Raw genomic sequence first — 125228 nt, 5'->3', positions numbered from 1 at the left:
ACATTGAATTTGCTTCTATGATGGTAGAGTTTCAGTCCAATTCCTGAACTTTGTTTTTTGTAAATCTTAGTTCTCCAATATGAGTTCATTATTTTTTTCAAGTTAAGTTTAATCATGTCCCCCGTCACTCTTCACCTGTGTAGGAAATGTAATATTAGTTTTCTTTGTGATCCTTCTCTTTATACCCCTCACGGGAATTTTTATTCTTTCTGTAATATGCCTAAAACTGTTGGTCTTTTCACATCCCGAGAACTGCCAACCATCTGAGTTTGATACCCAATGTACACACATTGGGTCCTGCCTTAATACCTCGTGATTAGTTATATAAAGATCTGTTAGCCTAACAGTGATATTTCTCGCACACTTTCTTCCATGGTATAGTATGGAGAGCCTGATTTGTTTGGCCTTTTGTTTCCTTACTCAATCTCTATTTCAGTGTTATATATATCAGTGTCTCCTTATTTTCTAGCCCTAGATCTAATATTATATTTGCCTGATTGGCAATATATTACACTATTTGAGATAGTGGTATTTAACCCTTAACATGTGGCAGTCAATTTGCATATCTGCCTATGCACATTGATATATGAATATATATACAGCATATGTCAATAAACAAAATAAGGACACCGCAGAAGGCCTATTGCCCAATACTAGGTAGCTGCTTTATATTTTTATTTTATTTTTTTTCACTGGAGGGTACGGGAACAGATGACTGCTGACTCGTGTTAGCAATCTTAGAGCTTTTCCTTCCCATAACTCATGGTAAGCCTTACCCACTTGTTTCCCTATTATATGACCCACCAATCATTTAACAACCAGGTACTGTACCCAAATATTGTTGGTTGATCAAAGGCATACAGTTAAAGATTGGTGTCTGGTCTATCATCCCCGGCCAGGATACTAACGTTTGCCAAAGTACTCACGAAATGCAGGATGATTGTTACCACTGCACCACAGAGACTGCTCGTAGATACAAATAGGAAGGGGGGAGGGAACTATCGGGAGAAAGCACCAAGCTATTGCAACTACTAGTACAGTATAGGGACCAGGATAAGGATTTCGGATGGGACGGGGGCAAGGAATAGTGCCCAACCACTTGGATGGTCAGGGATTGAACGCTGACCAGCATGAGGCAAGACTGTCGCTCTACTGGCTGGCCAGATACAAATAGGACCTGCTTCATAGCATACTTGGCCCACATATGAATGAGTTTGGGTGAATGTAAATAGGAGCTGTCTCATATATGCTAATAGCCTTCTGCAGTCCCTTTATGAAGTTCTAATGATGATTGGTTAACCTAGCTTACTTCATTAGAACCATAAAGAGTTGTGAAAACCACAAGAACATAATAAACATTGACAACAATAACAGCATTTGCATAGTAAGGTACCATGAAGCGATACAAGGATGCTTTTGGTTGAAGGTAAACTCCACTTCATCCATATATCCATATTGGCATCACTGGTGTAAAACCCAGACAATAATAGCTTAAATGAACATATGATAGCCTCATTACCCCAAGAATCAATATATGACAACCACATTCCCGCAGGGGTCAGTCCTTGGACCTATACTGTTTCTGATATATGTAAATGATCTCCCAGAGGGTATAGAATCGTTTCTCTCAATGTTTGCCGATGATGCAAAACTTATGAGGATTATTGAAACTGAGGATGATAGTAGGAGGCTACAAGATGACCTAGACAGACTGAATAGTCCAACAAATTGCTGTTGAAGTTCAACCCGAGTAAATGCAAAGTAATGAAACTAGGTAATGGAAACAGGAGGCCAGACACAGGATACAGAATAGGAGATGAAGTACTTAATGAAACAGACAGAGAAAGATCTAGGAGTTGATATCACACCAAACCTGTCTCCTGAAGCCCACATAAAAAGAATAGCGTCTGCGGCATATGCGAGGCTGGCTAACATCAGAACAGCGTTCAGGAACCTGTGTAAGGAATCATTCAGAATCTTGTATACCACATATGTAAGACCAATCCTGGAGTATGCGGCCCCATCATGGACCTTGTCACGCACAAGACGAAGCTGTAAAAAGTTCAAAGGTATGTCACTAGACTAGTCCCAGAACTAAGAGGCATGAGTTACGAGAAAAGGCTGCGGGAAATGCACCTTACGACACTGGTAGACAGAAGAGTAAGGGGAGACATGATCACAACCTACAAAATCCTCGGGGGAATTGACCGGGTAAACAAGGATAAACTATTCAACACTGGTGGGATGCGAACAAGGGGACACAGGTGGAAACTGAGTACCCAAATGAGCCACAGGGACGTTAGAAGGAACTTTTTCGGTGTCAGAGTAGTAAACAGATGGAATGCATTAGGCAGTGATGTGGTGGAGGCTGACTCCATACACAGTTTCAAATGTAGATATGATAGAGCCCAGTAGGCTCGGGAATCTCTACACCAGTTGATTGACAGTTGAGAGGCGGGACCAAAGAGCCAAAGCTCAACCCCCACAAGCACAAATAGGTGAGTACACTTTAAGAGTTAAATACTGTCAATTAAATGGAAGTTGTTTCTTGGTTAACTCCTCTCCAATTTCCCCCTTAGCCCCCCCTTCTCCCTTTCCTTCCTCTCCATAAATATATATTTTTCCCCTCTTCCTTCCCACAGTGTAGTTCTTTTATTCATTTGTCAAGTAAATGTAAATGCAGTAATATAAGTTCTTTCTCATCTCTTCATATCATTCTGCATCAACATGTTCAATAATGGGGGTTGAAGAATTTTGTAAATCATTTATGTAGCTTACAAATTAGTTAAGTTCTAAACAAATTTTTTTGCAGTTTTAATTACTCCTGTGTTGGGCAAAGGCTCACCCATTTATGAGAAAAATTTGTTAAAAGCATGTATGATAACCGAATTGTTATGTAGGTGGCATCCTGTATGTCGCCTATCCTTTAGTGGCTAGATCCAGTGTTAAGTGATGAAGTGAGCACATCATTCCATGTGCCACATTGATAGCTATTTTGTGAGCATTTAGTATGCATACATATTTGAGTGCTTGCATTATGGAATATAATAGGTGAGAAGCAATGTTATTCATAGATAGGAAGATAAAATGTCTATAAAGTTTAAAAGTTTTAGCCGTTATATAAATTTACTATGAATGTTGTATAATTTACGGATGATGAGTCACAATAATGTGGCTGAAGAAATGATGAAGCAACGATGTTTTGGTCCGTCTTGGCCATCATCAAGTCGTGTGACAGCCCATTCTTCAAACAAAGACCCAAAAGGGATTCCGTGCACCCTCCAAACCCCTTGTTTATGAATGAAAAACGGTTTACACACGACTCGACTGATTTCGTTCGAACACTTCCGGAACAAGTGCTTCACTGACGAATTTTGTTCGAACCACAACGCTATAAATGCTTCACCCGCACACTACAGTTACAAATAATTGCCAACAGAACCTAAACACCTAACCTAACCTATGTATGCTCAATATGCTAATATCTTATAATATTAATTTATATTTGAGAAAATTCCCATTTTGAATGAACAGTATGTTAAAATTTATGAATGCGTCTTTGGGGTCGACCGCTGGATGTAATGGACTCGAGTCGAGGACGGGTTGCGTGTGAACATTATCACGCGATTTAGTAATGGTTCAGTGATGGACTGAAACATCATTCCTTCTCTGTCTTCTGAGTTTTGGTTTGGTCATCATATAATTTAAATATTAACTTAATTCATTTTTTTATTCATGCTCAACCTAATAGGTTTTGAATGTAGACCACAATTGTTAATTTATCTTCAAATTACCTATTCAGTTATCATTGCTATACTGTTTTAATTTTATCACATTTTTACTAATTTCATTTCTCCTGGTATTGTCCCTGCCCCTTGGTAGTTCATTTTGAACCCCTGACAAAAAATAACTTGTCTTCAGTTTGATGTCATTTGGATGTCTGAAAGACAATGTATCTTGTCATTCTCTTATGTATGCTATTCACATAAAGTAATTTCAATTGTTTATGGATTGTACATAAAATATATAATTAAGGAAGCAAAATAAGTGTATTTGAGGGTCATATTGACGATGCCTTGTTATTGAAGAGTGAGTACTCTGTTATATTCACCATGTTATGTTTACTTACATATTGTATTAGCAGTAAGTAGTATTTATTCTTTATCTGTCAAGTTTTGTCAGTGATAACTGATGTATTCTTTATGTAAGTTTGTGTGTTCACCTATTAGTCAGATAAGTACCTCAAGGTGGTGTTGTGTGGTGCTTTGTGCAAGAGCACAACTTAGTAGTAGTTAATAAATAACCTGATAGTATAGATTATGATAAATAAGCATAGCCTATTTTTCTATTGTGCAAGTTGCATCTCGTTAAAAATCAGTCTGATATGATATATTGGATATTCTGTGCTCCGGTAATCAGAGCAAAAATTTCTAATTGCAGAGTTTTATATTTAGATACTGTATATGGCTTCTTAGTGAGCTGCCAAACAGACATCTATATAATATATGGTACAGTTGACGAGCCAAGTCATTTACCATCATTGATATATAAGAAACACATTAATTATGTAAAACTTCATACAACTATTAGAAAGTACAGTATATTTATTAATGCATGTGTCTTGTAATGTAAAAGTCACAGTATCCCTCAGTTCCTTAAAACTTTCATGAAGAGGAATCGTCATTAATATAAGGTGGGAGAGGTGAATTGGGTGTAACCCTCTTTATTTAGCTATTGAAATCTTCATTCTTAATTCTTCATAGAATGAAATGTTAAACTTTCCTAAACAGATTTAATCACCTGAACATGCTTACATGTAGTAATTGTATAAGCACACATACATGCATTCACACATGTAGTACTTGTATAAGCACACATACATGCATGCATACACACACCCTTCACACAAATTAGAATACGTAGTTGTTGTGTGGTGTCCTTATCTCAAAAAGCATATCAATAATTAATCAATTTAGAAATGGTGCAAAGACATACTACAAAGTGGCTTCTACACCTAAACATTAAACCTGACAAAGCTAGTAGATAAATAGAAAAAGGCAATACTGTACAATAAATAGAAAATGGCAATAGCTACACAATCGTGAGAAAGTTGATAATGAAGAACATTTAAACCCTGAACTTTGAGAACTGGAAACCAAAGATTCAAGCTAAATAGCCAATAAATTTAATCAAAATTATATAATATATATATATATATATATATTATATATATATATTATATATATATATATATATATATATATATATATTATATATATATATATATATATACTATATATATATATATATATATATATATATATATATATATATATATATATATATATATATATATTTATTTTTTAAGAACAGAATGGTGAACGTAGGAAATTAATAAAACACGAAGGGGTGTATACCAAAGCCATTGCAAGCTTCAAACCATCACATGATGATGATGATGATTATTGGGAAGACAGGACATAAACAAAGCGGTTGTCCTGTAATGACACTTTGGAGTTAAATAAACACACACACATCTTTTATGTGGCGAACCCCGTCAGCTCCCTGAAGCTGAATGGGGAAGCTATCCGAACTGATGTGCTATATTAGTTTTGAACTAATATAGCAAAAGAACTTTCCTAGGAAGAACACAAACTAGCAATACTTCATCCAACTAGCATGTAAGCATCAGTATTATTTTTTCTACTTAATTGCAAATCAGTGTCAGATGGGAAGCATCATTCAAATGACTTGTTCAGATTTCAGTCGAATCAGATATACTACCACATAAAAACATTGGAAAGATGGATGGCTAGCTATCACTGATTATGAACTAGGTACAATAACATCAAAGACAGTTTAGCCCCCTCCCTTTGACCCCATGTATCAAATAATCAAAATAGAAAATGAGGACACTTCAGTAGGATGATTAGATATTTGGCACAATACTACGCTATGGGCATGAGATGGAAAAGAACCCCACTTACTGTCAAATTATACAATATTTCCACCTACTGTTGAACATCTAGAATGCACTGATTTTCAGAAAGATAGTGTGCTTAGCAATTATTCCCATACATCAAGTCACCAGGCAAAATTCCCAGTGAATCAGTCCTTCAATAAAGGTACATGTCTTTCTGCTCCCACATAACATTTTAATTTTCCATAGGCCATTTAATAAACTGTGTGGAAAGCACATGTCCTATTGCACAGTGATTTAATGTTTTGCTAATTTTTGTTGCATTAATGAATCTGTTCCCATTAGGAATATGGAAAGACAGAGGATTCATAATCTATGTGAAAATAAATTCAAAACAATCAATTTAAAATATAATCCAGTAATTTAAGATTAAATAAAGTAAAAAAAGATAAAAAATAGAATAATTGTAGTTGTTATTCATGACATTTAATGTCTTTACAGCAATCTCTATTGCAGCCCAAGCCATTGTTTTCCTTCAATGACCAAGACAACCATGTCCTTACCAATATATTCTGATACTAGGATAAAGTATATATACCTGTAATGCGTTGTAAGAGTTAAAGGTTTTAAAAGGATTATATTACCTATATATTCTTCACTTCAGCACTGGTTTGACCTGCACAATATTTTATACAAAGTAATGTAACAGACGAGTTAGTAATATTTTATGTACCATGAACTTTAATAATTGCCAGAAATTTGTAATGAATAACAGATTTAACAAGAGATCGGATTACTGGGAAGATGGTGTTATATTTTGTGTTATGCTTAAAATTGTCTGCTACAGTCACATTATTGTAAGTTTAAAGTAATTTGTAATAACAAAGTTAATTTTTGTATATTATTTGATGTGTGTATGATAATTAAACCAGCAGTTATTACCTGACGTTTTACTAAACTTTGCAGCCATAACTTTAAATGTTTGTTATTTGATTTTTGCCTTTTTGTTATTGAAGATACCTGGTCAGTGGAGTATATGAGCGTTACTAATGTGTGTGTTGTGTTGCTTGTTGGCCTTCATGTTGTGGCTTGAATTTTGAGATAAATTTGTTGAGATCGTGTATATCACCATTTTTAAAATGTGAATCTAGTTATAGTATCATATATTTAGCTAGAGATGTTTGGATTGAAAAGGAAGTTTATTGTTGGAATGAACCAAAGAATACTAGTTTCAGTAACTTTCTGCCATACTTGAAACTGTACAATTTGGGGCCAGATTTTAATGTGGTGCATTTTTTGTATTAATGAAGTGCCACATAAATTGTTGTATTCAGAAATGTACTGTATTCGGTTTGTACTAGAGGAAAATATATTTTGTGTGAGTGCAAAAAACTTATAATACTAATAATCAAATGTGTTATGCAAATTATTTCAGTATAAACCCAAATTATAAAGCTTGTTAATATATTATGAAAAATTTGTTTTGACAATTGTACATGTAATCTGATTTTCAAATCTTATTGTAATAAAAATAAATAAACTTGATGTTAATATAATTTACCTTACCATGGATTCATTCATTGTGAAAGATCCAATTTTGGAGGAACAAAAATGCAATACAGTACTACATAAGGACGCAAGATGGTTTTCATACTTGTCTAAGTTTTACACTTGGGAGTCTGAGAACAATCTGCAGGTTATTTTTCTGACAGGTGACACTATAAAGAAAGATCCTCTTGCTATAAGAATTTTAACTCTGAATCCAGAAAAGAAATGACCTTGCAACTCACTTGTTGGTAGAAATGTATAAATTGTTACTATACTTATTCATATTAAAATGAAAATTATATTATTCCAGCACTAGGAATAATAGACCCAGGAACTGAACCCAATAGAATGTTTAGCTAAGCAAGTTACATAACTGATCCCAAGAGGGCCTGACACAAGAAGTGAGTTTATTTATTATGGATCTCGCTCCCATCTTGTGGGCGAGTGGTAAAAAAGTTTTAATGGCATTATGGGTCCAAGAACTGGATTCCCAACAATCTCTGCTAATAAATTACATTATAGTGAGCTAGTTAAATATAATTGTAAATTGCCCCCTCATACACCCCACACCCGCTATAGTAGGCAGCGCTGGGAAGATTAGTCATGTGCAAGCACTACTTACAGTTGGCTCCCTTTTGTCCATATTACAGTCTCACTTACATTCATGAACCTTATAGAATGTTCAGAATTTCAGGATGATCATTGGTTTTGCATTTCCAAGTGTCCCTCCAGGTGAAGACTAAATCACACACCAGAAAATGAGACGACTACATTTTGGTCCATCCTGGACCTTTTATAAAGTTGATTGTAATGGGAGCAAAGGAGGCACGGGAAGGCAAAAGGTATGGATGGGATGGGTGTAATAATGGGGGGTAATTACATATGGTTCAGATATCATACTTGATAATGGTCCAGGATGGAACGAAACGTTGTCGTCTCCTCATCTTCTGGTCTGTGGTTTTGTCTTCATATCTTCAGCCACCTTATTGTAACTCATCGTCTGCTTCCTTCCAGGTCATTTATCCCTTGATAGAATCCTCGGCAAATTCGATACCTTTGATGACTCTTGCCTTATGTTCTTTTATTCTTGTGTTGGCATCCTGAGTGATATTTAGCACCTTTTGAAAAACCTGCGACACAGATGGTGCTACAGTCATCCTGGCATGGTTTCTTCTTTTGATAATTACTTACTTGCTTCAGACACAAGCATATTACAGTTATGTCTTGAGGAGTTGAGTGCAATTAGAGACAAGTTACTTAAGTTAATGTGTCAACTTTGAATACATACAGTAATTGTTTGAAGAGTGGAGGCCCAGTTATTTATACAATCTCCCCACTCCTAATAGGAACCATCTCATTATCATGATAACTGCATTTCTGGCAGCACCAGTGGAATGGTGTAGGGAATCATCAGTGCAAATGGTTTGAGAGAAGGATGCTCGGCTTAAAAAGCTTAAAAATTTTATGTTGTTTCAAGTCGAGAAAAGTGTCCTGTTTTTTTTTTTTAAGAGAAAGATCATTAACATGATACATTTAGAGTTCAGTTGCAGTTTTACTAGTGTATTTTGAGGTGCTGATTTTTTATGAGGAAGGCTTGAAAGGCATTTGTACAGGTGTTAAGGTGGGTTAGCTTAAGCCTCTTAATGACAATTAAAGCATTGATTTCAATGATTCAATCACTTATGCATAAGATAAGTGATTGAATTGATAAGTACCCTTCTCATTTAAGTAACTTAGTTGTATGAGGGTATCCGAGAATGATCATGACTTTTTCAGCTCACCAAGCATTCTTTTGGGCACTAGAGCAAGCAGGGATGCAGTATGGTCTGTCATGAATTTAATATTGGGTATATGAAAGGCACATAATTTTTGCAATACTGACGATTGTGTCATTGCTGGGATGATACCCTGCAACAACCCCAGAAGCCTGAGGCCCTCTACATTGGCAATCCAGTTTGCGTTCAATGTGGCTGTACCGTAGTACCCCCAAGGCCATAGTATTTGAATCTGGATACATAGTTAAGCTGAGAGCCATAATAATGAATAATAATTCATTGTGTCGTGAAACAGGAAGCCAATGTATACGTGTATGTTAAGCTTATATCGAGGTCCACCCCAAAAGGGTCGAATTAATTACCCTTTCCTGGATACAACCCCACAAAACGCTGACTAACTCATGGGTATCTATTTACTGTAGGTGAGCATTTGCATTAGATTGGTAGGAAATGAGCCCAACCATTTTTCTCCCCGCTCCCTTTTTCGGATTCGAACCCGGAATTATCGATTTAATTGAGAACGAACCCGACTGTGAATCTTTCAAACAGGCCCTCCCCATCTGGATGTCCACAGATTCCGATTTTTTTCCAGCTTAGATAACTAAGCCCATGGGTGTAGGTGGGTGAGGGAGCAACCTCTGGTCCCAGTAGGGGGGTAGAAATAGCCTAAGCTGCTCTATCCCTTTGAGATGTATTTCTTTCTTGTCTCAATAAACATACTTGAACTTGAACTCTGGTCCCCTGCCCAGGAGGAAGAGGCGGCCAGCAGCTGCGCCAAGTCACAGCCGGTCGCAGCCAGCGGCTCTCCACCCCCACGGCGTGCAGCAGGTGTCAACCCTCGTAATGGTACGTGTTCATTACTGTGTTATTGAAGCTGTTGTCCTTGTCGCTCTACCGCAGGAGGTGAGCAAGGGGTTGGCCGCTGTTGCATGTGCTAGCAGCATGGCGCCCACATCGCTAGTTGGCTCAGGTGCAGAACTTTTTTAGTAAAGTACAGGATAAGAAAATAGATGTCTCGGGTTACTTATCCACAGTGATAACACTCCACTTCGTAATGTGGTGTTACACACGATCATAATGTGCTACTGTTACATGGGCAGTTGGACAATTTACCACAGACTGCCCTGTCTTATTAATGCAGTCTAAACTCTGCTTGGAGTCACCAGAGACTTCACCGGCTGGACCTGGACGTGCACAGTGATGTGGCCCCGGGGTGTCAATGTCCTGGGGGGGGGGGGGCTTGTACAGGGTAACCACTTCTAAACGCACTTCGTAATTAGTGTTTTTATGTACTTTCTATTACTTAGGTTAAGGTTTGGTTAAATTAGATTTGGTTAGGCTAGGCTAGTCTAGGTTAGGCTAGGCTAGGCTAGTCTAGGTTAGGCTAGGCTAGTCTAGGTTAGGCTAGGCTAGTCTAGGTTAGGCTAGGCTAGTCTAGGTTAGGCTAGGCTAGTCTAGGTTAGGCTAGGCTAGGCTAGTCTAGGTTAGGCTAGGCTAGGCTAGTCTAGGTTAGGCTAGGCTAGGCTAGTCTAGGTTAGGCTAGGCCAATGCATTGCATCCTCAGACATGTGAAACGTGAAATTCTGGCCTGCTTGAATATTCCCTGGAATTTAACATTAAAGAAAACATTGCCCTTAGGCTTATTAAATAAAACATGTATATCAGAGTACACGTAAAATTTAACGGCTGGATATATAATTCGTTCTGTTGGTGACAGGCACTCTCTATGTATATGTGTGTCTATATATATATATATATATATATATATATATATATATATATATATATATATATATATATATATATATATATATATATATATATATATATATATATATATATATATATATATATCTACTGCAGATGATGAGTCACAATAACGTGGCTGAAGAATGCTGACCAGACCACACACTAGAAGATGAAAAGACGACGACGTTTCGGTCCATACTGGACCATTATCAAGTCGATTGTGTGGGATTCTAATGTGTGGTTTGGTCAACACATATATTTACTGTCGGTATACTATAATGTATCTACTGTATATGCTTTAGGCTTGTATGGAGGTCCCCCTAAGGCCAAACTATTGATCTTCCCCAGGACGCAACCTCACATCAGTTGATTAACTCCCGGATATTTATTTTCAATTAGGTGAAAGGAAACGCGCCCAACCATCTCTGCTCCGCTGGGGTTTCGAACCTGGGCTTCCTGATTGTGAATTGAAAATTAACCGAACTACTACCGAGAATATTCTCTGTTTAGGACAAAATGTTCACTTACGTTTACCAGTAGACTATTATATTGGAAGCTAAATAAGTCTTCAGTGCATCACAGATATGTGATGATATATCTAGAGTACCGAGTGGGGTTAACGAGCGAGGAAGTCCGCTCTGGTATAGTCACTTAGGCTTGAGCAAGGGCCGCAATTTAGTTCAGATAAACCAGGTGCAAGGATACATTGCATGAAGGTTGCACATGACATATTGCTGTTGTCAGCTAATACAAATGCAAATAGTAACACTAATTTCTGTCGTTTTTTTAGATTTATCTGAAACTGAGATGGGACTAGTTTTAAAGATTATACCAAATTTTGCACATTAAATGGTTCGCTATAGGAATTTTTGTTGTATTTAAACCTAACTTGACCTAATCTAATTTAGCCAAACTTAATAGCCATCTACACCTAATGTTATATACGGTTTGAACATTTAGAAAACGAGCTTTTTTGTTTACGATTTGACGGTAGCCAGTTTTAATTTGAGGTTGGGCAGCTCAGCTGTTGTAGGTATTTCGACTTGGGTTATTGTGTATAAACTGGGGGATATTTTTAGGGCTGGGCTTTAGAAGGATACATGAATACCGTCACAAAAATTATGTATGCATAGAATAGCTATAGTTCATGCATATAGCCTAAAGTCACACAATAATGAAACCAGTAAGAAAAATCCACTGTAACATTATAATTTATTATATTCTATCAAATATCGATAAACGAGAATAAGTAGCTATCCATAATACACTCTTCAGGATGTGATCAACAGCAAGAAATAATAACATGGCACAAGCATTTGGATTTAAATTGTACATTGGTAAGAACAAAATATACAAGTATTTGTACAGATAAATCATAACCATAATCAGATTTTACACCTAATATATAGGGAGGAAAGTTTGTTTCATTCATTTATTATGCACCCCATACCCATACCGTGGGCGGTAGTGGAAAGAAATGATCAACTCTTATAGCTACCATAGTTTTAACAGAAGTTATGTCTCTTGGTGAAGCCCAGAACACATTTATCACATTTAAAATATTCACGTAACACAAAATGCTCGTTACAGATTTTTGACACTTCCACTGAATAGGTTAGATAAAGTTAGAATTGATAATGCAAATTAAATTTATGGGAAATAAAATAAATATAGGTGGCAATAAAGGATTGTAGAGCACACAGCACAATGAAACTCTATGCTTGTAACGCAAACAATGAAAGTAACTTAAAAGACTTGGGCTTGAGGAAAAATAGTTTTTATCTGATTATGATAAGATTAAATTGTCTTTATCCAAGTAACATTAAGACTTATCTAATAACACTGAATTATATTAAGTTATATTAACATAACAGAAAATCACAATTAGACTTTGCAAATCTCGATTTGCTATCAACTTCGTATAAAATTCGCTTGTAATTCATACTGCGTCCAGTTGTCGAGCTTAACTCGCTAAAAGCTGCTATCTTGCTTCCCACAGAGCACAGGATCTGGGGTCTTAGTACAAAAAAGATGGAATCGATGGGATGTCGTCAGCAAATAACATCTCACACTGAGGACGTGGCTGATGTTGTGTTAGGCTGGGTAGACTATTAACGTGTCTATAATATTATTGAAATTATTCATTCATTCCAATCTGCCTTCTAGTATGGCGTAGGCACGAACGCAACCAATGCCTTAAATTTTTTAATATTAACCGCTAGATGTTACTATTTGCTGTTTGGTTCTAGTCTGGAGAAAAACCACGCGTTCAAAAGTTAATCACACAAAGATACTTGCACAAGAAACACGAATAATTAGTAATTTTCGTGTGAACTAAACTTGAGTCAAATGGCTAGACAATACTCATCACGTAGTATATATGTACGTATATTTGTCTTGATTGCACTGTATTTACAAGTGAAACCACGCCAGGAAACCAACAAAGGGTTTAAGGTCTGCGCGGGGTATTGGATATCACAGTCGGAGCTTCAAAACTAATAATAAACACAACAAAAAGTAGTCATTTGACCGCCTCTAGATCTCGGTTCCCTTACCATAATTTCTGAATAAAAAAAAGTTAATTTGATCCATATACTCTCTTTTGGCAATACATTGTTATTAGGAAAATGCTTAAATTGATGCGAGTGCTGCCGGTACCGAGGAGGCGGGATAACTGCCCGGGATTTACTGTCCGAAACGCTGCGCGTACTAGTGGCTTTACAAGATTGTAATTACTATCCTATGTATCCTCACAATCCCATTGTACCTTCTTGTATATACGTAAATAAATAAATAAAATAAATAACTCCCCTACAGGATTACCGCACCACGTATTGACAGCGGACGATCCATTTACCTCTACAATTACCACCTCGGTAACGATATAATAAACCCAAGTTTATATTTTATGTGGTGGAAGTCTAAGAAAAACTAATTATTATGGAAATTAATTCTTCTCGAGAACTGACTTATCCCAGATATATTTTATACAGTGGCGCCTGTAACTGGGAGTGCATACGAACACCGGGCTGGAGGCGGCCATGTTAACCTTGTGTCACCTGCACACATGAGCGTCACACCACTAATTAGTGTCTTAAGGCAACGGTCAAATGTGATTAAATGAGCTGGAAACGGGTGAAAAAGTGTCAACTTAGCATGGTTGGCATCACAGGCTATACAGAGTCTTAAGGCACTATGACAAGACGAGGACACAAAGGTACACATTCTGAGGAAACATTTATAAAGCATTATAGCGCTTAGAAAACACACATACGACCATGCACGTATGTAAACATGATCATTGGTTATAATACGAGCATATAAGGAAAGGAGTTTGTTGTAAATACTTAAACACTGATGTTAAACAGGCAAAGTGAGAAGAGTTGCACTAACAGCCACACACACAAATCTTGGAAATAAATTCATTTTCAAAACCGTCCCCCTCCCTAAAAAAATAAAAAATTCTTATCAAAGCTTAAAGTTTAAACAAACTAGAATAAAACATAAAACAGCACGCAGTTGACACTCTTAAAGATAACTGCCTAATTGCATAAAACTACCGGTCAAGCAAGTTAACTATAATCCGACCTCGTCAAATAAGATATATTTATTTTTCCTTGTGAAATAAGATATAATCTGCTCTTGCCAAGAAAATTACATTAATATGCCATCTGCTTTCGACACTCACAATTTCTTCATCAGTTTTTGCAAAGTAAAATATTTTAACATGTTTCTCTATATTAATGAACATATTGGTGCACCGTTTAATTTGGTAACACTAATATAATTCTGGGCAACAACTGATGATGGATATTGTTAACGTAACCGCGATGGTACTTGGGTTACGTCTTGGCACAGGAAATAGTGTGCATCAAGATGGTGGTCCGGCAGGCGAGAGAGCCGTGAGTGGCCGTAGTGGGGAGGGAGGAGTTCCTCTGTAGGAGACACTGGTGGAGAGAGACACGCAAGGACAACACGAGAGGATAAGACAGACGAATGGAAAGATCAGCAAACATGAACATTAACGAAACAAAGGAGCCGTCATGGAGTAAGAACCTGAATTCTTTTGAACCTGAATTAGTTCTGTACATGTCTGTCTCTGTAAAGAAGAGGGTCTCAATAGAGACCAAAATATACAAAAGCTCATTTAATTCCTTTTTCTTTCTCCATGTTGGTACCTTTGTGCCACTGACCAGTGATTTTTACACTTGTCACTGGATGAACACCAATGTAACTACATGCATACTATTACAGTTAGTGACAATACTGATAATCGTCTCGTAGGTATACATTTAGCAAACATATGTTACAACATGTACGTCACGTATGTAGCCAGATGTTTCGTTTATCTTGAGGTATATGACCAGTGTTTCTAGTGTACAAGCTCTGTTACATCATTGTTTCATCGTCTGCCCGTCATTGTGTCATCTCTAACTAATATCTGTTGAATCAAAGGTTTCCTGAATCCATTTCAGTTTATTTTTATTAGTTTACAGATCATTTTCTTCTTGAGTTCATGTATTCATTGTATTCCTGTCAAATTAACATATAGTTCGGATACACGTCTTGTTCGTCTGTATCTAACGATGAGGTATGATGAGTCTCGAGGATGAAAGGAAACTTGTTTACCGCAGCAGGGAGACCCCAGGCTTTCTGCGCCACTTTGGAGGGCCTTACACGTCCTTTCTTTTGACGCAAAACAATTCACAAATTTGTATCACTTGTTTCACTGTCTAAGAGAATGTTACGCCGCATCTTCTTGAGCATAAATGGTTGCCGACGAGTGGAACAGATCGTCACACCGAGTCTGTGTTTTTATTCATACTGGTGAGCTCAAGTGACGCTTGTTTCAGCTTTAGCCATTTGATAGAACTCAGACATACATCAGCATAACGTATAACAGTATGAAGGAGTTGAAGAATGTTGATAACAGTATGAAGGGTAAAAAAATATATTGCGGTATAAAGGACCCGAAATCCACGGTTGATGAACCTAAGACATGACGGAGAATGAGGGATCTTACTGGGACTAACGTCCAGGGAAGATATAAATGCGATTCCTCTGCTCTTAAAAACTGAGAACCAACATTCTCTATTGTGTACTTTAAAGCTAGCATGTAGATTGTGTACAACAGGGAATAAAGTACTCAGTTGCAACCCAGTTGCCAGTCGTAAATATTTTTTTTTGCTAGACAATGTTTCTTCTGAGGGCTACGCCAGTCTGCTCAGTATTTGTTGTGCGAGTCACGGAGGAGGGAAGCAGAGTTCTTTCTAACGATAGCTCTTGGAACGGCCCAGTTGTCGTGCTCAACGAAGTCCGCCATGATGATATTCGCGCCAGGGGGTTCATTTGACAGCTTCTCCAGCCAGTCTGGTATTACTCTGTTGGTGGGAGCAACCATCGCTCTCTCCAGCCTGGCGAACACGTTCCTCGCGACGTAAGCCAATGACGGCGTCAGTACACACCTGCGGGATGAACGAGTCGTACAGATAACGAAAATATATATAACCAACTAAACGCTCTCGCTTGTATGAATGATTTAGTTTTATTTAATATTACATTGTATATATCAAAACTTCAGACGTTAACTTATCTGCCATAAGGGTTTCACATTATATTTTCCCTAAGCGTGAGCCGCTGGTATCCTATTGAAGACTTTCATAGGACAAGCACGTCCTAGATTTTATCTTTGAGCTGAAGTGCTTAGAATGAGAGCACTGATTGCAACCAGTGTACGAAGACTTGTGTATTTACTACGGGTGGTCACAGTAATATGCATTACACGATTGCTCGTACACTAATTAGTATACATAATATTAGTCTGGAGTTGACGTACTGGGTGACGAAGAAGCTGGCGGGGTCCCTCTCCTGAAGCTTGGCCTCGAGGAAGGTGAGCATCCTGGAGACGGTGGTGGCTTCCGGCCAGGGGTTGGGGAGAGAGGCGCTCGACCACAGCCACGACACCGCCTGCATCGTCTCCGAGTGACGGTAGAACACCAGCACCTGAGAGATTATGGCAGTGCTTCCATACTTCAAACAGTCTCATGGAAGCCAAGCTAAATAAACAGCTGTGACACAAGCTTAACATTCCTCGCAGTTCTCATCTTCAGTTGCTCCACAATAATCATATAGGGTAAACTGATATATTCTAAAGGAAAATAAATTTAATTTGTCTTTTTTAATATCTGTTGTGCTGATTGTTTTTAATGTTATCTGTGCAGTGAAGGTTTTAGTGATAATTGTGTTTTCTGGAGGTTCTGTTAATTTCTTAGTGATATCTATTTCATATCTTATTAATTTAGCTTTTTTGTTTGGTAGCTAAGGAGGTCGAGTCGCAGGAGGTCCTCACCTGGTACTTGGAGTGAGAGAGGTAGGAGAGGGAGAGGTGGTGCACCCTGTGGAAGTACGGGCACAGGAGGTCGCTGAAGACCTGCTCGACGAAGGCGACGAGGGACGTGTGGTCGCTGGCGCTCAACCCGTGAAAGTGCTGGAAGTCGAGGAGCACTACTTCACCCGGGTGTCTCACCAGGAAGTGCCGGATCTGCAAGTGTAGTCGCTGGATATATAGCTACATCTGCTCTGTCGTCTGAACGGTATGTTGATTTTTGTACTTTAGGTGAAGCCACTTTATAATATTTGAAGGCGCCCTGTCTTGTATGTAAGTTGATCGGATATGAAGGCGTGGTCAATATACACGCTCCTCCAATATCCTGATAAACTTTATATAATTTTGTGAATGGACATTGTACCTGATCTCGAAAATAAAAGCATTTGTGGGAGAGCTTTAGTAGATCTCGAGATATAATCACTATATACAGTAACAATAATTATATCAGTGTATAAAGTAAATCTGAGTGGTTTACACACACTACTCTAAGATGTATGTATATTCACACTTGTCTTCCTGGTTTTCATAATTGCAAACTATAATTGTTAAACTGATACTGTAGTATCACTTTTGAAAAATTTAGGCTGGCTTTTTGGTAAGAAAAAGTAAGACTGTACTAGTGAAACATGGGTGTCACGATCCGAAGAGTTTCGTAGTGACATCAGAAATTACAGAATCTGAAAGGAATGAAAGAACTAGTACAAAAAGCTATAATATATTTAGATCCGAAAACCTGCTTATGTGGGCAACACAAAATGTCGACCAGCCTGTGCGACACAGTGGTTGCCAGGATCAGGTTGAGTTACCGTTACCTGTGGCTACAGGTGACGGATCTCCCAATCCTGAGCACTCCAGGTGCAAACTCTGTGAGCAGGAACTGCGGCATGATCTCCCACACTATAATATTGAATGTCTATTCATTAGACCCTCCATACCTGTCGGCATGAGGTACCTGGAACTTTGCAATTACTTTATTCACTCTCGCGTTCTTGACAATATCCTCATAAATACACCGAAATTTTGTCAGTGCAGGCTACTGATCGCATGCTCCTGTATAACAAACCCTCCTGTGAGACTGAGGTATTTTAGCACCTAGTAACTAGCCTTCCTCCAGTTCTCCACCTTCCCTACTCTTCTCCACCTTCCCTTCCCTTCACTATCTTTCCTACACTTCACCATCTTTCCTACTTTTCACCTCCGTCACAACCTTCCTTACCCTTCACTATCTTCCCCCTCCTTCATTACCTTCACTACCCTTGACCCCTTCTCTACCTTTCACAAACTCCCCAATTAGCTGGGTTGATCAATCTTAGTGAGCATGGAGTCAGGTATTTAGTGAGACTGGAAATTTGTATTATTTGCCATTACATAGAGAGAGGAAGCATAGACGTCGACCCCAGTCCACCTTTGTCCAGCCCCAAACAACCAACAACCATCACGGCAAAGTTTGGTGAGGCTGGCCCCGAACGTCCGGCCTCCAGCCTCGAAGAGACAAACTATACATACATATATATATATATATATATATATACCTCAGACAGTATGGGCTCCAGGTCATCGCCGAAGAGGCCGTGCACGAAGTAGAACCTGGACCTCCGCACCGCCACACGTATGTCGAAGTACCTGACGAAGGGCGTCACCATCATGCACCAGCACGGGAGAAAGTGATCACATAAGAGAAGCAAGATTAACTATACAGATACCATAAACGAGTCTATTGTTTAACTCGTCCTCTTCCTAAATACAGTCATATGTGTACCCAAGGTATAGAACCGTTCAAAAATGGATGGATTTCAAGAAAATGGTTGCAAAAGAATTTTTCACTGTCGCCGACAAAATTCAGTCATGCGGCATCTTGTTGTATAGATTAGGGAAGCGTTCTTAAGTTTTTAGGTTTATAAGCAGATTTAAATGTAAATCTTAATAATAGGCACGTCCATTAGAAGAACTTGTGTAGAGTTCACTCATGGAGTGTGGAGGCGCCCCTGGCGAGAGTGTGGGGTAGTGACCAGGGGGGCGGGGCGCACCTGTGGGGTAACGGCATCACCCCCACATTATCACCTCCGCAAGGTCGGGTGTTGTGGCAACAGTTAAAGTGAGGACACACAGCGCGGGGATATAACAGCAGTGAGAATATAATGATGGAATGAGAAAAAGGATGAAACGTCAACAAAATGATTAAGGAATATATATATTTTGTAAGTTAAGACAGGTGGTTAATTATAACCGCTTATAATTAATTAGTGGTGCTACATAGCCTTCCCGGTTTGGTGCCTTCCTTTGATAATTAATTACATATAATTAATTCAAATTAATTATATATTATAAACATTATATATATGTCTAGAGTTGAATTTGTGTGAGGTGTTGTACCCAGTAGCGGAGCGCGGAGTGAAGGTTGGCTTGTGTGGGAGTTGATTTATTACGGCATAATTCACCCTCGTGAAACATTTATCACCAGGAAAACTCTCTACAGAAATATGAATAAAAACCTAAAATTACACTCAAAAAAATTAATAAAAATCATATCTTAAAATAAATATCCTTAAACCATGTTATATATCGTGGAATACAATAAAATATTGCCACCAAAATAGTAGTACTTCTCCAGCAGTTAATGGAGTTAAGACTCCCAGTGAAGAGTAACTGTAATAAGCCTTGACACAGTAATGCCACCAGAGTTATGGCTATAACAGAGAGACAACACGCAAGACGGAGCCCATAAAGACCGCCACAATTAGCAACCATGACAGGAACTGACGTACATTTCATTAAGAAATCAATTCAGGAATTTTGGGTATTTATTTCCAAACGCAAATTTTTGTTTCCACAGTATCGAAGACGCCGTCTTGAGAGGAGGGTGCCACTCTCGGGAGAAAGCCACTTGGACTGAACGGTAGAGAGACGGTCTCGCTTCTTGCAAGTCTGCGTTCAATCCCCGACCATCCAAGTGGTTGGGCACTATTTCTTCCCTCCGTCTCATCCTAAATCCTTATTCTCATTCCTTCCAAGTGCTACATAGTCGTGATGGCCTAGCGCTTTCTCCTGATAATTACCTCTCAGGAGAAAGCTTTAAACTTAAGCTGCACTTTCAAAGAAATAACAATACGATAGTAACGTTACAGTAAACTTGACGTTACCTGATATATTTATTTTAAGGCTGTTTGAAGACAACTCTAGGCTTTATTAAGCTAAAAATCCATTGTGACAAATTATATGAGAGGTGCAAAAATAAGTTGAAGTACAGGAAGGTACAGGTTATGAGGTTTCCTGTCCCTGGAGGTACAGGAAGAGGAGGGTCCCTGGAGGTACAGGAAGAGGAGGGTCCCTGGAGGTACAGGAAGAGGAGGGTCCCTGGAGGTACAGGAAGATAGGGTCCCTGGAGGTACAGGAAGAGGAGGGTCCCTGGAGGTACAGGAAGAGGAGGGTCCCTGGAGGTACAGGAAGAGGAGGGTCCCTGGAGGTACAGGAAGGGGAGGGTCTCTAGAGGTACAGGAAGAGGAGGGTCCCTAGAGGTACAGGAAGAGGAGGGTCTCTAGAGGTACAGGAAGAGGAGGGTCCCTGGAGGTACAGGAAGAGGTGGGTCCCTGGAGGTACAGGAAGATAGGGTCCCTGGAGGTACAGGAAGAGGAGGGTCCCTGGAGGTACAGGAAGAGGAGGGTCCCTGGAGGTACAGGAAGTATGGCAGTGACTTGGAGCTGTGGTTAGGATTTTGGACTCTAGTTCAGCACACACACAAATAATAGTCCTGCTGTATACAACATCTGAAGTGAGACAACCTCTTGACAACCTTAAACACGATAACAAGAATTCTGTATCAATGCCACTATAGAGGTTCTCCATTATCACAGGTATTTATGGTGCACTTGAGTATGTCTAACATAGCAGGGCTGCTCTTATGACAGCTTCCTGCATCACCAGCCAGTCATCACCCTCACCGCTCCCACTTGCAAGCATTTGTTTTTTCTGGCTTCTACCAGTTTTAGATTTGGCCTGATGATCATGCATGCTTGTTGCCAGTCTGAGAACACATCTGAACACCTCCAGCACCTCGTCGACACATTGTTCACAGTTATATTGATTACTCGATTGATTGAGAGGAGTATAGGTGTCACCTGATGCCGTGTCTGAGCTGGTCGGTGACGGAGGCCCGCTGAGTGACGCACCAGCGGAGGATGGCGGGGCGAGCCACACACGGCATGCACGAGTCTAACTGCGAGATGAGGCCCGGGGCGTCGGGACCTACTTCCTCGCCCTCCGTCAGGCTGTAGCTGAAGGAGTCGTGGGAACCTGTAGGAGGACCAAGAGGTTGTGTCACGTGTGTGTGTGTGTGTACAGGGAGTCATCAGAGTTTAGACAGGTACCGTACAAGTCTCGATTTATAAGTAATGCAATAAATAGTAAAACTGTTCGCCACTTGGACTAGTTATGCTACTTATTTGGCCTCATTTATATTATAAAGCTTAGTTTTGAGCACCGTATTATGCAGTGAACTTAGTCTTTAAAAAATGGACGTAGAAGAATGATAAAGTTAATTCCGGAAATTAAGAACCTGCCTTATGAAGAGAGATTAAGGAAGCTTAATTTGCCTTCACTAGATATGTATAGAGGAAAGTGTGACATGACTGAAGTATATAAATAAAGCGCACAAGATGAGTACTTATAAGGTGCTAAATATTTCAACACTAATTCTAACACACACTAATGGATACAGAAGGAGTAAGCTTACACTCAGATAATTGTGTAAATACTGGTTTGTAAATTTATAGAGCAGGTTGCCGGGAAACGTAATTAACGCGGAGCCGCTGGATTGTTTCAAGTGAAGGTTAGACAAATATACAAGTATGAATAGTTGGGTATAAATGTGAGCCGACTCGAATGTGCCAATACATTTTCTGCACACTCTCTAATTCTTTCTGCACACTCTCTAAAATTCTTTTGGCCATGCTATCAAATGGTTGGTTGAGTGGCGTACCCTGGCAACACGTCACTGCATATGACGCGCGCTAAGCGTTCATGTGACGGCAGCTTTTACAATCACTACGCCTTTTATATTGTGGCTTGTTTACACCGGTCATGGCGAGACCTCACGCACGCACACCGCCACTATACTCCTGTGGAGTTGATGATGGCCTTGGCTGTGTCACCCGTGTGTGGGACATACGCCACCCTCCCCAGTAAGTGCTGAACGAGGTCTGTCAACCCTCAACTGTCTCAACCCGCCACCATATACGACACAAATTAAAGGATTATATTTATATTTCCAAAACTAAAACAAGTTGGAAAATATGTATCGCTTAGGGCGTATAGGCTTGGTGGTCAACTTTAGGACGCCGCCGCGGCCTTGACACTGTCCCACAGGTAAGGTGCACACCAAGTACCTTTGTGGTTATAAATGGCTACACATTTACACGTATCATTCAGTTGTAAGTGCATTTTTTTTATCCGTGCCTAGTACGTGGCCTAGTCACGCCTGTCAACTTCTAGAGGGTTATTAAGGTCGCCACAGTAACTTACTGACACACCAGCAAGTATGCCTTGATGCTGAACATTGGTCAAGGCTAAAGTAAACTGTCAATGCATCTACACCTAGAAGTGGGGTATACATCTCGGTGTACTGGTCCGCGTATTTTACAGTTTCAGTTGTCACGTTTGTTCTCCGGCGGGGAAATACTGTCACAGTGGTGAGGAAGCTTGACAGCACACCTCACCTCACACAGTGTAGACCACTACACTGTGACCGCCTCGCTTCTCTGGAAAACTTGACTAAATAAGGGTTTTTAGTTTTAGAGTAATGGTGTAGAATAGTGCGACCTCTCGGGGTTAGCATTTACACTTAACTCACACTCACTACTTTACTCCCGTGCATAGCTGTGTTCTTAACCTGGCGCCTAATGCATATATATTGGGTCGTGCTCGCTCGCACACGACCACAGCCACAGTATTGGACCTCACTGTAGGTGAGGTCGCCCGCTCCTCTAACACAACCTGTATATCACCTTGTATTACACATGATTATTGGCTGTCTCTGTGTACGAGTGGATTAACTACACATTGAGATATATACAAGAGTTGTTACATTCTTGTACAGCCACTAGTACGCGTAGCGTTTCGGGCAGGTCCCTGGAATACGATCCCCGCCGCGAAGAATCGTTGTTACAACCAAGTATCTGTTGTTTTACTGTTGAGTTAAACAGAGGCTGCGGTTCAGGATTTGCGCCCAGTAGATCCTCCCCGGCCAGGATACGAACCCATGACATAGCGCTCGCGGAATGGCAGGCGAGTGTCTTACCACTACACCACGGAGACTACATCATTGTATTCCTGTGAATGTTGGTATGGTAGAGAAGGTAAGGTAATCATGAAGATAAAGCACTAAGCCAGTCCAAACAAAGTACATTTTTCTTATATAATAATGCTGTTATTCAATTAGCCATTAGTATACCAGCCGCCATTTTTGTCTCATTAAGTCGGGCCAATGACGTGGTTAATTGTACTGGGCTAATGACCATTAGCCCTTCTACACGTGGAAGACCTGTTGGTGGTTCCCTTCAACCCTAACCTTCTCGCTCATTAACACCAACCACGGGTTGAATATCATGACGAATTACCTGTCATTAACCGTGTTTTGACTCAGGGGAGGGGGGGGGGGTAGCTCCATTACCTTGGGTCGTATTGTCTTAACATCAGCAAGTACTCATAATTGTAACAGTTATAGTTACTGTTATAGCTCTAATTATTGTATGTGACGCCAGAGAATGTGGCTCTCCCGACACAAGTTATCTGACAGGTAGTGGATAACTTTCAGTTGGAGTGACGGTCAACCCAGCCGGTGATCTTGGGGTAAGAATGAGGTCATCGGCCACGGGCTAGAGGTGAGGTCACAGTGCTCGGTGACGTCTGCGTGTCCTGTTATTACCATTCCCAGGATGTAAGTGGCCCGCTGCTTCGTGTTCTGGTTTTGTAACTGCCAATTGCTTCGTGTTATGTCGTGTTACATTAACCTGACGTAAGTGTCACTTGCTTCATAAGTGTCAACCTGTGTTGGCACTTATGAAGCAAGTGCCAACCCATCCTCCTGATAAGATAGTACTGTTTGTAACTATGTACAATGGTACACATATCGACGTAATGGACAAACAGAAAGTACAATTTGATACTATTTATTTTATTGACTGTAAAACATGAAGTTAAAAGCAAACTTAAATATTCTTAGGCCTCAGATAGCTCGCATTAGGCCTAGGATGGTTAGGTTAGGCTTCATTACCAACATATATAGACAAACTTTTCCGGTTTGTCTAAATTCAGAAATACAGTCTACTTTCTATTGGTCCGTCCGGTCCATAACAGTACGGTTACCCACACTGTTACTACAAGTACTTTTATATAGGAGGATGGACTGGTCTGAGAGACTGTTAGTCGTCTTCTGGTAGAGCAAAGTATATCTTAATGATGACAGTGATGGGCCAAGAGGTGCTATAGCTGGTACAGTGGTGGGCCAAGAGGTTACCTTGAGGTTACCTTGAGGTGCTTCCGGGGCTTAGCGTCCCCGCGGCCCGGTCGTCGACCAGGCCTCCTGGTTGCCGGACTGATCAACCAGGCTGTTGGACGCGGCTGCTCGCAGCCTGAGGTGCTATAGCTGGTACATATAACATTTTAGGAGTATTTCCGGGTTCAATAGAATGCATTACCATCATTTCCAGTTTAGCGAGAGTGTTATGGGTCGCTGGGAAGGTCATTGGTGAGTTGGGCAGGTGTTGTGCGGGTATTGTGCAGGTGTTGAGGAGGCTGTCAGCGTTTTGGGGCAGCAGCCCATAAACACCTGACGGACCAGACGCAAGACCTCAGCAATGACTGACACGTGTCACCACCTTAGTCATGACAGGTGCCACCACCTTAGTTATGACTGACAGGTGTCAAAACACGTGTCACTTCCACTCACTCATTAGACACGTGCAACACGTATTGACAATTTCTTTGAGAATTACTGATCTGTTTCCAGTCGTCGGTATAAAATAATTGATAACTTCCAACATGTGTTATTCCTCCGTGACTAACACCAGGAGGCTTCGGTTGATCGTGACATTCCAGCGTCAGAGATCTCGCGGATACTTTGGTTCCTCCTTGGCAAGTGTCAAGTGTCTAGCTCATTTTAATTCGTAACTAAATTATCATAATATCACCTTTTCCAGTGTGTCATTTTGTCAGAAGTTATTCATATTTTCTCGCCATTCAAAATGTTGATTTTATTACTGATGGGGTAATGAGGCAGTTGTCTCATAATAGACAACTCTCTCTCTCTCTCTCTCTCTCTCTCTCTCTCTCTCTCTCTCTCTCTCTCTCTCTCTCTCTCTCTCTCTCTCTCTCTCTCTCTCTCTCTCTCTCTCTCTCTCTCTCTCTCTCTCTCTCTCTCTCTCTCTCTCTCTCTCTCTCTCTCTCTCTCTCTCTCTCTCTCTCTCTCTCTCTCTCTCTCTCTCTCTCTCTCTCTCTCTCTCTCTCTCTCTCTCTCTCTCTCTCTCTCTCTCTCTCTCTCTCTCTCTCTCTCTCTCTCTCTCTCTCTCTCTCTCTCTCTCTCTCTCTCTCTCTCTCTCTCTCTCTCTCTCTCTCTCTCTCTCTCTCTCTCTCTCTCTCTCTCTCTCTCTCTCTCTCTCTCTCTCTCTCTCTCTCTCTCTCTCTCTCTCTCTCTCTCTCTCTCTCTCTCTCTCTCTCTCTCTCTCTCTCTCTCTCTCTCTCTCTCTCTCTCTCTCTCTCTCTCTCTCTCTCTCTCTCTCTCTCTCTCTCTCTCTCTCTCTCTCTCTCTCTCTCTCTCTCTCTCTCTCTCTCTCTCTCTCTCTCTCTCTCTCTCTCTCTCTCTCTCTCTCTCTCTCTCTCTCTCTCTCTCTCTCTCTCTCTCTCTCTCTCTCTCTCTCTCTCTCTCTCTCTCTCTCTCTCTCTCTCTCTCTCTCTCTCTCTCTCTCTCTCTCTCTCTCTCTCTCTCTCTCTCTCTCTCTCTCTCTCTCTCTCTCTCTCTCTCTCTCTCTCTCTCTCTCTCTCTCTCTCTCTCTCTCTCTCTCTCTCTCTCTCTCTCTCTCTCTCTCTCTCTCTCTCTCTCTCTCTCTCTCTCTCTCTCTCTCTCTCTCTCTCTCTCTCTCTCTCTCTCTCTCTCTCTCTCTCTCTCTCTCTCTCTCTCTCTCTCTCTCTCTCTCTCTCTCTCTCTCTCTCTCTCTCTCTCTCTCTCTCTCTCTCTCTCTCTCTCTCTCTCTCTCTCTCTCTCTCTCTCTCTCTCTCTCTCTCTCTCTCTCTCTCTCTCTCTCTCTCTCTCTCTCTCTCTCTCTCTCTCTCTCTCTCTCTCTCTCATACACAACCAACAAACAATATGACCACAACATTATATTTGTTATCGATACTGTGATGAAGGGTTGTAATAACGTTGGTAACACCTGAAATAAATTTTGAAACAACTCTGTGGAAAACCAAACCCCTATTTCAGATCCAACTAATCAAGAAGTAGATCCAATCCTACTTAATTAAGAAAGGGCACGGGATTCGACCCCTCCCCCTCCCCCCCCCCACCACAACACGTCCCATACAACCACAACTCACCATGGAAAGTTACGTGAGACTAACCGTAGGCGTCTGGCCTACAACCTCACACACACACACACACACACACACACACACACACACACACACACACACACACACACACACACACACACACACACACACACACACACACACACTCTTCTTTGATACATATAGATTGAAAATTAAATTGCGAAGTTTATGCTTTAAAGTTTATGTTTAATGCACATCAAATGTGCATTATTTTTCATCGTTATTTCTTGTTAAGGGATCTAATGTATAATTGTTTACAATTACTTTTGTTTAATTGTTACTTTAAAGTTGCTCTGATCAAATATTTAAAGCATTTATTTATTATTTAATTATAGGTAAGAGTTCACACCACCATCGCATCGACAATTACTACCACCACCACTACTCCTTCCCCGCCACCACCACTACCACTATCACCACCACCACCATTGCAGCCAGTACTACCACTATCACCACCACCACCATCTTCAGCCCACCGCTATTATCCCCCTCCCCCGGTCACAACACTCACCACCACTATCACCATCACCACCACCACATTCCCCACTAACCCCCCCCCCACTCCACACCCCCAGCACTGACCCCCCCCCACTCCACACCCCCAGCACAGACCCCCCCCACTCCACACCCCCAGCACAGACCCCCCCCCACTCGTGGCACCAGGCAGGTGACCTCGGTCACACATAATAACAGACACTATACTTCTTACTCTCCGCCAGAGCCGCGTGCGTGTCGCGGGTACATATTGACCACTTGGTGTGGGGGCGCCGCCCCCTCTTCTCACCCCTGCCCCGCCCCCCAGGCCGTGGCCCTCCATGCTGGGGTCTCCTCGCCCCCTACAGTGCTTGTGGGAGCGAGGTGGGGCCAGAGAACTACAGCCCAACTAAGCGCTGGAGAGCGGAAGATATTATGGGGATTTGAGAGGGTGGGAGTAATGATCAAAGTGAGAGTGGCCAGGACCAGAGAACACGGGGGTGAGGCTGTGTAAACCAGGGGTCTGTGTCGCAAGATAAATGTAATAGGGTGCTCTTGCTCGACCCTGTACACACCCTTAGGTGAGTACACACACCCTTAGGTGAGTACACACACCCCTAGGTGAGTACACACACCCCTAGGTGAGTACACACACCCCTAGGTGAGTACACACACCCCTAGGTGAGTACACACACCCCTAGGTGAGTACACACACCCCTAGGTGAGTACACACACCCCTAGGTGAGTACACACACCCCTAGGTGAGTACACACACCCCTAGGTGAGTACACACACCCCTAGGTGAGTACACACACCCCTAGGTGAGTACACACACCCCTAGGTGAGTACACACACCCCTAGGTGAGTACACACACCCCTAGGTGAGTACACACACCCCAGGTGAGTACACAGAACCCACACCTTCATACCCTAGGTGTTTGTGTTATGTCTAGAGTTGTTTTGCTGTGTTTATTTCTTGAAGCCTCTCTCCTAAACTGCGGTGACGTCTTCCATCTCTATGATGTCATCTTCGCGTGTTAGAGTCTCCGCTCGCTAAGAGAGTGGGAGACACGTATGGAGAACGCTTCATGTGTGCTAGAGCGGCCCCGCCGAGCTCTGTAAGGCCGATGGTAAGATTACCAAAGTCAGACCTCGTATAGTCTCTTGTCTAATTATGTCGAATAGCCTTTCAATAGCCGTGAGCGTCACTCAGTCGGATGACAACTGTGGTGTCTGGGCAGTGACAGGCTGACTGCTGACATGTCGCATACTGTGTGAAATATTCCTATTAAATAGCCGATCAAATAGCCCCCTGTCAGGTATCGTCCGTCAAATGGTTCGCCAAATGCTAATATATATATATATATATATATATATATATATATATATATATATATATATATATATATATATATATATATATATATATATATATATATATATATAATAAAGAGTTATTACTTACTACTGTAGCTTAAAATCTATTGGTCATTGTCGTTCCGATAGGAGAAATAATTGGACTATAAACATAGCAACTATGCCCACGCGAGACATGCATACTGCGGCCCCCCGTGGCGTGTGTTCCCGCCACCTGACACACCAACGTTGTGTGAGCAGGTGAGGGCGGCCCCAGCAACACGTAGACCACCACTCCCTGTGTTACTACCCACAGTCGTGCACGCATACACGCATACCTGTGCACTCACGCCACTCCTACCTACTCTCACACCTGCACGCCTACTCCCACCCACGTATGCACGCACGCGCACACACACACACACGCACGCACCATGGGTATTGAAAGAGTGTGCAGGAGCACTTTGCTTGCCACTCTCCATAGTGTATAGTAGGTCACTGGAAACGGGAGACCTACCAGAAATATGGAAGACTGCTAATGTAGTTCTAATATACAAAAAGAGTGACAGACAAGAGGCACTGAACTACAGGCCAGTGTCCTTGACTTGTATACCATGCAAGGTGATGGAGAAGATTGTGAGAAAAAACCTGGTAACACATCTGGAGAGAAGGGACTTCGTGACAACCCATCAACAGTTTATCATTTTTACCATACAGTTTTACCATACCCTCATTGTATCCTCAGCAAGTGAACATTTTATCCTCAGCAAGTGAACATTTTATCCTCAGCAAGTGAACATTTTATCCTCAGCAAGTGAACATTCTACCCTCAGCAAGTGACTGCGTCTTTGTGAATAAATTAATTATTCTGGTAATGTAAGTAAATGTCGACTAGGAGCGTTAATAATTGTTTTTATTCTGTATAATTTGAGGATTTGTATGTGTTGAGGTTGTTGCTGTGGAGCTGTGGCGTGGCGGCCCGCGTCACGGTGTGGTGGTGTGGGGGTGTGGGTGTGTGGGGGTGTGGTGTGTGGGGGTGTGGTGTGTGGGGGTGTTGTGTGTGGGGGTGTTGTGTGTGGGGGTGTGCTACGGTGTGTGAGGGGTGTCGTAGGGTGTGCTAGGGTGTGTGGGAGTATGGTAAGGTGTGTGAGGGTGTGGTAGGGGGTGTGTGGAGGTGTGCTAGGTGTGTGTGGAGTGAGCCCCAACTGTCGTTTACAAGTTGTTAGAGGTAACTGAAAGTTCTATAACAATTTGTAAAGAACTTGTTCACCGCGTGTCAGAGGCGAGTGAATACAACAATATATATATATATATATATATATATATATATATATATATATATATATATATATATATATATATATATATATATATATATATATATATGTCGTACCTAATAGCCAGAACGCACTTCTCAGCCTACTATTCAAGGCCCGATTTGCCTAATAAGCCAAGTTTTCATGAATTAATGTTTTTTCGTCTACCTAACCTACCTAACCTAACCTAACCTAGCTTTTTTTGGCTACCTAACCTAACCTTACCTATAAATATAGGTTAGGTTAGGTAGGGTTGGTTAGGTTCGGTCATATATCTACGTTAATTTTAACTTCAATAAAAAAAAATTGACCTCATACATAGAGAAAAGGGTTGCTTTATCATTTCATAAGAAAAAAATTATAGTAAATATATTAATTCATGAAAACTTGGCTTATTAGGCAAATCGGGCCTTGAATAGTAGGCTGAGAAGTGCGTTCTGGCTATTAGGTACGACATATATATATATATATATATATATATATATATATATATATATATATATATATATATATATATATATATATATATATATATATATATATATATATACAATAATAAATAACAATTTGTATATGTCAGGGATGGCAGCATTTATATTTAGTGAACATTTCCTCACAATAAATATATTAGGGACCTGAACCTTGACTCACTGACATGACCTTGGTGGTGGTGTGGGGGGGGACTGTGACGGGGGCCGGACGACTGGTCACCGTCGGGGCTGAAGATACGGTGACCAAACCACACGTCAGAAAGTGGAGAAACGACGACGTTTCTGTCTCTCCTGGACTGTTATCATGTCGTGTAATGGAAAAAGAATGATTGATGGATAAAGATTAAGCTACCCAATAAGTGGCACAGGCATGAATAGCCCGTAAAAAGAGAGAATGGAGGAGATAGACAATATAAGGGAAGAGAGACAGTGTGGTCAGTGGAAGAGTAAGCTGGAGAAGACATTGCTAGGCCTACCCAGCGTCGCTCTGTAGACTAATGGAAGGCGAGACGAGGAATATTTTTCCACATGACAGATCTCGTGAGAATAATATCCCCCTCACCTCAGTATTATCCATTTGTAATGGAGAAGCGGCGGTAGTGGTGGTGGGGGCGGGCCAGAGGTGCCGTGACGGATGGGAGCATAGTGGCTGTATTGACAACTGCCTGTATTTATTGTCTTGGGTGCTGGAGGCCGTCGAGGCGCGGCACTGTACCGCCACATACAGCAGTACCCTGATCACTGTAAACACACCCGTCGCTTGGAGACCCTCGCTCGCACCTCACCCACACTACAATTTATACATTGATTCAGTTTGTAGCACACATACAGGTATATACCAAGCCCAGGGGTCAGATTCACGAAAGCACTTACGAACGTGTACATCTTTCCTCAATCTTTGACGGCTTTGATTACATTTAATAAACCATTTACAAGCATGAAAACTTCCCATTCAACTGTTGTTATTGTTATAAACAGCCTCCTGGTGCTTCGGAGCTCGTTAACTGTTTAATAATTGGAAACAAAGTCTCCAAAGATTGAGAAAAGATGTACAGGTTCGTAAATGTTTGCGTAAGTGCTTGCGTGAATCTAGCCCCAGGACTCATTAGGAGAGGTGCTGATGTTCCTAGTGAAGTTACAAGCTGAGTTGGTAGTCAGACATCAACTCGTCTGAAGACTGACCCGAGAAGGTCATTTATTTGATAAACTTATTATTAGCGTCCATTAAGAATAAAAGTTAATGCTGAGCAATGATCAGGTTAAGGCATGCGCCAGAGCCAAGTGTGTGCTGACTAAAGTTCACGTGTATTTACCTGGTGAGTGAAGGTGTTGCAGATGCAAGTGGGCCTAGGATCAATGGTCACTGGTGGAGGGTGTTGATGACTGAGCGTCTTCTGTTGTGGTCTCCAACTTCTGGGTGTCTACAAAGTTGGTCCAGTAGGGGAGGAGGAACCCTAAGAACACTGGCCTTCTACATAACAGTAAAGCCGTCAAAAGGTCTCCGGCGTTGAAGGCTCTGATGTACAAGCCAATCAAACCATAACGGGTCAAGCTAGAGATGAGTCTTCTCCTGGTTCTCTACTTTATACGTAACTCTGATATATTAAGGAACGCAGGCCATCCAGGAGAGCGGTGCGTACTCAAGATGGTACCGAACTTGTCCTTCATGGAAGGTTCTTCAACCCCCGAACTCTCAAGAAAGTCTGAAATGCTTCTTGGGACTGAAAGTTTCTTGCTTGCCTTCCTCGTTGGGTTCAACACGTGGCTCTTCTTGTTCACAGAAGAGCTATATTTCCTGCCTAAGATGTGAACTTGGTCACTGAGCACTAGAGTTTTCCCAACCATTCGTGTGTGTCTCTAGTTATTATGTCTCGTGTAGTGTTGGTGTGGTCCTCGTCTGTGTTGATGTGCTCCACATGTATCTGTGAGTGTACTTACCTATTTGTACTCGTCTATTTGGGCCTGCAGAATCGAGCATTTACTCTTTTGTGTGTGAGTGTGTGTGCGCGCGCGCGTATGTGTGTTTGTGCGTACATGCGTGCGTGTGTCCGTGTCTTCCTCTATGGTTTGGATTACCTAACAAACGAAACATGTGTTATTCGAATGTAGCACACACACACGCCATACAAGCGGCCAGAGAGAAGGTTCTGCATGAGGGATGGCGGTGACGGCGCCGCACCAGACCACAGCCCGGCACACTCCCTTACCAAGTTAATCAGGAGCCGCCCTTGTCACCACGTCGCCCTCCTGGCCTCCTGCAGCACCCGCCACCTCACACCCGCCACCTCCTGGAGCATCAGTCATGAGACGGACGTGTCCCGGCCTCTCCCTCCTCACATATTCACAACCCCACCCCACACCCACCCCTACCCCCCACTCGCCCCCTTCGCGACAAGCTGGAGGAATTTAAGGTCGGGTTGACCTTGTATAGCATTAATAACATTATCAAAATCATAACACTTTCCGAACACCAAATTACCAAAATTGCGAACGTTAATCAATTCAAATAAATTTCAATAACACTGTTATACTTTGCCAAAAATGATAACGCAATGAAAAATAGATAAATAATTGTGTTAATCATAAAATGTGTTAAATGTTTTTACTGATAAAGTGTTGAAGAGAGCGTCAGCTGGGAGCTGGAGTCGGCGTCTCTGCCTCCAGGCGGTCAACAGGTGAACTAGAGGCGTTAATCTTGGGCTGGTGGTGGACAAATTCGCGCGCTCTCACGCCGGCACTGTCAACACCTTCTCAGCCTCCGGTATAGTTAAATAGATTTCGTTCAGTGTTCGGTGAAGAAGCTTTCTTCCCGTACCTCGTGACGTGCTGGTGCTCGGCCAACATGGGTTCTTCCCGTACCTTGTGACGTGCTGGTGCTCGGCCAGCATGGGTTCTTCCCGTACCTCGTGACTTACTTGTGCTCGGCCAGCATGGGGGTTCAGTGCTACTGAGGCAGATTACTGTTTTGAAAACCTTTTGGAATGTAATGTATTGAGATTTAATCTTTCTTAATATACAAATTATTAAAAAAGAAACGATTACAACTTATTATGGTGGTCAAATGTAAAATATCGGTGTGAAATGTGTTATAAGCAATAGTTCAAACATTATAAAGGTTCAACTAGCCTCATAGACTCCAAGAGGCTAGAATACTGAACGCGAAAGCGACCTTTACATCTACTATTGCTTAGTTCAGCCGCCGGGAAGTGTTCACAGACACTAAGGAACATTTTTAAGAATTTACCCGAAACGCTGTGCGTATTCGTGGCTTTAGGTTGTTGTATGTACTAGCTCTATATATAAATCCATTATGTTTGTAACTCATCTTCTATGTATGTATTTTTACCTGAATAAACATTTTGAATTTTGAATGGGTTTTGGCGGGTATGGTAAAAGTTGTGACTCGGAGGGTCCAAGGCGCCGGTTCTTACGCCACTTCGTGCGAAAGTGATTTGAAGAGGAATTTTAAATAAATTAGCCAAGTGTATTGTTTGCTTTGTTTTTAAATCTTTATACCACACTACCTCACCCCCGTCGCCAGATGGGTCAATACTGCCATCATTACTCACCTGGTTTTCGTCAGCACTTCGCTCACTCACCTGAGATTCATCAGCACTTGGTCTCACTCGTCAACGTCCCCCCCCCCCAACAGCACCCACGACTCACCTGGTATAAAGAGGTGGTTGATTGGGATGTCCTTTAGTGGCGACGGCAGGTGGGACATCCAGGATTCAAGGTCCAGACTGAGAACATCGAAGGCGACAGCTTTCGTGTTCTCATTTACTGCTAATGGCGGGAGGATGTTGGGGAGACGTGTGGTCGCGACGAAGATGGTTTTGCTATCTTCAGGATATCGTCTGTGCTGTGTGAGTGGACGTAACCAGTGATGCTTAATAATCTTCTCCTGTGTGCCAGGACGCGACAGATGATCCTGGCGGGATTTATGGTGTTCGCTGGGCACACTGAGGTCCTTGATTTCGTAGGAGACGGAGTTAAAGTTCCCAACACCCTTATCCCGGTTGTTGAGGATGCAATAGATGGGTGAGAGGTCCTGAAGGCCGTGTTCAGCGTCCAGGTCTTGAGACAGCAGCTGAGGTGCCGTACTTAGCGCTCGGAGGCTGGCCGTGGGCTCGTGGCTCCTGATGGTGGGGTTGTTGATTGCCTGGAAAAGTGTGAAGTTGGTTAGGTGGGTCATGCAGTTCTCATTTTTTTCAATACCAGTGAGGGTTGATGCCTTGTCTAGTGGCAGAACATCGACCTTACGTAAGTTCCTTTCCTTATCTTCCCGGCCTGACCAACGGAAATTACACAAGGAGAACCCGCGCCCTTTGGGACGCGACGTTTTTGCCTTCTGCAGCCCTGGCTCGGACGCTGCTGCCCATGGGCGAAAGAAATGCTTTGCCTGATCTTTGAACGCGTTGGATTTGCGGTCACAGCGGACGCCCCGTTCACTCTCCTTCACTTCTATGAAAAATGGATGACTTTTATCACTTCCTGATGAACGGCCACCCTCCCTTTCTAATGGAAGGTCGCCATTACTTCTTATTAAATGGCTGCCATCACTTGCTGGTGGATGGCCGCCATTACTTCCAGTTGGATGGCTGCCATTACTTTCAGTTGGATGGCTGCCATTACTTCCAGTTGAATGGCTGCCATTACTTTCAGTTGGATGGCTGCCATTACTTTCAGTTGGATGGCTGCCATTACTCCCTGGTAGATGGCTGCCATCACTTGCTGGTGGATGACTGCCATCACTTGCTGGTGGATGACTGCCATCACTTGCTGGTGGATGGCTGCCGTCACTTCCTGGTGGATGGCCGCCATTACTTCCTATTTGATGGCCGCCATCACTTCCTGTTGGACGGCTGTGATCACTTCCTGTTGGATGGTTGTCATCACTACTTGATGGATGGCCGCCCTTACTTCCTGATGGATGGCCGCCATCACTTTCCGCAGCGCTCCTGTTGTTCCGGTTGAGGGCCTTTTCTACGCTGAGATTTCGCTGAAAGCTGTTTACGCTAGCCTCTTCCGCCTCGAACTCTTTCTTGCCCATCTACCTTGTCTTTTCATTCTGAGAATTCCTTTGACTTTCCTCCACTTAACCAACAACGCTCCGCCTGCCTTTTTAAAATCGATTCTTCAGTTCTGCATCAAGGCAAGGAACTGAATGGCTGTCGACAGTGCAGGTGGTGCTAAAGAACGTACCACAATTAACTACTAAATGTTGTGATGGATTGTTCTTGGTGAAGATTGTGAGTTCGTGTCCGCCTCCGTCCGACTTCGAGCTCCTCGCCGATGGGCCTCTGAAAACAAAGATAGAATAAATGTAATTAAAGATACAGGAATTATTTTTGCGTTCACTAGTAGCCCCCTGACAGCCGAGTAGGGGCCTGATAGCTGAGTGGACAACGCTCGGGATTCGTAGTCCTGAGGTTCCGGGTTCGATCCCCGGTGGAGGCGGAAACAAATGGGCAGAGTTTCTTTCATTCTGCTGGTCCTGTTCACCTAGCAGCAAATAGGTACCTGGGAGTTAGATAGCTGCTACGGGCTGCTTCCCGGGGATGTGTAACAAAAAGAAGGCCTGGTCAAGGACCGGGCCGCGGGGACGCTAAGCCCCGAAATCGTCTCAGGATAACCTCAAGATAACCCCCCTTCCCTGCGGACACATTACTTCCTAATAAAATGGTTTGCCAATTTATATGAAAAACTTATCTATCCAACCTAACCCAACCTGCTCTTAATTGGAAATATATTTGACAAAAAATATATATTTGTTGAGAGACTAGGAAAACATCTTTGACGTGAATTATTTATCTGGGACAAGCAATTTGGTTTAGGAGATAACAGCATAATAAAACTGTTTGTATACGCGACAACGAAATGGAGAGAATAAAGGTGTCGCAGCCCTGAATGTTGCTGGATCATTGACACGGGTTGCACAAGGTCTGGCGTAAGTTAAAGAGCCTCGGGCCAGATTCACGAAGCAGTTACACAAGTACTTACGAACGTGTACATCTTTCCTCAATCTTTGACGACTTTGGTTACATTTATTAAACAGTTTACAAGCATGAAAACTTCCCAATCAACTGTTGTTATTGTTACAAACTGCCTCCTGATGCTTTGGAGCTCATTAACTGTTTAATAATTGTAAACACAGCCGCCAAAGACTGAGAAAAGATGTGCAGGTTCGTAAGTACTTCCCTGGAAACACAAACCGAAATTGTCTCTTATTTTCCGCTTCTTACAAGTTGTAACAAAGTTGTTACATCTTGGCTTAACGTGTTTATGACGTATTAGAACGTTGTTACAACCTGATATATTGGTTGTTATAACTGGTTAGGTGTTAAAACTTGTTCGAACGTTGTACCAACGTCGTAGTTTCGGTGTATGTTTGGCGGGTTGTGTAACTGCTTCGTGAATATGGCCCCAGGTGCTCAAGAAAAGCACAGAAATGATGACTAACGAAAGCATCAAGTACACAACCCCAGCGGTACTGAGATAAGAAGTATGATTAAGAAGGAGAAAGTTGCGTTAGGATATCAAGGGAGCCGGTCGGCCGAGCGGACAGCACACTGGACTTATGATCCTGTAGTCCTGTGTTCGATGCCGGGCGCCGGCGAGAAACAATGGGCAGAGTTACTTTCACCCTATGCCATGGTAACCTAGCAGTAAAATAGGTACCTGGGTGTTAGTCAGCTGTCACGGGCTGCTTCCTGGGGGTGGAGGCCTGGTCGAAGACCGGGCCGCGGGGACACTAAAGCCCCGAAATCATCTCAAGATAAGCTCAAGAAGGGTGAGAAATGTTCTCCATACAATGTCACTAATACAGTAGTAGAAGAGACGAGTGATGATAACGTGTCACCGCTACTCCTCCTGCACCACTTAAAGCCATAATGCCGCCACTGATTGGTGGGACGTGCTATGCTGACGTAATGAACGCTCCTGATTGGACTGCTCTGGGGCCAGATTCACGAAAGCACTTACGCAAACACTTACGAACCTGTACATCTTTGCTCAGTCTTTGGCGGCTTTGTTTCCAATTATTAAACAGTTAATGAGCTCCGAAGCACCAGGAGGCTGTTTATAACAACACCAACAGTTGAATGGGAAGTTTTCATGCTTGTAAACTGTTTAATAAATGTAACCAAAGCCGCCAAAGATTGAGGAAAGATGTACACGTTCGTAAGTGCTTGCGTAACTGCTTCGTGAATCTGGCCCCTGGTCGTAACGTTTTTCGAGAACCAGTTTGAATTGTATTTATTCTTATAATAGTTTGAAAACGGATAATATATGCAGCTGAATGACGCTATATGTAAATACACTGACATGTACTTGCATGTTGTCAACAGAGTGGAGTCGAGCGTACTTGAGTGCCTCACACGACCTGGTGTTTCACCTTGCATGACAATTAGCGTGCAGGGGCGGACTGTGGCGTGCGCCCCCCCCCCCCCCCCGCACCCGCCCTCACCACACCACAGATAACGCCACCACCACCTAACAATCATGCCTCATACCCGAGCATATTGGGTTGGGTTATTATATTCAACCACTTGGGCTGGACGGTAGAGCGACGGTCTCGCTTCATGCAGGTCGGCGTTCAATTCCCGACCGTCCCATTTTTTTTTTTTTTTTTTTTTTTTTTTTTTATTATTTTCTACCACAGACGTGGCCACACATTTACAATGCTAACCAGCATATATACATTTTCTTCTGTCCTCCATGGACAGGGTTAGAGAAGTGTTAAACATACAGTTCAAGGGTTTATTGAACACTCAACCACAGAAGGTGATTCGGTGCTTTTAAAATGCTAAGCTAACCTACATACGTAAATACAAAGATACACAGATTTACGTACGCCCTACATAAAGTATTAGATGTGTCTTTTACATAGTGTCATTAATGTACATTCACAAAGGTGAAATGTAATTCTGATCAGCTTCCATATATGCTTTATACCCATACATATACATACACACACACACATACACATACATATATACACACATACATGCATTCACATACATTTGTCTCATTTACCCTGACAGGGTGAGGTAGCTGATAAAGAAACTAGTGTGCAATTAAGCACTTAATCACTGAAGGTGATGAAGGTGCTTTTACAAGCTCAGGTTATATAGTTACATCACATACATACATTGTATGATTGATACATTACATGGTCAATTTTGGATACAAGTCCAATATATCATCAAGTGTTCCAGTACTCATATAGTAACTACAGAGTTCAGCATACCTTAGCCCAGGAGGGCGAAAGTCAGTCAGTATGGGACATTCTACAATATAATGTTCAAGAGAGTGCATGTTTTCTCTTTCACAAAGTTGACACATTGTGTACTCGACATTTGGGTTTTGAGAAAGCTGCCAGATACGTCTATATCCCAGGCGTATTCTGGCCCATTAGTTAGGTACCTTCTTTCTCCGCCTCCCTTCCCCCGTCCCATCCCAAATCCTTATCCTGACCTCTTCCAAGTGCTATATAATTGTAATGGCTTGGCGCCTTATCCTGATAGTTCCCTTCCCCCACCCCCCCTTTCCCTTCCTATTTATATCCACCCGAACTCATTAATATACACGTCTAACCTACGCTTGAAACAATCAAGCCATCCCCCCATAACACTACCAATTCCTGAAAATATTTTGAAAAATGTCCCTCATTTTATTGAGCTTTCATGTAATTTACAAATCTTAATTAAAAATAGGTATTGTCTCGTGATCAATAAAAATGGGGGGGGGGTGCCTTTGACAAGCCACCGGCTTCCTGTCCGCGTCTAGGCCGTCATCTATAGTGGCCGTCATGTAACTACAGGACACGCTCACATATATCATAAGTGATCTACGTCAGAGGGGTTCACACTTGAGGGATCAGAGATCAATCCCCACGCAGTATAGAAGCGGTTGGGCACATTTTTGCCTGATTCTTCTGGTCACCCAGCAGTAAAATAGGCACCACCCCCCCTCCTCCAGCATCTTGGGGGGACCTCGATAACTTACATATCACAACACTGGAAGCCACATTACCCGACACTGAATAGTGTTGTGTTGTGGATCAAGTTTCATACTCTGGAAAAGGCAGTAGTGTGTGGATGGCTGTTGAAACATTTTTAATGCGATTAAAAAAGCTATTTACATTCAGTTGAAGAAAATAGTGTGTTAGGAGCTTCCAGCAAAACTGTATTAAAAACTGGATAATGTCGTGTAAGCCTGAACACTACTAAATGTATTCAAAGTTGCAAGGTGCATCGCACAAGGTGTAAGGTGCAGTAAGGAAGGTGGAAGGTGCATTGCTCAAGGTGTAAAGTGGAGTAAGCAAGGTGGAGGGAAGTGATGGAGTGGTTAACATGAGCAGGACTGGCTCCCTCACCCCCGGGGAGGGAAGGTCACACCTCCATCATTGCGTGTCTTTTACTACAGGTATATTATAGTGGTGGAAGGTGGACTAGTGTCCCCCAGTCCACTCCCTGAGTGCACACACACACACACACACACACACACACACACACACACACACACACACACACACACACACACACACACACACACACACACACACACACACACACACACACACATACATTAGTCCACAGGCAGATTAATAGACAGGTAGATTAGTTGACAGGCAGATTAGCCGGCTGATATATTAGCATACAGACAAATTTGCAGATTAACAGATAGACATGCTGTCAGATTTCCAGGCAGGCATATTAATTATCAGACAGATTAACACAGACAGATTACCCATAATGCAACACAATTTATGTTCCTGAGGTAGTAAGTGTTGTTTGCTAATTGCTCTTGCCTAAAAAGTATAGATAATGGCTATTATTCCGCATAATCTTTGCTTTTGAGACCAGGGTTCACGAAGCAGTTACGCAAGTACTTACGAACGTGTCCATCTTTCGACAATATTTGACGCCTTTGTTTACATTTATTAAACAGTTTACAAGCATGAAAACTTCCCAATCAACTGTTGTTATTGTTATAAACAGCCTCCTGGTGCTTCGGAGCTCATTAACTGTTTAGTAATTGTAAACAAAGCCGCCAAAGATTGAGAAAAGATGTTCAGGTTCGTAAGTGCTGGCGTAATTGCTTCGTGAATCTGGCCCCTGAAACACAGGGACCTCGCAGCACCTCTGGGGACTCACTGGGCTACCTTCTGTCCCCCAGAGAGCGGGAGGTAGAGCGGCAGGTGTCTACCTGGGACACCTGGTTGTGCAGCTATCCCTGTGATCATCGGGGCTCTCACCTGCGCTTAGCGAGGAAGAAATGACTTCAATACTCCCTTCTAGTCCTCTTGAACAGAAGGCTACGTGCCCCGATTTCATTGAATCTTTATCCGTGTACTAAAGTGGCTAGTATCCTACTGTCGGGCTTTCTCTCTCTCACACTCACACACACACACACACACACACACACACACACACACACACACACACACACACACACACACACACACACACACACACACACACACACAAGGTACATATAAACACAGCGTTTAAAACTAAAAATAACATAAAATGCCATCCACATTTCCGCGGAAATAAACATTCCATTCCCCTGGGCCGTAGAAGACTCGAACCGTGAACCCCACGAGAGTGAGGCCGAGGGACTATCACCCGAGCTATTGAGTAGTTTCCGACGTTGTGGTTGCCCAGGAAGCCCTGAATCACCGCGACAAACCTGCCCCAAGTCGCTGGCTCCTTCCTAGTGATCTTCTTGGGGGGAATTCCTTGTACTCCAGGATCTTCTTTATCTGTGTTTCGACGAAGACACCGACTTTGACCTTTGTCTCAGGCACTTTAGAGAAGCAGTCTTGAAGGTACTTGAAGTCTGCCGACTCCTTACCTCCAGTTGTGACAAATTGCTTCATAAGGTATGATGTGTAGTATGAACACCTTCCCGGTACCGATGGGTTCCACTAGACGCTGTTCCTACCAAGAGAGAGCTTGATCCGCCTTGACCGCTCCCACCTGTGGCAATGCTCCTTGGCGTCCCTGCTGTCCCAAGGCAAAGACAGGATGGAACTTGGTCAAACCGCCTTGGAGAGCCATTAGTAATACCAGTATGTGAAGGTCTCCAGTGACCTCCCAGTCGTAATTACCATACTGCAAGGTCTGGTCCTGGCCACAGTAGCAACCTTTGAGGGGGAATATTAGCTATTTTCTATCATTTGGTGGAATAAGGAATTACGAAATATCAATTGTGATATTTCGTAATTCCTGGCTAGCACCACCAGCGTTGTGGTGCCAGCCAGCGTGGCACCAGTGCCAACCTCGCGTCCCCATGACCACCAGCTGTTGTTTACTTAGCAACGTCGCCTGACACACACACGTGAAATGGTGATTTTCCTCTCGGTTTACACGTGATCATTCTCACCGCGCACTGAGGTGTCACCACCGCCACCTATTATTAACTCTACCATCTGTGTTCACTATCAGCGCTACCACCTGTGCTCACTGTCACCGTCACCACATGTACTCACCATCTCCACCTGTAGTCATTGCCACCATCACCACCTATACTCAATATCATCAGCAACCTTTTCTAAACCTTTTTGGCCAATATAGAGTACAATTTTACTCTCAAAAAATGTTCTCCAGGAGATAATTGTATCAAGTTCTGAAGACGTTGGCCTAATTTGATTTGTATTTATGATGAGGTTACGTGAATGGGACTGGAGAGGACGCGGAGGAAACAGCTGATTATTGTTGACAATGTGACGTCATCTTCTCCCACTGTCACACCTGTTGGCCGGATGCCTCTTATCATGCTGCTGATGTTGTTGCTGATGCTGTTGGTTATGGTGGTGTAGACTCTGCTCTGGCTGATAAGTGTTGTTGGTGGTGCTGTTGCTGGAGGTGCAGTTATGGTGGTGGTGTTGTAGGTAACGCTGTTTGGGATATAGTTGTGATGCTGTTGTATGGGGCACTGTTGTTGGTAGTACAGCACCATCAACATGGTTCGCTACGACAGATGTTCAAAATGTTCAAAGCTAGTCGCTGTCGATCTATAGCGACAAATCACAAAAGAATCAATTTAGCGTGAAGGCTTCTGTTGGGGCTTCACAATTGACACATTAATATCAAGCCAAAGATTTTGGAGTGTAGCAGGTTGCTACTGCAAGCAACATTCTCCAGGCTACCTACCCCACAGGTGGACGCTCCGGCGAGCTGTGGTGAGAGCGCATTCCCACAAACCCTCGTCTCCAGTCTTGGAAATGGTGATGCAGGTAAGTGCTGTCGTAGCTATGGAAATATTGTGTCAATCTCTTCCACTCCATACACTTGATGAATGACAGATATACAATGAATGACTGCAGCGTTCAGGCACCCAGTGCTAGTCAGTCAAATACAAATGGCTGCACAATAGCCCTGGGGGAGACACCGTGACACATTACGTCTTGGCTAATTTTCTGCTTTTCCACATGAATGTTATGGCGTCTGAGGGGGACCAGTAGGCGCAGATGTGTTGGTTCCCAGCACCACTGAGCCTGACGGCAGCCTCATCAAGTCTAAACACTCGTGGCAATGTCCATCCTGTCTATCTTCCTTCGAAATCACTCACAAACGTTAACTCGATAAATGAGATGTTCTTCAGTGTACTGAAGCCCCGCGATGGCTACAGCCTCACTAGCCTTAAAAACATTTTTTGGTGATCACTTAAATTCTTGTAACCCGACATCGTCGTTGTCCTCCCGCCACTGTTGTTCCGAAGCCTCATTTAGAAATTCACGTTTCCACCATCTTTGTACGCAACGTATATGGTCGCATGTCTCCAGTAATCCCAGCAATATTGAATGAATCTCTTGACTAATAAAAAAATTCGTGCGGACGTTCAGATAGAACAACACTGTATGATAAGTGCGGGACACACTAATATTGGTGATGTCATATACCTTATTCTTGATCAGTGCCTCTTGACACCCCTTACTCTCTGACGTCATGCTAGTAGGGCTCAAACGACACTGGTTTTAAATGATGTCTACGGCATCAGGTACGGGTAATGAGATTGATGAAGTCTCTGGTTAAGAACGACCGAGATGGTGTTGAAGAGTTCGACCATTGTCATGTGACACAAGTCTCATTCTAAGTGCAACACCCACGACACACCTCATTGTTTACATTTACGCTAAAAATAACACGAATGCAGAGCAATTTGATCCGAATCTAAATAAGCCGCGTATTCCTCAGTAAGATCCCCAAAAGTCAAATTTGACCAATATTAGATAATAACTTGAGCACTCATGCCAATATACCAGTACAGTGATATTCAACTCCCCGCAGAGATGGAGCAAGGAATGCAACTAGTCACTTGGTACGTCTTGCGAGGCTCCCGCTTGTATCTGTATGTTCTCTCCTCCTTTCATCACAGTTTGTTTGGAAACTTTAGTATTCAAGATTGGTTATAATGTTAGTTACATGAAAGGAACGCAATCAGGCTTTACAAGATGCGGAGCTTCACGAGCTGTGCAGGAACTGGGAATGTAGGACAGGGACTAAGAATGCAGCGTGTGCTTCCCGCCAGTATCATCAAACAGCCACTGGAAAACGAGTATATATTAGTATTACCATATTGTGTACATGGGCACTTGCAGCTATTCCAGACTATGTGAAGGATGACACAGCGTCTGTCAAGAGGTAACTATAAAATGCTAAGACATCCCCACTTGGCAGGACGGTTAGTCACACAGGGCCATGTCATCTGTAGTCTGCGCTTGCACACTTTGGGTGCAGTATGAAGATATCCTCTAGAACACGAGGGTGAATAAAGCCATTACAAAGCTCCAGGTACCCTATACCGGCAGGGCAGAAGGGGGCAATGGCTGGGCACTCAATTATGTAGTGTGTGAGATCATGAGCTGGTACTTGCTCACAGAGTTTACACCTGGAATGCTCAGGGTTGAGAGATTCGTCCCGTGTAGTCACCTGCCACAGGTGACGGTAGCCCAGCCTGATCCTGGCAGCCGCTATGTCACACTGTCTGGTGGACGTTTCGTGCCGCCTATATACATAGGCTTCATATCTATACAAATAATATATTTTTACACTGGTGCTTTCAGGCCTTTGTAGTGTTATTTTTCTCCAGTCAGATCTAAATGTTTGGAGCAATATTGTGACTGATCTTATGACTGATCAACCAGGTACAAATTATAGTTTCTATAATACCTAGAGGCAGCTGCAGTTCTTCCTGTTGACGATTGGACTGAGCCGTCGGTGTAGACGCAGTGCACGTGAGACAGCAGACTTCGATAGAGGAGGCAAATGTTTCGTGCGACAGCTTTTTGAAACAAGCGATTATCATCATTTTTCTTAGTGACGGATGTGCATGAGGGACATCAGTGACAGGTAGATTACACTTAAAAGATATGTTCAGTTTAATGAGATTGTAGACATTTTTACTTAACTATTCATCAAACAAAGAGTGAAATGGTTAGTTCCAATCATAAGAGAATTGAGGGCACACAATAATTTGTCTCTGGACAATGCTAGAGATATAGGGTATCTCATGACTTTAATCTGTAACGTCGTGTTGAAGCATGAGTGTCTAATATGATGTGGAGTTTCAGTTCTTCTGAAACTGTTTCAGTTCTTCTTTCATTCTGGTAAACGAAGGCTTTTTTTCTTTATTAAGTAATATACAATATAATGATCATATTTACATCAATTTAAAAGGGAAAATATAACATTTATTTATAGTTTATATAATTCTCAGTAAACCCATTTTCCATATCACCACCGAGCATAAGCCGTAAACCCCAAATGTTACACTTGATCTATGCCTCGCAAGAACTTCAATATTTTGTCTACAAAGGTGGCAGGAGTTTGGGTCTTGCTGTATCGATGAGTCCAGACAAATTTGTACTGATAATCCAATTTTCTCTACTTAAGGGTCCCGATTGATTACCTTTGGATCGAAAAATCATTTCTGCTGTACAAAATGTTGACCGTCGTTACCATTATTTGTAGCCTCTGGCGGTAGCCTCTGCTTAGTTTTCAATGCGGGCGATATTTGCCTCAAACCAACGCAATACTAAAATTTCCTCTGACCTACAGAAAACGTGTGATACTCTCCGGAGACGTGGAATCTCTCAGAATAGTAATGATTTTGGCCTCGGGGAAAGAAAGTTATGTGCATTGTGTTCTAGTTTCTCTGCAGTCGCACGTTACAAGTCTGACTGGGGCGGCCAAGGGGACAGGTCCAGCCCACCACACGCTTGATAGTAACATTTTTGGTCGGGGTTAATAGCATTGCTCATATTCTCCCTTGTGGTGTAGTACATTTTACGTGTATAACGTTTCGATATCATTCGCAGGTTTCCCTGTCAGTAGCTACACCGGCCAGATTCTGGACCTTAGACTATTCGCTAAGCTAAAGACTATTCGCTTGGATACATGGGCTTCTTGATTCTCCTCCCGTGTCCCTAGCCTTCTGGCAGATCCTGGAGAGCTGCCTCAGTGTCTATTGCTGGTGACTTGTGTGCTGAGACCGTGTCCAAATGGTTTCAAGTTCTCCTGCTTTTGCTTGTGTTAATAACACAAACAAATAATGACAAGATGGAGGTCAATAAGTTTGACGTCCATCCTGTCACCACCATCATCAAGCATTCACACGAGTTTTGTCTTGAGTTACATTTTCCTTCAGCGTGTTCCAAGTTAACCCAGTTGACAAATATTGAATAATCTAAAAGGAACTCGCTTTTACCTGTCACTTGAATCGGGGAACCCGGATTCGATTTTCTAGTGGGACAGAAATGGCTGTGCACGTTTCCTTTCACCAAATGCCCCTGTTCACCTAGCAGTAAATACTGCAGATACCCTGGAGTTTGGCAACTGTTGTGGGGGAAGGGTCAGTTAGGCAACTTGGGAAAGGTCAGTAGCTAGACCCTGGAGGGCCTTGATACAAACCCATTGTACAAATATATACAGGCTTCCTGCCCCCAGTATGAGTATAATTATTATTATAGTCATACTGGTTTAGTGGTGGTATTGTCTTTCCAGTAGGATTCCGTAGTCACTCTCCCGTGTACCATACAGGAAGCATGCGAGTAATTATCTAAGATAACTTAGCTAGAATAGCTATACAGCTCAAAGCCACAGAATATTCAAGCGTTTCTAATCTAGATATATCATTCAGAATGTTAATATGAGAACAGAAAGTACCTTTGAAGGTGAACCTGAAAAGCTATCATTTATTAACGTGTGAGTGCATTAAAACTTTAAGGAATTTATGTTCATACTTAGAAAGTATAAGTAAGGTTGTGTTACTAGTACGATAATAATTTATAGTAATTAAAAACTCAAAAGCCGTGTTCGTGTTTCTGCGTAGCACAAAACTTCTTCCCAGTGGATCCTACAGGAGCATGTTAAGTATTCTAAGAGTACTTAAGATTAAGAATGCGAACCTTAGAAGTTCCTAAACGACAATTTGATTTACTCGCGATATGCTGCCAGACAAACTTTTAACAATCAATACTTATCAATCTCTATTTACTACTGTATATGATGAGGCTTCGTTATATATTGATAACCTAATATGAAACTGAATTGCTGACAGCTTTTATAGCTGTTCTGCTCCGTAACTAGTTTGTCAAACTCTCTAAATGACTATTAATATTGTTGCCCCGGTGGCTGCTTCTGATGCTGCTAGTTGTTATATACTGCCAGTTTAGTCATTATGCTCCTGTAATCATTTTGTTATCAATCATTTTTGTTAATCATTTGATTTTGCATCGAATTATAGTCTGTTTCCTCACATGTTGATGTTTGACGAAAGAAAGCATTTGTAAATTTACAGAAAAATGAAAGCTAGTTAGTAAAAAAATCAACCATGTAAATATGTAACATAAAGAAATAGTCTGTAATTTATATGAAGCTCGTGTACCAGGGCAGTGTGGCTTCTATTGCAGGCCGCCCCTATGCAACTGTTCTGGGTCAAGGACGCAGCAATAGTGACCTATATTTCAAAAATGCATTGTAAAGTTTGCACTTTACCTGTTTAATGTTTACCCCAAGCAAAAGATCCCTGATGACAAACCGCACATCAGAATATGGAGAAACGACGACGTTTCAGTCCGTCTTGGACCAGTATCAAGTCGTGGAGTTGATAATGGTCCAGGATGGACCGAAACGTCGTCATTTCTCCATTTTCTAATGTGAGGGTTTGGTCATCACATCTTCAGCCATATCTTCAGTCTTTTGCAGACGATGAGTCACATCGTCTGCAAAAGATCCCCCCAATCATCCTTCTAATTATTTTTTCCTATTTATTTTTCCCATTTAATTTTATCACTCATTCCAACTTCAATTCAAATCCTGACTCCTCTTCCTGTCACTTTAGTCTTCGTTTCCTCACCTACATGAAGCCTCCCTCAAGTGGAACGTTGCTATCTTCAACGTTTGATAACCATAAGCTATCGAGCGAGGAGGGCAGGTGGCGTTGCTGCAGGGATGGGATTTGGGGGCTTGGGACTCCCTCCCCCGTGTCCTGGCTTCATTCGTGCTCTTCCCTCACCCCTTTCCCCTCTCACTCAAATATTCAAGCATTTTCCACCGTCAGGTCATTTATAAAAGAAATCCTGACATCAAATGGCAACAACCCGCCGCCCCCACCCATCTCCGTCCCACCCTTACCCTGTCTTTCTTACCAGCCAAGACCACGATCCTTTCTTACGCGTCCCATGTTCTTTTTCACTTGCCTCCCCCCCCCCCTTCACACCAACCTGTCCTTCTACAAAGAACGTCGCTTTTCGCTCGTATGCGTTACACGAGGCCAACAATTTTTATACTACTGGAAATGGAAGCGGCTCGCGAAACTGACGTACTGTCCCGTTTTCTGTTTTGGGCCCTTTGGTAGATTAGGAGAGGACACTTTAAATTGACCGTTTTCTTGACAGTGGGAATCCTTAGGAGGACGGGCTGATCACACATCGACCCTAGGTATTTTTCTCTCTCTCACTCTTTCTCATATACACACGCACAGTGGCGAGACATATAAATCAGCATGCCTCTGTTCACCTAACCTCTGTTACCCTGTTAACCTCGCATGCCTCTGTTACCTAGCAGTAAATAGGCACCTGAGAGTTAGACAGCTGCACCGGGCTGCATTCTAGGGACGCGTGTGTGTGTCAGAGAAATATAAATAGTGGATATGATAGAGGAAAAGTGTTTGTTGATGAATGCGGTGAGGAGTGTGCATGGCAGGAGAGTTATAGGAAAGAACGAAGAGGAACGGAGATAATGGTCAGTGATGAACACAATAGAGGTCGTGGTGAAAGATACTGTGGGGATCAAATATTGTACCATGATGGACGGGAGTTATATGTTGCACCGTGGGGCACTTGGCCTTCGTGGACTTTGATAAAGCATATGCCAAAGTGAATAGTGATGAGTTACGGAGTGATGGGCGTGTTTGGGGATGGTTGAATGATGCTTAATGTTGGGGCCAGATTTTGGTGAAGAGTTTTTGCGATGGAGAATTTTTGCAGTTGCGTTGACAACTTTATGATATTTAACTACAGTATTTCTAACATGACACGTACTATTTGTGGCCTGCTTACAACATAAACTATCTGGCAAACTACTTAACTACTTCTGCTTAATTATACGCGGGGGTAACTGCATTGCATACAAAAATTTAATTAAGGCACATATACTACAAGAAAAATCTATAGTCAATTTCAAAATCTATGCAAATTAAAGTATATGGCAAATGTTATTGCAGTGTCGCTGAATTAGAAAAACTCAGAATATAAGTAAAACTTATGAAGCTAAATAAACCCTCGCTAACTACCTTATTTTATCAAAACCCAAACTCACTTGAAGCAGAAGTGGAGTACAGTACTAACTTGTTGCCAAGCTTGACTCACACAGGAGAGAGGCAGTGTCGTGGAGCACAGGAGAGAGGCAGTGTCGTGGAGCACAGGAGAGAGGCAGTGTTGTGGAGCACAGGAGAGAGGCAGTGTCGTGGAGCACAGGAGAGAGGCAGTGTCGTGGAGCACAGGAGAGAGGCAGTGTCGTGGAGCACAGGAGAGAGGCAGTGTCGTGGAGCACAGGAGAGAGGCAGTGTCGTGGATCACAGGAGAGAGGCAGTGTCGTGGAGCACAGGAGAGAGGCAGTGTCGTGGAGCACAGGAGAGAGGTAGTGTCGTGGATCACAGGAGAGAGGCAGTGTCGTGGAGCACAGGAGAGAGGCAGTGTCGTGGAGCACAGGAGAGAGGTAGTGTCGTGGAGCACAGGAGAGAGGCAGTGTCGTGGAGCACAGGAGAGAGACAGTGTTGTGGAGCACAGGAGAGAGGCAGTGTCGTGGAGCACAGGAGAGGCAGTGTCGTGGAGCACAGGAGAGAGGCAGTGTCGTGGAGCACAGGAGAGAGGCAGTGTCGTGGAGCACAGGAGAGAGGCAGTGTCGTGGAGCACAGGAGAGAGGCAGTGTCGTGGAGCACAGGAGAGAGGCAGTGTCGTGGAGCACAGGAGAGAGGCAGTGTCGTGGAGCACAGGAGAGAGGCAGTGTCGTGGAGCACAGGAGAGAGGCAGATACTTAAGATTCCTCACAACTCACCTACTGTTCTGTGAGGCACTTTACACTTTTTGTGAACTTTGTGTTACTTACATAAAAAAATATACGTTATATAGCCGAATCCACAATTTTTTTAGGATTTGCTAAGTATTTCTTAAAGTTTTTAATTTCATTTAAAAAGTTTATTTAATTTTTTTTAAATTGTATAATTAATCATTTTGTTTATTAAGCCATGACAATTTCTAAATATTTCAATGTTCTCATCTCCAACAGATGGAGAAATAACAAAGTGTAGTTAATCGGCTAAGATTACTGCGTGACTTTGCATAATTATTCTCACACTTTCAGTCCTGTTACTCACAACTAATTACCACGCCGCTTCTCTTAAGAACATTGTCAAATTTAGCCATAGTTGTTATACACGAAGGAAATCAATGGTGGTTGGCCGGCCTGCAGAGAGCGTGGAGGCGTCAGGCCCGACCTGAGGCTGAAGCAACACTGGCCACTCGCTACACCAGCTCTCTTCAGCCCTGCTCTCTCTCACAATATACAGCCCAACTTTCTTAAATTTCGTCCGTCAAAAAAAGAAAAAGACATAAGATAAGGAACTTTTAGGGGAAAACGCCAAGCTATTGCGATTATACAGCACTTGGAAGGGGTCAGGATTAGGATTTGGGATGGGACAGGGGGGTGGAAAGGGAGTTTTTAGGCAGAATAAAATAAAACGTTATTAGGCTATGTTTTTGTAAGATAAGCAGAGTGGATCTAAGGTGAGGGTCAGGAACCCACGAAGAAGAAGAGTAAAGAGGCCGCAAAATGGTTTGTAGCATATCCAAATTATTTAATTGCTATGCTATAGTAACAAATCAAATTTAGACATTTTAACACAAGTAGCCTATCAATCCACCAATCGATTTACATCCAGTTCCCCATTACTATGGTGGGTAAACAGTAAGGAATAAGGGAATTTAATGTTACGCAATCGTCCCAGAGTTCAAATCCGGGTCGTTCTCGCTAGCTAAGGAATTGGGAAGTAAATAATCTCATGCAGATGAAAAGTCACAACAATAACGTGACAAAAAATTTTGACCAAACCATGCACCAAAAATTGAAGAGAAGACGACGTTTCGGTCCGCCCTGGACCATTATCAAGTCGATTGTGTGAAATCGACTTAATAATGGTCACAAACTCTCTTACAGTAATCTCCTGCAAGAGCGGTGGGCAGTATGTGTGGAAAAACACGTGCAAATAAACCTTGATTGATACCTACACAAACCTCGATGTTGGGTATGCAAGTAGCACTACCACCCACAGGAAATCCAAGATCCGTTGGTATGGAGAACTGAATTAATACAATTTTATCCCATTGCTTCAGAGTCCTTGATACCTGAGGTAAGAGCCTTGAGGATCATGGATTTGGGTACTAAGCTTATCAAAACAAGATACTCAAAAACTGACAGCTATCTTTATCAGTAACTCAGTATAGCAATGCAAAAATGAAACACATCCTGTGAGCGGTAGTTTATTGTGCGTCACATACTCATCCTATGAGCGGTAGTTTATTATACACCCATACTCATCCTGTGAGCGGGAGCGCAAGAGATTACAGAGGGCACAAAAGATTTCAACAGACCTCAGGGGAAATATTTACATCCCTAATTGGCATCAATCTGCACACCTTATAATTACATTGACAGCTAATAACAGCCCTCACACTGTAACTTGTATGTATTAACAATATATTATTACACATTGGAGTTCGGGGTCTTTGTTAATGATGCCATAGTTTTCTACGTTGATTTTTCAAAAGATAATAGTAGTTGTTGCTTATGGTTTTAGGTCACAACCCGCACACTCAACATTTAAATGCCGTGTATGAACTAGAAGCGAAATACGGATAGGGTTTCGGGCAAGTCCTTAATCCTAATTTTTCACCGGAATACTACCCGCCAAATCGTTTAACAACCAGGTACCCATTTTATTGTTGGGTAAACAGAGGCTACAGTTAAAGGTTGGCGCCCAGTCAATCCTCCCCGGCCAGGATACGAACGCAGGCCAAAGAGCTCGCGAAGAACCAGGCAAGTGCTTTACCACTACGCCACAGAGACTAATTCCCATGGGAAATCGCGGGGTTCGATTCCCAGGTTGGATACAAATGGTTGGGCACGTTTCTTTCACCTATTGTCTTTTTTCACCTATGAGAAAATAGGCACCCGAGAGTTATAATAATAAATTATTTACAATAAGGTACAATGGGTTTGAGATTACATAATAATGATATTTCTTGCAATGCCACTAACACGTATATCGTTTCGGGCAGTTAGGCAACTCTAATGGGGGTTGCATCCTGGGGAGGGTCAGAAATTCGATCCTGGGGGGGAAGGACTTCAATATAAGCCTAACATGTACTGTATGTATATGCTGACTGCCTGTTACCTTGACACAGTGAATTGAATTATAAAAAGCATACTTTACGCAGCTAAATATTCGTTTTCTTTAGTAATAAATTTCGGTATTAAAAAAAATGCAAAAGTTCTTCTCTCAGGTCTAACTTGCTTATTACATATTCCTGATCCTAATTAATAATTACTAATAATAAATACAGATGATGCAGCCCGTCCTCCTAAGGTTTCTCAACGTCAAGACACTGTCGTACTAAAGTGACTTATCCTAACCTACCCAAACAGAAAAAAAAGAAACCACAATAGAAAACGGGACAGTAAGTCAATATATCGCGAGTCGCTACCATTTTCTAGCATACGTCAAATGTGGAGTATACGTCAAATGCGACGCTCTGTTTGGGGGTAACTCTGCACTGTCTTAGATAATGTTCCAGTGGTCTGTCGGGCATTTCTCCAGAGTGTTGACATTTTCTATCATGTTGACCAATCATGTTGATCGACATTCTCAAGTCGATCGACTTGAGAATGGTCCAGGACGAACCGAAATGTCGTCGTCCCTTCATTTTCTAGTGCGTGGATTGGTCAACATACTTCAGCCACGTTATTGTGACTCATCGCCTGCTTTTGCTCACATCTTCCAGAACTTGTAAGCCTATTTCCCATGCACATGGGTATCCAAGCCTAATGCGATGTAAGTGTACTTCTGTTGTTCTACTGCTCCCTTTCATGAAACTAAGTGGTTCCTAGTTGGTTGAATTCTGTACCAACCCGCAGATCCTGATGTTGCAACTGCTGCGTTGTGGTCACTGTACATCTTTTGCATTGCTCTGTTTCTAATTACTTTCTTAATCTGTGATAGACTCTGTGGTATGTAAATGTCTACATGTCTTCTCTTAGTTGCAGGTTTTGCAGCTTCGTCTACAGTGTCATTTCCTATTATTCCCACATGACTTGGCACCCAGTACCCGTCGGTTTTAAGTACCCGCCGGCCTTGTCGTTTGAGTGTTGCATTAATGATATGACAGATGGATGTTATCATTTGTGATCACTGATGGATTTGTGATGGACATTTGTGATCAGATGGATGTTATCACATATGTGTTCTTGTTGCAAGGACTCAATGGCAGTTCTCGAATCTGTATGTATGATAACATGTTGTCGGTGTTCAGCTAGAGCATGTTCCAAAGCCTTTTGAATAGCTAGCATCTCTGTTTGTAAAATCGAACACCCGTTTGAGAGTCTCCAACTATTTACAGAGTTTCCTGCTTTAACTACAGCTCCGGTTTCTTGTCCCTGCTGGTCTACTGATCCATCTGTGAAGTAAGTGAAGCTGTCAGATGCCAAGTTTGCTTCTATATGCATCTGTGCTAATGCAACTGTGACTCAACTACGTCTGTGTTGTATCTCTGCAATATATCGTGTATTTCTTTCCATGACCCAACCACGTGTTGTGTTGTATCTCAAGAATATATAGTATTCTTGAGTATTCTCTCATTTCTTCTCCCTTTGACTCAGGCGTCTCCAGAAAAACAGCGAATACCACCACGTTCCCGGAGCAGCCTCGCATCATCAACTTCCGCCGGATGTCCTCCTCCGCCGATAATATGCCTTATAAATTGGTAAATACATTTTTATCTCGCTGAAACTTCACATTAACATTCGTTATTTTGGTGCTGGGGTCTGGCCTGTTAGCCTCGGGAGAGTTATTAACGCCACTACACGAACTTATTGACCAACCAGCAAGTATGATTTAGTCGTGAACATTATCCAGGTCTAAAGAAAACTCTGAATGTATATACACAGAGAAACAGGATACATCTATCGGTATATATATATACATATATATATATATATATATATATATATATATATATATATATATATATATATATATATATATATATACATATATATATATATATATATATATATATATATATATATATATATCTATATCTATATATATATATATCGATATATATATATATATATATATATCGTACCTAGTAGCCAGAACGCACTTCTCAGCCTACTATGCAAGGCCCGATTTGCCTAATAGGCCAAGTGATTTTTTTTATTTTCAATATGTTCTTTTCAAATAGTTTATTTGAATTATTATTATTATTTTATATTAAGACCATAATTTATTGACAGTTGTGTTAGTTTAGGTTAGGTTAAGATAGGTTAGGTTAGGTTAGGTTGGGTTGGTTAGGTTCGGTCATATATCTACGTTAGTTTTAACTAAAATTTAAACAAATTAACTTATACATAATGAAATGGACAGATTTATCATTTCATAAGAAAAAATTTGGAAAAATATATAAATTCAGCAAAACTTGGCTTATTAGGCAAATCGGGCCTTGCATAGTAGGCCAAGTACGACGTTCTGGCTACTAGGTACAACATATTATTGGCTACTAGGTACAAATAGGTACAATATATATATATATATATATATAACCCTTGTGTGTACACATTAGGACTTTACATGAAAGCTCTCATTATTTACATATACTGAGGAGATAAAAGAATATAAAGTATCTGAAATAGATACGTGAAGACTAATAAGGAAATGTGATGTTGGTTACGACACTAAGATTTCCTCATCGTACACGTCATTCCGTGAGGTGTCCGCTGACATCCATGGATACTTTACCCATAAACTTTCTGAACAAATTTCCATTTCATTATACCTGTGCACATTTTATACAAATAAAAATAACCTTTCTAGAAATTGCAGTTCTAGTTAACAAATAATTAAATCAGTTAAGTTGAAAAATAATAAAAATATTACTCGTTTTTTTTAAATTTGGAATGGATAAACCACTGCAGTGACTTATCTCATATATATCGCCTTTCAAATTGTACGTTAAATAGTATTCAATTGATGTCTACAAGGTACACTTATGTCTACAAGATAGTTTGACTTTTCTTATGTATACAAGTCTAAGAGTAATTTACACTGCTGTTTATCTGTTCATCCCAGCCATAACTGTAACGATGTGAATAACTTGTTGCTAATAAGGTTTCTATTTCAAATTCCAAATATTATTGTTGATTATGATAACTGAATTACAAACGTTCATATTGATAACGTCAGGAAATAATTCATATAATGATGATTTATGGCATTTAAATTTGAATAAAATATTCAGAAGGAAAGGTTACAACTAATGTATTTATTTAAAGCGTTTAAGTAGAATGCATATTTTAAATGCCCTCTTTTTATACACAACTTGCCAGGCAACTCTTACAGCATATAAAACTATCGGTATAGGCCTATATAGAGTAATTACATAGATGAGTTTATATAATAGCAGGTTAATATTTACAAACTAATGGACATGTATCATATAATTTGTAAGACCTTCCCTAGGATGTATCGAACCAGGGACCTTACAATTATGAGTCGACTTCGCTGACTGCTTTATGAGTATATATGTACTATTGAGTGAGATAGATGTCATTCAAGACATCTTGAATGAGCATAGAGCACTAGGGGCGGGGGGGGGGGTTAGAAATAGCCTAAGCTACTCTATCCCTCTGAGATGTATTTTGTCTCGATAAACATACTTGAAGATAACTGTGTACCTTTCTTAAATTGTTAAAGTTGTACTGTGTTATAGCAACTGTTCCACACGTTGGGTCACTTATATAGTGATTCACTGTATGACGATTAACTTTGTTCTTTCTTTATTATGCACCCCATACTCATCCCGTGGGCGGTGGTGGAAAGGGTTACAAAGGCACATAATCGGTTCAGGAACTGAACCCCAATGTTTAACTGTACATGCGATTCACTGTAGGGTAACTCACCGTATGGTGATTCACCATATAGTGATTCACCGTATGGTGATTCACCGTATGGTGATTCACTGTATGGTGATTATACTGTATGGTGATTCTGCTCGGATTGGCGCATCAAAGGGATAATTATTTATCATGTGAAGTTCTGTTGTGAGCATAACTTGACTGTTGTGAGCCCAACTTGACTGTTGTGAGCACAGCTTGACTGTTGTGAGCACAGCTTGACTGTTGTGAGCCCAACTTGACTGTTGTGAGCCCAACTTGACTGTTGTGAGCATAACTTGACTGGTGTGAGCACAGCATGAGTGTCATGAGCACAGCTTGAGAGGAACAGCGTTACAAATTATCTGGCGTGTCAATCATGTAAGGCGGATGAGCAAGAGTGTGGCAGTTATAAAGGCCAAACTGACCTATCTGGGCGAGCCGGCCAGCGCGGACGGACACGGCCCGTCCTATTGACCAACTGAGTTTATTTTGAACTGTGAGTTGCGACTCGGAGGTATAAGTTAAGTCCAAAGCTTACTGGGGAAGTTATTGTTATTGGACTGGTGAAGTTATTATTATTGAACTGGTTTGTTTGTCTGTATGTATTTAATGCTTGTGTATACAGGCGTGTACTTATGCTTGCATCATATATGTACGTGTATATAATGCTGCTTGTATCATATGTATATGCCTATGTACTTGCATCGTATGTAGAGTTATATACACATTTGTACTCCAATTTGGTCGTCACATTTGTTATATCTGGTCATTAATGCAATATGCATCCCCGAAAATTTAATAACCACTGTTGTTATTTGTATTCATCCATTTTATTTACAGTTTACGTTAAATGCAAAGAAACTATTACGGAATACAAAAATTGCATGGTAAACTCACTTTGTTTACCGGCCGCACTTCCAACAGATTCGTTTATATATGATTCGCGAAGCTGTTTAGACGATGTAGCAGTTCTTGGTGTCATAAGGCCTTCTTAAAATTACACAAATAATAGTTTGACAACTCAGCGAATCTTTGCAGCAGCGAGTCACTTATCGGTTTGTACCTAACAGATCAGATAAGCTGAGGTTGCCATACATCCCTATTTTCCAGGACATGTTCTGGATTCTGGTGTCAATATTTGCGTTTTCCATTATAATAGTAATTATATTTAAAATATTAAAACTTGTGGTATAGTGCAACAATATATATATATATATATATATATATATATATATATATATATATATATATATATAATATAACGAGGGGTACCACCTCTGGTGCAAGTGTAGGGACCCATAGCCTCGGAGAAGAAAATAAAGAGTACTCAGAGAAGACATTGTGGATCCTCACTGAACACTATATATATATATATATATATATATATATATATATATATATATATATATATATATATATATATATATATATATATATATATATATATATATATGCGAACAAGCCTGAATGGTCCCCAGGACAATATGCAACTGAAAACTCACACCCCAGAAGTGACTCGAACCCATACTCCCAGGAGCAACACAACTGGTATGTACAAGACGCCTTAATCGTCTTGTACATACCAGTTGTGTTGCTCCTGGGAGTATGGGTTCGAGTCACTTCTGGGGTGTGAGTTTTCAGTTATATATATATATATATATATATATATATATATATATATATATATATATATATATATATATATATATATATATATATATATATACCCCGGCCAAAGTATATGTTGGGCGGGGGTAGGGAGGGTGGTAGTGAAGGTGTCCAGGATGTCGACTGTTCAGATATGGCAACAATAAGATAAGCGTACGTGTTAAGATTGCATCATTATATTGTAATTTACTATGAAGATAACGTAAGTTATCTATTACTAAAATTGTACACATGGGTATGAGCATTTAATACTATTTGATTCCTTGCGATGTAAAGGGGCAACTTAGGCGAATGTGTAAAAGCTTCCTGATCTTGTATATATATTTAAAAAAAATGCAAACAGGAACTGGCGATTCATTGTCTATGATAACAATGAACTGTGTTAATTATTAATTGTAACTTGTTTAGTTAAATGAATTGTGGGGTTCAGTCCCTGAGCCCATTATGTGCCTCTGTAACCCTTTCCACTACCACCCACAAGATGGGTATGGGGTGCATGATAAATGAACTCAACTAACTAACTTAAACAAAACACGTGTGGGACAAATAACAAAATCCTCGCCTGAGGGAAGTTTTCTCAGCTGGAATACCACCTGACTACGAGTACCTATGGTACTTCACAGTATATAGGGATGAAGGCGACGAGTCAAAATAACGTGGCTAAAGTATGTTGACCAGACCACACACTAGAAGGTGTACAAGACATCGACGTTTCGGTCCGTCCTGGACCATTCTCAAGTCGATCACAATCGACTTGAGAATGGTCCAGGACGGACCGAAACGTCGTCGTCCCTTCACCTTCTGGTGTGTGGTCTGGTCAATATATAGGGATGTGGATGGCAGTAAGTGTATGGACAAAGACAGGAGACCCAGGCAACTGCAGATAACGAGTCACAACAATGTGGCAGACAAACAACCCAACTCACACCTGTGAAATGAATCGAAAGTGATGACGTATCGGTTGTTGTTTTAGTCAGCTACTGGAAACACAAGTTGCAAGTAGCACGGGCTATGGTGAGCCCGTAGTGGACTTACCTGGCACAGGAGCGGGGCTGTAACTGACGTATCGGTCTGTTGTTTAAGATTCAGCTACTCTGAACAAAGTTCCAAGTAGCACGGGCTATGGTGAGCCCGTAGTGGACTTACCCGGCACAGGAGCGGGGCTGTGATATGCGTATCGGTCGGTCATGGACCCGTATATAGTGGTAACTGAGTAACAGTGGGAGAGAGAGTCATACAAGGCAGGAGGGAAGGTGAGGTACAGGTGAGGGGGGAGGGAAGGTGAGGTACAGGTGAGGGGGCAGGGAAGGTGAGGTACAGGTGAGGGGCAGGGAAGGTGAGGGGGCAGGGAAGGTGAGGGGGCAGGGAAGGTGAGGGGGCAGGGAAGGTGAGGTACAGGTGAGGGGGCAGGGAAGGTGAGGAGGGAGGGAAGGTGAGGTACAGGAGGTGAGGTGAGGGGGCAAGTGGTGAAGGAAAGCAGGAAAACAAAATAAATAGATAAGGTAAAAAGAAAGACGCTGCAAGAAATTACGTAAAACAGAACACAATATTGCTATACATCTTACGCTACAAATTTAGCCATTTAGAAATACTGTATATCTAACTTACGGTGCATGACATAGTCAGCATGACTAACGGTGCTTGACTAATCATTTTATTGCTAATATTAAAATACCTGAAATTCTTAACATATCTCATATATTTCCTTTCAAGTAGATGACGGAAAATATAAGTTAAAATTAAACGCTGTGTAGCCTCAAACCATATTACAATACTCCGTAATGTCCATTGATGACCTTTAATATAAGGTGTGCAGAAGAAGTTTAATATAAAACAGCCTCCACTGAAGTTTGGTTAATTACGGGCTATTCATGCCCGTGCACCTCTTGGGTGGCTTAATCTTCATCAGTCAGTTTGGTTAAGGCCTTTTGTGCCCTCTGTAATCCTTGTGTGCCCTCTGTAATCCTTGTGTGCCCTCTGTAATCCTTGTGTGCCCTCTGTAATTCTTTTGCGTCCCTGCTCGCAAGATGAGTATGGGGCTCATAATAAACTACGACTCACAGGATGAGTATGAGACGCACATTAAACTACCGCTCACAGGATGAGTATAGAGTTCACAATAAATGACCTCTCACAGGATGAATATCGGATACACAATAAACTATACAGCTCACACGATGAGTATAGGGTGCACAATAAATTACCGCCCACAGGTTGAGTATGGGACGCACATTAAACTACCAGTATATTTTCTCTACTACTTGCAAGCCATAAATGTTAATAGTTCACTAAGTGATATAGATCTCTCGTGATTGGCCCACATGCATCTGTACCAATAAACTGGAATACACAAAAATAGATCATGCCTTACAAACATGATCTTTAAACCAAACATGAATTAAACCTGCTCACATTTCTGAAAACGGTAACCGGCTATTCAGACAAAGGACTTCTGACAGATGTAGTTTACATGGACTTTACTAAAGCTTTTGACAAGGTACCACATGAAAGAATTGCTAGGAAACTACAGGCACGTGGAATAAATGGGAGAATGCTGGAATGGATAAAACAATGGTTAAAAGAAATAAAACAAAGGATCGTGCTAAATGGGAATGAAGCTGACTGGAGAACTGTGGTAAGTGGGGTGCCACAGGGGTCTATTTTGGGGCCAACCCTTTTTGTCATATACATTAATGACATAGATGAGAATGTTACAAACCACATCATCAAATTTGCAGATGACACTAAGATTTATAGTAAAGTGGGAAATGAAAATGATATTGAGACCTTACAAAGAGATCTGCATGAACTCCACAAATGGTCAGAAGACTGGCAAATGCTTTTTAATGTCGATAAATGCAAGACCTTGCATGAGGGGGATAACAATCTACGTCACAGCTACCAAATTAACAGCACTACCTTACAAAAGATTAATTAAGAAAAGACCTTGGAGTCAGAATCCGTCAGTCACTGAAAGTTTCACAACAAGTGGGTGCGGCAGTAAAAAAATAAAAGATAAATAAACCCTAGGAATAATATCTGTACCTTTATCAGTCATCGTGGTATAGTGGTTAAGACACTCGCCTGGCAATTCGCGGGCGTTTTGTCCTGAGTTTGTATCCTGGCCGGGGAAGATATACGTATCCCCGGCCGGGATTCTTCCCGGAATGACTGGGCGTCAATCCGTAACTGTAGCCTCTGTTTACCTAACAGTAAAATGGGTACCTGGTTGTTAAACTATATATAAGGATAAGAAGGTAGTCATTCAATTGTATAAGTCTGGTGCACGGGGCCACATGGATTATAGCATCCAGACATGGAGACCTCATCTTCAGAAAGACATAGCTGCTCTGGAGAAGGTATAACACTGGGTAACAAAAATCATTCCAGAGCTAAGTCATCTCTTGTATCAAAAACAGTTGAGAGCCACTGGGCATGATGGTGGATCTCATTGAAATTTTTAAAAATACTGAACAATTTGGAGGATGTTAATCCGGACAATTTCTTCAAAAGATCAGATGTGACACAAATTAGGAGCAACGGTTTCAAGCTCAACAAGCCACAATGTAGAACTGAGAACAAGAGATGCTTTTTTCACCCATTTGGTTATAAACCCATGGAACCGCCTACCCGCCGAAGCCGTATATGCCAAAAACTCTGTTGGGTTTTAAAATACATCTGGAAAAGATCATCAGGGCAAATAGGGAGACCTTTGACAAGCTGCCAGCTTCCTGCTCTTGTCGAGGCCCCTAGTATTAGTGGCCCTCAGGTAAATTCAGGTAAATCAAGGTATCCTATACATAGGATACCTGTTGGATAACCTACCGTACAGCTTGCCCTTGATACATACAGTAAAATACACCATACACACACACACTACACATATACAAATTGTCTACATATAGATTTAGAGTAGACCAGAGTTCACAGAAGTCCTCATATAATTAAGCACCAATGTAGGAGGAGTTTTGAAGTTAGCGGGCAGGTGATGGGCCTGGGGCGGCGCGGTGCATTGTGGGTTTAGTTGGTTATTCGGCCATATTTATGTGCAACTGTGGCGAAGGATGGCTTCTTATATACTATTTTTTACCTCTCTAAAGCCTCGCTGTTGATAATAAGCCACGTCCATACCCCGAGGTGTATATGATGTGACAGGAGATGTGGCAAGTAAGTGTCAACAGCGGAGGTGGGAGGCAGGAGAGGCCGCCTCGCCAGGCCTGGACTCGCCCCAAACACAAACATTTTCAACTTTTGTCGCTCACTTGCATTTGCTGGGGTTTTATTTTCACGTTTAGCCAGCAGGACAACTCTGACACTCGGGCCTGAATGAAGGGTTTTCCGGGACGGGCGTGAAGCGTTGTGTTGCGGGTGTTTTAGCTCGAAGGGCAGTTGTTGATAGGTGTTTGAGGGGTTTTGACAGGTGTGAGAGGGCAGGGAGGGGGCCCAGGCTGAACTATCTTATGACTAATCATTGTGTTCAAGTTGCTGATCTTAGGAGGTGATTGGAAGGGATCACACCACTTGAGGAGGGATGAGGAAGCTGCATCTGTGGTCGTGTGGAGGTATTGTGGGCTGTGAGGGAGGTAGAGAAGAGGTGGGTGAGTGAGTTTGGGTGGTGAGTACCTTGATATGGGTAGTAGGTGGGTGTCCAGATGCCCACACACACACACCTCTACTCTCACACACTCATTTACTCACCAGTGTGGCTTAGTAGTAATATCTCTTACTCTTGACAGTTGTTCTGTGGCACAGTGTAATTTGTGTGAGCAAAATGTCACAAGTTTGTTGTGAGGAGGTCATTATAGTTATCAAGTTTTTGTAGACATTCAGGTAATTATTTTCAAGTCAGTTGAATGATATTTTCCTTCCTTTTATATTATGCACCTACAATTCAGGTTCATACAATTTATCATCTGCCTAGATATAAAACTCAACAAAGTTATGAACCCTTGTGAAATCTGGACTAAAAAACCTCAGTATTAAAGGAATTTCCCAAAAAGTTTGCTTGTCCAGATATATTGATAGTCTTCAATTCCAAGTACAAGATTTTGGGATAATGAAAAAACTTCAGTACAGTATTAGTGTAATTAAGTGAAACTGCTCAGTAGCTCATTACACTAATGTATTTTATTATCTGATCTAGGAATAAATTTGTTAAGGTGACAGCATTCATCATTTTTATATCTGCAATCACATGTAAGAGAATAATTACTGTTTGAGTTCAAAGTTAAGAAAACAATAAGAACATAAGCATAAAGGTAACGGCAGAAGGCCTGGACTCAAATATTGATGTAAAATACTAAAATGTTCACAAAACTAAATACAAAAGTACTGTAGTTTACTGCATTTGACAGTACCGTTGGCAGTGGGTTGGTTGGTGTCGGTAATCTTGGTGTGTTCCGTAATGCTTGCTTGTTTAGCAACAGTGAGAGAGGTGTTATTGTCTTGTGCACTGAACTGCAAAAACCAGTTCAGCATTTTTTTTTAATTATAGTATTACATTGGTATAGCTATATGTATTTTTTTTAGAATAAATTACATAAAATAAAATATAAATTTTACTAAATTATTGCTGTACGTGCATAATTGGTCAAAATAAATATTTTGCATCAAGTTGCCAGCTTGCACTTACTAATTAATTCCCAGAATTTGTCAAATTATTCATAGTCATTAGTCTTATTCATGTTTTAATGAATAGCTGCATATATAAATCAAAGTTTTCAAAATTATCATCATGTTTGGAAGATAAATATATTTTTCATTCTTGTACATTATCCTTGGCCTAGTAGTCTAACCTATTGGCACACCGGCCCAGTGGCATGTATAAGAATTTATCCAATGGTACCCAAAGACATGTTTGACCCATGTAAAGGCTAAAGATTTTTAATTACAATATGATCTGGTTCAAATTGAAATTCAAGCTTTAAAAAGGCTTAGCCTAATCTATTATAATTTCAAATGGCCATGACTAAATTATTTGACATTATTGGACTGTACTGTTTATGACATGAAATGTCTGGAGAGCACTAATGTGGTAGATTAGTTTAAATATCATGGATGTGTGTGTGATTGCTAATATATGATTTTGTGCATTCATGAAAACATAAGAATAAAGGAAACTTCAGAAAAGCTATTGGTCTGTGCCGTGCAGTTTCTCTTTATACCCAGACTCACTCACTCATATATAACCTATGCTTGAAACAATCCAGCCTATTATATTGCCTGGCAATTTATCCCATAAATCTATGATGATATTCCCTAATTAATATAAGCTTATCCAGTTTGTATTCATTGTTTTGTTTTCTATTTTTTCTTGATATAATGTATGCAGTACCCTATTAATATTTTTGTTTTGTTATACTTTTGATCTATTTGTATACTTCAGTCATGTATACAAGGCCTTTTGCTTTGGGAATGTAAACAAAGTTTTTGCAATCTTTCTCTATATGAAAGGTCTCTAATTCATGGGAATTAGAGACCTTCATCATCATACAGTAAAATTATCTGCATTATATTGTATGGTGACCAAAACTACATTACATAAACTAAATGGAGCTTAACAAGGACAAGATTAGGATGAATGGCATTTTATACAGTATTTTATTACTAATGCTTTTAAAAGTAGGTACTGTACTGTCAGAAAAGAAAAGTGGCCGGTGCAGTGCAATCCAGGTTAGGGGAAAAAATGATAGGAATATAGCATGAATTGTATGAATTGTTGCGAGAATATCATTAGGTATGAAAATGAAGAAAAAAACTGGAGTTAAAGCATTAGAAAAGGACAATCTGAGAGGCATTAATAGTGTTAACTTAGTTAATGAAGGAATATATGGCATGGAGAAGTGTTAAGTGTAAAAGTCTATAAACCGCAAGATTGCAGAGAGCATTCTGAGATGATTTGGGCATGTTGAATGAATGGTTGATAATAGACTGGTGAAGAGTGTGTTTAAATGAATGTGAGGATAGGAAGAGAACAGGAAGACCATGAAGAATGTGACTAAATGTGGTGAGTGTAAGAGAAGAGCTGGAAGTGAATGTAGACAACACATGGGATGTGCTAAGGGACTAGGCTGGCTGGAAGTAATTTAATAGAAGGAAATATGTTTATTTGTATATACTGTATTGGACTATATGGGAATAGGAGTTCATAAGGAGCACTGTATGCTTATAAAATGGTAAGGGTTCTGGTGTCTAGGAATGTTGAAGTGTTGTAGTGTTTATCTGTAAGGGTATATAATGTACAGTATTGTAGTTTGAGTTCTTTAAGGAGTGAAAGTGTGATCATTTTTGTCTTATTATTTAATGTGTGTGGGGTTATGTGACTTGCATAGCACAGCATCAGTGGTGGGGTGTTAGGTACCTTATGATCATGGGGTGACTATTCTCTTTCCCATTACCACCTCACTCTTACTTTCTAAATGATTGCTGCCAAGATCCTGGTAAATGATTAATTTGCTTAATTAATCTGTGTCGTGACTTAAATGACGGAATATACTCGTGACAGTAGAAGCATTAGATACCCAACATTATAGGCCCATCACATATACTTAATTAATGTGATGTATATACCATACCTATTTCCAGTGAAGAGTTTAAGCTTATATGTGGCATTTCACCAGAATTTACTTGTTGCAAATCTTAAAATCCCTTAACACATTATACCACCTCCCCTCCTCCCCTTCCTTGTACTTACTACAACACCATGTAGTCATTCCACTCCATGCTTATTACATCACCCTGTTCATATCTTGAGAAGTTGTGACTGCCTTTTTACTTGGTATTGGGATCAGCAGCCTGTTTCGCTTTTTTTTTTTTTTTAAGTCAATTGAAGTTATTTCTCTATACAGTATTGAAATTATTCCTTCACATTAAATTATATTTTCTTTTCTTGAACAATTATGCTTTATCTATAAAACCAACAAAAATGATTGCAGACATTTTTATAAATCATCATACAGTATTTTCTCATTTTATAAATATTCAGATTACTTTACTGTGAATATTTTTTCGCCCACCCCTTGAGTTCGTTACTAGTTTTCATATTAGAAGGACAGTATCTTATTTTCTATAGAGAAAGTGTACTGGGAAAACTTAAAGCATGCTACTTCCTTTATCTAGTATATTGTGGAAATGTACCATGAGACCATTCAAGGTACAGTAGTATTCTATTTCCTGTTGTCCATAATACTGTGGAAGTGCAACTTGCTCACTTATTCAGACCTGACATTTGTTTGTATCTTGCAAAAGTACATTTTAAAGCAGCATTTTTGTAATGTGGAAGTTATTGTAAATGGTATTAAAACATGCAAAAAATTCATGTACAGCTTGTATACTGTATTGTTCTGTATTATTTTGTCTTAACAAATATTGTACATTCTTCACTGCATGCTTCTGATCTTAATTAATGTTTAAAGCTTCTGAGTTATTTTTGTTAGTCAAAAGTGTAGCTTTTATTGTCGAGCGATATCTAATTTATGTTTATTCCAACAGTGATGGAATCAATCACGGACAGTGAGCGTTTACAGCGGCTCCGTGAATTAGAAGCTCAATTACGAAACCCAAGAGGCATCATCAATGTCGACTCCTTATTGGTGAGGACTAAGCACATGGCATACCAGTTTGTTTCTTGGGCATAGTTTAAGAAAGATGATCTTAAGTTTACTGAGTTTCTTTGAATAGTTGACAATCTGTTGCATCTGCATAGCAGACAGTTCTGCCCAATGAAGTGAATGAAGGAGGAATGGCAGTGATTTTTTGGTTAAAACTGTTATTTTTAAGTACTGTACAGTATAATCAGGGATCTGTAACTGACTTAGAGAAATGTGTACAAGTGATACTGAGAGTAGGGTTGATCAGTGAAGGGACATGACTGATGTAATGAACCAGTTTTATCAGATTTACCGTACTTTAGTTAGTTGGACGACGTTTTTGTCGTTTTGTTTTTTTGGAGTTCTTTTGATTGTGGTTTGTGTTTAGTATTAAACTCTGCATGAGTTTGTTTTGATATGCCTGTCTTTCTGGGTTTTTCCCTGGTGATGGCAGAAATGATAGACTTTACATGTAAAGTATTCATGTGCCATCGCTCCCTGCGCCTCCTCGAGGGGGCCCAAGTTCTGGCTTGTCCCCGGTAGGCATACAAGAACTGCGCGATTGATGACACTCAAGTAGTATGGCACTTAATCAGTAAGCTAGCTTCAGAGAGCCGACGGGACTCCCCACAGGATATTGAGCTGAAATATGTTAATGTTTTGCAGTACTAGAGATGAAATTTATGTTGAGTTGTGTGTGGGCCATTGCCTTGATTACTGATGATGTTTTATGTCCTCAGGATGCAGCACAGGCGATGGTCGCAGACTGCGATCATCAAGCCATCAGACGAAACAAAAATGTGGAGGCTTTCATTAATAGATGTATGTTATTTAGTATGTGTTTATGCTGTTATTGTACTATATATATTCCTACTTATCATAAGTTATTTTATGTATTATGTCAGTAAATTCTTAAATTAGTATTGTTATGAGCTCTATTTGTTCTTATTTTTCACTATCCAGTTACATACAGCATTACCAACATACCTTTCAAATCTTTACCTTAATTTTTTTATTTCTTGCATGTAATATAATTCAATACTAATTGTGATATAACTACCGGTAATTATGTTAAGGGGATTTTTATTACAATTCTTAGTTCACAACTGTACTTACTATAAAGTCACTGCTCATGCTCATGCTAGTATTCACAAATATTAGGGTAAAATTACCTAAAATCCATTGTATAAATAGAAAGGAGACAGTTCCCAGTGATGCCAGAATCATTCCTGAAGATGCAGTACCTATGAATATATTAACCAAAAATACAAAATATTATTGGAGAAAAGGTAGAAGCTTTTAAGAAGAAACTTGAACATTTTCTGCTCGAGTTACCTGACCAATCTGGTTGTCAGAACGATGTGACCCTGCAGACTACAAGTCAAACAACCTCATGGACCAGATATTTGTTATTTCTTAATAATATATTTTTTTCAGGTACAGTACAGGAATATTTGGTTTAAGTTTCTTAGTTGGAAATACAGGATTGTGTAATAAATGGCAAGGACTTTTTAAGAATTCATAAACCTAGCAGGTCAATTATATCTGCAGGTAATCTCTATGCCATTATATGCTGGTGATAATTCATGTTACTCCTGGATGCAGGGATGCTCACCATAAACTCATAATACAGTGTTGAAAATTGTTTTGATGGATATTTTTTTTTACATGACAACAATAATAATTAGTCTCAAAGATTTGGGAAGAATTAAACCACCTGTTGGCTCTAGCATTAAGTCAGACAACAATTCAATTTCAATTTCTTTCTTCTTATGCACCATATACCCATTCCATGGGCGGTGGTGTAAAGGATTACAGACACATAATCGGTTCAGGAACTGAACTCTCTAGTTTGTTTAGTTAAGCAAATAACAATCTTTTAGATGCTAGTTACACAATTATTAATGTTATATATACATGTACACATACATACATGTACATATAAATATATACACATACATCAGACAACAGATGTACAATATTTGTTATATTCTGCTGTCCTCTGATAACCTTATGGGGTGGAAGAGCGAGAGAGGGTGAGATGGATATGCAGCAGAGTGTATTATTTTTCAAGATATACCATTGATTTTTTAAGTGCTTAATGAATTATGTAATTTACAATAATACATTTTTTCCTGCAGATCGGGAGCCCATACTGGATGTGGAGCTATTGCGAATGAGAGCTGACGATTTTACAAATATTAAAGTCATAGGCAGGGGGGCATTTGGTGAAGTTCAGCTTGTTAGACATAAATCTACTAAAAAGGTGAGTTAAAATGTTTAAAAGTTCCAAAGGCTCTTGCCATAAAAGCTTTCTATTTTGGATTTTACTTGTACTGTACTGTACTTACTGTGATGAATTATTATTTGATTTTCTTCTTTATTTACAGGTATATGCAATGAAATTATTAAGCAAATTTGAAATGATTAAGCGATCAGACTCTGCATTTTTTTGGGAGGAGCGGGACATCATGGCTCATGCTAATTCCGAATGGATTGTGCAACTTCATTTTGCATTCCAAGATTCTAAGTTCCTTTACATGGTTATGGATTACATGCCAGGTAAGGAAGTCATACGATGGCTAACATTCTGTTTAAGATCAGTATATACAAAACTAGGACAGTCAAGTACTGTACTGTACAAAATAAAACAAAATAACATACCCAGTATGTCATGCATTGTCTAATGATTATTTAATAAATGCTGCATATATTATTTACCGTATTTGCCGGTGTATAAGACGCGTTTTCATTTTTTTATTTTTAAACGTATCAAAAAAATTGCCCTGCATCTAATGCGGCCGTATTACGGATGGAAGACCGAGCACCATAGGCTAGGGAGCCGGATGAGCATACTGGGTAAGTTCGCTAGGCACAAAAATCGTTGCTAACAATAAACTATTGAAAACAAGCCGAGTTATTACGGTCCATTATCACAAATTTACGAAAAATTGCTTATGATACGTCTGCAGTTATGAAGGAAGCTCACATCATTTCACCACCTTACCCAGCATACATAACCCACACATATCACACGTTATTTAATGACTGTGTTACCTTTAAAACATTTATTCATTGTCTAAATGAAAAATGCTCCTAAAAATTTGAAAGGAATGTTAAACTTTTATCTGCCTGTCAGCATTTGAAATGAGTAAATGACAACAAAACCAGAGCACTGTGATGGTGTGCTGCCCTGGTGGCCTGATGCAGCAACACAAAACATCACATCCAGAAATACAGGTTTCACATCTTGTTTAGCAATTCTCTTGCCCAAAATATGAACACCTGCACAGCTTATCTTAGAGGAGGTAAGAGTTCGGGTACAAAATCCACTTTAAAATATCTTTCAATACATGTACGATGAAACATACTAAAGTAGTTTTTTCCACAAAATATCCTTGTAAAATAAAGGTGCGTCCTATGTGAGGGTGCGCCTTTTATGCTGGAAAGTACGGTACTTGAAAATTTAGAGCTGTGCATCAGCAAACTCATTCTTTTGCTGAAATGTGATCTGATTATGGAATCTGAATTAAGCCAGGGGTAAGAGGTGTTTTATCTGTATAGTTTTTATGGTATGTTGCACATACTGTACAGTAATTATAACATGTCTTAAAAAAACATAAGAATGAAGGTACCTAACTGCAGAAGGCCTATTGGTCCATACAAGGCAGCTCCTATTTATATCTTGTAACAACACTTGGGAAAACTTGAAATAATACGTTCAAAATTTAAAGTCTCTGTATAGTATTTATTTAAGCGGGCCTAGCCAGGGTGTCTTTAGAAGTTGGTTAGCCAAGAATGTCTACTAAGCTAAATGCTATAAAATGTAAACAGCAAAAGATAACTTTACATTGTCTTGTCACCTGGTTAGTTTTGGGGAACGAATTTTCAGCTTCGGGTAGCAGCTTGTTCCTTAGGCATAGTGATAGTGCCATATTGTTAGCCTAACTACCAAACTATCATAGTGTGTGTAATTGTCCTTTATAGGTGGTGATTTGGTGAACCTCATGTCCAACTATGATGTACCAGAGAGATGGGCTAAATTCTTTTGTGCTGAAGTAGTATTGGCGCTTGATGCTATCCACTCCATGGGCTTTGTTCACAGGTTGGTTATCATTATCATCGTAACCTGTTTCATCACTAATTTTAATGCGCACTATATAGTGTGTTAAAATTTAGCAATATTTTCAATGTGGTAAATGACTTTGCAGCAAGATTTTCAGAACATTACCTCATTCAGTTCTTGATTTAATTTGCTTTTATTTTTTCCCCAGAGATGTGAAGCCTGATAACATGCTCTTGGATAGCAGTGGCCATCTAAAGTTGGCTGACTTTGGTACTTGTATGAAGATGGATAAGGTATTTACATTCTCAATGTTTCTTGAATCATGATCATTTAAATTCATAATGGCACTTGAATCAATATATAAAAATTATATAGTGATGCCTTGATTTGCAAACTAGAGAGCAACAGACCCAATTTATTTTTGCAGTTTGAGGTTCATTGCAGCTGGAGATGCTTCCAGGGAGGCATTTGTGTGAAGCAGTGTTTTTTTAAGATAAAAATACTGTGCTATGCATTTTTCCTAATTATTTTCTTCTAATGTTTCATCCATCTACATAGAAATTAAAAACATGATCAGAGTCACATTAAAGGAGTTACCATTTGTACCTTAATATTTCCCAATCTCTGTGGGTAATTTTTATGAGCGTGACTTTGTTCCTATTGCCTTGCCCATGGCACAATTATAAGTTTTTGCCTTTCCCTTTTGTCACTCAAGCCTATCATTGTCATAGGATGTTGTTCACAAGATTTAATATTTTTTTGTGAGAAAGTTAACTTTTATTCTGTGTAGAAATTTCCTTACACTGTACTGTAATTTAATATATTACAGCACTAAAGTTCTGCAGTAGACCATCAACATTTTATCTTGAGCCTGCCTTATTAATGTTGTAATAAATACATTTTTGTTTTTCTGCTCATGCCACACTAGATTATTGCATAAATTCCATATAGAATAAATGTATGAATTTAAACACTTCAGCACCTTACTGGTGTGCTTCCAGGACGGACGACATTTGCATGTACTGTAATGTATTTGTATTTTGTTGTATCTGTGTAAATGATAAAATGATTTTTCCCAGTGTTATGACATGATTGATATGTAGGATGTTTTAAATGAGATACAGATCACAGCGAGAAAGACCCCTGCCTTGATTTATACAGACTGGCAAATTGTATTACTGTACTTGTTTACATACTGTATGTAATTCATCATAAAACATTCACATAAGGGTTAAAACTGACAAAATCCATTTTTGTACAGAAATTAACCATGAAAGATAACATTTAGAATTGGAAAGTTAGTATAAGAATCCACTTTTTGTTCTAGGATGGCCTAGTAAGAGCAGATACAGCAGTGGGAACGCCTGACTATATCTCCCCCGAAGTCCTAAAATCTCAGGGTGGTGAAGGGGTCTATGGCCGCGAGTGTGACTGGTGGTCTGTGGGTGTCTTCCTCTATGAGATGTTGGTAGGGGATACGCCATTCTATGCTGACTCACTAGTTGGCACTTACGGAAAAATCATGGACCATAAAAATTCTCTTAAATTTCCCGAGGATATTGAAATATCATCTGAAGCGAAGAGTCTCATATGTGGGTTCTTGACAGACAGGTAAGATAGAGTTGTAGTTGTTAAGCATTCTTAATTCATATGTATGGAAGTTGAAGAGAATAATTATGCTATTTATTCGTAGACATTCTTGAAGGTCACGAACCTAGCCTAGTTTTTTTTATAAAGGCATGCTCATTAACACTTTATTGTTCATGAACATTCTCATTGAGAACTTCATAGCATGTATGTTAAGAAGTTGCTGTAAATATTGTGTGTAAATTATCTAGTTTAATTCTTCTGTCTTCTTCTTACCTAAATGATAAACACCATTCAACAGAAAATACCAGAAAATACAAATGTTAGTACAGTACATACAGTAGAGTATTTGTATTATACATACATACAGTAGAGTATGTATTATACATACATACAGTAGTATTATAGTTAATGGAAGGGGGTGGATTAAAAATCTGATGGCTACTCTGATGACTTGTTTCTGGTTCTTATGCACAATTTCTGATATTTCATTGTCTAGCATTATTAATACTCTCCTTCCCAGATTTTCTTTGCTTCTTCCTTATCTTCCTTTGCAAAATTTTTTTATTTGCCATCCCAAACATTTCTATTTATGGAAGAAGCAGCACTTATGTGAATTTGAACCAGATCTCTTGGAGTCTGGGTCTGCATCTGCTATCTGGGAAAGTACTGGACATGTGCGGCCACCTGGTTGGCTGGCAGTGCCTTCTTTCTATGGGAAAATGTAATTAGTTTTTTGTTTACAGGTCTTGTAGTGGAAAGATGTTTCTCCTATATATATTGTGCTGCTGGGGGGGACCAAATAAACTTTTTGAATAGGGGTTCTTTATGCTCCTTTTAACCTTCATGATGTGGAGAATTGGCAGTTGCACTTTTATGTTCCACTTTATTGCAACTTGCTGCATCATTTTTTTTAATTTCTTTCTGCCTGGCTTGACCTACTGAAAGTGTTAACATGTGAACACATTAAGCTACTAATGAAAAATGGTAGTAAGGTAAGATTTACGTTGATCCCTTCACATGTGTAGATATTATTACACAAGGGAGCTAGTGAGGAGGGCCACGGAGAAAACTCTTGGTAATGAGAAAATCTGTAGGAGCCATGATGAGGGCTCAAACCTATGCGGTGGGTAGTCCCACGCACATGCCCCGAGTCAACGACATGGTCAAAGGGATTGTAACTTGGAGTTCTGTTGAACTCTCACAAGGATTTCCTGAGGTTTCTACTGAAGCTGAAACAGGATTTTCATACAGTCCCTCCAATTTACTCTGACTCTGTCATCTAGGAATGTTCTACTTCTGATGCTCCTCTTTCAATACACAGAGTAATCACACTAACGTGATGAGTCAATGTAAAAATCATTCAGTGATTTTCTCTTTGATGCAGTCGCATTAGTGTGATTATTCTCTGTGGACTCTTGGTAATGTTATGCATAAAGTAACTTTGGAACAAATACAGATAAAGACTTAAGTTGGTCCAAAAAGATATAGAAAAGGTCAAGAAATCTATAATGGTGGACAGCAGTAACACACTAAAGCACTAGGCACTAATGAGCATGACTTGATCCTAAAGTTATAATAGTGGGAAAGACTCACTGTACATGAGATAAAGATCAGGGTATAAATATTACTGGTAATATGGGGCTGATGTCTGTGAAAAAGATAAGGAATGCAAAATATGTAGTACTGTATATCACACACTTGCATGTTATCTCACTATGTATTAGAGGGTGAATGGCTTGAACACTATAGAAATAAAGAAATTAGTAGTGTACGGCATGAAAGTGTTTGATGTGTGATGATATGATATGACACAGGCACGTTATCATATCATTAGGTTCAAGCACTTTACACCAGGAATGTAATACTAAAATTCCTATGATACATTTGTATGTATTATGAGATAACTATTGAATTAATGTAAATGTATTTGTAATGTAATAATTTGTAATGTAATACATATAGGATTATTAGGTGTGTGCAGTATCAATTTGTGAGCTCCCTTGAGGGACCTGTCATAGAGGAGGGGAGAAATAGCCTAAACGTTTTGGGTTGTATATGATCATTTCAATAAACTTACTTGAACATGAACCATGTAGACCTGAGGAGTAACTTGGATTATTCTTGATAATCAACATTAATCTGTTCTCAATCTGCGCAACTGTGAAGCTCTCACTTGCTCTTTGAAACTTGATATAAATACTTTATCCTTGTAACTCAGAATGCATGTAATTCATTATTATGCATATCATAGGCTGCCTATTCAATATGTTTTTGCTTATTATGTGCTAGTACAGTATTTTGATAAAAGGAATCTTATTTCTCAAAATCTTTCAGATTAACACGGCTTGGGGGAAATGGCATTGAAGAGATTAAACGACACACTTTTTTTATCAATGACCAATGGACCTTTGATACTATAAGAGAATGTAAGTTTTTCTAATATTCTTATCAACTTATTTTAGAACTGTCTTTAATGTTTCTTGTGCTGATGACTAAGAGGCTATATTTACGTGATTCACTGTTTTGATTAGAACAGGTTGGGAATGTCAACTGTGTGTAAAGAGTAGAATAGTTAATGAATTAATTTTGCAAATATGCATTAGAAAGACGGGTGCTTATAATATGTTAAGCTCTTTATCTCATTGGCAGAAAGCTGGAGTTCATTAAGGTTATTTATTAACGTACATCTCAGAGGGAAGCGGGATAACGATGCCAGTTTTTATCGTTAATCAGTCGCCTGTATTTGCTTTCTAATGGTCGTGTCACATGGTAGGTGTACCGCCAGTAGTTCCGGACCTTACAAGTGATGATGATACCAGTAATTTTGATGAAGTGGAAAATGAGGACTCGTCAGAAGAAAGCTTTCCGACTCCTAAAGCCTTTGTTGGGAATAATCTTCCGTTCGTTGGCTTCACATACTCTAAGGATTACCGGTACTATACTTAGATTGGTTAACATTTGTTTGTTATTTCTAAAATTTCTATAAAAAAAATTATCTTCAAACTGAATCATGTTTATACTAATACTGTAGTAGTAATACTAATACAATTTTTTCTTAAAATGCTTCTGTAGAATTGATATACATTGCTGGACTATTGGTCACTTTTTGTGCCCTTTTATACTATTACTGTACTGTACTTGTTCTATACAAACGTTTCTCAAACATGACCTCCAAATAGAGTGGAATCCCACATAAACAGAACTTGGTCCACTGGAAGATCAATAAAATTTTAGTGGAGTTACCAAAATGTGGTGTTGAAAAGTTAAAAAGTTATACTATACTAAATTTTTTTCAAAATTAATTTTGGTATCAAATCACATGCAAAAGCATTTTCTGTCACTTATATTAATAATTTTGTTTAGTTTGGGTATGAAATAGTGAAAAATAAGGAATTTCTCATGCAGCAATATTTCTTTTGCCTTGAAAGAGGTATGGTGTGTTACATTTTTCTATATTAATGCTTTTTGTATTATACAAATTTGTTCAATGTCTTTTCAAGCATTCACTTTTTAAAGTTCTTTTTTAATACACCATTATCTTTGTCTTAATATTTTTATCCAAATTTTGGTAGATTCAAATTTTGATGAGTTTGATTTTGTTGGTTGTTTCCTTGTGTGGCTTCTTGACCCTTGTGAGTTTATGGGAGCCAGTCGGCCGAGCGGACAGCACGCTGGACTTGTGATCCTGTGGTCCCGGGTTCGATCCCGGGCGCCGGTGAGAAACGATGGGCAGAGTTTCTTTCACCCTATGCCCCTGTTGCCTAGCAGTAAAATAGGTACCTGGGTGTTAGTCAGCTGTCACGGGCTGCTTCCTGGGGGTGGAGGCCTGGTTGAGGACCAGGCCACGGGGACACTAAAGCCCTGAAATCATCTCAAGATAACCTCAAGATAACCTTCCCTGCATGGTACAAGTACTACATAATAGCAAGAGCTTAAGTAGCAGAATTTAAACTATAGAAGATATCCCATCGAACATCATTGTCTATTATTGTTTGGAATGATTTGCTAAATATTATTAGATACAGGCATACATTTAGTGAAATACATGGCTTAGTGCAAACTATGAAGTCAAAATAACTAATATGTTTTTTGCAGATTGCTGAGCACAATGGACAAACCTGATGGCAAAAGAAATTTGGTAAGTGCTTATATAAAGATTTTTATCTTTTAAGGCTCAGTTTAATAGATGTTTTAAACAAATTTACCCTTATCTTTAATTAAAGTGGTTTGTGTGGTTTTAGTCATAAGTATGTGGATGGTACATTGGGTGCAGAGACAGTCTTGACTGCCTTACTCAGCCAGTTGGGAACAGGGGTGCCTTGACCATCTGACCTAGAAGATTAGGAACAGGGGTGCCTTGACCATCTGACCTAGAAGATTGGGTACAGGGGTGCCTTGGCCATCTGACCCAGAAGATTGGGTACAGGGGTGCCTTGACCATCTGACCTAGAAGATTGGGTACAGGGGTGCCGTGGCCATCTGACCCAGAAGATTGGGTACAGGGGTGTCTTGGCCATCTGACCTAGAAGATTGGGTACAGGGGTGCCGTGGCCATCTGACCCAGAAGATTGGGTACAGGGGTGTCTTGGCCATCTGACCTAGAAGATTGGGTACAGGGGTGCCTTGGGCACCTGACCCAGAAGATTGGGTGCATCTTATCCAGTAGGATTAGGTTCGGAGAATTGTTCCCGAGATGAGATGTTTCAGTACTGTACCTACAAATCACAGGGGCTGTACTCTTATTACTGTATTCTTAGAGCAATCTTCTATCCTTTTTATGTTATTTTCCTATTGCTGCAAAATTTTATGTATTAAATTTTTTTTTTTATGTATACTGTACAGTATTTCACCAAATAAAAACGAGTTACATTTAAGGGCTGCGTGCGTCATTATCAACAATTGGTTACTTATCATAAACATTAAGTCTCTTCGTGGAACTTTTTCATTTTTTTTCTAGCTTTCTTTACTAGTAAATATGTTGAAGACATATCTTATAAAGGCAGTTGTTTTGTTCTTGACTTTAGTAGGTGTAGATAGTGGTTGATACCTTGAATGTATGTAGCTATTTACCAAAAGATATATGTCTTATTATGGTACTGTATATCTACACATTAAGATACTTGTTGCATATATTTAAGTTTTGTGGCAATTGGATGTTGCTTGTTTGATGCAAAGATGCTAGGACCTTTGCTTGTATTTTGTTTAATTGTAGATCAGTCTCGCTGTGAGACAACATGTGTTGTAAAGAACAAATAGGAGGGAAGGGAACTATCAGGAGAAAGCATCAAGCCATTATGACCATACAGCTCTTGGAAGGAGTCATATAATTATTTGGGATGGGACAGGGGGATGGAATGGTGGTCAACCACTTAAGTGGTCGATGATTGAATGCCGACTTGCTACATAGAAGTGGATGTAAAGGTTAAAAAGAGCATGATGAGTAAAGACAAAATAAAGTGTGGTGGGTCATCATTTTTTTTTTTTAAATTTGTTTATAGCTTATCCATTTTTTAGGATGCGACTTGGATACTGTATTTAAAAACATTTTTGTCCAACTAAAACTTTAGGATACAACTTAAAAGAAAAGTATAGGCAGTTGTTAGTGGGAATGTTCAAAATTTGTTGTAAATAATTATTATTTTTCCTAATAAGCAGAAACAATGTTTCTGGTGATAAAAGTGAGAGGAAATCATGACACTTTTCAAGTCATCAATTATTTATTCCAATTTATCTTGAGTTATTTACTTAATATTTTGCTTTGAGCCTGTACTCTGTAACTTAGATGCCCTGTTTCCTCTTGGAACGTTTCAATTTTAGACACCTTCTAGAATTCCGAAGACTCTCTAAGGAACACTTGAAATGGCCAGTGATGTGGTGCAGTAATGTGGTGCAGTAATGTGTGTGTGTTGGTAAGTGGCTTAGTTCTGGCTCATAGCTAGTTGGGTGACTGTGCATACAGCCTCACTGTTAGAAAGGAGGCCCTTACAAGCCTAATAGGCTTTCTGTACCCCGGCAATCAGATAATAGTTTAAACAGTTTAGGGCTCCACTTAAGCCCCATTCCAGGTTCCCAAGACTTGGTGTACGGTTGTGTGGTGGTGTTGGGAGCCGGTTCCAACACCACCACCACAGCTGTATGCTAGGTCTTGAGAACCTGGAATAGGACTTAAGTGGACAACCTGAACTCCCTCACCACTCGCACTTTCACAAACAGTGTCTTGAATCACTGAGTGCTTGTTTCGATGTCTGCTCTCTCCAAGGCATCTTCTTGGCATCAAGGCAGGTGAAGCTGCCACTTATTGCAGTACTCAAGCAGTTAAGTATTAGTACTGGCAGTCTCAATTTGCAGCATTGTTGGTCTCATGGAAGATTTTTCTTTATTTAAAGAAAAAAGTTACTCTTGTGGCCTTAACCTCTGAGTCATGGTTTCACTTCAGGAAGTGTGTTGTCTGGTGTTTGTTATGTTGCAATTTGCTCCTGTTTCATCTGTTAAGCTCCTGTGTTCCAATCCTCCTACTTTCGTTGCTTAAGGTCCTTTCTCATTGGTTCCTCCCACCTGTGCTTGGGAGGATTTTTCTTTACCCCATTAAAAAATGGAGTCAGTTCATTCTGAGCTTACTTCTGACACGTATAAGGGACTTCAGCTTCTCTGTGGTGCACTGCAATATACTCTTCCTCTTCCCTGGTTCAGGAAGCTTTTATTCTGGGGAGAGGGGTTGACCATTCATTCTAGTTCTTCTTTGATTCCTTTGGGCTCGGATACATAAGGTGAAGGAAATTCTCCTTTGTGTGGTAGGTATTCTGGGCCCCATCCCCTTGTAAGGAACAAATTTTGTCCTCTTTATTGCCTTGATTTCAGTTCATCATGCCCTGTGTGTGTGAAAATAAACTGTTCTTTAACCCTTAGATAGCTAAGCTGCTTTACCCCTCAAATAGCTAAGCTGTTTTAAAGTCCTACATTTAGATGTACATGTGGAAAAGTATTGGAAACCCACAAGATCAGTTGCATATGTCAATTTCAGCACAGGAGGAATTCATAGATAGCAATTGGAGCATTGTAAGGGTCTAAGGTGAAGTTGTCGTCCACTCCTTTTTGCATCCCTGGCTCAGTGGAACTTGAAGCATTTTGATTTGTGGAATAGGGCACATATCTGAATTGAGTTATCTGGGCCAGCATCAGCTTCCTGGATGCTGTACCAGACCCCTGAAGCATCTTGGCTGGGTGGCAATGCCTTACAATATTCTATGGGAAAATAGCACCTGTTTTATTGTTTACAGGCACTCAAGTGGAATGAAATTTCTCCAATCTTTAATGTTGTTCTGGCAAGGACCAGTTAGACTTCGTGAATAGGACTTTATATGCTCCTGTTCTACCTCTTGAAAAAGAATTGACCTCTTGTTGCAGCTAATTTGAAGGTTCGGACATTCTAAATTGTCAAGGCTTGTCATTGTCAAATTGTTTGCTTGGCAGTAGCTCTTCACCTCCCAGCTTTATGCAGAGTTTGCTAAGCTGGTGCATGGTACATGGTGTCTTTCTTTTTGCTGCATGCCTTGCCTGCAGATGTGCTCTGGGAGCAGTTTTTTGGAAACTAGTTGTTCTCTTTCAATCTTGCTTCTCACACCTTTCTTGCTTCTTCTGTTTCACGAGGATGAGGTGTTTAATGTGAATACCTTCCACAATGCCTGGTTAGATGGCTGATGTTGTAACATTAAGCGCAATTTGCAGGTCCTATCTTGCTATAAAGCTACTTGGAGAATAGTAGTAAAAGTTTCTCAGCTGCAGCCACAATACATTTTCATTGCCAATGTAATTATTGTGTGCCACAGTTGGATGCTGGTGGGCAACAATTTAGAATTTGAATGTCAGAATATACAGTCATAAGCCCCCTTGTATTCATGTAGCCTGCTGTGCACCAGTTTCTCAGCCCTGACATAAGTAATCAGAAAGTGAATGCACTGATTGTATATGTGAAGCTTGTAAACTTGTGGTATGCTACCAAGTGGTGTATGATGAAAGAATTCTCTTGCTCATTCCTCAATATGTCTCATAGTGCAGAACACGTATTTCCATTGGCAGCTTAACTGCCTCTCTAAAGTTATCTCATCCTTTCATAGTTCATCCTTGTAAATACAAATCTTTTTGCCCTCTATTTCCTTCCATGTCTACTTCTCTCTTTAAACAATAGAATGAATACATGTCAGTTATGTGACCCATCATATATTTATAATATATGATACTTATATGATATAGATTATATGACCTTAGCTACATCTAGAGAAAAATCAGGCTTTTCTTTTTATCTCATTGAAAGAACATATAATTTGCTATCAGACTATCTGTAATGTCATATAATTTAGTGCAGCTGGTACACAATCTTGTCCTGTTTACAATTCCCAAAAAGCAACTTCCTTGGTGGATGCTTTCCTATATTTGGTAATTTAGTGAGAGTTTTGGTTAGCATGCAGATTCTGGCTAAAAGCAACTCTTCTTGGCATGAAATACAGTAAATGATTAAAACCTATGCTGGTTGAAAAGCATAAACTACTCTAGTGCCAGTTTTTTCTTACAGTATATGCTGCATTTAAAAGGCTTTTTCAAACTAGGTTCAATGCATGAGTAGTTGTAGTAAGAGATTATGCTGGTAAATATGCTGTAGGGAAAGTTACTAGTTATAACTGTGTCCTACATAAATATAGAAGTGATAGTGTATTATAGGTGCCTATAATGATAAGTAACCATTTACCATAATTTCTTCCTTTACTAAATATTGCAGCTTGAAATTTATTTTAAGATAAAACTCAAAAAATGAGGATTTTAATGCATGTTTGTAACTGGTGTACATTTTGTCCTATATACTTAATTAATGTTTCATTGTCTTTGTTGTGTGTATATAGTAAATTCCAATATCCAGTTTAGGTATGGTAATGCTGCATAATGCCCCAATATACATAACTTGTAATTGCATGCTTCTCCCCGGTCCATGTTTAGTTGGTCGACATTCATGGGAAGTTAGTTGTTGCAGACTTGCTGAAATCTTGTGACTAATAAGAACCGATAAAATACTGCATTTAACATTGTGTTGCATTTCAGGAAGTGTGTTATTCCTTGGGCATAATATATAAAGTTCTAAGGAAATGGAAAGTGCAGCTTCCAGTTATTTAGTAGATAAAGAATTATTTATAAGATGATGCAATTTAGTCATGAGCAGAAAGTTGAGAAAAGTTAAACAATTGCGGTGCAGTGTATTCAGTACCGTAATAACACTAATTGGTTTTAGTGTTTAATGTGAAATTTATAGTTTGAAAGGGTTTTCTTAATAAATATGATCAGAAAATTTTCTGTAAGCAGTGCAGTAAAAGTTTATGCAGTACCCTTTTTGAGTTTGCAAAACTATTATAGATTTTGAACCTTGATTTTGTTATTATATTTTGAAATGACAGTCTCTATCAGTGGACAGTAAAAAATGGGTAACCACTATTGTGCACTTACCTATTAGTGACTATGGGGAGTGAGATCTAGCCCTTTGTGCCCCACCTCCTAGCTGTTTATGCCTGGTGCGCTAATTACGCTTCTCAATATTAACGTTTTCATCATATTTCTTTTAAAGTTGTGGATGGAATTGGCTTCAACAAGCTCTTTCTTCAGTGCTTTCCACTTTTCTACCACCTGTACAGGTAATGAGAACTTTCTTACATCTTTTCAACTCAATTGCAGATCCAGCTTCCTTTGATGTCCCCTTGTCCCACCTCTTTAATTTAAATAGGCTTCCATTATCCACCTTACCTATACTCTCTCAAGATCTTGTACATAGTTATCATATACTGTTTCTTCTCTTGAAAGGTATGAAGTTGAGTTCTTTCAACCTGTTCTCATAACTGAGGCCTCTCAGTTCCAGTGCTAATCTAGTTGCTAATTTATGAACTTTCTCAAGTTTCTGTTTATAATTCACAAGATGTGGGTTCCATGCTGGAGCTGTATACTCAAGTTATGGTCTCACAATGACAGTGTGTATGTAATTGAAAGCCTCCTTGTTTAGATTCTTAAACAACGTTCTTATGTTTGCTAACTTTACATATCGTCCTGCACACATGAGCTTCTGGCATTAGTGTTGAAATTATGTCTACTTCCAGGTCTTTTTCTCTTATTGTTTCTTGTAATTGCCTTTTCCTTATAGTATAGTTAAACACAGGTCTCCTCTCTCTCTCTTACCCATTTTCATTACTTTGCACTTATTTGGATTAAATTCCAGCAGCCATTTATCTACCCATTCCTAATGTTTGTTAATGTTTCCTTGCAGCACCATATAGTCCTCTTCAGTTCTTACTCTCCTCATTAACTTTGTATCATCTGCAAGCATTGACATGTGTGAGGTCACTCCTTCTGCAAGTTCATTTATATAAATTAAAAACAGCATTGGTCCTAAGACAGAGCCCTTTGGAACATTACTTTCCATTCCTCTCCAGCCTGATGTATCTGACTATGACCCTTTATTTCCTGTCGTTCAAGTACAGTACTCTCGAGCCCAGTCCAGTGCCTTTCCTTTCATTCCTACTTGTCTCTCCATCTTGTGTATTAGTCTTTTGTGAGGAAGAATATCAAAAGCTTCTTGACAGTCTAGGAAGCTGCAGTCTACCCATCCTTCTCTTATCTTATTTTGGTGACCATCTCATAAAATTCAATCAAGTTCATTAAGCATGATTTTCCCTCTCTGAAGCTGTGTTGTGCCTCTTATCATAAAGTTTACTCTTTCCAAATGTTTTACTATCCTTTTCCTGATGACTTTTTCTAGTATGACACTGGTCTATAGTTTAGTGCTTCATGTCTGTTCCCTTTCTTGAATATTAGAAGCATTTTCCTTTTCCAGATTTCCGGTAGCTCTCGCATCTCTAAGGCAATTTTGAACACTATAGTTAATGGGTAACACATGCCCCCTGCAGCTTCCTTCAGTACTATGGTGATATTTGGTCTGGTCCTACTATAATTGCTACAGTACATCCAATTCTTCAAGGTATCTTTTTTTTTTATCCCTACAATTCTGTCTAGTGTTGTTTTATTACAGTTCTGTCTCGTGATGTTTTACTACAGTTCTGTCTAGTGTTGTTTCTAGTCATCTGTTGTCACCCGTACTTGGACACCAATTTGGTTCTGGTTTGATGACCTCTTGTTGTGTCCCTGTTTGTGCAACAGCTTCGCTTGGCTCGGTACTTTTGCCACAATGCCTTTCTGATTCTTGTGTTTTCATTCCTGGCCCTCTTTAGTGCCTCCCTATTTGCTTCTGTACCCATATCCCTGTTTTTTTCCATGGCTTTCCTGGTTTCTCCTTCACCTCCTTACACTGTTGAACATTCTCCTTTTGACCCATTCCCTCCTGAGAGGTATGAGCTGTTCTGCTGCTGCTTTGCATTTCTTTTGAGTTCCATCTCATTTGCTGACTTTCCTTCCATTTCAGTCTCCCATTGAACCTCCTGTAGTTACCCCTTCTGTATTCCCTCTTGCTCCTAACCATTTTTCCAACTCTTTTCAGTTCTACAATGTAATCAAACAAGATAATTCAGCGGTATCTCAGATTTTAAGTTCTCTACATCATCTTTATTTTGAGTAAACACCAGGTCTACTCTTATCCAGGTATTGGACAGAGTAGCTGGTGGATCACCACCTCTTTTTCTTGTTGAATCTTTGATATGCTGCCACAGGAAGTGTTTGTAGTATCCACAAATCTTGCTCTCCATGTTTTATCTCTCCCCTTGAGGATCCTTTGTGGAGCAGTCTTGTTTTCCCCTGTGGTTAAAACCCCAAAATATTTAGATTTTTGCTCTAGCTCTCCATGCCACTAAGGCCTCATTTTTTATTTCTATTACCTTCAGGCATGTATCATTGCAATTATTATTTTCCTCCCTTGACCTTCCTGTTGTTAATGGAGGGCTGTAAATAACACTTACTGTGTTCTTCATGGTCCTTAATGTTATCATACATAGTATAAAATCCTTCTGTTTGATTACCTCTGGAATCTCTTATCTCTTCTAAGTTAAATGTTCTTGTAGCAGTAAGGCTACTTCTCCTCCCCCTCCCTTGTTTATCCTGTCTTTTCTTACTATCTGGTATCCTCTTGGGAATATTGCATCCTCTTCTTACATTCATCAGTTTTGTCTCCGTAACGTTGATATAAGGCTGCATATCTGCCATCCTTTCTTGCAACTGCTAGGTTTACTAAAGTTTATAATAATATATTAATTATGGATCTATTTATAGTCATAAATACTTAATTTCTTTTCTTTATTTATAAATACTTAATTTATTTTCTTTATTTACGTGTAAAAGTGCACAAATAATTAATACTCTATATCCCTGAATTATGGTTATCAAATAGATTTTCAAAGTATAGCATAATTTTTGCACAGATACATCAAAAAAGTTCTTATGTGGCAGTGAAGCATTTGGTAGAGCCATGAAAGTTTCAAATACACTGTACTCGCCTTCTTGAGGTTTGGCATTCGACTCCTTTTACCTGTATCGTGATAAAGAAATAATGATTAGTCTTGAGGATATTTTGTGTCAGATGATGCATTAATGCATCATCTGGTGTAGCTATGAGTAGAGTAGGAAATATTAATATGTTGCTGCAATGAGTGTGTTAATAGATAAAAGTATGTTATGTTTATTTACACTTGTGTACCTGTAGGTAAAATCGTGTAGAATTTGTATACATGATCATACTTGCAGTAATAGGTAAATATTTTTAGTAGTACATATTGTATTTAAAACAATTTGTATTTTTTGAAGTACAGTATTGTACATATCTTAGTGATTTTTTTTAACCAAGAGTTTTTTTTTTTAAGCTCTACTTAGCAACCTGTTTGCATTAGTTTATTTACACACACTTATAATAAACATCACTGTCATTAGAATGATTGTCAATAAGAGTCTCGTAATATAAACAAGAATTTGTTTATTTTTGCAGGAAGTATATAAGCTGTTTGGATTTTAATTGGTAACTGAGCACTAGAATTAGGCTGAAGGAATATCTTCTGAAATCAGTTTAATTTGATGCTATTTTAATACTTTAAGAACTAACACACAAGTGTAACTAAAATATTTTTGTATTCAAATAATGTTTCTTGTAGCACCTACCTTCTTACTGACATTGTAGAATTAAAGTGTCACATTAAATCCAGTACTTTATACTCCCCAAGACCCACTGTTAATGGCGATGTGTAGAGAGCTTCTAGATAAGCTTGGCATTATAAATCATTAACAGTATAAACCTGTAACCTTTGTTAATGGTGCCATTGAGTGTATCACCTGATAACAGTAGCACTCTTCCCTACAGAACACATTGATATGGGACCTGTTGAAGGTACTGTATGCTTGAGCCAGTCATATTCAGTAATAATAATGGTTTGATTGCATGTGCTTGCATTTTTGCCATGTTATTCGTTTTTGACTGTTAACCAACTAATTTTGCTTTAATTCAAAAGGAATGCAGTGTGTATATGGATATAGAGTATTTGTGAAGTTTAGAAATGAATGGAATTGTACTCAGTTCATGAATAATGCATGATTAACCCTTGGAGTGCACAGTTAACTCAGCCCAGGTATACACCAAAATGCAAATCTAAAAGTATTTGAAAACTAGTTTTTATGAGTTTATTCTTACCAGTTGAGAGTAAAATATATGAAAAATATGGACAAAATATTTTTAAAAAGTCTGTATGGATACATTTGGGATATACTGTACATTTCAGAATTTCATATCAGTTCTTCAAATTTGGATATACTGTAGAATTACAGTACTGTACTCCCAATTTTTACATCTCTTTTAGCAATCAAGAGAAAACATTAATATGGGTGACTGCAGAAAGATGACAAAAATGATCTCAGACTTAATGTTTTGTATAAATATTTTTGGGCATAACAATACCACATGCTCCAAAATGTTTATAATTAGTGAATTTATATGTATAGGACCAAGGTTTATCGTATTGCGTAATAATTGTCAACTGATGTAAGCTACGTTGACCTCAAGTGACCTCTCATTCGTCAGCTGACATAAGCCTCACTCTAAGGGTTAATGGTTATGGTGCATGTTATATGCTAATCTTGATTGAACTTTTTGCACTGCAGAATTTGCCGATAAGTGGATAATAATAATTGTTCCTTGTGGGTCATAATTTTTTATGTTTTGTTTTTTGCATTGTCATTACAAATAAAAAGTGTTTCAGAGAGGACTAAAAATCTTTCAGAGAGAACTAAAAATCATGATAGTAATGTAGTTGTAGTAATAGTCAAGTCCATGCTAGAAAATACCAGCGTCATGTGGCAATTTGCTCAAACCTTCACCTTAAAAGAATTTATTTGATGCATCTTCCGCTCATTTTATGACATTCTTGGTTCATTGGGATGCAGTGAAGCTATGAAGTGTTTTTTGTAAATGTTATTTAGGTTTTTATCTATCATTGAAAGATAAGGAAGTTCGGTGGAAACCCATTTTAACGCAATCCGCTTTATCGGTAGTGCAAATAGACATGAATCAATCGCTGCCAATGATAAAAACTGGTTGAAGTTAGTTATATAGAAAATATTGGAAACGATCTAGTTGATCGGGTGTGTGTGTGTGGAATGCAACTTTCCAGTGCTGTCATGTACAGCAGACCCTTGCACTTACAACATTTTGTATTTTTGTGGTTTTGGCTATTTGTTGTTACCAGCATTACAGCTTATATTAGCTAGAATATACAGTAAGCTGCTCTCAGTTTTAAGCCAGTGAGCTTATGCAAGAATGCTTTGACCTCAAGTCTATACTTTAACTTGAAGTTAAAAAGATTGTATAAGAATTAAAACAGCAACAGACTATACAACTCCAACATAGGATATTTGTTATGGAAAGTTTATGGTGGCACATATTGTGTAAGGTGTGAGTTTAAAGTGAAGTACAGTTCCTCTTGATTCTATTTTTAAATATATACACATTGTTGCACTGAATTTTATAATTTGGTAAGCTGTTCCATTTGCTTATTATGGGATTTAAATACTGTACTGTGATATATATTTTTTGTTTTCAGTAAAAATGTTTGACTTTAATTTTAAAGCCATTGTTTCAAATAATATTGCAGTATACATTGACAGTTTAATATTTTTTTTTGTCAAGATTGTCATAATCTTTAATGATCTTATTAAATAGCCTTTAATTTTTTTCATTTTCATTTTCTTTCTTCATTTTGTAATGTGTTGTTTGGACATGAAGATAATCACTTCATATTTAGGTCCCCAATTATTGTTGGGTACAATCGGGGCAGGGGGTGGGGGGGGTGGGTGGGGGTTAACAGTGAATGAACAATGTGCAATTGTTGGACCCTGCCTGGGGTTAGACTCTGGAGTGAAGAGGTCTAACCACTATACCACAGTTTGTAATGCTCATGAGAGGATATCATAAGCTTTTATGTCATTTTTATAACACAGTGATTTGAACTCATTTAAATAAGAAAGATCATCTTGATAGTCTCAAGCCTGGCCTCGGGTCAGGCTTGGGGGAGTAAAAAAATTTGGGGGAGTAAAAATTTGCAGTCTCCGTGGTGTAGTGGTAAGACACTCGCCTGGCGTTCCGCGAGCGCTATGTCATGGGTTCGTATCCTGGCCGGGGAGGATTTACTGGGCGCAATTCCTTAACTGTAGCCTCTGTTTAACGCAACAGTAAAATGTGTACTGGGATGAAAAAGCGATTCTTCGCGGCAGGGGATCGTATTCCAGGGACCGTAGGATTAAGGACTTGCCCGAAACGCTACGCGTACTAGTGGCTGTACAAGAATGTAACAACTCTTGTATATATCTCAAAAAAAAAAAAAAAAAAAAAAAAAAAAAAAAAAAAAAAAAAAAACTCCCAGAACCCCATCAAGCAGGTATATATCTATTAGCTTAATCAGTCCCCTCCTTATCCGCCATCTTTATTTTCTCGCATCAATGGCCGCAATAATTTGGCACAGTACTTAGTTTAAGCTCGGAGGTAAGGGATTTAGTCTGCATTAAGCTTATAAGGTCATTTTTTTCAGCTATGCCTGGGCTTATGACCCATTTGGGTTTATGTACTTATTGACTGGGCAGCCATGTTATGTGCAGGGATTTAATGACATAATTGACTACTGTATGTTGTTTTTAATGTGCATAGTGGATTGGTAACACTCAAGTACTGTACTCAACATTTGTTATACCAGTGACTACAAGCTTATGACTGAATTTTACATTGATGTTTGAATTTTGAACCCTTGCTGTGTTGTAAGCTGAATTTAAGTTAAATGTGGTACATAGTTGACTGTGTATAATACACTATTACAGCAGTGGATACACATGATTGATGTGCAAAATAACTGTTGCAAAACAGTAACATGCCTTGTTAGCATTTTTATCTGTTGTATTCATCATTATATCTGCTATTTTATTTAAATATTTCATATTACTGCACAGAATCTGTTTATGAAATAATTTGTATGAAGTTATGTATTTACTGTAGGTTGTAGTATTCTATACACAGAAAGTACTGTACTCTATTTAGAAATAGAGGTGTATTCTTTTACATGTTTTGGTCTTGTTTTCCACCCATTATATTTCTTCTCGTATTCTCTTTAGCATGTGAAAGTTTCTACTTCATAATAGTTGGTGTTGAATATGGCAGATGCGAAGTGTTGTTCTCTATCTACAGTACCAGCATGGTTGTTATATTTTATATTGTAAGAGATAGAGTATTATTTTTTGTTTATAATTTTTCCCCCATTGCCTTGGAAGACAGTGGAAAGGGAAAATAAGTGCTGTAATATTTATTTTTACATTTTCTTAATACTGCACTGTAGTTTAATAATATAAGCTAGTTAGTATATGCCTATATATTATTAAATAGTTTTCATAAAGTAAGTTGTTTTCAGTTTTTCTTATCTGCATATGTTTTAACACGTTTTCCACATTCATTTTCCACATACAGACGAATGATGGCACAGAAGCGAGTAATCAAATTGCTGTTCTGAGCGCTGAAGTAGAACACCAGAGAGTTGTAGTAGATGAGCTGGAGAACAAGTATCAAGTAACTTTGCTTCAACTTGATGCCCTAACACGGAAGGACCAAGAGAGGCAGCAGGAGAGGAGAGATATTGATAGAAAATTACTATTGCTACAACACGATCTAAAGGAGGCTCAAAGAAAGGTAAAACAGCTCTCTATATTCATTTGCTTATATATCATCATTATTACCCAGTTTCCCACTTTTGTGAGGTGGTGAGGCATCAGGCCAGAGAAAGTATGTGAGCAGTATTAAAGAATTACAGTACTACTGTATAGCTAAAGATATTCACCATGTCTTGACCATAACACAGCATCACAGAGCACCTGCTCTGCCACACTCTAGCAAATCTTCCATAGTATGACCCTCACTACTTTATTCATTTTTGTATTTATTTTTTATTGATTTATATAGAAGTAGTTCATTGGGTTCGTGAGAGTACATAACACTTATTCTTACATTCTTGCAAAGCCACTAACACACACAGCACACTTCTTAATAAAGCACACGTTTCTCAAATTGTCCATTTCTTCTGAACTAATGAAGGCCAATTTTATTTACTTTCCACATTTATTAGTTTTGTACTTAAATGTCAATAATCCTGAAATTTTCTAAGAAAAGTAGAATAATCATATAATTGTGTATTACACTGTATTAACAAACCTTAACACTTGATGGTATTTACTGTACATTGATAATGTTGTATATTCAATTTCTTGATTCTGTTATGCATCCTATTTTTCCCATAAAATCCCTTAGAAAATGCTGCTTGGTCCACTTTGAATAGGTCTCAGGAAGCATCCTGACATAAAATTAGGTAGGTTTTGTAATTTATTGCACCATAGTCGAGAGAAAGCTAAATTTAAAAGGTAATTTAAATTATTTTTTAAATTTAAAATTACCTAATGTGTAAAGCTGATTTTCAAGATAAAAAAAAAAGTGTCTTGAAAAGGGTAGAGTGAGTATATCTGAACATGGGAGGTGGGCTGGCCTTGGAACACGATGAGAGTTCAGCAGTGGGCGACATGAAACTGGATTACGGTGTAGTTTCAAATAATAACATTTTTAGAAACATTCTTAGTGAAGTCCAGAAGCATAGTATACCATACACAGTAAACGGATTAGGTTGAATAATAATGCCCCAAAATGGATAACCATGGGACTCGATAACCTTATAAAAAAAAAAAACTTTACAAAAGCATGAAGAATAGTAAAGTCAATCTAGATCAACAATTTGTCAAACTAGTTAGAAATGCTAAAAATGACCTAAGAATGATTAAAAGAAATTAGAGAAGGCATGCACTGTAGCAAGACAAAGACAAATCATAAATGGGTGTCTGGGAGGGCTCCTTCATTAGCTCTCTGAGGTACTCTCCTCGTTTGCTTCAAGCCTAAGCATCTTGCCAGGCCCTTTGAGTCAGTCACCTACTAGGGACCAGTACCAAAATGTGGACCCCTCAATAGAGGCAAGAAAGTCTTAAGAGATACAAGATCGACCCAGGTAAAAAGGAAAAACTACCAAAAATGTAGAGCATTCCAAACCAAGCAACTGCCTGGAAACATTGGTAACCCTGGCACAAACTATGTACACACTTGTTGTCCAGACCCAACTGCTAGTTACTCATACCCCCAGTAGATGGCAGCCCCAGCAACACACCTGCCTTCCTCCCCCCCCCCTCCCCTTCCCCACTGGTTGACCCCAGTAGTCATGCATTTGGTGTGGTTTAGACTGCAGTTCCTATTGCTATTTGCTCTTCCTGACTTTATTTTCAGCTAAGTGTTGACTTCCTTTTTTGGACCTGGTCTTGAAGGGGTCCTATTTCTGTATTGGTTCCTTTTTTCTCCTTCACACATGTTTTTGTTTAACTCCACTGTTGTGTAAACATTGTGTCTATCTCTAGCTACCTCAACTGCTTGTGGCTAGAGAGACCTTCTCTAGTTGGCACTGGTGGTGCCCCTGCTTTTTAGTGTTTTTTTTTTTTTTGTCCCTGCTAAGGTTACAGGGGCTCATTTCTTGAGGTTTTCTCATTATGAGGAGTTTAGGGTCAGTGTATCGACTTTGGCTCCTATGCATGGCCAAGAGGTTGAGGTGACCTAGGGTTTTGTTGCGATTTGGGGGTGCACTCTGGGTTTGTAGTGAGCTCGTGCTCTGGTGGCTTCTTATCTCCCACTAAAGTGTTTTTTCCTGGTGGGTGGTGTGTTAGAAGTTTCTGGACATTACCCAATGCATGGCTTCCCAGCCAGTTGGCCCCAGCTAGTGTTGGCATTGTCAAGCAGGCCTTGGGTGTTCTGAGTCCAATATAGCTCTTGTTCCTAAGCCTGCCTCTGTGTTCAGTTTTTTTGGGTTATGAGGTTATCTTGAGATGATTTCAGGGCTTTTAGTGTCCCCGCGGCCCGGTCCTCGACCAGGCCTCCACCCCCCAGGAAGCAGCCCGTGACAGCTGACTAACACCCAGGTACCTATTTTACTGCTAGGTAACAGGGGCACAGGGTGAAAGAAACTCTGTGATTCTGTTACATGCTGAAAGTAATCATTTCTATCTCAACCATTCTGCCAGTTTGGTTAATAATTGTTTTTATTCCCCGGACCCGAAATGTTTGTCCTTCACTTGGTGCAGCATATCGGGCGACTACCGCTTTCCGGGACAGAGCGTTCCGTTTGTATTATACCCCTCCCCTGGTCCGCAGTCTGAAGCATTTGTGTTCTTTAGATTTTGTCTACTTTTGATTATAGGATGGATGGTTGCCCATTCCTTTCCAGTGGCAGAACCATTTACAGTTAAAATTTCCTGTTGATGTTCCATTGCTGCCTTCTATTCTGAGGAGGTTATATTTGCTAGGATTGTTCCATATTCAGTATTTGTTAGTCATCTTTGATGTTCAGTGAGGAACTTGGTTCTACTCTAGGCTCTTAGGTAATTTTGTAGGGCATTGGGTTGTGCAGAGGCTCGAGATGGGTCTGTGGATGCCCTTCAACCGTCTGTGGATGTCCTTTAATCGTCTGTGGTCTCGTGCCTAATTCTGAGTTTTTTTTTGCTAATTTAGGATTATTTGTAAGTCATGCCACTCTTAATTGATTGCTCACTATTACACCACCACCTGCCCACTACCTACAAGTTCATTTCTTGATGCCAGTATTTTTCTCAGATTTTTCCTTTCATGCAAATATGCAGTTTGTTTGGTTAATCGTTTGAGGTGCTCGATTCCTATGTTTGCATCTGCCCTGACCTGGGATGTGGGCACTTGGTAACTCCATGTGAATGTGCCTTTGCTTTTCACTGCTTAAGTTGTGGAGGACCACAGACTGTCTGACTGTCTTCAGTTTTTCACATTTGGACTGTCCAGGACATTTTTTGTGCAGCTTCATGGATGCTCTGGATGCTGAGGCTTTGATGCTGGGTGTGTATTTTCTTCTGCCTACGGTGAGTATGGCAGAGGCATTGCTTCGGTTGTATGCTTGGAGGCAGAAGTGGAGTTCTTCACTGCTCGATTACATTCCAGCAAGCTGTTCTAGCTCACATTTTTATGTCAAGGTTGGTCCCTTTTCCCCATATCTGGTTTGTTCTTTTATCCTCCCTTGTTACCAAAGATGGTTTCTGTTGTTCTATCAGCTGTGTCCTTTGTTTTTTCGACCTCATATGGGTCAGTAGGCCTTCTGCAGTTAACTTAATTTTTGTGGTATAATAAAGAATGAAAAATTAAAAGGTTTTAAGCATGTGGGTATGCTATATCATAAATAATTGTGTACACATTGCAAGTAATGGAAATGTGGAAGTCTAATTATATACTTGTGAAAGAATGCACATTGAATGTGTACATGTCCAGTGTCAGTGTAACTTGGCCACCTGCACAATGTCATATGTACTAAATGCAGTGTCATTTTAGAGCCTTGTGTAAGTTCAGCAAGGAATTGGAATGTTTTAAAAGTAATACTTATTACAGTACTAGAGGTAAAAGAATAGTAAACATATACAAAAATAAAATATTTTCATGCGGTGTCAGTTTAGATTTTCTGCACACATTGGAAGGTTTGGGTCTCCATGCCAAACATTCACTTGTATCGGTTGTAAAATATTTACATATTTTCAAAGATTCCATTATATTGTTAGTCTAGATCTTTTAGGTTACACTGTATTCTCTATGGCCTGTATTATTTATGAATAAGCTGCAGTATTCCTTACATTTGGCTTAAATTTGAAGCTTAACATTAGTTCTTTTGATTGTTGTTATAATACAATTTCAGGCGGACAATGAAATAGAAAGCAGACGTAAGTTGGATGGCCTCTACCAAGAGGTGAAGAAGAAACTTGAGGACGAGCAAAATAAACGGACGAGAGATATTGTCTCTGCTCAGCATGCACACGAGAAGCTAAACTCTTTGGAAAAGCAGGTTAAAATATATGCCTTACTGCATTTTCTATAAAAATTTAAAAATTAAGCCATTCCTTTCATTTGATTTAATTATTTTTTAATCTTTTGCTATGACTTTGTTACATAAACCTTATTCATTAATTATTTTTTTACTACAAGTACGTTGATAAATTGAGTAACATCCCAGACAGTTTGAGATTTAAGTTTTTTTTAGTGTTTTTCATATTTGCTTGTAAATTCTTTAGAATTTTTAAGTTTAGAACTAATAGTGGTTATATATAATACTCTTATTAGATGGTGACCTATTTAAAATAACCCTAACAGCTTAAAGAAGTTCAAGACAAATATAAAGTTGAGTCGGACAATAACACGCGACTACGCAAGCAAAATGCAGAACTGAATGTAATAAATCAGCGGAAAGATACCTCGGTGACAGAGTACATGGAGAAAATCTCAGCGGTCCAGTCAGTGCGAGACACCTTGGAACGAGACTTGGTGAACCTACAGACCCAGTTGGACCAGGAACGAGCACACAAGAACCATCAGGTTGACTTGGTCTCACAAGCTGATATTAAAATACAAGCATTACAGTCCAAGGTGTGTGATATTTTCTTTAAGTTTTTTAAAAGATAATTTTGTCAAATCATTGTTGTATTGAAGCCTAATCAGATGAGTTAGTGGTCTCCCATTGTTCTTGCCATTTAATGATAGAATGACACTCTCACACTTGATGGTTTTAATTATAAAAGTGGGAAAATGAATGTGTGTATTTCATGTGACTTGCATGGATGATTAAAAATATCATTGGTTTTCTAATTATGTATAAATTTTGGTAGCACTGCTTTGTAAAGATTTATAGATAGATAAATGTGATTCTCATTATTCTTAATCATTTAATTTATACCTGTAGCTTGATAGTGCATTCGAAAGAGAAGCGGTTGCACGAAGAGAAGCTGAGAAAGTGTCGGAGCGTCTTGTCCAGCTGGAAAAAGACAGAAACTCACTGGAGTTAGAGCTAAGAGGCATGACAAGCCGGTACGAGCAAGAGGCAAGAGCTTTACGAGAAGCAAATAATGCTGCCCCTACACACAACCACCAGTCCAGTGCACAAGCACTTGCAGGTGTGACTCCTTTACTGATTTCAGAGCCTTCCATATCTTCAGTATTTCATTTTTTTTTTTTTTTTTAAATAAAGTATAGTACTGTACTGTAATTACATAGTTAATATTATGTATACTTCTGATTTAATACAAATATTGACACTAGCAAGTATTTGAAAGTATTTTTGTGTGGGATTTACAGCCTTGCAGGAACGCCTAAATGCAGAGAAGCAGAAACGTCAGCAAGCAGAGGCATCTAGTCAGGAGAAGGAGCGTCAGAACTCGATGTTGAGTGTTGATTACCGGCAGCTGCAGCAACAGCTTCACAAACTGGAAGGAGAGTACCGGCAAGAGTGTGAAAAGGTGATCAGGCGTAGTTCTTCACTTTGATGGTTGCATTGTTTCAAATTTAGTATTTCTTCTCCATATATAGTTGCAAGAAACTTGTATAGAAATAATTCACATAACTGATTGTGGCTCATTCTTGTTAAATTTACATTTATCCTCAACATGTACTGCACTTTCTCTTATTGTTTTCCAGCTAATTCCACTTGTACACATTATAGTATTCTTTACTTTACTACTTCAGTACCATGTTATGCTTACCCATTTACTGTACTTAATATGGAGTCTTGGTTATCCTTTGCATAATTATTCTAGTGTCTGGTCTCCTAAATAATACTACTGTACTGATTAAGTTTTTTTTTGTGTGCTTAAATAATTTACAGCTTCCATTTTAAATTGTGATCGTTTGAATTTCAAAGCCATTTTTATTTTAACAAAAATTTGTGGAGTTCCATTTCAAAGTTTGGCTATTTAGTATAGAATAACTGAAGCATATCTTATAATTAAATGAATTTTTCATAGGTCAAGGCTCTACAGAAACAGTTGGAATCTGAGACTGAAAAGAGGTCCAGCCTTACTTCAGATCTCCAGGCTCAGTCGTCTGAGGTTGCTCTCCTACGTACAAGAGAAAAACTGCTCACTCGTGATTTAGAAGAAGCAAAAGAGGCACGGAATAACTTGGAGGAAGAACTGCACAAACTCAAGACACAAAAGTCGGTGGATGACATGCAGATGAGGGAACTGCAGGACACACTCGAAGCCGAGCAGTATTTCTCAGTAAGTTGTGTGTCTTGTTAATTGTTCATGTAAGACAAGTGTTGCTTATTGAATAACAAACTTGTTTCAATATTTATGGTTAAATACCAGATTACCATAAAAGAAGTGAAGGCTGTTGAATATGTATAGATTCAAAACTCTAAAGCTGATATTTTTTTCACCTTTTACTATTTGGCCGTTAAAATAAATAAGGGGTTACCCTGCTGTGCCCAAAGCTCTTCCTGCTTCTCCCCCTCTACCAGTCTTCCCCTTACCTCCCTCTCATTTCTCTTCCTATCCCCTTTCTTCCCACCCTCTCCAGTGAAGGAATGTTAGTGCACTTACTCTTGTACCAAGATGTTGTACTGATGTGGCATGTGAGTGAGTAATCATTAATAGAGCTATAGTCAGTCTTGAGTTATTTGTAGTATTAGCATAGAATAAAGAAGGAAAATTTAATGAAAAGATGTTTGCATAAGTTATGGAAAGTGGTTAAGTTTTTTTTTTTTTTAGTGAATTTAAAGGTAGGAGGAAGAAAGGTTAAAATGATGGAAAGACATGGTGAACGATTGTAAAAGTGCATGGGAAATGGAAAGAAATATGGCAAGATGGAATGGGTTTGTAAAGTTATTTTTAATTTGCAGGCATCTGAACATGATTGTACTGAGCACTGATTTTTATGTCAGCATTGGCAATGTGAGACAATACTAGTTTCTTCATTTTTATATTTACATTTTTTATAATTATTTTTGTTTTTGAAACCTAATCCTTTTTGCTCCTAACAACTTAGTTGCAGTATTGATGGATATCTTGGCAATGTACCCCCCTGTAACAGGGACATTTTGAAATACTTGTATACTATTTGTATGAGGATTTTAATGTTTATTTTATTTTGAACGTAATCAATTTTTCAGACACTTTACAAGACTCAGGTACGCGAACTTCGCGAAGAAGCAGATGACAAGAGTCGGCAGGCAATGGAGTTGGAAGAAGAACGCACAAGCCTTACTCAGCAGATCCAACTGGCCGTGGGACGAGCCGACTCGGAGGCTCTTGCCCGTTCCATTGCTGAAGAGACCGTAGCCGAACTAGAGAAAGAGAAGACGGTTAAAGAACTGGAGATCCGTGATCTTGTTTCCAGACACACTGCTGACATCACAGAAAAGGACTCTATTCTCAATGTTGTTAGTATATAAATTTGTAAAACAGAATCACACATTAATGGTCCAGGACAGACTGAAATGTCGTCATTTATGCTTTTTCTGATGTGTGGCCATGATATCTTCAGTCATGTTATTGTGACTTGCCATCTGGTTAATTTATAATACTTTCTCTCTATTTATTTTGATCACTTGTAAGACAGTGATTTATTGTTAATTGACAAAAATAGCAGAGAAACAAAAGTTTCTACTAGTATTGCTTTAAATGTTAACCTTTTCAATTATTTATCTTGTATAATAGTGTTTAATTATATTTGCTTGAAACTATTTAATACCCTAGAACTAGTGAACGTTAGACAAATCATGTTCATGGAACATCAAAGTTAATTTTGTGATATAACTGCATGTCATCTTTCAAATATTTATGCAACAAATTGTATGTGTGTTAATTTGTCTTACAGGCAAAAGAACGTGAACAGGAACTGAGCAGATCAGTGGAGACTCTCAAGCAGGAAAAGGATTTGCTTAATGCCCAAGTCCAGAATCTTGAGGAAGGTTAGTTTAGAAATTTAAAACATTGTTTATATACTGTAGTTTCAAAGCATCACATGACAATGATTATTGGGAAGATTAGGCACAGAGTGTAGCTCTCATCTGTAACTACACTTAGGTGTAGTTACCTGACACCACAATGCACCTCTTGACACAATAGCTGGTCACCCCTCCTCTCAGATATGATTGGTATGTCAGGAATAAAACCGAGTATTCCAGACTGAAGTTTGAATTACGTACTGTACTTCCCATTTTTTTTGGTTAACTATTATTTCTTATCAATCTGCAACATGTTTCCCCTTCAATATATCAATGGTTGAAGGCCTGATTGAGCCATTTCTAGTGTTTTGAGAGGATGTTGAAAAAGGATGTTTACGAGATTATGCAATAAATTTAAAGTATGACAGGGACATGATGAATTGGAGCAGACCCAATAAAACTAATACTAGCTGTAGCCTGCCAAGGCTACAATTTCTGGCCTTCATATTCATAATTTCCAAGTGCTGTACTGATAGTTATAGGCCCTAGTACAGCGGGTAAATTAATACAATATTGATGAAAGCAGCACCATTGCCTGTATAGCAATGGTGTGTGAATGATTTGTCCTGTTTATGGGAGCAAAATATTTCTCGGCCAGTTGTAATTGCTGTATATTCCTCAGTGCCGTACATAATCATGGCAATTACAATTAGTTTTTTTTTTCATTAAGTTAGATTCACTGTATTCTTCTGGTAGAACAATAATTTTTTTCAAACATTGTCATTACCTCTACTGTAATGTTTTATTCCATGCAGAACACAAGAAAATTTCTAATGATCACCAGGGTGAGCTAGAAAAATTAAGCAAGCAATTAAAACAAGAACAGCTTCTTAAGATGCAAGCTGTTAATAAATTAGCAGAGATCATGGCTCGTAAGGAAAATCTTCCAGCTAGTCGTAAACCTAAGGCCTCGGCCAATGACCTGAGAAGAAAGGAGAAGGAATGTCGTAAATTGCAACAAGAGATGACAATGGTAAGTAGCAGTCTGTTACCTTTTAGTTTTAGTTAATAGAAAATTATGGATGTGACTTGCATCACTGATACAATATAAGAATGTTTTATCTGTGTTTCTAGCTAATGAATACATACCAAAAATAGACTTAAAATATGTGTAGTGTAAATTTGAATTTATACTAGATTTGAAGGTTTCATTGCCTAGTGTGGAAATATTTCTAATGGTACAATATTTGTCTATTAATGAATTTTTTTTTGTGATAGGAGCGTGACAAGTTCTCTCAAATGGTGTCAAAGTATACAAAGGAAGTCCAGGATCTGCAAGCACTGTTATATGAGGAAAGTCAGGCTAAAGTCCGACTTCAAATGGAGGCCGACTCTAAAGACTCTGAAATTGAGTCTCTCACCTGTAAACTGGCAAACATCAACAGTGAGACGGCCTCCCTTAGCAGTGGGGCAGATAACGATATTGATGAATTAGGTGAGTACCAGAAGAATTGGTGGTTGTGCTTGTATCACTTATATTTGGACAACAATGGTATTGTTACAGTATTTTGTGTCTCATAATAGATAATTATGGTAAATAGTAACCAAAAACAAAATTTCAAGTAGTGATACCTTTTTTATCTTGAATGGTGCCCAATGATGGACGTCTTGTGATCATAACCTGAGAACATGGACCAAGTTTCATTTACTCATTCATGCTATACTTAATAAGTTTGTTTACATTAATTGTGATAAATTCACTATTCAACCTAAAATCCTTGATACTTTTTCTAACATTTATTAATTACATAAATTGTTATGCCAAACACTTTTCTTTTAATGACATATAGACTTTCAATTCACTTTTTGCATCTTATGTGCACAGGTGCCAGCAGTGCCATTCCCTGTATGCTGGGAATATAAATAAGGCAGGTTTATGGGCGGTCAGGTGTAGAGAAAACTGGGCAAAATGTTGATAGCATGCTGGAATTTTTGTTTAAAACTTAAACATGTGCACAGATAATTAGTCATTTCGTGCACCTGAAGTAGGATTCCAGTTTATTAGTATATATATTGGTATTGTTTTCCTGTTATGAAGTAAGTATTGCTTGTTGCAGAGTCTCGACTTGAGGGTTGGCTGTCCATTCCCAATAAACAAAACATCAAACGCCATGGCTGGCGGCGACAGTACGTGGTTGTCTCATCAAGGAAGATCATCTTTTACAACTCGGAGAATGATAAACAAAATTCGGACCCAATTCTTATTCTGGACTTAACGTATGTACGGTTACACACATTCAATATGATTTGGTTGCAGTTTCTTGCATTTGTGAGTAAGAATGAAACAAATGTATTCCTTGTGGATTTGTAAAGTTAAACTTTACTACTTAATGCAGTAATTTACTAGCAAGTTTCCCTAAATTTAAAATGGCCTGAATTTGTCCCTAATTATCATTATACAAAATTCCATTATTTTCTATGTGATAATGTGGAGGCATGTAAACCTAACATATAGGAATAATAGGAGTAATTGAAACATGTAAAAATTTGTTTGCAGATAATTCTTTATGCAGAGAACATGTAAACTAGTTGAAGCTTTTGTTGAAGTGTCAGACGTGATTCTTATAAGCAAATGCAGAAAAAGTTGAACTGAGAGTAGTGAGAGAATTAAATTCTACAAGCAGTAAATGTGAATGGGGAAGTGCTGTAAAAGGTCTAAATACTTTGTATGTGTCAATTATGAAATAGTAATTTGTGCAATTGAAGCTGAATATATGTTAACACTTTTGACGGGCGGGGACAGAAATTGTCCATAAATAACTGTGTGTCCAGCGGAGACGCATGTTGCATCCAGAATTAAAATATTTGTTAAAATTCATTCATTGTTCAATTATGGTACTAGTTTTAAAATGCGTGCCTTTAGATTGCAAACAATTTGATACCAAACTGAACAACGTAGCATGAATTCCTGTGTTGCGAAACTCAGGGAATGTGCACATGCTGATTAGTTATGCGAGCTGGTATGTTTGAGCGTCACAAATGCCATGTGCACAGTGGCGTTGCTCAGCGTCTCCCTCCCTGCTTCCTGCTGTGGATGCAACCATTAGCAAAGTTTCAACTTTGTCATTATTGACGTAGGGAGGAGACTTGTTTTATTAATTTATTTATTGAAAGTAAATCTTAAAAAATAACTTCCAGAATGAAAGTTTTTAGGTATTCACAAGATAAATTTTATTAAGAAATAGTGGATTTGCTTACGTGGCAACATCCTATTTTCTCTGGAAGGCTACTGAATCCATTCTGTAGTCAGATTAGTAAAGTTAGTATATTCCTGACAGCTGTTTTTACTGGGTATGCCAGGTGTTACAATTACAATTATTTATTTTGTGTTAATTTTTCCAGAAAACTTTTTCATGTTCGGTCTGTAACACAAGGGGATGTTATAAGAGCTGAGGCCAAAGATATTCCCAGAATATTCCAGGTAAGTTTGTTGTTTGTGTTGTGCTAATGCTAATTTATTGGGCTACAGTATTTACTCTAAATATTAGAATTGTATGTATTGGTACATAATCAGTAATTACAATACAAATTATTTATAACTATTAAAACATCTGGTTACTTGCTTGTGGGATAATGTTTCTTCTCCCCACTTTCTTGTGGGGAGAAGCCTCCAGCAGCCTCTTTCTTCTGGAGCCTTTGGTTCATGGATTGGGTTCCTTAATCCTCACTTCAGTTTCCTGTGCCCCTTTTCTTTTGCTGAGGATTTACTTTTTTTGAGGCAAGTTTCTTGCTGGCTCTGGCTTCAGATAGTCACATTTGAAACTTCATGCTTTTTGCTGTAAAGAGCTGGTTTTGTTGCTTTTGTTCTGGGAATCACTGTCTTCATCTCTCATATTTGTCTTTTTGAATGAAAAATTGCTTTACGTCGGGTTCCTGTGTTTGACTGAGGGTGCGTCATACCTTCTAACCTTATGTTGCTGTCCTGCATTATTTGAGCACTTCTCATCCTTCTCAAGCTATCCCAGTTCTCGGCTTTAATTCCTTAGCATTTAGTCCAAAGTTCCTTGGTAACAAGCGCATTTATACCATACCCACAGGGGTGGGTATGTATCTTGCCCCCTAGCTCCCCAAGAACTAGTGGATAATTGGTTTTTATTTATTTGAGGTGTTTTTTGGCCTCTAAGTGGCTGGCATGGTTGTAGTAGCAGGAAGTGTTACAGGCGAGATGGCCACGGTAGCCAGGTGGTGTGGTCAGTGTGTATCACACCAGATGTGTAATTTGCTATCGGTGCTGCTGGGGGAAGAGGGTTCACGCATTCAACTTGGATGGTTTTTGTTCATTGCTTAACTTATTAGTTTGCATAATAGTTTTGGGATAAATGTTTGATTTTTATGATGTAATTTTGAGTGTTTGGGTTTTTTCTCTGGTTTGATCTAATCTTTATTGAAATTTTCATAATTTTGACATTTTTAGTTATATTCCAATGTGCTGAATACTAAGTTTTTCTTTTGTTAAACTTTCAGTTATTATATGCTGGAGAGGGGGAGAGTCGAAAGCCTGGCGATACTCCTGGCCCTTTGGCTCTCCTTGAGGGTGCAGGCCCAGACAAAGCAGGGACCATTGTTCACAAAGGCCATGAATTTTTGGCCATTAGCTTCCATATGCCTACCAACTGTGAGGTCTGTCAGCGACATCTATGGCACATGTTCAAACCACCACCAGCTCTCGAGTGCAGAAGTAAGTCACAGTTTGTATGTGAATTGCATGTTTTAATACTAACAAAAGACATTGAATTCAAATCCTAAACTCTGAATTCTTTGATTCTTTTCTGTCTGTTACAAACTACTTCTATGATATTGCACAGAAGTAAGTTGCTGACACACCTACGTAGGAGTATTTTTATTCTTCTCATTTTATATTATCTTTGTAATTCTCATTCCCTTTTAGTTTTGCTGTTTGCATGTTCCTACTGAATGAGATTTATGTCCATCACAGCCTCATGATTCTCAGTGAAAATTAATGTCTGGGCCAGATTTACATTTTGTGACGGTAACGCGTTGGTGTTCGGCTGTTTAAGGCTAGGGGTATGGCCTCGTCACATAGTTATAAAAAAAAATAGAAAAACTGGAACTTCGTCTGTGGTAAGGTAAGGAGAAGACACACAAAACACAAGTAAACTTTAACAATGAAATTTTAATTACGTTAAATAAATCAAAACATGAAAATAATGCACAAACAAATTCTTATAATAAAATCAATCAATCAAATAATAAGAATACTTAAATGACACAATGAAAAGTTACGTTAAGGCAAAATAACAAGAAGTGCAACACAAAGGTAAGTGGGAGGTGCTGGAATATTGGCTTAAAGCCACCACCTCTCTCAGTACACGCTAGAGTCTAGCTGGGAGGAGTGCTGGCTACGAAAGCACGGAACATTCTGAGGACTGATGTTGGGGTGGCCCCAGACATCAGGTAGTATTGGGGGCGAGTGCAGGTGCAGCCAGACCGGCGACCAATCAGCGGAGTCGTAGCGATCAACGGGTAGTTTGGTGGTTGGAGTTCGAACAGGTGGCTGGTTGCATACGTTTCTGCTCACCCTGGCAAGCCTTGCTGGTGCTGGTGTTGTTGTCGTTGTTGGACATTTCTTCCATAGTCTTTTTATATAATTGTGAAGACGTAATTTTGGAGGGAAGAGCAGGCTCAATCTCTTGAAGGAGATTATCGTCACAACTCTCCCCCGAAGCCTGCGGTTCTGGAAGAAGTACGTCGTTATGTGGTGGAGTAATGGATGGAGTCGCTTCTACTTCATAAACTCTGGAGAGGGCATGGGCTACGATGTTGTCAGACTCTTGGTATAGCGTGTCTCCAGGTTGAATTTCTGCAGTTAGCAAGCCCATAGTAGAAGACGTTGAGATGAGAAGTGGGCGTGCTGCAGGAGGTGTAGGGTGGTGTGGTCCGTATTGATGGTGGACCGAGCACTTTTCAGGTGTGGAGTGAAGTGCTGAAGCTTCAGGATGAGGAAGAGTAGCTCCTTGCCAATTGTTCCATTGTTCCTTGTAGCAGTAGTCGCTGACAGGTGTATTCTTCTCGCCTCGTTGCTGCATCACGACACCACCATCGTCGGTACCATTGGCGTCGACATGGAGGATGTAGGGCTTATCTGACGAGGTGAGAGTGGAATTAGAAGAGGGCATAGGAGCACGAGTATTATCCTGAAAGCATTTGGGAAGATCATTAAGGATTTTGGAATTAGAAAGCGCCGACTCCTTGTCAGTGCTTTCGGGAGAAGAAGCTGGGATGGTCTCACTGTGGATGTAGGGTTCTGTGAAGGTAGAACAATTAATCAAGACAGTGGGAGGAGTACCATTATATTGCTTCAGGAGGTTGACGTGGCACAGCTGGGTCTTCCGCCGCCTATCTGGAGTCTCTATCACATAATTATTATTATTCCTGCACTCTTTGACGCAGTAGGGTCCTGAAAATCTGTTTTGTAAAGGTGAACCTGGGATAGGGAAATAAGCAAGGACGAAGTCTCCCGGCTTGAATTTTCTTACTTTGCTGGTCTGGTCGTAATGAGTCTTCATTCTCACCTGGGCTTTCAATAGATTATCATGGGCAAAGCGGTGGACTCTCTCTAGAATGTGCTGAAGGTTTTGAAGAAACTGGGGCACATTCTGATGCTCACTGAAGGTGGCATCTCTGAGAGAGTCTTTGAAAGCCTTAAGGGGAGTACGGCACTTACGGCCGTAGAGCATCTCATAAGGAGATACTCCTAGGGACTCATTGGGGAGACTTCTGAAAATACACATTATTAGGTCAATCTGCTTATCCCAATCCTTTGAGGTTTCACTACAAAACTTTTTCAAGAGTGCTTTGATGGTCTGATGACTACGTTCAAGAGAACCCTGTGAAGCAGGATGATAGGGGCTGGACAATACCTGTTTGATGTTGAACTCCTCCAGTGTCCTTTTGAAGAGATCACTGGTGAAGTTGGTGCCACAGTCACTTTGAATCTCCCTGGGAAATCCGTATTGAGTGAAGATCTTCAATAGATGTTTGATAACCGTAGCAGCCGTGATGTTCTTCACTGGAACTGCTATGGGAAATCTGGTGGTAGGACACAGGATGGTTAGGATGTAGGCGTTACCTGAACTGGTCCGAGGTAAAGGACCAACACAGTCTATTATGAGTCTGTGGAAAGGTTCCGCAGGCACCTGTATGGGAATCAGTGGTGCTCTGGGAATGGAGACGTTCGGTTTGCCTGCCATCTGACATGTATGACACTGTTTTACGTACTGTTTGACGTTATTTACCATACCTGGCCAGTAGTAGTCTTGACGAATCCCATGGTAAGTCTTGTTGAAGCCGTAGTGGGAGAATGATCCGTGGGCCAGGTGTAGAATAGTGGGCCGCAGGCTGGTGGGAATCACAAGTTGTTCGGTGTTGGCCCAATCGTCCTCCTCCTTCAGTTTACTGGGTCTATATCTGCGGTAGAGCAAGTCGTTCTCTAGGAAGAACCCAGGAATACTGTCGGGTTGAGTCTCAGCCTGGAAAAACAATGGTGTTAAAGTAAGATCTTCCCTCTGCAACTTACGGAACTCCAACTTGGTCAGATGCGGGGGTAGTTTCTGAGGGTCTTGAGGGACAGCGGTGGCAGTAGAGTCAGCTGGCTGTGGACGTGCGGCTTGTGCACGGGTGGTCACGAGAACCGGAGGAGAAACTTCATCACTCTCTTGAACCTCTGCTGGAACATACTCGAGAATAGGATTACTTGGCACAGAGTTACACACCTGGGGTTTGTCCATGACGATCAGGTTGGTCGGTTGCAGGTCTTCTGCCAAGTCGTTGCCTAGGAGAAGTTGCACTCCAGGCATGGGAAAAGGCTTTTCCCTGACGGCGACTTGGACTTCCCCGTTCACGTAGGGACAATTCAGGTGGACTCTGGCGAGAGGGTATGGAGTGGTAGCAGTGAGGTCAGTGATGAAGACTGTTTCCCCGGTGTAGACTATGTTGGGCACAGCCGACTTCAAGATGATCGATTGTAGAGCCGCTGTGTCCCTCAAGATCTTCAATTTGAAACGTCCCTCCGGATTTGAACCGTTGGCAGAGACAGTTCCAGTATACAGGTGGTTACTGAAAAGAGAAAGATCATTAACATCAACACCAACATTCATCACAGGCTTACCGGACTTAGGAGGAGTTGGTTTGGGTCGTTGTTGGTCAGTGGTTCCCTTGTATTGAGACTTACCACACTTGTCTATGGTATGTCCATAGAGTCTACAATATTTGCAGTACAGTTGTGAACCAGCTTGATCGGGGCTCACCTTCTCGTAACTGTACCACGACTTCTTACTGGAGGATGGTTCAGGTGTCAGCCGGTGGATGAGGCTGTAAGTGTCAGCCGACTTAGCACACTTCAGGTAGTCGGTTTCTTCTTTATCTGCTAAGTAGAGGCGGACAGGAGGCGGCACACGTCTCAAGAATTCTTCAACAAGCATCAGGTTGACGAGTTCTGTAAAAGTAGAGACATGTGCTGCTTCCAGCCATTTCATGAAATACCTCCGTTTCGTGTTAGCAAACTCAAGGAAGGTAGTGGTACTTGCCTTCAGGTGGTCACGAAATTTCCTTCTATAACTTTCAGTAGAGAGGAGGTAGGCGTCCAACACTGCTTGTTTCAGAGTGTAGTAGTCATTCTCAGACGCCAAAGTACTGAGTGTGACTGCAGCTCTACCTGTAAGATGGACTCTGAGAAGTGTGGCCCATTGGTCGACAGGCCAACTGAGTTGATTAGCAAGGGTTTCAAAGGTGGTAAAGAACACATCAACTTCTGCTTCTACAAAGGATGGCATTAACTTACTTGCATGTGATATATTAAAACTGACGGGAAGATTGGCAGTAGCTTGTTGGCGTTGAGTGAAGTGTGAAGTTTCCAAGGCGATTTCACGTTGACGACACTCTAGAGCCAGAGTCGCTTGTTGTTTGTCATGTTCGCGTTGCATCTCCAACTCTCGTCGTTTGGTTTCAAGCTGTACTCGTTCCCGCTCCTGGAGTGTTTCAAGCTGTACTCGTTCCCGCTCCTGGAGTAGGGCAACCTCACGTTCCTGGAGGGCGAGTCCGCGTTCTTGTTCTTCTCTTCGTATGGCAGCTGCTCGTTCTTGTTGTTCGAGGGCTTCCCTTTGCTGCTCACGTTCAATCTTGGCCAGCTCTAGTTTGAGTTTCAGCGTTGCCAAATCAGTTTTATCTGCAATATAGTAAGTTTCATGAGTTTCAGAGTCTATCTTACCTTGCTCTAAATAGTAATCCAGCAACAGGTTGTGTAGGTCATTTTTGTTGGCTTGGTAGGGAACTTCTAGTTGATACTCATGTGCAAGAGTTTGTAGTTCAGTCCTCTTGGCACGACTCAAAGTCCCTATTTCACCTGCTGGATTTGCACGGAAAGTTTGGAGACGAAACATGGTGAAATTAGCAAATAAAGGTACACGAATGTTCAATAATGAAATGTCAGAAACAGGACAACGTGGCAACTGGTACCTATCCTGTGTGATCTTTAACAATTAACGTTAAGTGAAAGATATTAAATGATTAAATTAAATCAAGGGCGCAGGAAATCTTGTACCCGGTACTCATGTAAGAGAATAAGGGCAAGAAAATCCTACTAACAAATGAAACAAAGTTTCGAAAACAAATGAAACAGTTAAATGCTTCAAAAGTAAAATTGGTAGTCCAAGGATGTAGGCATACCTTGCCAAGTCTCTATAGGACATAAAGCAAGTTTTTCCCACTGAATTTAATATGATACTTACAGAATTAGCGAACTTTTGTGCTCTGAAAAAATAAGCTAATTCCCTACCGTTGTATGTATCATCATCTCTGACTGACGTGTAGGGGTGCGAGGTGTCAACTGGTGACGAGAACTGCTGCTGAGGTCCCAATTCAGCAACTAAAGTTCGAGCTAGAGGAACTATGGCCCTCTTTGTCCTCCTACAGTCAGATTGCAGAAGATTGGGTACTCTTGACCCGGGGCAGACCACAGTACCAGGGTACCAATATGATGATCTGTCAGAATGAGAAATATTCAAGGGACATAGATGGTAAATACGAGTAATAACAAGGAGGGAGAGATGACCAATTAAGAGTATGACTGAGGCCTACAGTCACCACGTAATCCAAAGTTGTCTCACCTTCACTATATGTTACTCTCGTAATGCACAATACACCGCACCTTATAAAAAATGAAATTGAATGAAAAATAGTAAAGCTACGTTAACAGAGTTAAATACGCTTACCATAAATTACCACTTGGCACCAGTACCTGAGTGAAGCTCCTAGGACAGGCCCCCATATAACTTGTGATGGTAACGCGTTGGTGTTCGGCTGTTTAAGGCTAGGGGTATGGCCTCGTCACATAGTTATAAAAAAAAATAGAAAAACTGGAACTTCGTCTGTGGTAAGGTAAGGAGAAGACACACAAAACACAAGTAAACTTTAACAATGAAATTTTAATTACGTTAAATAAATCAAAACATGAAAATAATGCACAAACAAATTCTTATAATAAAATCAATCAATCAAATAATAAGAATACTTAAATGACACAATGAAAAGTTACGTTAAGGCAAAATAACAAGAAGTGCAACACAAAGGTAAGTGGGAGGTGCTGGAATATTGGCTTAAAGCCACCACCTCTCTCAGTACACGCTAGAGTCTAGCTGGGAGGAGTGCTGGCTACGAAAGCACGGAACATTCTGAGGACTGATGTTGGGGTGGCCCCAGACATCAGGTAGTATTGGGGGCGAGTGCAGGTGCAGCCAGACCGGCGACCAATCAGCGGAGTCGTAGCGATCAACGGGTAGTTTGGTGGTTGGAGTTCGAACAGGTGGCTGGTTGCATACGTTTCTGCTCACCCTGGCAAGCCTTGCTGGTGCTGGTGTTGTTGTCGTTGTTGGACATTTCTTCCATAGTCTTTTTATATAATTGTGAAGACGTAATTTTGGAGGGAAGAGCAGGCTCAATCTCTTGAAGGAGATTATCGTCACAATTTATTGTATTAACTCTTGGGGTGTTCCCCTTTTTATGAGACAATGCCCTGGTTTATAGACACAAATATTTACTTTTTCATCCAGTAATGCTACAATGTGTTCCTTGATCATGAGAAAAATCAATAAATTAACTTTGACCATGGAAACGTGAAGAAATATCACAATGACGTCACGATTCGTGAGCATTCATGGAGCAATCGCCTCAGGCCAAGCATAAGGCGGAGTTGCCGCTAAGATATTTCAGCATGTTTATTTTAATGCGTCTAATTAGTTTTGTTTGTGTGGGTTGCAGTGTTCAGTAGTTTGTCATTTGAGAAATTTATATAATAAAATGTATGGACCATAGAAATGCTCAAATACATTTGTTTTACTGATATGCACTACATATTAGAACAATAAAATGTACTATTTCACTGTTATTACATTACTAGTATATACACATTATATATAACTATTTTCATGCACCATTGTGAACCACTGAGCATTTCTGTGTTCGTGAAATGAGCAGTGAGAGCATCGGTTTGTTTCTGGTGGGTGTAATAATTCATAACCAGTTATCAGTTCACCATATCCCCTGCATGTTTTGAATGAAGTTGCAACTGCAAGCATTGAATATATTATGTTTGTATTTTCAGCACTTTTACTGTTTATGTATAAAATACAATGATGCATAGCTCTGTTATTTATATTGCAGAATGTGTAGGATATAGGTACGCACAGATCAGTTTGTCACTAATATGCACATAATTTTATATTCTTTGAACAGTAAAACATCTTTTGCTGTTATAACATTGTATACACACTTTATGTATAACAGTATCTACATTTTTATGCACCATTACTAACACTGAACAGTTGTGGCAAGTGTGGTAATCCTGCAATCCAAGCACAGCACAGTGCCACATGCTGGTCAGTTGACAAAAGCACTTGACAAAGCAAAGTGCCTCCCGATATACTACGCACATTACTAACTCTAGCCATAACAATGGTATTATCATATGAATCCTACCTTATGTAGTCTTTATTACAGTCAGGATTTTCTATGACACTATAATTGTTAAATAATCGCAGTTACTTGTTGATTTCATCATTAAGTAATACTTTGAGCAGTACTGTGAGCTGCTGCTGCATATGCTACTCATGGTCACTATTTCAATTCTGTGGCCCTCACACCCAGGAGGGATACCCACCACTTTTTTTCTAAGATAGCATCTGCTTACTGGTTGCCGAGGAAGCAGATGTGGGCCCCGTGTCCCACGAGTTTTAAATCTTGCACAGCCCCTTAAAATATCCTTGACCGTTCCATGCAGCTTACGGATAATTAGTGAGAACATCCCTGACAGTGTTTTGTAGTTAAAGGATTAATCTGCAAGTTTTTCAATTAGTGACTTTTTATTTTAAACACAAGCACCTAGGTTTAAATTTTCTGGCAGTCTTCCATGCTTTGGTACTTTTTTGGACCCAGTGTAATGCATCAAATTACTGCAGTATATCAATTCTATTTATTTAAATTTAATTGGTCATTTTATTTGCTTAGGGTGTCGATTGAAGATTCACCGGGACCATCTTGAACGCAAGGAGGAACTGGTAGCTCCTTGTAAAGTTAGTTATGACTTGAACACTGCCAAGGAATTGCTACTGTTAGCTCCCACGGTCGAGTCCCAACAGGTAAGACATTCTGCATTTTCAAAATTTTTACAAAGTGCATTTACTATATAAATATCTTTGTTCTTGCCTGCTGTATTCTCCTTCTGTATTACATGTTATGTTTTAAGAGTTTCTCTTATGCTACAAGTACAATGTTTTGAAAGTCAGTATTTTAACTTTCATATGTATGGTTTCTGTACCTTGTCTTCTTTTGTCCTTTGTCATATTATTGTAATTTAAGAACGTATGTCAGAATTTTAATGGGCATACATATTTTAGACAGCAAAATGTTAAATGATTTTTAAAGATAAGTAATGTGCTGTGAATCAAGCTATTTTAATGATGTTAATGGAAATATATTTTTTTGAGCATTGCTCAACAAAATTAAGCTATTTTTAGAGTTGTTGTTAATGTTTGGTTGAAAATAGCATCCATATCAGACAATGATGTTAAACATGCATAGATGCTGATAAGCTTTTGGCATACCAGGCATATTATATTTGGGAAAGGTCGCTTGTTGATGAGTCGTCACAATTTTTGTGAGAAACGGTTGCATAAAATATGCTGAAATTTTACCTATACAGTACTATGCCTGTCTACTGATATTCTCACATTCAGGGGTCTGCTGGTCCACCACCCCCCAGAGTGAACAGGGGTTGCATGGTTCTGCCAATTTACACACACATGAATGTTAAAAATAATGTTACATTTGTATAGCTTCTGCACGTTGAATGGTATTTTGTTTTTTGTTAACAAAAGGCTTGTATAGTAATCAAACTTCAGGTATCCATCAGTCCCACACCATTGAATTCAATACACAAGGAAATTACAATGTGATATATCAATGAACAAATCAGGTGGGGCAATTGTATAACTAGTACCAGGTCGTGGTCCAGAGGTCAGGTGCATGGCTTGGGAGTATCCAGGTCATGGTCCAGAGGTCAGGTGCATGGCTTGGGAGTATCCAGGTCGTGGTCCAGAGGTCAGGTGCATGGCTTGGGAGTATCCAGGTCGGGGGGTTTCAAATTCCTGCATCGCTCCAATTGATTTTCTCATCGAAGTGAATTCTGTATGAGTGTTCAGTAGTGTGTTTTACATTAATTGTTCAGTGTTTTATGTATGGCTGATCCTCTTTTTTACACATGTAAATATTTGGAAAGGATTGTTGTAATATGACAAAAATAAGTCATATTGCAATCATAATGATTTGGAAATATATTTTTGCCTGTGAATCGGCTAGATTGCTAGTCAAAATGCTTCAGCATTTTGTATTTATAAAGCTGGTTATTACATTCAACACTTCAAGGTTTATAGGAGTTCAGCCAGATTTTAAATATATCGGTCTTTGTATTTGTATTATGGTTTGTAGTTGTTCAAAATAATTGTTTCTTAAGGAATTTGGAAAACTGATGTACTGTTTCCATTACAGAACTGGGTCTTGCGGTTGTCCAAGAAAATTCAAAAGTCAGGGTACAAAGCCAACAATGCTGGTGGCCCTGACGGTGCCAAAGTCTCCCCAAGGTGAGTGTCAGAGATTACGATACATAATCATTGATAAGATTCTTCTTTGCCTAGTAGGCTAATTCTGTCATCAGGTAGGCATATAGTTTTTGTCCTGCATCGGCTTGACAAAATTTACAAATTGGTTAGTTATAGTAATAAATAAAAGTAATTTTATTTGAAGTATCAGATTTGGTTGCTCCCTAAGGCAAGATCGGGTGTGTGTAGGGCATGGTCATGAGCAGTGAGTCAACGCACTCGTACAGGCACCAAAGGGAACCTTCAGATGTGTTTGTAGGGTCAAAGTAATGCCAAAGAAGCATAGGATCATTCTCAAACCATCTGAAGTGACCTTAGAGAAAGTCATTATCATATAACTTCAGTCCCACTAAACACAATTGAGCATCATAAGAAACCATTAATGGGGGCGGCTTTAGTAATCACTAGATGAACTGCATGGCATCCACCAAACCTATCACCTGTTTGCAGCACCCTATCCAAAAACAAATTTCCACAGATAGAATGTTCCTTTAAATTCTTCCTGTTAAATGGAAGGAACTAGACGAGGCAGTTTTATTGGTCAATTCGTTTGTTTTAAATGTAAACAATAATTAAAATGAGAAGTCAGTGTGTTCAACATTTTAATGGTCCTAAGGTGGCACTTAGGAATAGACACTTGGCTTTGCAAGCACATCTAGGGAAGTATATGTTACATGAGCAAGTTAAGCAGATGGGACCAGTTAGGCTAAGTGAATTGTTCTATCCTTTGAAACTGTTTTCAAATGTACAGTAGATTCATACATAACAAAATAATGGTGAAACTGCAGAATGGCTATTTGCCATTTTCTTTCAAGAGATTTAGCTTTCTGAATCCATTCTGACAATTCATTGATGATTGGGTGCTTTAGCAGGGAGGGATTGGCCAAATCCTCTTTTTGTAATGTTGGATGTTAATTGGTTATTCTTCAGCCTTCTCTAAACATAGTCTTCTCAGTGATTCATGTCAAGAGATGTTTTTTTCCCTTTTTCAAAAGTTTCACACTTTTGGAAGATCACTTCAACTGGATTGTGTCCTAGGCACCACCACTACTGTACTGTACATCCCGACACGTGTTCTTGAAAAGTTCCTTATGATGCTGGTGCCAGTTTGCAATCCTGTCTGATTGTTCATGATCTTCCTCTACAAACATAGCAGAGCTTGCCTTAGTAATTGAGCAAGATGTTCAGAAAAAACTTTTCTATAAACTGCACAGTCAAAGCCTTATTTTGTTTGGCTTAGTCATTGCTTGCAATTAAAAAATTGAGCTAGTACTAGCAGCTTGAATTTGCAGATACCACATTGACATCATTTTCTGTGCTATTCTGTAATTGTAATTTTTATTTTAAATTAGTACATTATTATTGTATTTGTGCTTGTGATCATTTTGTGTATTTAGCATTTTATAAGCAGTTTTTCAATAATTCATAGGGATTTTTTTTAATAAATTTTGTTAACATATGGTTCATAGGACAACACTTCCCTTAACTTCATGTGTGCCTTCACTCCATTGTACATCCTGTCTTGTACTATATTATCTATGTTTTCTACACTTTATCACAATCACTGAAGTACACAATCTTGTTCTGTTGACTTCTGTTGACTCCACTTCTCAATAACATTTTCATTCTTTACTCTTATCTATTTTCCCAACACCACATATTCTTTTGAGATTATCAATTTCTATTGCTATAATTTTCATTTTTAAACCACACCATTCTCACAACCATACACAAGAGTGAGCACTTCTTGTCATTTGTGCAAATCCTTGGCTGCATCTATTCATACCTTGTTAGTCTCCTTTTGTGTAACTTTTGAACAAAAAAAAATTGAAAATGGCTACAGATTTGTCAAAACATTTCCCATCTCTTTGCCTTTTACTTTTTTTCCATCTCCTTCCTCCTTTCCTTCCATCAGATAATGACTGCTCAAAGGCTTACTCAGCATCTATTAAATATTGTCATGCATATAATTACATTTTTCTCAAGAAAGAAAAACCTAATTAAAAGATAATTTCTTATATATTTTTGCTATTTAAAATGAGTATTATGCTAAGTGATCTGCTTTTCATATACAGTATATATTTTCTCCCTGTAAAATGACACTATTTCTACCAGTACAAGGTGGATGAATTAATAATATTTTTACCAACTAGCAGTTTTAATGAAATTCTTAAAACTGCTAATAACTTTCATCAGTTTGTTTGGCCTCTTAATCAGCATGCTGTCTTTATATTAATTTTGTTGATTTGGTTGTGGTTTTTGCAGAATGTAAAAGCCTTTAGGACTAAGCAGCTTCAGACAAGAAGTAAATGAGGGAGTATTTACAAATGAGTTTGCAGCAAAGGTTTGCTTTTTTTAGTGTTACGCACTGCACAGCAAGCACTCCACGTGATACTGCTTCACTTCTATTCAAGCAAAGCTTTAACATTACTTTTAAAGAAAGAAGACTTTGTTGGTCTATCCCTAACCTTGCTATGATTCTTACAGCTAAAATTTTGCAATTGTTATATAGTAAAACAAATATTTCAACAAAAACTTAAAATCTAATTCCTGAGATAATCCTATTGGTTGAAATGTGGGAATTAATGATAAACAAAATTGAACCCAATGGATTTTTCTTCCTCACACCTTGACAAATTGCTACAGGTATATTTCGTAATGATATTGATAGAATTTACCAGTGATTGGTTTGATCATTTTAAGTCTGCATCCCAGCCCATGGTCAGGCTTTCCTCGCCAGTAAGGCTGTAGCTATTCACAGCCCATACACCCACATAGCCATCACAATTGAGCTGACCAAGTCCTCTCCGTAGGAACTTGGTTAGTTCCATCTTGAAAAGTTCTTCCTTTGTTCTGGCAATGTTTTTTTTTATTTTCTAATGTTGTTGAAGAGTTGTTTGTGTGCGCTATTTATGACACAACTTTTTTTCATTTTCTCTGCACTAGCAATAATTTTGCAAAAGTTATTTTTGTGCTGCAGATTGACTATAATCCTGACTATTCTCCATGCATAATAACATGATGTATGTTTGCAATGTTCAGTATGAATACTTGGAGCCCTTCCCTGTTGTTTACATGCTTTACTGTTTTTGAGAACATTTTTATTGGGGAAGGTTAGTAACTCATGTTTCTTCGGCTTCCAAACTATGAACCAGATTTTGAACTATTCAGAAGCTCTCATATTGTCTGCTTTGAAGGTTTCAGTAGGAATTAATACAAGAGTAGCAATAAATATATATACTCCTTAAACAGGGCCCAATTTGCAAGAAAATAATAAGTAGGAAATACATAAGCAGGGAAGAATTTCCTCTGTGAGGATCTAGGAATAATGACAAGGGAGAGGGATGCTCATGTGTTGTAGTTTCACGTGGAATATGATATAGAACGTAATTCAGTGTTAGTATGTAATGGATACAATACAGTTTGAGGCCAGTATTGCATTGTTATTGCTTATTTATTTTTCCTATTCCAATGAAAATTACACCATTGCTTGTATGTACAAACATTGTTGGCCTTCATGTCCACTTTCTCCAAAGTTTACACCTGACACTCCAGTGATGGAAGCTTTGTGTAAATGATTGTTGTTTGTGTCGTGGTCATTCCTTTTCATTCGTGGGCATTTATCTTCATTAATGGGTTCCCGGTTTGGTGCCTTCTTTTGATAATTACTTCATTAATGGGTTTGAGGAAGAAAAATTTGCATGATATTAAAGACTTGGGAATTTAACTAGCCTGATAAAATAAAGGGACACTTTATTTCTATCTTCTGATTTAACTAGCCCTTTGTTACCGATATTAGTGAGCTCTCCCGATATGTATCTAAGTACTGTAGATGATTTAGGACACACACGGTGGCAATTGCTCATGACTTTCCAAAGATATAGATGCACAGTATAGACAGTAGACTTGTGCTTCTGTGCACAGGGATTGAAGTTACTTTTACTGAGGTGGAATTTTTAACACATTTTAGATCGGTTATTTTTGTGTTTTTTTCTCATTGTTCTTAAGTGCACAAATAATGTATTTTATTAAATGCTTTAACCCAAAAACATACTTGATTACAGAATTTTAAATTGTTAAAACAAAGTGAAATACAGTGGAACCTCGAATAACGAATTTAATCCGTTCTGGCGCCGTGATCGTCATGTGAAACGGAAGTCATACAAAACGAATGTCCCCATTGACATTAATGGAAATCAAATTAATCCGTTTTACCACCGAAAAACATGAGTATGATATTCGACGTTTTAAATAATGGAGCAGCCTGCCTTACATAAACTGAACAAACCTTTGACATTTTTCTTTCTTCAAATTTGTTCAATTTTTTTTTTTCATTTGTCTTACAGCAAAAGGTTCGTTTGGTGTTCGGCAGGTAGGCTGCTCCATGTTATATCTTGAGGTATTCTTGAGATGATTTCGGGGCTTTTTAGTGTCCCCGCAGCCCGGTCCTCGACCAGGCCTCCACCCCCAGGAAGCAGCCCGTGACAGCTGGCTAACACCCAGGTACCTATTTACTGCTAGGTAACAGGAGCATTCAGGGTGAAAGAAACTTTGCCCATTTGTTTCTGCCTCATGCGGGAATCGAACCCGCGCCACAGAATTACGATTCCTGCTCGCTATCCACCAGGCTACGAGGCCCATGTTTCTTAAATAAAAAAAAAAAAAAAATTGAAAAACAGAACAAATGTCAAAAAGGTTCATTTGGTGGTCAGCAAGTAGGTTGCTCCATGTTTCTTTAATAAAAATAAAAAAAGGTTGAAACAATTTGAAAAACGGACAAATGCCATAAAGGTTCGTTCAGTGTTTGTCGGGTAGGCTGCTCCATTATAGCAATCTTTCTTTGTTTCAAATGTGTTCTATTTGTTTTGTATTTTTCATATATTGTACGTCTCAGTAATGGAGCAGCCTACCCGACAAACACTGACCGAACCTTAATGGCATTTGTCTGTTTTTCAAATTGTTTCAACCATTTTTTTTTATTTTTCGTTTATTTTCTTATAATTATTTAAGAAACATGGAGCAGCCTACCTGCTGAACACCAAACGAACCTTTGACATTTGTTGTATTTCAAAATATTTAATTTTTTTTTCTACAAAAAAATCAATAATTTGCAACATCTCAGCAGTCTCACCTTTATATCCCACCATCATTAGCATCTTTAAACAAAAATAACATAATTTATTTGCATCATCGGAAGCATCCAAGAATGTGCAAGAAGCAGCGCGACCCCACCATGTGGTGTCGTCGTTATTCAAACATGCGGTCACCATACGAGACGAATTGTCGGGGATCAGGCCGGTCGTTACCCAAAATGTTCTCCATTTGAGGCAATCGTTATTCGAGTTACCACTGTAATAGTTTTAGTCAATTAATAATAAACATTTTTGCATTGAAAGCTTTATAGCTTATTCATAAAATTTCTTGTAATGTAGTAATAAATATTCAACATTTAATATACAATACATTATACAATATAAAGAATTTTGTTCAGCCAACCATGCACTTTCTGCACAACGTACGTAGTTGCCTCAACTTGGTGCCTTCTTTTGATAATTACTTATTTACTTTTCAGGACAGTGTAGGAGCTTGACAGTTTAAAAAGCTTTAGTTGATAATCTTGATCAACCTAAAATTTTATAGAAAAATTAATGAACCCAATTTTTTTGTGCTTTATTGTACACTATTGTTAATTTAAATGTCATCCACACTTCTGTGGAAGTAAACCTTTCATTCACCTCGGCTCTGGGGAAGACTACTACTACTTCCCGGGAAAATTTAAAATTCCAGCATAGCAGTACATAGTTGCTTCTGGAATGTTTCCTTAAGATTACTCACAGCCGAGTTGATAGAACATGTACCTCACCTGCGTGGGGTTCATGGTTCGAGTTTCCTAGAGCCCAGATGAATGAAACTGTTGTTAATGGTGTATAGTTGTCTAGATGGTTTGTGTGGTGGATGCTGATGAAAACAGCTTTTGTAATTGTTAATTGATGGGCTACATAGCGCTGCATTAGCTGACAGCCTCTCCATTAGTTTTCAAAGTTCCTATATCAGCCATCAATATTGACACTGCTTAAGGATTATTGACTTTTAAAATACCCCCGTCTTCTCCATGAACAGCTACCCCTATGACTGGCCGTTTCATATTTCTAATTTTTTGCCTGTACCTCTTGCATTTGGCAGCATAATGAATACATTTAACCTTAGCTTTTCTGTACTCTGCCTTTGTATTTTATATATCTTCATTACTTTCACTTCAGGCTAAATATCAAAGATAATTGATTTGGTCTTAATAAGGTAATATCAGAGTTGTCTTGCTGCTCACTTGAGCAAACACGCCTCCCAATGGTATGCCACGTTCAGCATTTATTACCACTACTCAGTATTATTTTCAAATGTCATTACTCGATGCTTTCTCTAGGCTTTGCTGCTTGTTGAAACTTTTTACCAACACATTTAGTCATCATTTTGCACATTTTTTTATTTTATATATTTTTTGTAGATAAATCCAGGGATGACTGCTTGAGTACCAAACCGCAAAACAGAACTGGGTTAGTAGACATGGGCTGGTAGGGTGCATGTGAGGGACTTGTTTTATGCTTCGGGTGGCTGGATGGCAGCCTAGGACACCCTCCTTCTGTGCTCATTACTTTACCATATTCAAATTAATTGAAGCTGAGAAGCTTACTAATGTGTACAACATGTGCCTGTAAAGTGCATACTGTAGTTGGTTATATAATAATTTGGAATGCATAACATTTTCCAGTGATTAATTTTAACAAAATACTGCACAGATTAATAAAATGTGGTATCTCAATATCTCAAGGGGGCACATTCCTGCATAAGTCTAGTGTATTTTAAATTCTCGCTAATCAGTGCATACAGTTTAAAACCATTTGAAATGAGCATATTTCTTAGACCAGCTTGAGTATGGCATTCATCCTCATATTTGGCAAATTTATTCATGTGCATGCACTTTCACATTAAAATTTCTATGCAATTGTAATGCATTAGTGTAATATTTTAGAGAAACCTTGGTAGCATAGTGACTAAGCATTTTTTGTTGTTTCTTAGCAGCTTTTACAATTATATGCAAGCCTGTGCCTACACACACACAGCACACACTTAATAAAGAACGAGAACTAGGGGTGGTTTTGGATAGTAAGCTGTCGCCAGACAAACACACAAAGAATGTTGAGAGGAGTGTGTGCGTTGCTTTCCAACTTCAGATTTGTTTTTAATTATACGGATGGATAAATACTAAAAAAAAACTGTTCACGACTTGAGACCAAAATTGGAATATGCAGCAGTTGTATGGTCTCCAAATCTCAAGAAGCACACAAACTGGAAAAGATGCAATGGCACGCTACAAAAAGTTTCCGGGACTGAAAAACAAGTTTCGAGGAGAGACTATAGGCATTAAACATGCCAAAGCTAGAAAATAACAGAAAAAGGTGATATGATCACCATTTATAAAATACTAACAGGAATTGACCAAATTGACAGGAATTCCTGAAACCAGCAACTTCATGAACAAGAGGACAGATTCAGGCTAAGGAAACAAAGGTGCCCAAAAAATATTAGTTTTCTTTTGCAAACAGAGTGGTAGATGGTTGGAACAAGTTGAGAAGGTGATGGAGGCCAAAACTGTCAGTAATTTCAAATTGTCATACAACAGAGTACGTACTGGGAAGTCGGGACACCACGAGCGTAGCTCTCATCCTGTAACTACACTTACTCATGCACAGCATAAATTGAGAACAAGTTTGCTGATGATGCTTAGATACTAAGGAAGATAATTAATTTAGAGGACTGTTATGCCCTTCATAAAGACTTGAACAAAATAAGTGTATGGAGCACTACTTGGCAAATGGAATTTAATGTCACCTTTAGTACTACAGTATATTGCAAAATTGGCCATCTCATTGTGTATGAATGGACAAAATTTGGACCTTGACCACCAGTCAAGTTATGACACTATTATTTTGAAGCACTCATCTAGAGATTCAGCATCATCACTGCTACACGTTTCGTCAGCATGTGACCATATTTGGTGTGAAGAGATACCCTGACAGGATGAAACCACCTGTAGTGACTGTAGGAGTATATGATTGGATGTGAGGGAAGTGTGAATGAACCTGTATATAAAATACAGTACTCAATTTGAAACTGTTTCCATGTTGTATCGGTGTTTGTGAGGTAGATTACCTGATAGTACTTTCCCACTGAAACACCTGTAACAGCTGGGATTAGAAGTATGAGGACTAGCAGGTAAAACAGATGACTCGTTTTATTGGAGAAGTTCCTTGCCACCTGATTTGAGTGTTACACGTTAAGTGGCGGGGACATGAAAGTAATTATATTCACCTCATATGTAGACAGTTAATTCTTAGATGTCCATTTGACATCCCTGTGTATTGGATTTCATTTACATGTGCATGCCAAACATCAAGAGTAGTGTGCCACTAGTCCCTTGAAATTGATAAAGTAATTAGGAAGCAGTTTTGAGTAATTGGGTGATCATTACAGTGTTAAGTTTGATGGTGCTACATAGCCTTCTCGGTTTGGTGCCTTCTTTTGATAATTACTTAGTGTTAAGTGAGGCTGTTCCTTAGAGAGCAAATATATAATTTAAGTGGGACTATCATATGTCCCCTGGTTTTTTATCAGTTTTGTGTGACCCTTGTGTAAAGTAAAGAAACTCCTAATGTATTGGTGTTCATTTTAATGAACGCATTTTAACTTGGATACATTTTAATGAAGCCTTCTCCTTTGAGATAGACTCCCTATTGGTACTGTATCCTGAAATGGCACTAATGAAGGTGAAGGAAATGTTTACAGCATCTTAAGAGGATGTAGGTTGCATCCAAAAATTTGACTTTTAATGCACTTACACATGTATTGGGTCTTTCCTTCACTTTCAGGCGAAAGTGAAGGAAAGTAAAGTTCAGCATTGTAGTAAGTTTCTCCATGACATTAATGTTAATCAATTAATCTATAAATTATTGATGTGGGCCATATTGTTCTCCCTGCCCAAGAACTGTTCAATAACACATTCTACCCAACATGACCATTGCCTTTGGAATACTTATGAGGGAGGCCATCATCTGTAAGGCCCTCACCTCGACGACTTGCCTTTAGTAGATGTGTCGTGGCTCTGGCAAATACTTTTTAACCCTTAGGCTGCGATTATTGTCTATTGACGATCCCTAGGGGACTGCAGTAATCATTAAAAGACCATTTAAACAATTATTGTCTGGGTTTTAAATGTATGATGCAAATGTGGATATAATAGGTCTATGTGGATGTAATGGCATTTACCATGACCCATAAAAAAAAAATCCTGCTATTTTATGGTATGAATGCTGTCATTGTCATGAATGTTACTAGGTGAATGCAGTCATCGTCATATGACGATTTAAACAATTATTGTCTGGGTTTTACATGTATACAATATGGTTATAATAGTGCTCTGTAGATGTAAATAAAGAAAAATAAATGATAAAACAATTGGTGAAGCATCCGAGGATAAAACAGGAAGCGTCGGCAAAGTAGAGTGCCGGGCGTTGAAAAGTATAGTGTCAGCCGCAGCGCCTCCACTCCACTATATCGTATGGCTTGGCACTTTATCCTGAGAGTTCCCTTCCCTTTGACTCGGTGAAACTCTATATACTCACATTTTCATGTTTTTCTTAAATACAAATTAATAATTTTATAATGATAATTCTGGGGAAATTTTTACACAGGTATTGGGTCTTTCCTAGGCAGCATTGCAGGTGGAGGTACTCTAAAAATAGTACAATCCTACATGTAGTTTTGTGGATGGCTCCATAGTACCAAAGTAAATGCACCACATAGCTACTATGGCCACCCAGAAAAGGAAGTTTCTTTACATTGTTTGATTTTTACATTTAACTTCAGTCCTGTGTGAGATTGTATTATGATGGCTTATGTGCTTTTTAAATTAGTTTGCAAATAATAACTAAATATGTGAAGTAATGTAAGACTAAAGTAACTGAAAATGTTGCATGCATCTTGGGTAATGGGTGTAAGTGGTTATTGCTGCCCACGACCTTAACATCTCGCAGTACAGTATTTGGCCCTCGCTGCCAATATTATTATGATGCACTTTCATAATACAGATTTATTATGAAAGTGTAAAATCCCTTTACAGATTTTGTATATAATTAATTTTTAATTTGATATACAGTAGTCAGCATTTGCTTGCACATTCAATATTATAAAGATTATCCTTAAATTATTATTTTCATGGAAATTTTCATTAGTTTAATGACAAGGATTTAACCTTTATATAAAAATTTTAACATTTGCAATGCAGAAAATGGCTACAGGTTGTAATTTATTTTTAATTATAATAAAATTTATAATGCTGCCATTGGTTATTTTTGTTTCAGAGAATCAACCAGATCGTCGTATCGACCGTTTGTTGTACAGAAATCTGCTACTTTGCCCCCTAACTCTAACTTAAGTAGAAAATAGTGAATTCTTAAGCCCTTCCCTGTTTTCTCACCTTGAGGAATTTTAGTGGCTCTCTGAGATTGCCTTGAATATAAAATCAAAGAAATTCTTACTGGCATTTCTGAAACTATTTAGACTTACGGATATCTGCTGAATCCCTCCACAATGCAGAAAAACAATTGTTTGAACAAGTAATTGAGGTATTGTCTTCGAGTCAATGTGACAATCGCCTCACCTTGAAGATAAATGACTGTGCAAAACGGATGTTGTTTTGGCCAGAAAGATATTAGTGTATTGAGGACAAGTGCCTTATGAAGTCCTAGTTAATAATACTTGATTATGTGCATTATTTAAAGTCCTGTTATTCTCCCTCAGAGACAAGTCTTTGTAGTGACATAATTATTAAAGTAATATTTTGCTGAATTGCTCGTAACAGAAGAAGAGTAAGAATTTTTGGTACAAGAAAGCCTTATTTTGTATGTTTCTAATTATCTGTAATACTTAATGCTTCCAGTATACATACATAAGTTGTCCTCCTTTATCGTCCATTACCACATCAGACTGCTGCAAGTGAGTTAATGCAAGGAAACAAATGACTGCATTGTGTTGTGTGTGTTTTGTGAAGTCACCTAACTGTAAGCAGTCACAAGTTCAGTAATTTACTCAAGGCAGTATTTTGTGTGTGCACGTGTGTATTTTGTAATTAATAAATTTCATGGAAAGTGTAAACATTCCCAGTATTTTATGACCCTCTGTGTTATCCTTAGTATTTAACAATTGGAAAAAAATTTATCCTTTAAAATAATTAAAAACAACAAAAATTTGCCTTGGTGTCAAACTACTGTACTTTGTGGCTGTGCTTGTTGTGTAAATATTGTCCTGCATGAATGTGGTCTTGAATGTGAATGATGATAGTAAATCATAATCAGAAGTTGATAGTTGTGGTTGAACAAGACAAGATTTTTTTATATATACAATTTGTATGAATAATTATAATAAACTGATAACCTAGAAGTTCAAAATGCAAGTGATTCCATGATGAGTCTTGAAAGTTAGGCTGGATAGTTCAGATGGGACTTTGCCGAGTCTACTGGTAGTGTGCTGCTTGTTATATAGCACCTGTCAAAGCTAAGCTGTCTTTGAGTTTAGTGCCACCCATCTCCATCCTGAAATTCTTACATGCCCTCTTGTAATTTTGGTTTCTTTTTATATTTATATATCACATCTACTGGAATACGAACTCGTCATCACCTGTGGAACTCTCATGATGCTTTCACTCGCCATTCCTCCCAAACTAAGGGTCTAGTCTGGATTGAAGCATCAGTTGAGTACTGCTGAGTAAGCTAGAATTTATAAGTACTATTATTATTTCCCCCTATTTGTCACATAAGTGAAGTCATAATGCATTAACCTAGCAGGAATAAGCTTCAGTGTCTTGTCATTTATAAAGGTAAATTGTCATGTATATCCAAACCAGTGTTGTTCAGCATAGGTAATCGTTAGTAAAAATGTCTTTAATATTATTCAGGGTGGTTCATACTTCAGTTACCAGTTGTGTAGCTGCTATATATTAGTGTGCACTTGGCTAGTAAAAGTCTGTGCTGATTACTTGCTATCTTTGTTCATAACATGATCTTACTGACTTCATTCCACTGCTTGTTATTCTTCTTTTTGACTTGTATTACACAATGACAGTCACCATTTTGTGGACACATGACAAATTTGCTTAGTTGAAGAGAGCACAAAGTGGTGACAGTGATGTGAAGGACCACCAATAAGAGTGTAGACTTTATTTGTAGATGTTTTGCCTGTTAGGGCATTACTAAATCTCGTATTTGATAATACCCTTATAGGTGAAATTTTATTTACAAATGATATCTTTCATCTCGGTTGTTCTCTACGTCCTCGTCTAGGGAAACTTCCATTTCTTTCTTTGACTTTAGATTATCCTTGTACTGTTGCTGTGTACAAAAATAACTACATATGCATGTGAATGAGGAAGATTGTTTCTTTATCATGGCTAATAATTAGGATGCTAATTGCTTAAAGTTTTCACAAACTTTCATTTTGATCCATGCTGAAACCATAGAAATCTCAGTTCCTATAAAATGCCTAATAATCTTGCTGTTGTAATTAATGATGATGCAATATCATAACACTAGTAGTAGTGTACCATGTTATAATGTGCCCAGGTTCTCTTATATCAGGTAATGTACATAATAAGTTTTTTTTTCTCACAAGATCAGAGATGAGTTGCACTTCATAAATTGTGAGGTATATTCAGAAAACATGTTCCTGTTATCCTACAATAATATTCCACATTTCAAAATGTTATGTTCATTACTCAAACATACTACTAATATATTCTCGAATAGATGTACGATTTAGGATGCCAACAGAGTTCTCAAGAAAATGAAGTTATTGACTTGAATCATAAATATAAAGATATTGTGTAGGGGGGGTGGGAAGGAATTTTCTATAAATTACAACACTATTTGATGTGATGCACAACCTGCATCATATAATAGCTGCTGGTTACAACTTGAAAGTGGAAATTCATTACAGTACTTTTTTTTTTATATAGGGTTGTAATGCAATTTTAAATGTGCCATATCATTTTATGTTTAGATGTTTTATTTACACTTTTTACAGTACTGTATCATGTTAATGACAAAATAGGGTAAGTACACACACCAGAACTATCATATTTGGTAAGCCATTTAATTTTAAGTGTCTGAAGCATTATTTTGATTTTGGAACACATTCATTTCAGTTTGTGGAAATTTTCATGGAGATTTTCAAATTATATAAACTTGTATTTTTTTAAATTTGAATAATGTTAATTATAATTATCTGTATATTCAGTTGGCTAAAGAGACATCTGCAAATATTATTATTTGGTTAGTGCTTGAATTGTAACAAGTTGAATGACGGTTTTATTGTAATTAAACTTCTTAACTTTTATTA

At 39.3% G+C, this 125228-nt stretch overlaps 2 protein-coding genes across 7 annotated transcripts; one reads left to right on the top strand and one right to left on the bottom strand.

Annotated features, from left to right (window-relative positions):
- Positions 1 to 12190: 12190 nt before the first annotated feature.
- On the bottom strand, positions 12191 to 50636 carry LOC138349752 (uncharacterized). 2 transcript variants are annotated; one of them, XM_069302129.1, is made up of 7 exons: positions 50505 to 50636; positions 34281 to 35917; positions 21496 to 21670; positions 18913 to 19003; positions 17342 to 17533; positions 16829 to 16995; positions 12191 to 16457 (listed from the first exon to the last, which is right to left on the bottom strand). In XM_069302129.1, exons 2-7 carry the CDS (start codon positions 35665 to 35667, stop codon positions 16217 to 16219), a joined length of 2253 nt encoding a protein of 750 aa, XP_069158230.1. In that variant the 5' UTR covers positions 35668 to 35917; positions 50505 to 50636; the 3' UTR covers positions 12191 to 16216. The 2 variants fall into 2 exon arrangements, with proteins under 2 accessions (XP_069158230.1, XP_069158231.1); XM_069302130.1 differs by lacking the exon at positions 50505 to 50636 and adding an exon at positions 50237 to 50391.
- Positions 50637 to 62015: 11379 nt separating this feature from the next.
- Positions 62016 to 122994, top strand: LOC123762919 (rho-associated protein kinase 2). Of its 5 annotated transcripts, none has more exons than XM_069302128.1 (28): positions 62016 to 62173; positions 66497 to 66597; positions 67335 to 67416; positions 68736 to 68860; positions 68985 to 69156; positions 70582 to 70699; positions 70869 to 70953; positions 71988 to 72271; positions 74585 to 74676; positions 75024 to 75183; positions 76346 to 76388; positions 89217 to 89435; positions 93535 to 93681; positions 93987 to 94259; positions 94573 to 94783; positions 94965 to 95125; positions 95630 to 95884; positions 96778 to 97047; positions 97485 to 97578; positions 98370 to 98587; positions 98833 to 99049; positions 99672 to 99831; positions 100957 to 101035; positions 102079 to 102292; positions 110134 to 110264; positions 111673 to 111764; positions 114048 to 114087; positions 122198 to 122994. In XM_069302128.1, coding segments are annotated over exons 1-27 (4011 nt in total). In that variant the 5' UTR covers positions 62016 to 62172; the 3' UTR covers positions 114055 to 114087; positions 122198 to 122994. The 5 variants fall into 5 exon arrangements, 4 of the variants coding, with proteins under 4 accessions (XP_069158229.1, XP_069158227.1, XP_069158228.1 ...); XR_011222280.1 differs by lacking the exon at positions 62016 to 62173 and adding an exon at positions 62523 to 62568 and having other exon boundaries at positions 114048 to 114126; positions 122198 to 122334; XM_069302127.1 differs by lacking the exon at positions 62016 to 62173 and adding an exon at positions 62523 to 62568 and having other exon boundaries at positions 122198 to 122337.
- Positions 122995 to 125228: the final 2234 nt, after the last annotated feature.

This window comes from Procambarus clarkii, chromosome 47 (assembly GCF_040958095.1).
Source record: "Procambarus clarkii isolate CNS0578487 chromosome 47, FALCON_Pclarkii_2.0, whole genome shotgun sequence".
NCBI lineage: Eukaryota > Metazoa > Arthropoda > Malacostraca > Decapoda > Cambaridae > Procambarus > Procambarus clarkii.
The sequence above is the reverse complement of the archived record's forward strand: the minus strand, read 5'-3'. Positions and strand labels throughout refer to the sequence as shown.

What these genes read in the sequence shown, in the direction of transcription:
- LOC138349752 (XM_069302129.1), bottom strand. Translation starts at nt 35,667, where the DNA reads ATGGGCAAGAAAGAGTTCGAGGCGGAAGAGGCTAGCGTAAACAGCTTT. An exon ending in CAGCTCAGACACGGCATCAG is followed by an intron (nt 19,004 to 21,495) that starts GTGACACCTATA and finishes GCCCTTCGTCAG; the next exon opens with GTACTTCGACATACGTGTGG. An exon ending in TCTCTCACTCCAAGTACCAG is followed by an intron (nt 16,996 to 17,341) that starts GTGAGGACCTCC and finishes ATAATCTCTCAG; the next exon opens with GTGCTGGTGTTCTACCGTCA.
- LOC123762919 (XM_069302125.1), top strand. Translation starts at nt 62,538, where the DNA reads ATGAGGAAGCTGCATCTGTGGTCGTGTGGAG. An exon ending in CAGTGCACAAGCACTTGCAG is followed by an intron (nt 94,784 to 94,964) that starts GTGTGACTCCTT and finishes TGGGATTTACAG; the next exon opens with CCTTGCAGGAACGCCTAAAT. An exon ending in ATTCTTATTCTGGACTTAAC is followed by an intron (nt 99,832 to 100,956) that starts GTATGTACGGTT and finishes TAATTTTTCCAG; the next exon opens with AAAACTTTTTCATGTTCGGT.